General features: G+C 39.7%; 15 protein-coding genes and 3 long non-coding RNA genes across 40 annotated transcripts in view; 8 read left to right on the forward strand and 10 right to left on the reverse strand.

Annotated features, from left to right (window-relative positions):
* Positions 1–4157, forward strand: part of LOC135596280 (K(+) efflux antiporter 4-like) — an 11035-nt gene extending 6878 nt beyond the window's left edge. Inside the window, exons 13-20 of the mRNA XM_065088371.1 lie at positions 391–487; positions 599–652; positions 1269–1364; positions 2567–2755; positions 2835–2912; positions 3376–3420; positions 3689–3775; positions 3865–4157. Of these exons, the coding sequence (XP_064944443.1) occupies positions 391–487; positions 599–652; positions 1269–1364; positions 2567–2755; positions 2835–2912; positions 3376–3420; positions 3689–3775; positions 3865–3948 (730 nt within the window). The 3' untranslated portion in view covers positions 3949–4157. The remainder of the gene's footprint in view (positions 1–390; positions 488–598; positions 653–1268; positions 1365–2566; positions 2756–2834; positions 2913–3375; positions 3421–3688; positions 3776–3864) is intronic.
* Positions 4158–9996: 5839 nt separating this feature from the next.
* Positions 9997–18276, forward strand: LOC135596281 (ABC transporter C family member 8-like). 4 transcript variants are annotated; one of them, XM_065088376.1, is made up of 13 exons: positions 9997–10152; positions 10350–12301; positions 12386–12706; positions 12793–12879; positions 12955–13569; positions 13646–13810; positions 13880–14174; positions 14256–14473; positions 14544–14615; positions 17135–17371; positions 17456–17519; positions 17590–17829; positions 17937–18276. In XM_065088376.1, exons 1-13 carry the CDS (start codon positions 10128–10130, stop codon positions 18062–18064), a joined length of 4419 nt encoding a protein of 1472 aa, XP_064944448.1. In that variant the 5' UTR covers positions 9997–10127; the 3' UTR covers positions 18065–18276. The 4 variants fall into 4 exon arrangements, with proteins under 4 accessions (XP_064944448.1, XP_064944445.1, XP_064944444.1 ...); XM_065088373.1 differs by lacking the exons at positions 14544–14615; positions 17135–17371 and having other exon boundaries at positions 17937–18110; positions 18193–18276; XM_065088372.1 differs by lacking the exons at positions 14544–14615; positions 17135–17371.
* Positions 18277–19080: 804 nt separating this feature from the next.
* LOC103969424 (abscisic acid receptor PYL2-like) lies at positions 19081–19938 on the forward strand. Its single transcript, XM_009382941.3, has one exon. The coding sequence runs from the start codon at positions 19155–19157 to the stop codon at positions 19713–19715; it is 561 nt and encodes a 186-aa protein (XP_009381216.3). The 5' UTR covers positions 19081–19154; the 3' UTR covers positions 19716–19938.
* A 1027-nt stretch (positions 19939–20965) lies between these two features.
* LOC103969426 (mitochondrial carrier protein CoAc2) lies at positions 20966–24980 on the reverse strand. Of its 5 annotated transcripts, none has more exons than XM_065088378.1 (8): positions 24695–24980; positions 23769–23854; positions 23441–23660; positions 23069–23198; positions 21960–22144; positions 21753–21875; positions 21339–21520; positions 20966–21220 (listed from the first exon to the last, which is right to left on the reverse strand). In XM_065088378.1, the coding sequence occupies exons 1-7, from the start codon at positions 24860–24862 to the stop codon at positions 21377–21379; spliced, it is 1056 nt and encodes a 351-aa protein (XP_064944450.1). In that variant the 5' UTR covers positions 24863–24980; the 3' UTR covers positions 20966–21220; positions 21339–21376. The 5 variants fall into 5 exon arrangements, with proteins under 5 accessions (XP_064944450.1, XP_009381218.2, XP_064944449.1 ...); XM_009382943.3 differs by having other exon boundaries at positions 23453–23660; positions 24695–24979; XM_065088377.1 differs by having other exon boundaries at positions 20966–21520.
* A 587-nt stretch (positions 24981–25567) lies between these two features.
* On the reverse strand, positions 25568–28867 carry LOC103969427 (protein NDL1). The gene is made up of 11 exons (XM_009382944.3): positions 28737–28867; positions 28056–28155; positions 27323–27420; positions 27140–27228; positions 26965–27025; positions 26793–26879; positions 26637–26714; positions 26500–26556; positions 26354–26409; positions 26134–26269; positions 25568–26030 (listed from the first exon to the last, which is right to left on the reverse strand). Exons 1-11 carry the CDS (start codon positions 28794–28796, stop codon positions 25809–25811), a joined length of 1044 nt encoding a protein of 347 aa, XP_009381219.1. The 5' UTR covers positions 28797–28867; the 3' UTR covers positions 25568–25808.
* Positions 28868–31695: 2828 nt separating this feature from the next.
* Positions 31696–40348, forward strand: LOC103969428 (uncharacterized). 2 transcript variants are annotated; one of them, XM_018819579.2, is made up of 8 exons: positions 31696–32119; positions 33004–33122; positions 33254–33439; positions 33541–33636; positions 33715–33786; positions 34620–34736; positions 38336–39514; positions 39787–40348. In XM_018819579.2, exons 1-7 carry the CDS (start codon positions 31780–31782, stop codon positions 39503–39505), a joined length of 2100 nt encoding a protein of 699 aa, XP_018675124.2. In that variant the 5' UTR covers positions 31696–31779; the 3' UTR covers positions 39506–39514; positions 39787–40348. The 2 variants fall into 2 exon arrangements, with proteins under 2 accessions (XP_018675124.2, XP_009381221.2); XM_009382946.3 differs by having other exon boundaries at positions 39837–40348.
* Positions 40349–48138: 7790 nt separating this feature from the next.
* On the forward strand, positions 48139–49400 carry LOC135596283 (uncharacterized). The gene is made up of 4 exons (XR_010480907.1): positions 48139–48280; positions 48382–48957; positions 49022–49183; positions 49262–49400. It is a non-coding gene; the product is annotated as an uncharacterized LOC135596283 (long non-coding RNA).
* Positions 49401–50032: 632 nt separating this feature from the next.
* LOC103969429 (uncharacterized) lies at positions 50033–55814 on the reverse strand. 6 transcript variants are annotated; one of them, XM_065088381.1, is made up of 10 exons: positions 55339–55814; positions 55106–55189; positions 54577–54678; positions 53936–53981; positions 53104–53182; positions 52643–53012; positions 51951–52212; positions 51484–51726; positions 51291–51410; positions 50033–50570 (listed from the first exon to the last, which is right to left on the reverse strand). In XM_065088381.1, exons 2-10 carry the CDS (start codon positions 55175–55177, stop codon positions 50122–50124), a joined length of 1743 nt encoding a protein of 580 aa, XP_064944453.1. In that variant the 5' UTR covers positions 55178–55189; positions 55339–55814; the 3' UTR covers positions 50033–50121. The 6 variants fall into 6 exon arrangements, with proteins under 6 accessions (XP_064944453.1, XP_018674335.2, XP_064944454.1 ...); XM_018818790.2 differs by having other exon boundaries at positions 55291–55814; XM_065088382.1 differs by having other exon boundaries at positions 51966–52212; positions 55106–55186; positions 55277–55814.
* Positions 55815–58638: 2824 nt separating this feature from the next.
* LOC135595079 (IQ domain-containing protein IQM1-like) lies at positions 58639–61624 on the reverse strand. Its single transcript, XM_065085594.1, has 9 exons — positions 61167–61624; positions 60958–61072; positions 60774–60839; positions 60421–60509; positions 60230–60317; positions 60003–60140; positions 59659–59751; positions 59474–59575; positions 58639–59264 (listed from the first exon to the last, which is right to left on the reverse strand). The coding sequence occupies exons 1-9, from the start codon at positions 61595–61597 to the stop codon at positions 58809–58811; spliced, it is 1578 nt and encodes a 525-aa protein (XP_064941666.1). The 5' UTR covers positions 61598–61624; the 3' UTR covers positions 58639–58808.
* Positions 61625–66468: 4844 nt separating this feature from the next.
* Positions 66469–66771, forward strand: LOC103969430 (monothiol glutaredoxin-S2-like). The gene has a single exon (XM_009382951.3). The coding sequence runs from the start codon at positions 66469–66471 to the stop codon at positions 66769–66771; it is 303 nt and encodes a 100-aa protein (XP_009381226.2).
* A 1033-nt stretch (positions 66772–67804) lies between these two features.
* Positions 67805–73477, forward strand: LOC135596284 (uncharacterized). 2 transcript variants are annotated; one of them, XR_010480909.1, is made up of 5 exons: positions 67805–68056; positions 68642–69343; positions 70066–70109; positions 71694–71785; positions 72924–73477. It is a non-coding gene; the product is annotated as an uncharacterized LOC135596284 (long non-coding RNA). The 2 variants fall into 2 exon arrangements; XR_010480908.1 differs by lacking the exon at positions 72924–73477 and having other exon boundaries at positions 71694–72016.
* Positions 73478–77088: 3611 nt separating this feature from the next.
* On the reverse strand, positions 77089–79402 carry LOC103969431 (uncharacterized). 6 transcript variants are annotated; one of them, XR_010480911.1, is made up of 6 exons: positions 79182–79398; positions 78955–79106; positions 78788–78874; positions 78527–78640; positions 78266–78387; positions 77089–77391 (listed from the first exon to the last, which is right to left on the reverse strand). It is a non-coding gene; the product is annotated as an uncharacterized LOC103969431 (long non-coding RNA). The 6 variants fall into 6 exon arrangements; XR_010480910.1 differs by having other exon boundaries at positions 78266–78640; positions 79182–79402; XR_001975741.2 differs by having other exon boundaries at positions 77089–78387; positions 79182–79393.
* Positions 79403–79939: 537 nt separating this feature from the next.
* LOC103969959 (NDR1/HIN1-like protein 13) lies at positions 79940–81081 on the reverse strand. The gene has a single exon (XM_009383591.3). The coding sequence runs from the start codon at positions 80937–80939 to the stop codon at positions 80142–80144; it is 798 nt and encodes a 265-aa protein (XP_009381866.3). The 5' UTR covers positions 80940–81081; the 3' UTR covers positions 79940–80141.
* Positions 81082–86231: 5150 nt separating this feature from the next.
* LOC103969432 (L-ascorbate oxidase) lies at positions 86232–89065 on the forward strand. Its single transcript, XM_009382953.3, has 5 exons — positions 86232–86634; positions 86733–86825; positions 86922–87134; positions 87587–87775; positions 87896–89065. The coding sequence occupies exons 1-5, from the start codon at positions 86362–86364 to the stop codon at positions 88853–88855; spliced, it is 1728 nt and encodes a 575-aa protein (XP_009381228.2). The 5' UTR covers positions 86232–86361; the 3' UTR covers positions 88856–89065.
* Positions 89066–90496: 1431 nt separating this feature from the next.
* On the reverse strand, positions 90497–96681 carry LOC135596285 (transmembrane 9 superfamily member 7-like). Its single transcript, XM_065088383.1, has 7 exons — positions 96514–96681; positions 94732–94896; positions 94434–94543; positions 94124–94217; positions 93932–94044; positions 92085–92232; positions 90497–92013 (listed from the first exon to the last, which is right to left on the reverse strand). Exons 1-7 carry the CDS (start codon positions 96625–96627, stop codon positions 90856–90858), a joined length of 1902 nt encoding a protein of 633 aa, XP_064944455.1. The 5' UTR covers positions 96628–96681; the 3' UTR covers positions 90497–90855.
* Positions 96682–98568: 1887 nt separating this feature from the next.
* Positions 98569–107085, reverse strand: LOC103969434 (histone deacetylase 2). 2 transcript variants are annotated; one of them, XM_065088385.1, is made up of 14 exons: positions 106880–107029; positions 106659–106771; positions 106515–106570; positions 105506–105623; positions 105363–105425; positions 104333–104401; positions 104099–104265; positions 103929–103993; positions 103792–103838; positions 103183–103227; positions 103030–103080; positions 101127–101213; positions 98977–99064; positions 98569–98890 (listed from the first exon to the last, which is right to left on the reverse strand). In XM_065088385.1, the coding sequence occupies exons 1-14, from the start codon at positions 106989–106991 to the stop codon at positions 98790–98792; spliced, it is 1182 nt and encodes a 393-aa protein (XP_064944457.1). In that variant the 5' UTR covers positions 106992–107029; the 3' UTR covers positions 98569–98789. The 2 variants fall into 2 exon arrangements, with proteins under 2 accessions (XP_064944457.1, XP_064944458.1); XM_065088386.1 differs by lacking the exon at positions 105506–105623 and having other exon boundaries at positions 106880–107085.
* Positions 107086–109537: 2452 nt separating this feature from the next.
* Positions 109538–111584, reverse strand: LOC135596286 (uncharacterized). 2 transcript variants are annotated; one of them, XM_065088388.1, is made up of 2 exons: positions 111121–111583; positions 109538–109979 (listed from the first exon to the last, which is right to left on the reverse strand). In XM_065088388.1, exons 1-2 carry the CDS (start codon positions 111461–111463, stop codon positions 109936–109938), a joined length of 387 nt encoding a protein of 128 aa, XP_064944460.1. In that variant the 5' UTR covers positions 111464–111583; the 3' UTR covers positions 109538–109935. The 2 variants fall into 2 exon arrangements, with proteins under 2 accessions (XP_064944460.1, XP_064944459.1); XM_065088387.1 differs by lacking the exon at positions 109538–109979 and adding an exon at positions 110242–110314 and having other exon boundaries at positions 111121–111584.
* A 1670-nt stretch (positions 111585–113254) lies between these two features.
* LOC135580999 (nucleosome assembly protein 1;2-like) lies at positions 113255–117713 on the reverse strand. 2 transcript variants are annotated; one of them, XM_065088390.1, is made up of 12 exons: positions 117547–117713; positions 117388–117431; positions 117179–117274; positions 115397–115489; positions 115125–115215; positions 114976–115037; positions 114710–114894; positions 114441–114618; positions 114309–114352; positions 113836–114031; positions 113712–113729; positions 113255–113607 (listed from the first exon to the last, which is right to left on the reverse strand). In XM_065088390.1, exons 1-12 carry the CDS (start codon positions 117590–117592, stop codon positions 113557–113559), a joined length of 1104 nt encoding a protein of 367 aa, XP_064944462.1. In that variant the 5' UTR covers positions 117593–117713; the 3' UTR covers positions 113255–113556. The 2 variants fall into 2 exon arrangements, with proteins under 2 accessions (XP_064944462.1, XP_064944461.1); XM_065088389.1 differs by having other exon boundaries at positions 117541–117713.
* Positions 117714–123559: the final 5846 nt, after the last annotated feature.

A 123559-nucleotide genomic window follows, 5' to 3' on the forward strand; every position in this document is an offset into this window, starting at 1 on the left:
TGATTCTGTTTAATCTTCATCGGGGTCGGCACTTGACAGTAAGTGGTCATGTTCCATCAGAAATTTCATTGTACATGTTTTTGACAGTTTTAAGGGTGTAAAGACATTTGTGGATATTCTGCAAGCATTGGGTAGGGGGTAACAAAGTAATTCTTGGTTAACTTGTAAATAATCAATTTGAGCAAATGGGGCTTACTATGCATATGCAGGTTGTATTGTCTTCAGCAATCTGAGTTTTCAGTTGAATATCCAATTACTTTACTCTTATTATAAACTTATATGAAGATTGTGAAATTTCTTCATTACTCAACATTGTCCTTTTTGCATCTTATTCAAATGCTGAAACTGGAAATTTGAGTTAAATGCTGGTGTTCTTGAAATTGCCACCAGGTTGATCGTGCTATGTACATTTTTGGCAATTCTTTCTATACTGTCTCGTACTTGCGTCCCTTGGTTTCTTAGGCTGATGATCAGTCTTTCATCTCAGGTATCGTTCAAATAACAGATTTTATTTGTAAAAGATGTTCTCCTGTTATCCTGCCACCTAAGGCTTAATGTGTCTGCATTATGTTCACTGACTTGCCTGTTATTTGTGCAGACCAATGAACTCTATCAATTGGCATCTGTGGCATTCTGTTTACTAGTTGCTTGGGTTTGTTTCCAGTCACCTTCAGTTGTTTAGCTATTTTCTGTCTCCCCTTGTGGTAAATGATATTTTTGAACTGCCTTTTGTGGATAAATAGTTTTGATGATGAAATTGTTATTGTTTTGTTGTTATTGTTGGGAACAGAACATTAAACTCATAAAATAGTTTTGAAGAAAATCGATGGAACATTTGCCTTAACATTTTATCTTTCTTGAAAGATTTCACAAACCCCTCGGTGGTTTTTCTATTTGCCTGTGATACTTGTAAAACGTTGGCTAACAGCCATGACAACTGATAAATGTTTTAGCATGGAACCAATATTTAGGCATTCTAAAGTACTTCTCTGTTTTTAAGTCAGATGTATGATTGTTTCCTGAAGGTTTTTTTCTGCATTAAATGATCCACAACTTTCAATAGGTCAGCAAGTATTACGTTAGGATTTTCTGCTCCATTTCCCCAATTCAAGAACTAGGATATCTTTGTTTGTGATTCTTCAAGGATCAACATATCATTGACGCAACTTATAGTTTTAAGTTTGTAGCCCTAAATGTTTGTTTTTAGTGATGTCAAAATGCTGCTATGTCAATATGTTTAATATTGATTGCTTTGATGAACATCTCAGTGTAGTGACAAGTTGGGCCTCAGTCTTGAATTGGGTTCATTTGCTGCTGGAGTAATGATATCAACCACAGATCTTTCACAACATACCCTTGAGCAAGTAAGCACTTTTTCGATACTGCTGTTTCTCATATAACTGAAAGTCATGATACTGATTTGTTCCCTTCAGCACTTTTATAAAAAATATAGAAACAGCTATTTTGTTTCTGGAAAATGAGACAAACTTTATCTTGTTACTTTTGCCTGTGATGGATTAAGGTTTTGATTCTTCTTTCACCACCTGTCTGGCTTCAGAGAATGTGGCAGCTTCCGTACTTTTCTTTACATGAAACTCATGTCAAAGAGCCCTTATTTATTTCATTATGCAGGGCAAAAGTCAGTTCAGGAAGCCAGGAGGCATTAAATGCCTTCAATGTTGCCTTGGTGTTTAAATCATACGTATTAGAGCTGATCTGACCAACTGTATTTGGTAATGTAGGAAATTACTAATCCAACCTTTAGATATCCTGGTTAGATGAGGTGAATCGACTAAGATTAGTGGTGGGAGGAAAGGAATAGGGAGACTTTAGAAAACTTTATTAAGAACAATAAAAAGAGATTCACTCACTTATGGATTTACTTACTAATGATATTGTCCTAAAAGAGCTCCATGTGAGAGAAGATTCATGTAGCCTTGGGACAGTATGGCTTGTTGTTATACTTGAGCCACCTCATTTTTGGCAGATGATTCAGTTGATCCTTAGCGGATGATTTAACGGAACCTAACATTTCTTATTGAGTACTAATCCATACTAAATGTACCTGCCCCAGATAATTTATTTTCAGTCTGTACAATTATCAAAGCTAACTTCCATCTTCTACTTCATGGATAATATTTGAAGTCATTGCAACTGCAGATTCAAAATGACCAATTCCATTGAGGCAAAGGTGATTTCTGGTTCAAGGATTACACTATTTTTTTTTCGGATTGCCATCACTTAACCTCCAGTCAGATTTCTTTCTACAGAAAAAATGCTGTTGTAACAATATGTGCCAACAAACTAACTGGTGTAGTTCGGTGAAAGATTCAATAATTAATTTGAACTAAGATCTGGAGAAGTTTTTTTCTGATACTTTATGCTTCATCTAGCTAAATTGGCTTTTTACAGGAGTGGTGAAAATTTTCCTTTCTCAATGGAAGTCTAAATATGCTAATGTGCACTATACTCATATAGTTTGTTTACCATCCTTTTCTTGTAATAGTGCTTTATCATTTTGTAATTCAATATCTATTCCCTAACTCCAAGTTTGTTGTTTCTGCAGATTGAACCTATTCGTAACTTCTTTGCAGCTCTTTTCCTTGCTAGCATTGGGATGCTAATTCATGTCCATTTTCTTTGGAATCATGTGGATATTTTGCTAGCAGCTGTAATCCTGGTAATAATTGTTAAAACAATAGTGATCACGCTAGTCGTAAAAGGATTTGGCTACAGTAATAAGGCTTCACTTCTTGTAAGATTCTAACTCCCTTGTACTTGTATATTTAGTTCTTTGGCATATTATGTTTAGCTTTGTCTATCTTATTTTGTAGGTTGGCATGTCCCTAGCGCAGATAGGAGAATTTGCGTTTGTTCTTTTAAGTCGTGCTTCGAATCTTCATCTAGTTGAGGTTACTTATATAATTTCTTGTTTTATTTGGGCTGATGCATTACGATATTACCAAATTTTATTAGATAGTCTTGGACATCTATATTGAATTATTTATCCAAACATACAATTTTGATTTCTTGGATCAACTAAAAAAAAATGTAATCTTCAATACATCAATGCTGTCATTCTTGATATTTTCAATATATAAATCATTTAATAGATTTTGCTGAGGGGCTCAAAATTTAGTGCAGAAGTTGTTATTTAGGCAAAACATTAATTCAGTATGGCAGGTTGATAAACAGGTAGTCATATGCTGCTCCGGGGCAACAAGAGATGGTCCTGTTGTTCATGCATATATAGTTTTGTGTTGTTATATGATTATGCCTTCTCAGTATTCAGATATTAAAATTTAACCATTTAACTGGTAATTTAGTCTTTTGCAATTATGTGACTTATTTCACTAAGCGATGCAACCATGACAGGGCAAATTGTATCTCTTACTTCTGGGGACGACTGCACTTAGTTTGGTAAGTAGTTGTTCTTAAGGATTTCACGTATTTGGAATGTGTTAAAAGAGATAAGACCAAATGCCTGGTATCTGCTAATAAGATGCTAGATCTCAGCATACAGCTTGGCCCTATAAGACCCTTTTCGTCTGATTATTCAATTCACGGTTAATCTGCAATATGGATACACTTTGAAGAGTGCTTGCTACACATACCACATATAATTTTTTTTTTTTTTTTTTTTTGTTCCTCCCCCTTTTGGTTTCAAGTAAGTCGACATATTTTGCAGGTGACCACTCCATTGCTATTCAAGCTGATCCCTGCAGTCATACATCTTGGTGTTCTGCTGCGATGGTTCACCCCTGATAGCAACGAGGTAATTAGTCTTTTTTTTATGATGAACTGTCCATTTTGTAGGATGTTTGGATGTTTTGTATGATGATGATAAACTGGTTCCGTATGCAGTTAGGGTATAAAGGTGATAACATCCGGTCAGATAGTGCAAATAAGCGAGTAACTCTAATGATTCAGGGCGCTCATGATTCATGACGAGAAATTCACTGAGAGTCTACTGCATGGATGCAGCTACAGTAGTGATTCGGTTGACTAGCTCGGTAGATGATTTAGGAGGAACATGTATTGAAGTGATTGATACAGGGAGAGCATGATATTGCAAGGCGCATATAAGATTTCAAAAGCACAAATGAGATCTACCCTGATCTGCCATTTGGACAAGCATATATATATATATATATATATATATATATATTATATATTATATATATATATATATATATATTTTATATATAAAAAAAATGGCGGGAGAGAATGGGTTTCGGTAAGCTCTACCGGTTTTTGAAGTTAAGCACTTGTATGGGATGACATTTGTCCTGTGGTAGTGCAGATTTTTGTGTAAAGTACTTGGCTGAAATGTATCCTTAGTTCGTCGGTGTACTGGAATTGTAACCTTCGGGATTGCCATTACATTCATTCAATCAAATTGTAGAGAAAGTTGATTTGTGCAACACTCTTAAGGTTTTGTAGTTTGTGCTGTTTTCCCAAATCTTGTGAAAACAGTAGCAATTTCGGCATCTCCGATCCTACTACTCGATTGCGTTTGTGCTGTATAGCCACCGTGAGGAGAGAGAAAGACTGAGTGTGTGCTGGTTGGATTCGTGGCGCGCGTGAAGGATGACAGCTCCTTGCTGTCAGATCCAGTAGGCGGCCCCCACAAATGCACAATCCAAAAGTGACATTTATCCTCAGAACGATCCAAGAATACCAAAATAAAAAACTAAAAAATTGGAGTAGGAATGGTGTAGGAGATCTGACAGGTGTATCGAGTAGACCGGCTGCCTCAACCACAAACGGACAAGACGTGACTCCTCTCTGTATGTGTGTCGTCTATCCTGGGAAGAATCCAACACCGAAAGCAAAAGGAGTGGGATTGTGTCCACTTACTAGCACGGACGGGGAGAGACCTTCGACGATCAGAAGATGAACACAAATTCTTCGTGGGAGTCACTTTCATTAAACTCTTTTTTATACTCAGTTCTCATGTAAATTCGAATAAATTTATTTTCTCAACCTAAATTCAGTATTAAAAAAAAATACATAGGAGCATCCAAAATATCGTCTTCTATACCTCTTTTATTTTATTAAAATATTATTACTTAAAAATATATATTTATAAAATTACTAAGTATTATTATTATTATTATTATTATTATTATTATTATTATTCCTAATTAAATTCTTAACCTCGATCATAATCCTGGTGGGTCAAAAAAAAAAAAATTAAATTAAATTAAATTAGAACTTTCTTTTAAGTAATTAATTATTAATCAAAGTTATTAAAAGAATTGCCAACCCTATCAGTCAATCAAAGGTCTCGTTCACCTTTCTTTTGCGTTAGGTTTGGCGGTCCGCAACTTTTTATCATTCGGCTGTCAGCCCATCCATTGGATGGCGCTCTGCCCTCCAGCTGAACTCATCTTTGGCGAAGGTGAATCAGATGCCACGGTCAGCCTCCTCGGTTACCGACCCTAGAAAGCAGAAACGACGCTCGACACCTTATCTTGCAATCAAGAGTAAAAGACGACGAAACGATCAATAATTGATTCGCGCATTCCCCTCGAACAGGATTGCTCCTTCGTGCCATCTGACCAAATGACAGAATTGTCGAGATCTGTCGCAGGACTGATACAGATATGGCGAGCCCGACAACTCTTGGTCCTACGTCTGCCACTATGTCCATCCAAATAAACTTCAGCTTCGACAAAGACATCGTCCTGTAGTTTGAGATGCATGGAAAAGGTTATCATGTCACATACTTCCGCTGCTACATCCTTTTTGCGACAAAGCAATGGATTTGGCATGGAGTGTGGCAGAACATAATTATTTGAATCATGTCATGTCATTCCTGAGCTAACGTTTACGATCTTCCTTTGCTTTCATGACTGTATGGATCGAGTTTCAGCACATTACAAGTGTTCGGAAGAGAAATAACAGAATAATATCACATTAGTAAATAAATATTGACCGAGTGAAGTCACATATATTAAGTTTGATCATAATATATATATATATATATATATATATATATATATATATATATAATATGTCAAAGAATAATTAAATTTCTTTATTTAAATTATTTTTAAAAAATATTAGAGTTCGCGGTACCATACATACTATACTACTATATGCATCCTTATGAATAAGATAAGGTAATCAATATGTTTGTCCATAATCTAATAATTTATATTGATATTGATAAATTCGATCGAGATATATCGAGTTTGATCTATAATTTAGTAATTTAAATTTTTGGATTGAATTGATAAATAATGATATAATTATTTATGATGATAAAATATTCATATAATCGATCCCAAACAGTCGATACAATAGACGTTAAATTGTTATTATAATTTACTTATGCTAAAATCTTTTTCATCATCATCCAATTATTTTTTGGCACTTTTCCCGAGAGTGTCAGAAAATGGAGTTCGATGGCGGCAAATCAAGCATTTCATCGAGTTCTTCATTCGTATTTCGTGTCTGAGTTGCTCTATTCATACGAACGTGAACCAGAAAGATCAGAGCATGACTGGAAAACATGGTATGCATGTCACCTTATACGAAACAAGAACAAAATTTACCATCATCAAAATAGTTGTTTCAACATAAAATCCGATCATCAAAATTGATCTTTCTTGACTGCACACTGTTGACTATTTTCAGAAAGATCTCATCGTGTAGTGAGCAAGAAAGAAAATTAAAAACCATGATTGACCCTTATCTGTTGGATCTCTGCAACTTCATGCTACATGGTTTTGGATGCAGCCCAGTTTCTTTTGATTCGGTCAATAGTGATGGCATTTATTGCAGTGATATGTAAGCGCTTGAATCATCAAACTTGTTTGCTATCGCAGTGATCTGTGACAGGCCACGAGAGCTTGGATAAGTCAACCGGATAAAAGATAACAAAGAACAGTCAGGCCACCCTAGCTTTGTTCTAATGTGATTTCTATGCAGAAAGAATTTTGGTTGTGGCAGAAAACATGCAGCTGTGCTTTGGCCAGCAATGAGAGAGACATATGATATTTTTTTTTCTTGTAGTCAAATAATTTTACCTCAAGTTTTCAATTCATGGATTGGAAGGCAGAGTTTTCGTCATTTCTGAGCCATACGGCCAGATTTCCTTTAATCACATTTTGGATGACGAGACAAACAGATGCATTGAGAGCTGTCACCATTAAGCCTTTCATGTGGATGTGTTCCCTCCTCGTTCTCGTTACTCTCGAAGATGTTTCGGAAAGATCAAGACCATATATAAATATAATTTTTTTTTTTTTTCTCTTATAATAGTAAGTAGATATTATTAGTCAAATAAGAGTAAAAAAAAGGTTATATTAAACTTCTAAAAATGAAAGTAAAATTACGTACATGATCTTAAACTACTCTCGCACTTGAGCCCCATAAACCTAAACACTTAGACTTGGATAGATCTACATAAATAAAATAATTATTTTATTTTATTTATAGGTGTAGAATAATAATTTATAGGTGCAGAATAATAATTTAAACAAAAAGATCTCTTTATACTTTTTATATAAATAAATATTTAAAAAATAAGATTAAAAAGTAATCATCTAAAATCTTTCAAAAGATGTATTTTAAATTTTCATACTTAAAAATATTTTTTTGAAGATAAGTCCTGACTTACTTCGAAAATTTTCAAACGATCCTTCGGAGAAAGATTTTGTTTGGAAATAGATGTACATCCCATGGTCATTCGATATGAATGTTCTTGTTAATTTCACCGTATAGAAAGGTATTTTTTATGTCAAATTGTCAAAGCTTCCATTTAAGATTAGTTGCTCGTGTAATCGTTGATAGATATTATTTTTGGCCACATGACTAAATATTTTATTATAATCTTATTTATATTTTTGAGAAAATTTACGTATAATAATTCTTATCTTATAATGATCTATATTTTTATTTAAGTTATGTTTTTACCTTGTAGACTCATTTGCAAGTAATTAGATCTATATTTATAGGTTTTAGCATAAGATCTTAAGTTTTATTTCTTCATCCATCGCATCCTCTTATTCCTAAACACCTTTGGCTTTCTCAAAATAAATAGGCTTAAGATCATCAACTAGTTTAGAAAAGAAATAATGACATATGCTTACATTGTCTCTATCTTTGTAACATGCTAGTTTAATAATTATTATTATTTTTATTCTCAATATTAAAATTTTCTCTTCATGAACATTATTACTTTTATCACTTTGCTCTACCATTGGTAATGAAAAAATAATAGAAATAGATATATAAAAGGAAATATATAAGCTAAAATCCATAGGAGCTCTAGATGATAAACGAAACTCAACTATCAGTTTTGAGCATATATCACTTTTACTATTGTGATTGATATTTTGAAAAGAAACTTCATCGAGCATAATATCTCGAGATACTATATACCTATATGTTTGTGGATTCATACATTTTCAATATTTCTTCCTTTCATCATAGTCAATAAAAATATATTTCTTAGCCTTAGCATCAAGCGTGCTTTTTTAGCATGATATGTGAACATAGCATAAAGAACTAATTACTATGAAATATTTAACATTTGGTTTCTTATCAAGCATAAGCCCTAAAGGAGACTTCATAATGATTGGACTAAGAAGTTTTCAATTAATAACAAAAGTTACACATGTTATACATTCTACCTATACAGTTTTAGATAAATTCTTTACATGAAGCCAATATTTATAAGTCTCCGTAAGATATTGAATCTTTCGTTCTGTCACACTATTTTATTGTGGTGTATTTATATATGAGTTCAACTATAAAATATTTATCTCAATCTTCATAAGTAATATTAAAATAATCTTTTTTTATTTATAATATTTCCTCCTGTAATCTTAACATGATAATTTTTCTTGATATAACTTAGCTTGCCACACCTATAATACTTGATCTTCTTTTGATTTATATCATTGTTCCAAGAAGAGTCAATTTGCTATTAGCAATATCCTTCTTATCTTTATTTTTTATTTATAAAAAGGGCATATTCATCTCCCTCTAAAGTAAAAAAAATCTAAAGGTTTTTGGGAAGCAAAAAGATTTTTTAATTTTACTAAAAATAATTGTTGAACCCATCCTTAAATAAATACAAAATTTTACGAATAATATAAATTTTCATTTATGCATAAGAAATATACTTACTTGGATCTAAAGTAATATCTCTGAATATAAATCTTTAATCTTAAAAAAAAAATACTAAGAAATTGAGAGATCCTCTTAGATGTCATTTATCAAATCATTCTCTAAGTACTCAAGTCGAGCTGTGTTGAACGATGCATCAAGAGTGATTCAAATCTTTAAGGTCGATTTACAACCAATAATATGTTTCAAGATAATATAAAATATAAATTTATGTTGTTGCATTGCCACGAACCAGATCTCATAGAGATAAAACTTCAAACAAGTTTTTTAGATCTTATAGATATATTAAAAAAAGTTTAATATCAAGCCAACCAACTCGATTATTGTAATTCATACTAAAAAAATATTATCTTCTTTACTAAAGAGATCTTGAAATATAGATTATTACCCTTGTGGTCATGATACTATGTGAAGAAAGGGAGAGGTAAAAGACATGCAATTATAATCATTTCTCAAAATAAGAACAATAAGATGATACTAGCTTGAGATTAAATCAAATAAAAGAAGAAGAACCAAGGTGGAAGTAGAAAAGAAAAGTTATATTGGATCTACATATCATCTATTTATAGATATAAAATAATAATTTAAATCAAGAGTTCTTTATCTTTATAATTTTACCTAATCAACTTATTTAAAAGATAAGATAAAATATTTTATATATATATATATATACATTAATTTTTTAACAGAAGAATCTGTAATCCACTGCTGCCACTGGGACTCTGTGTTCTTTTTCATGTATTACTTGTGTAATCAGACAAGAGTTGCTTTGACTACTTCAGCATTAGGTGGCCTAAGCACAGTAAGTAGAGAAATGGAAGCACGATTTGAGTTCTCATCTCGGCACAACCAAACGATTCGAGTCATAATAGGCAGCTGCAAAACGTCAGAGAAGACCTTTGTACGTACCTGTGCCAGTGTGGTTGTGTCACCGCCTTGGTTGCAGCAAGCTGGAGGAATCCATCAGCAACAATCTCGAGAGCATGGCTTCTTCACAGAGCTTGCTAGGTACCCCTCTCGATCGCTTTACTTGTCTTGATGTAAAACTCTTTGGAATATATGACTACTTACTTGGATTCAGCACCAGCATGATTTGGTTCTCCAATCTTGTTTTCAGCATTTCCCTCAAGCAAAATCTTTCTTTTCTCGTCCTCTTTCTGTGCACATACAGTTTGATCCTGTGGGGAATTTGTGTCATCTTTCAGGTTGGTTCCCTTGGGACTGCGGGGAAGTGTTCGATCTTGGATCCGCATGCACACAAAGAAGCTTGATAGATTTCCTCAACATTCTTTTCCTTGTCATCTACTCCTTCAGCCTGCTTATAATAGCTTGTTTCAGAAGGCAGTCCAACAGCTGGAGTAGATGCCGGCGACGGGATTTCATCGTCATCTCTGTTTGCTGTGCTTTAACTGGCATTGCATACTTCAGCGCTGGCGTCAGGGCTTTATCTCTGGAAGAACATGAGCTCATGAACTGGACATGGTTCTCTTACTTCGCCAGAAGCCTGATCTGGATAGCTGTAGCTGTTTCCTTGATCATTCAGCCCACTGAATGGGTACAAAATCTAAGCCTAATCTGGTGGACTTCATCTTCACTTGTCTCCTCTGCACATACTTTGAACCTCCTGCTGAACGATGGTCGTCGTAGCCTTCCAATCCTCGATCTGTTGTCGTGGTCTGTGAACCTGCTGCTTCTTTACTGCGCCATCAGGCTCGCCGTTCAGAGGTATCTTCACAAAGGCAATCCAAAAGACGGCATATCTCGACCCTTACCGAGCGACAACAGACCGAACCATGCTGCGGTGAAGAAGGCTGGCCTACTCGGTCGCCTGACGTTTTCATGGTTGAACCCTTTGCTGCGTCTGGGTTTCTCCAAGCCATTGCACCTCGACGACATACCTCCGCTGGATTTGGAAGACGAGGCGTCGTATGCCTATAAGAGATTCTTCCAGATCTGGGATGTCGGGCGTGGGGCAAAAGGAAAGAGCAGGAATTTGGTGTCCTCGGCACTGGCAGAGTGTTACTTGATGGAGATCTTGATCACAAGTGTCTATGCGCTTCTGAAAACAGTAGCAGTTTCAGCATCTCCGATCCTACTTTACGTGTTTGTGCAGTACAATTACCGCGAGGAGAAAGATCTGTTCATGGGCCTCGCACTGGTTGGAATCCTGGTGCTGCTGAAGCTGGTGGAGTCCCTGTCCCAAAGGCATTGGTTCTTCGAGTCGAGGAGGCTGGGCATGAGGATGCGTTCGGCGCTAATGGCAGCCATCTTCGAGAAGATGTTGAAGCTTTCGAGCCATGGCAGGAGAAAGCATTCCACGGGTGAGATCGTCAACTACATCGCGGTTGACGCCTACAGACTCGGGGACTTCCCTTACTGGTTTCACATGGCATGGAGTCTACCGCTGCAGCTGCTGTTCTCGGTGGCGATACTCTTTTGGGCTGTCGGCATCGGTGCACTTCCGGGGCTCGTTCCTCTGATCATCCTCGGGATCGCCAACGTGCCCTTCGCGAAGATCTTACAGAGTTACCAATCCAAGTTCATGTCGGCGCAGGACGAAAGACTGAGGGCAACATCCGAAGCCTTGAACAGCATGAAGATCATCAAGCTGCAGTCATGGGAGGAACACTTCAGGAAGATGATCCAAGATCTCAGAGACGTGGAGTTCAAGTGGTTGTCGGAGATCCAGAACAAGAAGGCCTACGGCTCTGCTCTGTATTGGATGTCTCCCACCATCGTTTCATCGGTAGTGTTTGCAGGCACGGCAGCCATGGGAAGCGCTCCTTTGAATGCCAGCACGATCTTCACGGTGCTCGCAACATTGCGTGTCATGTCGGAGCCTGTCCGAATGCTTCCTGAGGTCCTTTCGATCATGATTCAAGTCAAGGTATCATTAGATAGAATCAACACCTTCCTGCACGAAGACGAAATCAAAGAAGATGATGTCAAGAGAAGCCATCTACAGAACTCCAATCTCAGTGTCCAGTTGAGGAATGGGGTTTTCTGTTGGGAAGCAGGTGAATCTATCCCCACGCTAAAGAATCTTAATCTGACCATAAACAAAGGAGAAAAGGTAGCTGTTTGTGGGCCTGTTGGTTCTGGGAAATCATCATTGTTGTATGCCATACTTGGAGAGATACCAAAACTCTCAGGATCTGTGAGTCAGGAACATCAATTCTCTTAGATAGAACGGTTACTTCCTCGACGTAATCTTGAGATTGTAATGCTCTGTTCTTTTCAGGTTGAGGTCTTCGGATCGATCGCATATGTTTCGCAGACATCCTGGACTCAGAGCGGGACACTTCGTGACAACATTCTCTACGGGAAACCAATGGACGAGGCACTCTACGAGAAGGCCATCAAATCATGTGCACTGGACAAGGACATCGACAACTTCGACCATGGCGACCTCACGGAGATTGGACAGAGAGGACTGAACATGAGCGGGGGGCAGAAGCAGAGGATCCAGCTCGCTAGAGCAGTCTACAACGATGCAGACATTTATCTCCTCGACGATCCTTTCAGTGCAGTTGATGCGCATACTGCTGCGATCCTTTTCCATGTAAGAACGGCTGCTGCGTTTCTGAATGTAATGCTTTCGTCTGCATGTGTTGCCTAAACTACTGGTGGGACGATGAAAACCTGCAGGATTGTGTGATGTCTGCTCTGGAGAAGAAGACCGTCGTTCTTGTGACTCACCAAGTTGAGTTTCTCCCGGAAACCGATCGGATTCTGGTAAGGTGTCTTCTTTTGGCGAGGCTCGTTCATGAGCAAGTCAGGTGGGGGCTTGACCAGCTTCTTGCTTGCCAGGTGATGGAACATGGAAAGGTCGCACAGGAAGGAACTTACGAGCAGCTACTGAAGTCGGGAACAGCTTTCGAGCAGTTGGTCAATGCTCATCAATCTTCCATGAACATCATAGATTCTTCAAGCCATGGAAACCAAAATCTTGCAGAAAGTGCAGGCGGTGGTCAAGAACATGACGCGCATCAGCCCACAAAGCAGGAGAGTGAGGTCGAAATATCCAGTCAGGGCCTCTCAGCCGCGCAGCTCACCGAAGATGAAGAGACGGCGATAGGTGATCTCGGATGGAAGCCATATCGAGACTATCTCCAAGTTTCCAAGGGTTACACTCTTCTTGTTTGGATGATCCTGCTTCAGTCTGTATTCGTGCTTCTCCAAAGCCTCTCGGGCTACTGGTTGGCCGTGGTCGCCCAGCTGCAGCATGTCAGTGGTGGAATCCTGGTCGGAGTTTATGCAGTGATCTCAATCCTTAGCTGCTTCTTTGCATATACGAGAAGCTTGGTTGCTGCTCGACAGGGTCTAAATGCCTCAAAGGCTTTCTTCTCCTCTCTCATGGACTCGGTCTTCAAAGCTCCTATGTCGTTCTTCGACTCGACACCCGTGGGAAGGATTCTAACAAGGGTGAGTGAAGTACTTCCCATCCTCAGCAGCATCGTGTCACACATTGTACTGACAAATCTGTATGTTACCACTGCAGGTATCCTCTGATCTGAGTATTTTGGACTTCGACATACCTTACTCCATCGTTTTTGTGCTGTCTGGGTCGTTAGAAATCTCAGGAATGATAATAATCATGGCATCTGTGACATGGCAAGTGCTGATCGTAGCAGTCCCAGTGATGATCAGAATGATCTTTGTTCAGGTAACTCTCCTACCGGCTCTGCTTTCACTCGCTGCCAGTTTGATCTCTCATGGCCATGTGGAATTGCAGAGGTACTATGTGGCATCAGCAAGGGAGCTTGTAAGGATCAATGGAACGACGAAGGCACCAGCCATGAACTACGCAGCAGAGTCATTGAATGGTGTTGTGACGATCCGTGCTTTTGGGACAATCGACAGGTTCATCCAGACTAATCTACGCCTAATCGACACCGACGCAGCGTTGTTCTACTACACGATCGGCACACTGGAATGGGTGCTTCTGCGGGTCGAAGCACTCCAGAATCTGACCATATTTACTTCATCTCTTTGCCTTGTTCTGCTACCACAAGGAACTATCTCTCCTGGTACATGAATGACCACATCCATCTTTTAGTCATTGGATACAGCTCAATTTTGATCACCGGATTCCTTTGGATACATTGCAGGATTCTCTGGTCTCTGTCTCTCCTACGCTTTAACTCTTTCTTCTTCCCAAGCCTTCTTGACAAGGTTTTACTCCACCCTAGAAAACTGTATCATCTCTGTGGAGCGGATAAAGCAGTTCATGCATATCCCATCAGAGCCTCCTGCAGTCATCCATGACAAGAGGCCGCATCCACCTACGTGGCCCAGCGAAGGAAGGATAGATTTGCAAGATCTAAAGGTGAGGAATTAGATCATGTGTCAGAACTTTTGCCATCTTGTGAGTCATCTGAGAGACTTTTGTCGAACAGGTGAGGTATCGTCCAAATGCTCCTCTGGTTCTCAAAGGGATCACCTGCACCTTTGCGTCAGGACACAAGATAGTGTTAGAGCTAGCCCCAGGATATTTACCAAAGGATAATTTTGGCAACACAACAAAGACAATAAAGCGGAAATAATAAAAGCGACAAGAACAAACAAAACACCAGAACACCAGATATACGTGGTTCGGTCAAATGACTTTGACCTACATCCACGGAAGAAAGAGGAGCAAACTACTATTATAAAAGAGGGACACTTACAAATGCCTTAGGAAATGTTCCTAGGCCATAAAACACCTTCAGCTTCCTAAACAAGAAGACTTCAAACCATAAGCAGGTTTTCTTATGATGTCTGCTGTACTTCTTGTGGTATCTGTGATACTTCTCGTGGTGTATCTAACATCAAAGCTCAGACCCTTATTTATAGTTCCAAAACGAGACAACAAGTCTGATTTTCCCGATGTGGGACTATGGGACTTGCCAAACTAACAAATCTCCACCTTGGCATGTCCCAACAAAACTTGCTCCACCTTCTTCACAAAAGCCCCAACGGGCAATCACCAACAATGAACACCAACCAAGTCCAAGCACTGCTTGAACTTGTAAACCAGAAGAGGCTTCGTAAACATATCAGCTGGATTGTCCTTCGTATGAATTTTCTGAACAAGGACTTTTCCTTCAGCAATCAACCACTTAGCGGAATTATCACAAGAAACTGCATCTGAATAGGAAGTAGGCTCACCAACTTCACTTGTTTCTTCTGCAACAGACAAAGCATATGCAACCAAATTTGCATACCTTTGTGGTGGTCGAATATTTCTCATATGACGCATATGCCATAATTTGGTGATGTCAGAATCAGACAATGATGATGACGAAACTGCAACTGAACCTGTGACAGTAGTTCCCTGCAGAATATACAAGCTACCAGACCTACAAGCTTTCATAACAATAAGAGCACTTCTAGAAACTTTCATAACTCCACCTTCAGCTGTGTATTTACACCCAAGGGCCTCTAGGGTGCCTAAAGAGATGAGATTCTTTTTCAAATCAGGAACATGTCTAACATTAGTGAGCGTCCTCACAATACCATCATGCATTTTAATTCGGATTGTTCCTCTACCAACAACATCACATGCGGCATTATTGCCCATCAAAACAATTCCACCATTACAAGATTCATATGTGGAAAACAAATCCCTATTGGGACACATGTGATAAGAACAACCTGAATCTAAAATCCATTCATTTTTAGACTTTGTCCTGTCATCAGTAGCAAAGAAAATATTTCCAAAATTCTCATCAGATGCTACACTAGCTTCAGCAGATTCAATAGTTTTCTCAACAAATTTTTCCTTTTGCTTTAATTTATTTTTCAATTTAAAGCAATCAGATTTAATGTGCCCCATTTTATGACAATATCTGCATTCCAAATTTCTATGTCTGGATTTAGATCTAGATTTAGATCTACTACTGTCAAATTCTCTTTTATCCATTCTCCCCCTAACAACCAGACCTTCAGCCTGATTCTCTCTACTTTCCCCAGTGATATTTCTGTCTATCTGCTCCTTAGATTTCAGTGCAGATTTAATTTCTTGATACAAAACTGTTTCTTTTCCATAAATCAAAGTATCACGGAAATGCTTAAAAGATTGGGGAAGAGAACACAAGAGCAACAAAGCCTTATCCTCATCATCAATTTTTGCATCTATATTCTCCAAATCCATAACCAAAGAATCAAACTTATCAAGATGCGAGAGTATAGATGTACCTTCAACCATCCGAAGCATATACAGACTCTGCTTCAAGTAGAGACGATTCTCCACTGTCCTCTTCATGTACAAGGCTTTAAGTTTGTCCCACATGCTCTTAGCCGTAGTCTCCGTAGCTACCTCCCGTAAAACCTCGTCAGAGAGGTTTAGAATGATGCTGGATCGGGCCTTCTTATCCATACCCGCAAGATCTTCCTTTGACGTACCATCTGGAATGTTCTCAGCACCCTGAAGTGCCAAATCAACTCCGTCTTGAACCAGAATGGCCTCCATCTTGAGTTGCCACATGCCGAAGTTGACATTTCTGTCGAATTTCTCGACAACAATCTTTGTTATTGTCATCGTTGCCAAAAGATCCCAGAACCAGGCTCTGATACCAGTTTGTTAGAGCTAGCCCCAGGATATTTACCAAAGGATAATTTTGGCAACACAACAAAGACAATAAAGCGGAAATAATAAAAGCGACAAGAACAAACAAAACACCAGAACACCAGATATACGTGGTTCGGTCAAATGACTTTGACCTACATCCACGGAAGAAAGAGGAGCAAACTACTATTATAAAAGAGGGACACTTACAAATGCCTTAGGAAATGTTCCTAGGCCATAAAACACCTTCAGCTTCCTAAACAAGAAGACTTCAAACCATAAGCAGGTTTTCTTATGATGTCTGCTGTACTTCTTGTGGTATCTGTGATACTTCTCGTGGTGTATCTAACATCAAAGCTCAGACCCTTATTTATAGTTCCAAAACGAGACAACAAGTCTGATTTTCCCGATGTGGGACTATGGGACTTGCCAAACTAACAGATAGGGGTTGTGGGAAGGACTGGGAGTGGGAAAACAACTCTCATAAGTGCACTGTTTCGTCTGGTGGATCCAACCAGTGGGAGGATTCTGATCGATGAGGTCGACATATGCTCCATCGGCCTCAAGGATCTCAGAATGAAGCTGAGCATAATACCTCAAGAGCCCACTCTGTTCAGAGGCAGCATCCGAAGCAACCTGGATCCTCTTGGCCTTCATACCGATCAGGAGATATGGGAGGTAGCCAAATCACCATATCTCCATAAGAATTATGATCGACAGTCAAATCTGTCATTTACGTTCTCCATGAACTGACAATTGCAGGCCTTAGAGAAATGTCAGCTGAAAGCGGCCATCAGCACTCTTCCTACTCTGCTGGATTCACCCGGTGAGACCGTCTGTTCACTAGAAATAACCTCGATCACATACGGCGACGGTCTAATTTGCTCCACTGACAGTGACCGACGATGGCCAAAACTGGAGCGCCGGGCAGCGCCAGCTCTTTTGTCTCGGTCGCGTCCTCCTCCGGAAGAACCGAGTCCTCGTGTTGGATGAAGCAACTGCGTCCATAGACTCGGCAACCGATGCCGTGTTACAGCGAGTCATCAAGGAGGAGTTCGCAAGCTGCACGGTGATAACAATTGCTCATAGAGTACCGACAGTCACAGACAGTGACACGGTCATGGTACTTTCTTACGGTATGTTATCTGAGACAGACAATTCTTAGACTCGCAAATTACTGAGTGTAACAGTGATCGGTGCAATGGTTAATCTTTTCTTGTTCACTTGAAATTGGAACCCGCAGGTAAGCTGGTGGAGTACGACAAGCCATCAAGACTAATCGAGAACCGCAGCTCGGCCTTCGCCAAGCTGGTGGCAGAGTATTGGTCGAACTGCAGACGAGACTCTGCTCATTCTCTCTCAAGCAACTAGGAGGAGTTACACATCAGAGAAGACCTTGACTTCCTCATTTCACAAGGTTTCCAATTACAGAAGATCGGTCAATGTAGAACTTAAATCTTTTAGATTGTGTGATGATAACCAGTCTCTACATATGGTAGGTACTCAAATGTCAGCCGAGGTCTTCATCGTCTCTTTCTCACAGATTTTGGGCATGAAATAAAACTATTTAGCATGTTGGCACTCGGTGTAGTCCAACTCCTGCAGAGTGTTCATCTCAGTAATCGAATACTAAAATGTGTGGTAGAGTCCTTCCAAGAATTCTTGACATTAATTATGTATATGATATTAATACTCAAACAAGTGTTTGGCTTTTCTAACCCCATCATCAACCCACCGCCTCTGTAGCTTTACATGAACTGATGCAAGGTGACAAGAATGAGTCGAAGAAACACAATCCAGGGGCTTCATCGCAGCCAAAGTACACGACTGGGGGAATGAAACCAGAGAGAGAGAGAGAGAGAGAGAGAGAGGGGGGGGTTAATTATTAGGCCACAAAACATGCAACTCTTGTGGCTGACTCACATGACCTGCGAATCTGCACGCCCACCTTTCCGCCGAAAGGGACAACACTCCCCATTTACACCCGCTTTGTCCTCTCCTTCATGTTCACCTGCCTTTCGCAGTCGCCTTCCTCTCAAGTCCTCGTGCATGCACCGAAGACGACACAGTGGGCATGCATAGATTTCCATGTCACAACAAGGTTTTCTCACTCGAACAGCATCCTTAGGTTTCTTTCCATATCGTCGGAGACCAACTATTGCCTCATACAAACCAGGGCGCATGCATGGGCCCGTTGATGACATGACAACCGAAGTGCTATGTGGTCCCTCTGCAACCATACACAAGCTGAGCCATATGCATACAGCTATGAGGGCATATCTGTCTTAGGAAAACATCACATACATAATAGAGTAAACTAATCCAAATGGTGCCCAGCTTGCGCCATTCCTCTCCTCCCCCTCTCTTCTTAATCTTCTTTATTTTGCTGTGAGAGAGAGAGAGAGAGAGAGAGAGAGAGAGAGAGAGAGAGAGAGAGAGAGAGAGAGAGAGAGAGGGAGCCATGGAGCCTCACCACCACGCTTCGTGTTCCCAGGGGTTGACCCAGGAGGAGATGGCAGCGCTGGAGCCGGTGATCCGAACGCACCACACCTTCCCGGGGGCGCCGGGGACGTGCACCTCGCTCATCACGCAGCGCATCGACGCGCCCCTGCAAGCCGTGTGGCCCGTTGTCCGGCGGTTCGACAAGCCGCAGCGGTACAAGCACTTCATCAAGAGCTGCAGCCTGGTCCACGGCGACGGCGGCGTCGGCAGCGTCAGGGAGGTCACCGTGGTGTCGGGCATCCCGGCGTCGACGAGCGTCGAGCGGCTGGAGATCCTGGACGACGACCGCCACATCCTCAGCTTCAGCGTCATGGGCGGCGAGCATCGGCTCAAGAACTACCGGTCCGTCACGTCGGTCACTGAGTTCCACACGGAGGGCAAGGCCTACACCGTCGTCTTGGAGTCGTACGTGGTGGACATCCCCGAGGGGAACACCGAGGAGGACACCAAGATGTTCACCGACATCGTCGTGAAGCTCAACTTGCAGAAGCTTGCGACGGTGGCGATGGCCTCCTCGTGAGATCACACACCTTCAAACTGTGGTTAGTTGGGCGATGATGAACATGAACGATTATCCTCCTTTGTTTAACTCCATTTCTAATGGCTGCTGTACTCAGAAGAGAGGAGAGCAAGTGGGGAGGGTTCTTTAATGACTGCTGCTGCTTTGTATATTCTAAGCCATGGTGGTGGATCGCTGTATTAGTTTAATGTCAACATATTAAGGAACGCTTCTGCCTTGTTTCTGTGTTCTCTCTCTCTCTCTCTCTCTCTCTCTCTCTCTGAGTTCTGAGCCATGAAGGCTGGCCAATAAATAGTCTAAGTGGTGCCACCACTTGCATAAAACTAGGGCAATACATCTCACGAAGAAGGAGAGGGCCACAAAAGGAGTCAACCCATTCAATGGACAGACAGCAAGGATTGTGCGTGTTTGTGTGTGTGCATCAGGTGGTGGGGCTAAAGCAGACCTTCTCCTGGTACCGGATTAGATTTTCCAATGGCCATGACCAGGAATGCCCCTTGAGAGGTAGGAAAGGAGAAAAAAGAGCAGTAAAATAGTAGTCCATCCAAAGGCATTGGTTTCAGGAGGCTGACCAAGTACAAAGGTGGAGGCTCGAGCATAGGAAACATGTGAAGGGACCTTGGGAGACATGTGACACTACCTCAGAACTCTCATCTCTCATGGAGAGAGAGAGAGAGAGAGAGAGAGAGAGAGAGAGAGAGAGAGAGAGAGAGAGAGAGAGTTTGTGTGTGAGCCACTCTTTCCAGGCTCTACTTCTATCAACTACTAACAAACTGGAAAGGGACCCCTCTGCTCTATCTATCAGGAGGTCGTGTCCTCTCCATCCCCTTTCTTTCTGCTTGCTCAGAAGTTGATGCTGTTCCCAGGGAACCTAGAAGCAATGACAATGTCAGTCCCACGAGGGGACAAGTCTTCTGCTGCTTGCAGACCAGGTGAGGGGAGAGGGGAAAGGGAAGAGATTTGAAACTTAAGGAACTGTCTTTATCTAATTAAATTCCCAGAGATCAGAGGGTTTGATAATGCAGAACTTGGAGGTCATGCACCATGTCTCAACTCACTGCACTCACAGACCATGCACCACAGGAAGAGACTCTTCCACAGGACACTGTTTCCTCGTAGGACTAGTTGAGAGAGCACAGCTCTCCTTGATCTCCTGATTAGTTTCATACAGCAAAATTGACCCAAGTAACAGAGGCGGTATGCAATGATATCAAAATATTAGAAAACCCTAATCTCATCACGATGCACAATTGAGTCATAAAATTGTCCAAGTAACAAAGGCAATTTGCAATGATGGATACAGATGTATGTTAATATGATACAATTTCAAGAGCAATCAAGTTCAATACATGGAACTGAAATGCCTCAACTGCTCAAATACAAGAAAATTGTCAGCTACATTTATTAATACCCTTTGGGTAATTGTATTTTTTCTTTTCTGATGTCCATGACCTTCAGCAGCAGGGGCTAAGAACTATTTACAGGCATCATACATCTGTGCCAATCTGTAAAAAAAATAAGAACTGAACAAATGGAGATGTACACTTTGTAAGGATATTAAACTGTACATAACAAAATCAGCTCCTTTGGAAGGAAGATGCATGCAAGAATTTAGAAGCAGGCCTTTGTGATTTTAAGTGTTGTATCGATTGCTTTCAGCATCAGCTTGTGTGAAGGGATGATGGATGGTTACTCTTATTCTCTGTCACTGCTGAAGCAGCAGCTGCTTCATCTCGAGATGGAACCTTAAGCCATGACTTCATGATATCATATACAGTAAATCCTATTGCCACTGATGGTACGACCTACAAAAACAAATATTTACCAGTTCTTGTTAAGAGACTTTTACAAGAAAGCAATCCGTATTAAGAAACACCAAATACACATCTGATTAAGAAGAGTAGATGTGACTAAGATGCTGCAATCACGTTGTTAAGTCAAATTGATGTTATTAAAGTAGAAGCGAAAGAGTTGATATAAATTCGATCAAATCATTCGCGACCTTCAATGAAATAAATGACGACGAAGAGAACAGACCTTCAAGTAGTTGATGCTCAGTCCAGAAAAGAGTTGTCTCCAACCCTGAGTTTGGGATATCATGACAAGGCTTTCAAAGGTTCCCTTCCCTGATTTATTGTTAGATGTTGAGAGGGCTTGTACCTGGATTGTAATCCTTTTGTAACAATAATTTCTTCCAGTTTTCTAATTTATAAAGTTTAATGAGTATATACACGAGCAAGATACCTGCATTTGTCGTCTAACAACATCAAGGGGATATGTTATTGTTTGCCCCAATAAAGCAGCCAAAGATCCACAAGCAAGCTTCATAATAACATCTTGTTTGTGCTCTTCAGGTATATGCCTCTTCAACTCCTCGTAAAAATAGAACTTGAGACCAGAGTAAGGGAAGATCCCATATAATGATGGACCTAATAGCAAAATTCATATTACTCTACCAACAAAGCAATAATAAGCGTAGAAGAATCAATCAATAAGTATATAAAAACTTAGAGCACAGTGATAACAATGGAAATAACACTTATGACCGACCGGTCATGTTTAACTATGACCTATTGAAGTGAATCTAACTCGAGTTTATCGATTAGAGTCACCTAGTTTGGCTTGCTTTCAAAGAGGAATCCCAATCCAACCAGCTTCTGAAGAACGATACAGGCTTGGTAAATCAAGAAATCATGTCTTGTTTCTTGGTCATGTCTGATTTACAAGTCATTCTATACAACATTTAAGCACCACTTATATGTCTAGAGGTGCAGGTTTATATTGAGACATTTGAGAAAATTTGTAGTTCAAATCAGTCCAAAGAGCTACATGGATTGTCACCTCTGTTCATTCTAAATGCACTAACATTATACCAACCAAATAATTTAAATAAGCGGTGAAGATCAGCTTTTCTATATCAATTCAAACAGATGGATGATAAGAGAAACAGCAGTAATCTCTTTAACTTATGAATGAAGATGTTGCTGCTTGAGTCGTGGCTGGTTTGATAGGCTGATTGATCCAATAGCTTGAATATAATGAACCTAGAACCACATGGCCTAGAAATGCTAAAGTCCAAGTTATTGGTGGTAGACTCATCTAGTCCTATATATAACCTAAGCTACTTTGTCCTTTATAAACCATCCAAATTTTTTCCACATAAATTCTGATTTAACCAAGTTCAAAAGAAACTATATACTTCCTTTATAAACATTTCATAACAAAATAAGGTTCCTGATAATTGACCATGATATACTGAAACACTTCTACAATATTTTTTTATACTTCAGTAAGATCAGAGAGCATAACATAACAAGTCCAAAGTAATAAAATAAAATTGCATCATCACAGACCTACACCACGATATAGGCCTCTCAAGCCATTCTGTCTGTGTATCTTCAAAATACAATCAAGAATCCCCCGATAAACCTGTTCAGAAGAGTGATAAGGACCTTTATTTTTGAGCCATGATGGTCCTACAACCTGCAAAGGTTCCAAAAATCCATTTCAGACATGTAAACATTTCATATAAAGAATCCAAAAGAACAGGCAGATAATGTCAAGCGCAAGACCAAAGATGAATCCAGATCTCAGACATAAAACAGGTGTATTTATCCTATAAGAAATGACAAGATCATATATCTATACATGTTCGGGAAGTTAATGGTATGGCTCTCAGGACATACAAGGAAAAAAAAGGAAAAGAAGTGAAGCCCTCAACTAACAGTTTTATACACCTGATAGGCCAGCTTTGTACGAACTAAATCAAGAGGGTAAGTGAAAATAACTGCAGTCCCTCCAGCTATCGACCCTGCAACAAGATCAAGAACAGGACCCTTTCCCACATCAGGAAAACCAAGAATGATCCATCTTCGATATTGTTCATATGCCATATAATGCAAAGCCGCATAGGGAACAATTCGGGCAACACTGGCTCCATTCCCCCTGAGAAACAAAGAAAACCCAAAAAATATCCCGAATTGGATAATTCTGCATCAAGTAGATAAGACTGACTAGCTTGAAGGTTGCTAAACTGTAAATTTATAGACAAACCTGTAGAATCCTAATAAACCTTCTGTCTGTAGAATCTTTTGAAAGGATCCCAACAATCCTACAGTGTGAAATTCTGCTCTTCTAGTCTGGGAGATAGCATGAAATTGCAAAGACATATATTTAAATGTTGATACATATAAAAACCCAAAACATTTTCTGTATTCTTAAATGAATGAGTGACCATCTTGAATGATTCCTTCTTACCCTTCCTCCACCCTAAAGCTCAAGTTTCTAATAGAACTATGAAAGTAAAACACCTCATGAAGCGTGAAGCATCCAAGAGAGTTGATCAAACTATCGATAGCCTTCTCTTCCACTGATTGGATAAACTCAAGAAGAAAGCAAAAAAGTTTACAAAGGATGCAACCAGGGCAAAAACAATTCCACTGAGGTCAACTTCTTTTCTCTATCTTAGTCAATTTAGTCAAGTTCCCCATTGATTCATTTCAATTACATACCACATGGAGACAATTGTGACGGTTGCATCTAGTCGAGACTAATTTTCCAGAGATCTCTAAGAGTTGTGACTCTTGTTCAGTGTCATTAGGATTATGTCAACTAAGGGGCAGCATATAATGGCAGATGATAAGTATCGAAATCTAATTAGGCCCAATTGTTGTGGAAGCACTTTCCCCGATCGTTAATTTCACCTAATTCAATCACAACATGGTTCAAACAGGATCACGAACACTATTTACTCGATACAATCGCTTGAATTCTTGATAACGCCCCTATCGGAACATCTTCTACGCGCAACACAAGCATCAAACGGAATAACCTTCGGCATATCCCGATCCTTCGATTTCCCCGTCCCAAATCCAACCAAGAAAGTCACCCCTAACAACCGTACCGATGACCCACTGTCGATGCGACGATTCGAACTCGAGGGCTGAGCCCATTCAAATGCCGAGGCAGGAGAATCGAACCTGGAACAGGATCTTCACGCGCTCGAGCGGCGCGACTGCCGTCTTGGCGACACCGCCGGCGACGCCCCCGGCGACGAACTCCTTCACGATGAGCGGGACCCGTCCTCCCCTCACGTCCTGCTCCACCGCCTTTGTCGCCGCCACCTCTCTTTGCCTCTCCTCCGCCATGGGAGGAAGAGAGGGGGGCCGTCCAATTTGGCGAATGCAGAAGCAGTTCGACGTCCGCCTATCGAGGGCGGAACGCGACCAAGGAAAGCCGTCGAACGGGGTCGGTGGGGAACACAAACAATACCTGCCTACGTAAGGACAGGTCGCGGGTGGGTCCCACACGGAACCTCCAATTACAAGTGGGATGGGTCGAAGGAGTTAACGAAACCATGCGATCGACCGCGTACCTTCCGTTGTAGTATACGGAACAAATTTTGACCGTCGGATCACTGTTGGACGGACATAGGTGAATACTACAAAGAGACGCCTTTTCGTCGTCGTCACAATCATCCTATGAAATTGTGAATATAAGACATCTAAACCTAACTCACTCGATAATGCTTAGACCACTGAAAGAAGATGGAGCGATGAAATATAAGAGCCCATTTTGTTTGCTCTTCCGTTTCTCTCTTTTCTGTTCACTGTATCTCATTCGATCCTCATCTATCCACGTTGGAGTGACCACATGTGGATTAGAATGCAATGTAAACCTAGAAACACTATATTTCCCAGAAGCAAACAACGATGCTATCTCGGGTTAGTGCGAAGCTTAAAGCATCAGCCTGTCTTATAATGACTGAAATCTTTAACCAACTTGCAAATCTTAATTCAAGTTCGAAGAACAGCAGAAGGCTAATGATTGAGGAGAGCGCATCGCCCTCATCGTTATTTCATCACCACAAAAAATTGAATTTATATAAGTTATTTGAGTACAAAAGAATGTAGCACAATCCAGCACTTAGTTTATCCCACTTCGTGATAATATCTACAGATCATTAACCTGCTGTTGCACTAAAATCTCCAAAGAAAGAAAAAATTTACATGTAAGGAGTATATCTCGAAGTTTTACACGCAAAATTGATTTTGGCATTGCAACATTCATCGGCGATAAAATTGAATGAACTTCTCAGACTTCAAGGGATATTCGAGTCTTGATGGGCTTTAGCTTCAGTCCCATGCTCTCTGGCGAGAGCAATTCTGGAGAGATGCACAATGGATTAAGAGGACTTGGTGGGCTGTAGCTCAGCTGGCTTGGTCGGTACAAACCGTACCCCATGAGGAAGTACTCCATTGGTATCAGCATGGCTTGGGGTTGCTCTTCTGTCACCACTGACCCACATGCCTGAACCTGAAGCATTTTTAAGGATGCGAAAACAAGAATGAGACAAGAAGAACAAATTTATAAAGAGTCGATGATCGTAGGAGGAATCGGGGACGATTCAAATGAGTACCTCAACCAATGCGCTGTATCTCCTATCCAGTTTTGTGGTCATGTGGAGGGCCTCTGAGTGAAACGGAGAGTCCTCACCCACAAAAATTAGAGTCCGACACCGGAGTTTCTTCAGTGCTCCCGTTAAATCATGTCTCCTGATTTAACCATGGGCTATTAAATATTTACTACTTTATTCATCATGGACAACAGTTTTTCGAGCAAAGAAAGTAAGGGCATACCCGTTCAACGACTGAAGAAAACGCCAAACATTTGCACTCTGCTTCTCATCCAACAACTGCAGATGGTAAAATAAATGTATCATGAGGAAGAATGGAAATACATATTAAAAGTTCTTCGAAATCAAGACAGCGGACGGATTACTAACACTTTTACAGGCTTGCACTATGTCCGACTCAGGAACCTGTGAACTTCCTCGAACTTCCTGATAAAGCAATAAAATGGATAAAGAACTAAATGCTGCAGAAAACAAAATAGCAGGGGAGTGAACCGATCCTAGCATACCTTACTGAAGTACCGCTGGAGTAAGTATTCCTTGACTAATCCACACATTCCATAAAAATATAGTAAATTTGACACTACCTGAGATTTCAGGTCTGGTATTAGCACCAACTCTTAATTGAAACAGAAACATCACAAGGTGAGATTGTTAGAAGATACCTTAGTATACAACCACTCGGACCACGAGGGAGCCTTACAAAGAGGTGAGACAAGTATGAGACCTAGGACACGCTCCCTATACTTACTCTGAAAGCAGACCATAGAGCAGTTCTAACTCAGTTAAAGTTTGAACAATCACATATGTGAAGGGCAGTAATGATAAAAGACTTACAGCAAAAAGGGTAAGAATATAAGCACCAGCTGTGACCCCAAAGCACATGGCAGACACTAACCTGGAAAGGTCAAATCAGACTAAATCAATTACTGCTAAAACAATGACCAATTGGATACCTAAAAAACAGTCATAATCATTACGGTTATGAAAATGACCACGGTGTGATAATTACCCAAAGAAATCAAGAACGTCGGCCACCTGATCAGCTAACTGATCTACAGAAAGCACTGGCTCATCTGAGGAAAATGGAGCAGCACCCAACTGCAGGACTCTTAAAGTAGCTGAATTTAGAGTAATATTCAGAATATGGATCATAGACAAGCTTAATATTTTGACATAAGCTGCAGTTACTGACCTCATGTCCTGGAGGACTAATATGGTATATGCAGAAATTATGAAGAAGCAAAGAAGCAGCTTCTGGGCAAAAAAATAATCCTTGAAAGCACGACAAATCTGAAGAGACAAAGGAGTAGGAAGTTAGGTCCAGTTTCAAATTCTAGAAGAGTAACTTTCGTTACTTTTCTCAGTTTAAATACAATTGCAGGAGAGCATATGTTGCATCTAAGGCACAACAAAGTTAAGCTCCACAACACCCAAGCATGCAGGATTAAGGAATCGATATACCAAATAAATTGAAAATTTTTAGTAGAAGAAAATCAAGAGAAGGTAAATGGGCATGAGGTCTTAAGAAAAGGGTGATATAGTGTTCAAAATAAGTAACACCGCCATTATCGGCCTCAAGCCCAGATGAAAAAAGTGAAAGATTACATTAGGTCACTAACAACTAGTACAATACTATATCAGATCTCATGAATATGGATCTTAACTGATTAGCGACAAAAGATCCATGTAACGATTGGCGACAAAACTATGTCAGATCTTAACCGATCAGCGACAAAAGATCCATGTGGCGAATCCCAAATAGTTGGGACTTGGCTTTGTTGTTGTCACTGTTATTATTGTTGTTATGTTCAAAATAAGTAAAGGACACAAGCATCTCTCAGCTTCAGTTGACTAAATAACTGAACACAATTGAAACTTATAAGGAAAGAAGAACAGCTAAAAAATAGTATTGTCATCCAACTTACGATTTAAAGCAACATCCGGATAAGTAATAAGTGCAGGCTTTTCCAGATCCCCATATACAGCAACTGAAATAGGGCCATGGCTTGTTAACAGATGATGTTCCTGAAGAAACCAACATAAGTGTCTTTGAGCAACAAATGATAAACTATAGAAAGAAGATTTAATAAATTAGAGATTCTCTCTCTCTCTCTCTCTCTCTCTCTCTCTCTCTCTCTCTCTCTCACTCACACACACACACGAAAAGCAAACACATTCAATAAATAAAAATACCAAATTTCTCATAAAGCAAAAGTAATGCAGAACTCAGCTGCGTTGAGAATATAGAAAGAGGAATATAGCAAACTAAGTAAACAACCAACGAACAACTAAGCACACAAAGGATAGAAAAACCGAAAACCAAAACACTAAATTGCTTGCAGCTGTAAGGATTTAGGAAACCACTTTCATCAAGCAAGCATTTCAGACTGAACTCAGTCTCCAGGCAGGCAACCGATACACGAAGCTCAGATTACCCCAAATAACACCCAGTGCGACAGAAAGAGAACCAAAATGCTTCCCACGATGATAAAACACAATGAAAAGAACGCATTTGCTTGCCGAGATTAACACCAAATTCAACATTTCCCCATTAATCAACCAAAAAGACTACAAGAAATTATCAAATGAATCGACGAATCCCGTACCTTCCCTCCAAAGGAGATCCTCTCAACATCCACCGGGATCGACCCGCTCGATTCTCCCATCCCTCCTCCCTCCCCTCTCCTTGTATATCGTTTCCTTTCCCGTTCTCCCTTTTGAACCTCTCTCTCTCTTCTCTCTCTCTCTCTCTCTCTCATGGCTTGGCTTATTAAATACACCACCGAGGCTCTCCTCCTCTCCTCTTAACCATGGTCAAACTTAACTGCGGTTTACGAGATGCATTTCGACCGACAGTTTAGATCAAATGACGATACTGACCTTCACAGGATACCCACCGTCCGATGAACGGCCAACGAAAGACCCGATCCGATCCCGTGAAGAGCGGAGATCTCCACCGTCTGGTGGGTTCGCGAAGGTCGGATAGCTTGATGCTTCGGACCAGCGACGGCCCGCTGTGTGACCAATGGTTGCTTACCGCGTGGAGTTAAAAAGGACACGAAGCGTGTCTGGCCAAGGACAGGGGAGCCGGCAGCCCACGTGATGGCGCGTTCGTTGCCGCGTGGGAGGGAGCGCCGCGGCATGGAGGCGAGCTTGGAAGGACACGTGGGGTGTAGTTAATGCGGAGATTTTATGGAGGCTGTTTCCTGCGGTGCATGGCATGGGCCTCGCCTCCCCTGTTGTTGGAGCAATTCTCTATTTCTTTTCATGTTTAATCATCTACCAAATATCATATTTATTGAATGCATTTTAATATTATTCATGATAAAAAAAAAGCTTGATTAATTCTATTTCTTGTTTTATGGGCTTTATGGGCTTCAGTTATACCTCAAAGGAAAGTTCAGTTGTTCTTAGTTTATGTCTTCAACAGCACATGGAACAGTATTTTCTTCGGGAATTCTGTAAATCAATATTAAAATAAGTTTTCGGGGATATTATGTTTCATGTGCCAACAGCATACTTGTCCGTTCTTCCTCTTACCTCAGAGCCATCACCACATCTAATCATTTATGGCAGACACTATTGCAACTTTTAGAATCCACAATATACATCAACTCGGGATAGCACTTTAGACTTCTGCAACAAAGCAAGTCAATGACCTTTGCGAACACTGGAACAGTGGCTGTATAATATTAATATTTACCCTCGTCAAGATACATGTTATCGGAACATATGGATGTACAATATAGATAGATTAGTAAAATGAAAAGGTTATCGAAAATAAATTTAAATTTTATTTTAAAATAAAAAATATTAGATTAAGATTTTTTAAGTTAAAAATAAAATTAATATAATTTTAATAAAAAAAATAATTTAAATTAATAAAAAAATAGTGATATATATCTTTTTTGAATTTTGAAAAGTAACTTTACGATCATTCTTCTATTAATATTAAATTATTAAAAAAATAATTTATATTATTTTTAAATAATTTAAATTTTAATATTTAAATGAATTAAGTAATCAATCGATGAATATATTTGATTTTCCTACTAAAAAAATGATAGGACTCAACGGGCAATAGATCGAAGATCCTTAATCCTATGTATATATTAATTTAATATATTTATCAAAAAATTAATTCAATGATATGATACATCGATACAACATGAATCATTTGTGTATCAATATGATAATGATCATAGTCTAATCATCGTAAATCACACATGCCCAAGATGACTCATAAGGTAAGGACAATTATAACATGCATCAGTAGATAATATAGAAAATATCAAAACTTATACTTTCATCACTAATCCTATCATAATATCGATTATTATACTATTACTCGAATAAATATCGTTAACTATCACCATACTATTATTGATTATAAAATTTTCTATAATACAATATGTGGATACGATAAGCTTTACTTTGTGTTCACATCGTGTAAGCTCTGTCATATTTATTCAAAAATATTTATTATCTTTTCTTTCTAAAAACTTATGACATGTGTAAAATTTTATTTCTCAATTTATATACCGCCCTCAAATTATATAAACGAGATAATCGACTCCTAATATAGTCATTATCGGGTATTATTGTCCACGTTGCTACCGATTGGCATCTAGAGCTGATTAGAGCTGTAAAACCAGATAGCAGAGGGCAATCTTAAATAATTTCCATGACCTCTGATAACATGCACATGAACAGGAGTCTCTCTTGTTCTAATTTCCAACTTTATATTCACTTGGATTTCTTGTTGACTTGTATACGGTGCATGGTTTGAGCAGCACAAAATTCATTAAGTTGTAGGAGGTGCCTCTCCATCCTCATCTTTCTTGCAAGAAAAAAGAAGAGATTGAGATTTTAACTCACTTAATTTTCTTAATGATATGAGAGTTATTCTTCTAAAAAAAATACTTTTCTTCCCACTTGGAAGCAGCTAATAATGGAAGTCACCATGGTTAACTTTGCCATTAAATATTACTAGTTGCTAAGTGAGTAAAGTGGCAGCCAGATGAGCAGGAAAATGTATATTTGATTATTTAAAATCATTTTCATTGAACAACATGACAAGGATAGCACATAGTTAAATCCCTGTCCACACATATATATATATATATATATATATATGAAGAGTATTAACTTTAAATTGAATTATAAAATAAAATAAAAATAAGTACCCCTATTGGATTCAAATTTTGGAATGCTTATATAGTCCAATCGAATTCCTTAATAATTTGAACCTGTTATTGGATCTCCAACCCGAAGCCTTTTTCTTGGCCCGTAGAACTGTTCAAGGAACGTCGATCCACCGTACAAAGATGTACCTTGGAAACATCAGAACCGTCCATTTGAGATCCGCGATATTTTAGATGATGACAAGGGAAGGCTGAAAAATTGTATTCCTGCTTAGGAACCATCTTGACCGTCCAATTGAGATCGACGGTGGAAAGCGCAGATGAAACCCATGCCGCACACTGAACCCGCGTGTACATCCGCCGCACACAGAATTAGTTTTATCGCCCCACCGTTGCACGCCGCACGATAAATAGCCCCTCTTTGGGCCTCCGCTTAGGGTTTCCGCGTCACCTCTCGCGTCACCTCCCTCTCGAGCTCCCTGCTTTGCCGACAGAGGCCGCTCCCATGGCGGACGACCTCCACTACTCTTCTCGACCCGACAACAAGCGAAAGTTCGACGATCCGTCCGCCGGCGCGGCCCCCTCGCCCCCCGCGAGGCGGGCAACGGGGTTCTCTGCCCCGATCGCATCTTCGTCTCCCGACGGCGGATCCGGTGGTGCCGCTCCCGGCCAACCGTCCTACAACAGCGTCCCGCCGCCAATGGACGGGATCCAGCTCGCGAAGCAGCGGGCCCAGGAGATCGCCGCCAGGCTCTTCAGCGATGCCGAGGCCAAGCGCCCTAGGGTTGAGAACGGAGTGGGAGCGGATGACTCGCGGGACAAGGGGTTTGGATTTGCTGCAAGTGGTAAGTGTCGCCTTTCCTGGATCCGTTCGGTCTCAGGGCGTGTTACTTTCTTCTTTTTGTAACAGCTTTGACGTTGGGGTTTCGATGAATAGGATTGGTACTTACGCTTTATGCTCGATTTTCTTGTTATTAGTATTTTTGAAGTTCTTGGTTCTTAGGATCTGGGAGGCTTTTGATCAGCGATTATGTTGGGTCTTTTGGTTTGTTGGTGAGACATTAAGCCAAGGGTCTGTTTGGATGAAAAGAAGAGAAGAGAATTGGCGGGGAGCCTGGGGGTTCGGGGAGAATCCACTTTTATCCAATAGTTCTTTTTGCCTCTTTCCAAAATTGAACAGTGTGTTTATCTTTTCATTTTTGCGAGTCAAATGTGGTTGGGAACCTTCAGAAGTGTCAGCTCCTGTGTTTTTGGTCGATGAACTTGACGAATCGTTTAGATCTACGCTGAAGCGTATTAACTGTTTGTTAAAACTGCAAGGTTTGATCCAGTAATCTCGAGCTCTTTAGCAGTTTGCTTCTACTTTCGTGGTTAATACTTGTGCTTCCTAAATATTAAGTTGATCTAGCTAGATATTTAGGTCCTAGGAATAATATTGATTGGGGAGGACCATCGTTATCATGAAAATGATTGCAGGAATCAATTTTTATACACGCATTGAATGGTGGTTCTAAAGTCTGTTATTGGATCCTTGATACCATTAGTTTAATTACTGCAACCGTATTTACAAACTGTTAAACATCTCACTCCCGTTCGAGCAGTGATAATTATCATTGTGTACTGCTCTATGTTTTGAGGTGTCATATTTCATCACAAATTTCCTTTTCTTCTCATAGTGTTTTTTTCCTACTCTTCAAGCTTTGGTTCTTGATTTTTCTATGTTTATCAGATCTTGCACAGAAGCCTTTGAGCCAACCAATACCTTCCCAAATTGGCATGATGTCCCAGTCAGTTCCCGCATATGGTTATCAGGGCTCAAGCAAAAAGATTGAAATTCCAAATGGAAGGGTATGCGCTTTTGTTGTTGTGACGTTTTCCTGTTATCTATATTCCTGACAGATTTTATTAACAGTGCTTGGGCTATATGACTTCTATGGAGATCTTGGATATGGTTCAGATTTTTTTGTTTGTTTTCTTAGGTTGGTGTAATCATTGGAAAAAGTGGAGAGACAATTAAATATCTTCAACTTCAATCAGGAGCAAAGATACAAGTTACTAGAGATATGGATGCAGATCCTAATGCACAGACAAGATCAGTGGAACTTATTGGTACTTCCGAACAGATTAGCAAGGCTGAGCAGTTAATTAATGATGTGCTTTCTGAGGTACTATATGATGTTCATTATAGGTAGAACAATTAGTATGGTCATTAGCTGATGTGTTTTCTTGTTGTCATTGGTATTATCTATAAAACTTATATTGCTAGGCTGATGCTGGAGCTTCTGGCATAATTGCTGCGCGCAAGTTTGGCAGTGTTCAACCTGGTGCAGAGCAATTTCAGATGAAAGTTCCGAACAACAAGGTAACTTGGAAGTGGAGACGACATTGCATTCAAGCTGTATCTTCAATTTGGTTCTGAAGGTTTAATCTTCCATGTCAGGTTGGTCTGGTGATTGGTAAAGGTGGTGAGACTATTAAAAATATGCAAGCTAGATCTGGTGCACGTGTTCAGGTTTGCAATTCTGTTGTTGTCTTGATTAATGTTTTGTTTTTTGGTTTTAGTATCATCCAGGTTCCAACCACAGCTTACTCTTGTGAATATGCAGTACTCGAGAACTTTCTTTTTCCTTTATTTTTTGTCAAATATTTTTACTAGTTTAATGAACCTTAGTTTTGAAGGCCAGTGATAATTAGCAAATTGGACATAGGGTTCTATAGGAATAACTTAGATATTAGTCATTAATTGGCTTTTTAAAGTGCTTAATTTGCCCATTGTTTTGTTTGGAAACTTGTAGGAATGTCTTCTGGATTTATTTAGTGTCTTTTTGTCACTTGTTTCTGATGCTCAACCATCAATTGTTGAAATTATGATAGTGCAGTCTTGTTTTTTGTACGAAAATTCGTTACATTTGCTCCTGAGCTTTGGTTAGCTCAACACCTTAAATTATGGCATGCTTGTCAAGATGTATATGTGATTGTGTAGCAATTCCGATGATTAGCGGTCTGATCTTTAATGTGTTTGTATTATTTGAGGCACAGAAGTTTGAGCTATATGCATATTTTCATTTGCCCCTTATCCTTGATTATTTCAGACCTGAAAAGCATCCTTATGAAGGAATGATTTTGGTTTCCTTATCACTTTTTCTAATAAATGAGTAATGATATTTGATGTTATTATGCATATGACATGTTTTGTGTTCTTTTTGAGCTATACAAGGGTGAGCTGGTGTCTTTGTCCCTTATTTCCTTCTTGCAATTAATTTAATATATTTGATGAATTTTATTGTAGACGATTCCTTTGCATCTACACAATGATTGTACTAAATCTGATGCATTTGGATGTAGGTGATACCACTGCATCCGCCTCCTGGTGATACATCAACTGAAAGAACAGTGTATATAGATGGCACAAAGGAGCAGATTGAAGCAGCAAAGCAGTTGGTTAATGAAGTTATTAGTGAGGTATGGATTAATCACAAGTTATATCTTCTCTAATAAAGAACTTTTTTAGCTAAATATAGGTTTTAGAAATGCTGTCCTATACTCTGCTACCTATCAGGTTACTCTTTGTACATTTGAATTGGTCTTTTGACTGGTTATTTTGTGACATTACTGTCTAAGTAATTTTGGCTTTGAACACAAACATTTTGGGTTGCAGTAGTTTGGTTTGGTATTGCATAATCACATGTCTTCACTAAATTTTGAGGCAGGTTCCAAGTTAATCATGACTTTTTACTAGAAACTGTTGGCAGTATAAATAATTTTCTCTTATTTATTATATAGTTCCAGTAGAAATATCTTTATCATGTTAATTATATAGTTCTTCCATTATTTTCATTGCAATACAAAGAATGATGCTTTTCTTCCAAAAGTAGTGTTATGTGTGCTTTGCGTCAGTTTTTACACAGTACATTGATATTTGTTCTTCTCTATTAATGCCTTGTTTCGCTCCTTTATGTGTTGCAATTCTAAGGTTAATATTTGTGTCTTGGATTTTTAGAGTATCCATTTTTTGCATGAAGTCCTCTATGGTTGTGCTTTCAACATTTTTCCCTAAAGAAGAACAACAAATGGTGGTTGAAGTGGAAAGTATTTAGTCTTTTTAGACATTTTTCTTAATTGAGGCTGGTGGCAATTTAGTTAGTAGTTATATTCCAAGAAAACATTCAGGCAAATTCGTTCCAGAGTGCAGCAATGTTTTTACCTCCAGAAGTTTTTGGTTGATACACAGTTGTTGCAGTTGGCTGTTCTGCAGCAGCATATTATATTGTGCAGAATGCAAGTGAAGACAATCTGGCCTTTTGTTACTAGATTCTCTTTAATATTGGATATCATGTGACTATGCATTAGTCTAAACATCTTTTATATTTGCATGGTTAGAGGACAATAATAAATTTCAATGCAGATAGCAAACACCTGAACTTAGTAAATACTTTCAGTACTGAAGTGTGTGTCAAAGCATACTCAATTATCTAATTTTTGCAAAGAGCTTTTATGTTGTTTGTATCCCGTCTATCTCTTTTTTGGCTTACTAATTCTAGTTCCAATTTAAACAAGTCTGGCTAATATATTATTTATTTTGTTCTTCAGACTTTGACTTCACTTATAATTTGTTATTGTGATGTCCATTATATAAATTTTAAGGATTTTTAATCTGTTGGTTGTTATGTAAATATTACCATTATAAAATTCTCCATTCATCCAAACCAGGTATTCTACATCGATCATGTGTGCCTAATGTTTCTTGGATTTGCAAGCTTTTACAGTTATGTCATGTAACTCTCATTTTACACAGTTTCTTATTTATGATACTATAAAATGCATGACAACATCATACGGTGATTGTGCCTTTTATCTCTAACTGGTCAAAATGATCAGTATGAATCCTTGAGAGTGTGCAATAGCTTGGAGAGCACAGGGCTATGCTCTATCTTGAGGTGATAACCAGTATTCATTACATATAGTCCAGTTTTGCACTTGTATGTTCTTTACTAATTTTACTAGGCAACATAAGTCTGACGAAACTGTTAGTCATCCTAATTTAATTGATACATACTCTTGATTGACTGATGTAGAAAATAAATATATATGCCTGAGATTTTGGATCTACAGAAGTCATAAAGGATGAGTGGTTCTTCCTTTTCTTCCTATCATATCTGTTAATTGCTGAACCTGTTTAGTTATATCGTAATGTTGAGAGTTCTTCCTCTCTGTGATATGGTTACCAGGAGACATGTGATTAGTGTGACACGTTCAGGTTAAACGTACTAGGCATTCCTAATCGGAGACCTAATTGGTTGTTGGATGAAAGGTTGAGTTCTGACAACTGTTTTAAGCATTGCTGTTGAGAAATATTGTAATTGTAGGATTAGCTTGTGTTGGTGCTCCAACATCGTGCTAGATGTAGGTCGACTTGCACTGGTATGGTATTGAGCCTTGATTCCTTATGATAGCTGATGTTTAGGTGGATCTTGCAAGCTTAATTGTTATCTGGATAGCTACTGGAGATGTTTTGATATTTGTATGATAATCTTGAGGTTTCTTGATATACTTGATTACGGTTTTCTGTACTGTCTTTCATGTTGCTAACAGCTAAGCTTTATATCTCAAATCTGGAAATCTTGGTTTATAGTAGTGTTGGCCATTGATATCCAGCTCGATCTGGTGATCATTTGAAAATGTGGGACTCATTTTTTTCTGTAATTAATTATTTCAATATGCACTTTTTGGTGCGAGCCTTGCACCACGTTAGAGTGCACTACGAGGTAATTCCCCAATAGAGCATTATTATTCCGAACTGCATTAGAGTATTCCCTATTATCTTCTGATATGCAAATATTTTTGCAAGCCAAATCAGCATCCTTTTCATGTTTGAAGTATTCTACCTTAACATTTTGCTAACCTGTTTTCCTATCAAAAATGTTCTCAAGAGTAGAAAAATTAGATACAATAAAGATAGTGGCATGCTTGGTGAAGTGATTTCACATATGCATGGTTAGATCTTTGAGGAGAGCATGGAGAAGGAAGAGGTATTCAGTTTGACAGTTCTGGCCTATCCAGTTCTATAGATTATACTGCCAAGATGCCAAGCTCAAAGCTTAAAGGCACGGTAACTGGACTTAAAAGTCTTTTTCTATAATGAATGTGATTTGCTAATCATTCTAAGTTATCAATGGAAATAAATAGGACATTTTCCAGCACATTAGCAACATTTGGTTATTTACAAGTGATGTTGCACATTGGAATAAATTTGATAAAGCTTTCATGACTTGGTTTTCGAACTTTTAGTAGCAAAATTTGGGGTGCCACACATTCTGGGGCTATATTTTGCTTTCATCTTATGAGTTTTGCTGATTTGACCTTTCCACTATAGATTATCTTTGTTTATTCTTCATATCTTATTAACATCTCTCAGCTGCAGGCAGTTCTCTTTTGCACTTCTCATTATCTTAACTGACCTTATTATTTAATGGTGATGCCACTTGGTAGTTAAGCCTTTTTCTTTATAATATTTGTCATCCTGGCAACCGTTATTGCTGTTTTCTGATATAGTTGAATGCTATCTGGAAATTAGTGCAGCAGTAACGGTTTCTTCCTGACGGGAATTTGGTAAGGTGCATGCCATGATTTGTATTAGACCATCGTGTTGGATCTTTATCTCCATAGCCCTTCTCAACTGACTTTGAACAAATCAATTGACTGACACTATTATGTCTCTTATATAGTTATTTGGCCTAAAATCTAAAATCTTTTGTTACCTGTGGTACTATAAGTTGCTTTTGTTTAGACTATTTGTCTAGATTTGTCAACTTCTCTGATAGTCCATTAGGTTCTCGTATGAGGAGTGGATAGGTGGGCATCCAATGTACCTTGAAATTGTTTCTTCCTTTGTGGTAAGTTGGTGGTGTTCTTTCCTTTTTAATGAATGCTTCTATTACCTTGGTTTGTAATTGCCTTCATGTATCATGCTTTAGCAAAACCTTTCTTGTGATTCATAAATGCTCTTTTTGGCTCTATTCATTCACAAGTTGCATAAATTTACAAGGTAAATTTACTTGCAGAATCGTGCCAGGAATCCAGCTATGGCTGGAGGGTATCCTCAGCAAGGCTACCATCAACCTCGTCCGCCCACAAGTTGGGGCCCGCCTGGTGCGCCTCCCATGCAGCAATCTGGTTATGGTTACATGCCACCTGGAGCTTATCCTGGGCCACCACCTCAGTATAATATGCCCCAGCCACCTTATGGTGGTTATCCTCCACCTGCCTCCACAGGTTTCTCTTCTGGGTGGGACCAAACATCCAATCAACCTACTCAGCAAGCTGCATCAGGAACTGGGTATGATTACTACAGTCAACAATCCCAGCAGCAACAACAGCCTGTTGGAGGATCTTCTGCACCTGCTGGTAGCGCAAATTACAACTATGGACAACCGCTTCCTAATTACACCAATCAAGTTTCATATAGTGATGCTGCTTACACTCAGACATCTGCTGGGCTACAAGGTTATGGGCAGGATGGATATTCCGGTGGTTATAATGCTTTGGCACCTCAACCTGGTTATTCTCAGCCGGCAACAAATCCCCAAACCGGGTATGATCAACAGGGATATGGCTCAACTCCTGGCTATGGAACAGTAGCCAACCCATCTCAAGATGGGTCTGCCTCTGCTTATGGTGCTCAGAGTGGGTCTACTCAAGCACCTCCAACGCAACAAGCTCCACCAAGTCAGCCTTCTGCTACCCAAGGGTACACAGGTCAACCACCAAGTAATACCACTGCGAGCTATCCTACCCAAGGATCTACACCATCAGCATATGGCATTCCCCCGACATCACAGCCAGGTTATGGGAGTCAGCCCCCTGCTCTGACTGGATATGGTCAGGCACCACCACCTAGTTATGGACAGCCTTCTCCGGTCCAGAAATCACCAGCTACTCAATATGGACAAGGTCAACAAAGTGTGTCCACTCAAGCTGGGCATATGCAGACTGCTACTGCACAACCAGGATATGGTCAACCACCTTCTCAATCTGGTTATGGGCAACAACAGTCCTATGGGGGTTATGGTCAACAACAGCAGCAACCATACAGTGAGTCTTATGTTGGCAGTGGCTATTCACAGCCTCCTGCATACTCTAATGACAATGGTGCACAAGGTGCCTATGATGGATCTGCTGCTACACCTGCTATATCAAGTGGTGCAACTGTAGCCAAGCCACCTGCAACATGATAGTGCCTGGTAAGTCCTCTGTAGGGCTGTCGCAGCCCTTTGTGGAACATTCTATAGTTTTATGCTTTGCTTGTTCATTACTGAAGACTTTTAGTTATCATGGCACTTTGGACTTTTGGTGTTTAATAAGTTTTTTGATGTCTTGTAATTTAGATTATCAGACTGCTGGTAAGTTTGTAGTCACACTTTCATGAATATGCTGAATGACGTGTTATCTGAGAACATAAATGCATCTGTGGGTTTTTAGCTGATATCATCTGGCCTGAGTCAGCTTCTTTTAGATGTTTGCAAATTGGATAGAAGGCGGTGTAACCCGTGTCTTTTATGTCAGACAATCTAGCACCTGCAGCACCGTTTCCCTACGCAGCTTTCTGTGGAAATTTTGGACCATCGCTTTCTTGGATTGATGAAGACAAACAGAAGCCTGCATCGATGTGGTTACTTTTCTAGCTATCTGAAAGATCTCTTGGAGTGGAAGGTTAAGCATCGCAGGGCAGTGACTTCTTCATGGAAGTGGGGTGTTATATCAATCAGTTGGCATTATCTTCTTGCGAGTTGTACATGCTGGAGGTGCCATGCGGACTCACCTGACATATCACGTCTCGAGCACCATTTAGGTGGCTGGGGAAGTGACGTGCTATTTTACTGGTGCTTCGAGAGGTTGATAGATCTGCTATTTGCTCGTGTAATAGATCTTGGATCTTTTACGCCCTTTGCTCGGAAGCAAAGTCTGATTGGTTGTTTTGCGGGTATTTGATCTTACAGCTGTGTATGCTTTTCTATGGCCTTCTTTTTGCCATTTTAGCTGTCAATATTAGAAAATTTTTTTGGGTCGGGTGATAAGTTCTTCAGATGTTCTATGACTTTGACTCCTTTCGTCCATGGTGTGGTTGGGCCATGAAGCCATTTGCTGGGCTTTTGCTCGCCGGTGTCTCCGATCGTCACCTTGATTAGTTGACAATATGTATCGTGCGGCTTAACTATCAAGCTGCTTGATCGGTGTGATGACAATAGGAGACTTTTACCGTAATATCCAACTATCAATCCTCACCGGAGGATATGACACATGGCGAAATGGTGAAGCTAATTTGCTTGTCACCAGAGGAATGGTGGGGCGACTTTCAAATACCCCGAATGTTGCCTTTGCGTACGAAGTATCAGGGGTGGTGGACTACCTCACCAGCCACGGTGTAAGGGCACTACCAGGAAGGAGGTACTCTACAGCAGACATACAAGGAAGAGACTGAGTCATCCGACCAACCCAAGTCTCAATACCAATGCAGCCTTCAGAAGCACAAAGCCGAAACTTATTAGATGGAAGGATATCTATCAGCTTTGACAATTACAAAGCTGCATCTACATCAAGTCGAATCAACTACAATACTGCTGATGACGAGACGTTCAGCGATGAGGAAGAAATCCGGAGCCACACAATAGCTGTCATAATACAAACAGCAAGCAGCGAAGACAATGAGGCGGAAGGCCTGCGGAAAAACCTGAATTTTTATTTTCAGGATAAAAATATGGAACTTGATAGACTCCACATGGAAAGGGCAGACTTACAAAAGGAGATCAATCTCCTAAAACAAAAAGAAAAGGAAAGCACCTATGTCTACATGAGGAGGAAAAACAGCAGATACTATCAGTTGAGACAAAAGAAGGCGCCAAACCAGAAAAAGCAAAGAATATGCTGTTCAACCTAAAGGTACAACTTGAAATACCCAATATTCCTATAATCAAAGTAAATGTCATTCTGGACACAGGAGCTACCACATGCTGCATAGATGAAGGCGCGATACCAAAGGAAGCACTGGAAAAGAATCCCTACCTGGTACATTTCAGCGGGATTACATCAAAGACAACAGCAAATAAGAAATTAAAAGGAGGAAGGATGGTGATAGGTGACAACTCCTTCAGAATCCCATACACTTATGCGTTCCCTATGAAATTAGGGGATGACATACAGATGATAATCGGGTGCAATTTCATCCGCGCCATGCAAGGAGGAGTCAGAATTGAAGGAAATATGGTAACCTTCTATAAGAACCTGACTACTATTAACACCCTCCCATATGTTCCAGTTACAGCTGCTATAGAAGAACTAGAACTAGAAGAAGAAGACTACATTCAAATTCAGGAGCTGGTTCTATACTCAGCTGAACCTCAAAAGGACGAAGACAAACTCAGAGCACAGTTTGGAAGCCTAATCGAAAAATTAAAGGCCCAAGGGTACATTGGTGAAAATCCTCTTCAACACTGGAAGAAAAATGGGTTGATGTGTGAACTGGAGATAAAAACCCAAACCTTACAATAGAGGACAAGCCATTAAAGCACCTCACACCTCAGGCCAAAGAATCCTTCTCTAGACATGTCAAAGCACTTCTGGACACCAGTGTGATCAGACCAAGTAAGAGCAGGCACAGGACAACAGCAATCATAGTCAACTCTGGCACAACAGTAGACCCAGTCACTGGCCAGGAAAGAAGGGGAAAGGAGAGAATGGTCTTTAACTACAGAAGACTAAATGACCTCACTGAAAAAGACCAGTATAGCTTGCCAGGGATAAACACCATACTAAGAAAGGTCAGCAACAGCAAGATATACTCCAAGTTTGACCTAAAATCTGGATTCCATCAGGTGGCAATGCACCCGGACTCTATAGAATGGACGGCTTTCTGGGTACCAGATGGACTATATGAATGGCTGGCAATGCCATTTGGGCTCAAAAATGCCCCTGCAATATTTCAGAGAAAGATGGATGCCTGCTTCAAAGGTACGGAACAATTTATAGCAGTCTATATAGACGACATCCTAGTATTCTCTGAAAATACAAAGGACCATGCTAAGCATCTTCATAAAATGCTAGAAATCTGTCAAAAAAATGGATTAGTATTGAGCCCGACAAAAATGAAGATTGCAGTCAAAGAAATAGAATTCCTAGGGGCAGTATTAGGAAACTCAAGGATTAAGCTGTAGCCCCACATAGTAAAAAAAATTACTGAGTTCAAAGAAGAAGACCTTACAACCAAAAGGGGTTTAAGGTCTTGGTTGGGGATTCTAAACTATGCAAGGAATTACATTCTAGATCTCGGTAAACTCCTAAGGCCTCTCTACTCGAAAACAAGCCCAACAGGAGAAAAGAGACTCAATGAACAGGATTGGAAGCTTATCAAGGAAGTCAAAAGCAAAGTCCAACAGCTTCCTGATCTAGAAGTACCACCCCCAGATTGCTATATAATCCTAGAAGTTGATGGATGCATGGAAGGATGGGGAGGAGTGTGTAAATGGAAAAATAAGAAAGGAGACCCAAGGAGCACAGAAAGAATCTGCGCCTATGCTAGCGGAAAATTCAGCCCCATCAAATCAGCTATTTAGGCAGAATTACACGCAGTCCTGAAAACCCTTGAAGCCCTAAAGATCTACTATCTGGACAAAAGAGAGATCCTGATAAGAACGGACTGTCAAGCCATAATCAGCTTTTTCAACAAATCAGCTCAAAATAAACCGTCAAGAGTCCGATGGATGACATTCATTGATTATATCACCGGAAGTGGGGGTTGAAGTCCAATTTGAACACATTGAAGGAACAAGTAACATCCTCGCCGACTCCTTATCCAGATTAATCAATATTCTTTTAAATGCAGGATGGAAGGAAGAACAAAAGGACCAACTATCACTATTGGCGGAAGCAACCCAAGAACTCAAGGCCAAGCCCAACCCAAAGGCGGAAGCCTTTCTGAATCAAATAGCCTGCAAAATAATAGCCTCCTATTCCAGTACACTGATGAGCTCACCTGCCTTCAAAAAGGAAAGAAAAGGTTACTTAATGATGAAGACTCCACAAAAACGCTCGGAATCTTACCGCAGAAGGCAGCAGAACAAGCAATCAATGCCTTACAACAATACAGAGACATCCACTCACTCAAAGTGGAAGAGTACCGGCGGCGAAGCTCAGGAAAAGACAATTGGTATAAAGACTGGCTACCAGCTGTCCTCCAGCAACAACAACAGCTGGAAAGAGCCCTGGCGCTTACAAAAGACACCGCCCAAAGGACGCCAAACTTCAGCATCTAGGGACACGGTGGACCCCTAACTATGCTGAAATCATGCAAAACACCACCACCTAATGCAATAAGTTAGATAATCACGGGTTGAGCCTCGGGGAGCCGCCCAACAAAATAAGCTGGCACGCAGTATAGAGCGTACCTTCACTACTCAGTAGCACTTTTGAGCTGTGCCTCGGGGAGCCGCTCAAAATTTAAATAATTGTACCAGAGGGAATATAAAAGAGAAAGCGAGAAGAACGCGATGGGGCCCAATGAGTACCCGGTTCTATCCGCCTCTTCTATATAAACCTCTTAGTAGTTCTCTTGCAGAACAGGCAGTCGAACACTGAAGTTCTACTTGAGCTCAAATTCCCCCCGATCTTTGTAAGAATCCTTTTATTTTCCTAAGTTCCTTATACATATCAGTTCTTAGAATGTATGTCTAAGTATTCCTTTTGTTCCTTTTAAAACCGATTATGTTTCTGTTTTGTGTTAATGTTTAAGTATTCCTTTTCTAAGTATTCCTTTTGTTCCTTTTAAAACCTGTTAATGGTATCAGAGCCAGAATACAGAGGCTAGACCTAATAAATCCACTGGACTTGAAGTCTTAAATAACCTTGAATGAAGTATCCGATCTAGAAGTAAGTCGATCAAAAGACGTAAGGTTTCAAAAGGGCAAGAAGTCCCGAAGGAACACCGATAAGGTGAGACGACTAAAATCTAGAAAGGATAAAGAAAACCAAGTTATGAAAGTCTAAAAGCACATGTCTGAAAAATGGGAAGAAGCCATACAGCAATGGTACACTAGTTCTCATACTTCAAAGCTTGACTACCTTGACCTTGCTGAAACCCATAGCCCCACCAGGAAAGAGCTAGCCCATAATCTTGCGATTATTTACGATAGAACCTGTCTATCTAGTAAAGTCAATTTAAAAAACTTCAAGATCATTATTGAGAAAAATCAGAATCTGGAAAGGGAAATCAAAGGACTCAAGCACTCCATAAAAACTCCCACTGCCTTACACTCTGAAAATAGACCCCTTACGAAACAAGGCTTTCGTGCAACAGCCTGAAACATATTATCCAATTCCTGAATGACTACATGAGGTTAGCCTCAAAAACGGGAAGGCTATTCACAAGCCCCGAGTTATCTGAAAAACTATGGTCCAAGATGCCCGGAGAATTAGGAAAAAGGATAAAGGACGCCTTTGAATCCAAATACAGGGGCAATACGATCGGGGTAATCCCTAGGATCTTATTTTCGTACAAATACCTGGAAGCAGAATGCAAGGACGCCGCATTCAAAAGGGCGCTCAAAGACCTGTCATTCTGTAGTGAAATACCCATCCCAGGATAATATAACAAGCCTGAAAGGAAATACGGTGTTAGAAGATCAACAACATATAAAGGCAAGCCCCACTCATCACATGCACGGATAGAAAAAAGAAAGCACTTGGTAAGAAACAAAAGGTGCAAGTGCTATTTGTGCGGTGAGGAAGGACATTTCGCCAGGGAATGTCCTAACGACTGTAAAAACATAAAGAGGGTTGCAATGTTTGAACAATTAGACCTTCCAGAGGATTACGAAATCATCTCTGTCCAAGAGGGAGAAAACCAAAGTGACGCAATCTACTCAATCTCTGAGGGAGAAGACGTAGAGGAATTACAACATGGTATACACTCCTTCACCCATAAAATATTTGCTCTTGTTGAAGATAGCAGGACCTGGTGGATTGGACCAGAGTCAGGATACAGAGCAAGAATACAAGTCTCACAAAAACAGGCCGAGTGCAGCCACATCTGGAGGATAAACGAGGAACTACCAGCAAGGCTAGAAAGGTGCAACTGCTGTAAAAGAATCTCACAACAAAGGCACAGGCGACATTGCCCGCTGTGTGAGCTCACCTCGTGTGGGATGTGCAGCATCTACTACTTCAATAAAAAGACCCCTGTAGCACTGGAGGAACCAGTCAAGTTTGAACCCAAGAATCTCCTCCAACAACAGCAGGATTATATTAACCACTGTGAGGCAGAGATAAAGAAATTGAAAGCCACACTGGAAGCTGAAAAAGAAAAGGCAAAGGAAATTAAGGAAGCCCATCGACAAACCATTACAATTGCCCAGGAGAACCTCCAGCTAAAACATGAAGTAGAAGAACTGAAAATGAAATACCAAGAGCTGGAACAAGAAAATATGGAACTTGATAGACTCCGCATGGAAAGGGCAGACTTACAAAAGGAGATCAATATTTTGGGTACCTTCTGCTCCGTCGGCGTTTGCCAGTAGTAGTTGGTATTCGTCAGGGTACGCCATCCTCCATTGGATCCAAGCTAGCTTCTCGGATTCACCGAGCAGATTTTCGATAAATTCCATCTTTGCTTGGGAATCTGTGAATCCTTGGAGTGAGACTAAATTCTTAGTTATTGACTCCCATCTCATAAAAACTTCATTAAACATCCCTAATTGTGTAGGGATAATGAACATGGCTCCCTGTTGTTGAAACGCTGAGGGTAGGTTCCATGCTTCAGAAAAATCCCTTTTTTTGAATTTGGCCTGCCTATTATATCCTTCAAAGGTAGGTGCGGAGACTTCTTGAGTTCTGGTCGTCAGTTGTATCTGATTGCCATTGCCACTGCAACCACGACTAATGAAGGGGGGATCGCCCCTTTTATTTTGCAGCGTTTCTGGTTTTGATTTCTCAACTGCTTTGGCAGTACATTCTACCGTGTTGATGCCACGATTGTCATTTGTCACATAGCAGGTTGAGCCTAATGGCATGGAAATCTATGTTTATGAGAAGGCCAGTGCTAATTAATTCACTTCTAAGTGCAAACTTAGGATTTTTGCCTTTTGCATATATCCATAATTATGCGTTTGGCAAAAGTCGTTTTAAATTATCATCCGTATTTAGTTATTTTTAGCATTTTAATTTTTATATTTTTAAAAAAATTATATTGGTATTTTTTAATTATAAAAGTGAATATAGGTTTATTTATCTTAATGATATTGATTTTATCAATGAAAATATAAAGATAAAAAAATAATTTTAATATTTTATTTGATAATGACGGATGACGTCGATGATGGTGAATGGTAGTATTATTAGAGCCATAGGTGGTTGTTGATAATGGGAGCGATGGTGAGATGTGAGAGTCATTTTGTATCTATATCGACGTTAATGTAGTTGTTAAGCGATGAAATAATCGCTTGGCATTTACATCAGCGCTAACGTAGATGCAAAGTGGATCTCCATCTCTTACTATCGTTCTTCTCATCCACAACAACAGTTACCCATGACTCTTAGTAGCATTGTTGTTTGCCACCATCGATACCGTTCTCTATAATCAATTAAAATGTTAAAATTATTATTATTTATATATTTATATTAATAAAACAGATGACGTTATGATAAATAGATCTATATATTTTATTTTAGTAATTATATGGATAATAATATAAATTTTTTAAAGTATAGAGATTAAGATATCGAAGATAACTAACTAGTCACCTTCACATAGCAGACGTTACCCGTACTCGAAAATTTTGTTCCTCCTTCGTGACATTAAACGATCGTATGGAACGAAACATGCAAATGGAAATTCCAGTTTATCGAACGAGCAAAGGGTTCTGACGGATTCAGAGAACAACATCGGCCACAAGCGTCTCTTAAAACGTACCCTTTTTTATTTTTCTAAGTATTTAATGTTTAGATCTACCGTGTACTGCGACTCTCTGCTGACTGTTCCCACGGTCACGTGAGAACGATCGTAAGCTTCTTGCTTCTCAGGTCATATTACAGCAACCGAGTTGGCCGGAGGAAGAAGACCGTGGGCTGATGCTCTATTTATCAACGTAGTAGAGCGAGCAGGTTATGCTATTTATAAATGGTACCGTGTGTGGAAAACCTGAAATGATCATCGGGTTGGGTTTAAGCATTTTGGATCAGATAGTGTTAGGTATGATACGATCGAATTGTGATATAGTAGTATCAAAGCAGACATAGTATATGACTGGATACGAGTTGTGATGCAACCTCCTCTTGTAAGTTTTTTTCCTTTCTCTTTCTTTCACGAGTATAATGGTCTCGAATTTGATCGTAATTTGCAATCACTATATTAATTTTCTCTTGTATATATGTATGTATGTATGTATGTATGTATGTATGTATATATTCATTCATAGACAAACCTAATGGTTCACAAAGAACATGTTAAGGAAACGATACACCCAACATTCGGATGGACTAACTAAATCACATATCATACAATTCATGTGTCCTCGTGTTCTTCGATTTCAACCAACTGCCACATATTTCATCCCTTCTTGTTCTTGAGGGAGCAGAACAGGCACATTCTTTCTTCCGAGAATGCCTGACATGAACAAGCTGATGATTGAGTTGAGTATGGATTATTTTCCCTGAAGAATAACACCATCACCTCAATGTAAGGTTTTGGTTTTTTTTTCCAACATATCACGTTCATTGTTTGTATGTATAGGCTTCCTTTCTTAGCTGTGTGACAGTGTCTTGGCCAGTTTGTTCCTCCTCCTCTTATCACTCTTGATTGATTGATTGAAGTACAGGCAATGCTGCTGCTCTTGTTAGCTGCTCTCCTCTTTTCCTCACAAATGGTGGATGGAACACCCAACTCTGTGCCTTTGGACAAGGAGGAATTGCTGGCGGAGAAGAAGCTGAAACTTCTTAACAGGCCTGCGGTGAAGAGCATTCAGGTTCTCTAAGCTTGCAGTTACTTGCATTTGAATTTACTGAGGGGAAGACTTGGGTTGCTCAAGAACCAAACAATCATCAACTCAGATCATATGTTTTGCAGAGCGAAGATGGTGACATAGTGGACTGTGTTGATCTCTACAAACAGCCAGCCTTCGATCACCCACTACTCAAAAACCATACCATTCAGGTCCAATATTTTACTCACCAGCATGCTAAGCATACACAAATATAAGTCTTTAGACAATTCCATGATCTTCTCCTTTCTAGGAATGTTTCAGTGACACTGTTACATAGAATCGATACAAGATTTCCTTCGATTGGAACTTCTCAGTATGTTCTTCGACGGGCATAGAATGCTGATAGTAGTTAATTGTCGCCTTCTTAGTCCTACCAAAAAGATAATATGCATCGATTGTTAATGCTGCAGATGAAACCCGATGATGAGATCTCCGGCGAAAGAGATGAGGGAGTTAAAGCACGCGTGCCGTCCCAAGCATGGCAAAGGAGTGGGAGCTGCCCTGATGGAACGATCCCAATCCTCAGGATCCAAAAGCATCACCTGCTCAACGCTGCTTCGATGGAAGACTACGGCAGGAAGCCATGGCATGGCATGACCAAGCACAAGATACGTACATCGAGTCTCTCGGTAGATGCCGGCATCGAAGGCCTGCACGCGGTCAGTCTTTGTACTCCCCTTCTAAGCAATTCCTGATAGCTCATCGTCTCTTCGGTGATTTCAGTATGGCGTGCTGATGGCCAGTGGTTTCAGCTACATCGGAGCCAAAGCAAGCATCAACATATGGAATCCCCGTGTCGGCGGGGACGACGAATTCACTACTGCTCAGATTTGGCTTCGGAATGGGCCGTACAACAGCTCAGACTCCATCGAAGCCGGATGGATCGTTAGTCTTTCTCTTCCCTGATCGTAACACAACATTATCTGATCTCCTGTATTGTTCACAGTTCTTTCTCTTTAACAGGTAGATCCCAGCCTTTATGGTGACAGGAGGACAAGGTTTTTCGTGTACTGGACGGTAAACCTCTTCGCTCGATCGATCTTTCTTTCTTTTACGTACTTCCCTCCCATAGATCTTCGCAGACGGACTCCGGGAGGACGACAGGCTGCTTCAACCTCCTGTGCGCAGGCTTCGTGCAGACGAACCCACATGTAGCCCTGGGAGCTGCTTTCGCGAGTACATCCCAAAGAGATGGACGGCAGTACGGAATTCAACTCAACATGTGGCTGGTAAGGGTCGAAAGCAGTTCCGGCGTTGCAACATGAGCTTGCTCTTCGTCGTCTGAGCCCGCAATCGCTTGCAGGACTCGGACAACGAGAAATGGTGGTTGATGTTCGGCGACGACGAGGTCGCGGTCGGCTACTGGCCGTCTTCATTGTTCGCCGGGCTGAGAGGGGCAGCGACGTTGGCGTTGTTCGGTGGCGACGTCTACAGCCCGAGGATACATGAGAAGCCGCACACAACCACCGCCATGGGCTCCGGCGACTTCGCTTCGTACCACTGGGGCACCGCGTGCTGGATCGGCAAGCCCCGAATCAAGGACTACTCCGGCGAGTACAAGTACCCGTATCCTTTTGGGACGCTGAGCACCCAAACCGACTGCTACAGCGCCGAGAACTACGCAGAGATCCTGTGGACGGAGCCGCTCTTCTACTTCGGCGGGCCCGGCAGGAATCATCCCTATTGCGAATAGAACGAACACTTGCTTTGTGCGGTTTATGCTTCGAGGAAGGATATGTTAAGACACATCAGATTTAGCCTCGTGAAACAACAAAGACTGGTGAACCAAAATGTCTATTACCGAAAGAAAAGAAAACAAAGCACTAATCTGAATCTGATGTTGTCTGGGAGTGAGGATCAAATCCCATCAACAGTTTCGATAGATGCTCTCCCATGTCTTGGACTTCATCTCTCCCAAAGCCCCAAGTACGGAGAAGCTCAGCGCCTGGAGCTCCCCTTGCGATCCCGTGTTTGCGAAGGTCCCCCAACCTTTTCTCCACGAAAGGCATAATAGCAGTGCTTGACCGGAGTCTTGCAGCCATCGGGATTGATTCGATTTCAAGCGATCCTCTCGACCGAGCTCCTTGTACCGAGTTGAACACCAACTCGCCATGTCGGCCTACATTCCTCCCAAAGATCGATGGAAATGGCAGTGGTATCGGAAGAGGGCAGAGGGCCACCGAGAGGCGGGAGAACATTGGCTTCGCCGGAGCAGTTTGATAAGCTACACGTACCGAGTCCTTGACTTGAGACACCGTTGCTCGATGATCACCTGTAGGTCTCAATCCACAAAGGATAGCAGACGTCAGTGGTCTTTATTTTTACTGAAGTGCAGATTAAACAAGAACACACTCGGAATCATCAATTTGCATTCTGATCTCAGTTTCAATTAAATGGTTTCAACACTCATAAATTACATGCAGCATCAAATAAAAAAAAAGAAAAGAAATCTAATAGCAATTACTAAAACCCTTCTTACATGATTGTTATCTTGGTGAAGACAGACCTTCCACACTGGTTTTTATGTCCAGGACATAGGTATGTTTGCCGTCATAATTTCCCGATTGTTTTGTAAATACATGAAACATGCTCCGACATTCAAGAGGCACATGTGGAATTCCAACTCCATTATAGATACTTATGAAAAATTTTCATGCCTTATTCATCATTTCTGAAGGATCCCCTACTCAATGGCTTAGTTTGACGTCATGAATGGGACAAATGGTTAAAATGTTTTTCATTCAAAACATGTTGTAATATGAAAATTAGTGTGTCTCCTAGACACGCGATAAAAGAGTTAAAAATATAGCACAACTTGAAGGAGGGGCGCAGGGAAGAAAAAAATCGTTCAGACAAAAATCATTGAGAAATTTGGCATAACTGCAGCATTAAATATCAGTATCAACATTTTGCATTCTTAATACTATGGATGAGTTGGTGAGCTGAAAAAAGCAAACTTGTGTGTTGTTCAGCAAAAGATAGGAAGAAGAACCTGAATAAAGGGCTCCATGAACAACCAAGGACTCCACAGCTAGCAAATCATCATCATCTTTTCTTATTTCAGGGGTCAAAGGATGCAAGTTTCTGAGGATACTACCTTGGTTATGCTCATCTGAAACAAGACCACCAGTTTCTCAGTGAAATTGTGAAGACAAATGATCCAGGATAATAAACAGCATTCTTACCGGTCAAAGATGGAGGTGGCATCGCTACATCCAGAACTGTCACCAAATTTTGCCTAGATTGACCAGCCAATGTGTGTACAATCTCACCCACATCCATAGCACCAGAAGTGCATGTTGAATTTGCGGCTGGCCCAGGAATTTCCATTCGGAATGGAATGCTTATGGAGTGTATTGAAGCAGCATAAACAGCACTGCTGTGGAAAAGCTTCTTATCGTCCACATGGAGCAAAGGGGACAACCCACCTTAATTTAAAATAAGAAAAACCTATCAGCCTAAGATATAATCACAACAAGAAGGAACTACAGGCAGTATCAATTAATGTAAGACAATAAAAAGTATACTTTTGGAACAACAAGCATTTGAATTCTATGTAGAATTAACTTCAGAGTTGCACTGCAGATTTTGACTAATATTAAGCTTAAATTGGTAAAAGCCAGATTTTAACATAAGCTTGCATACGACCAACCACAGACTTGCGTACTTCTAAGAGAAGGCAACCCAACTGGTATCATCAAGTTGCAAAAGGAAGACAGCCTTGAAAAGGAGACAGCATCGTGAAGAGACCGTCCAATAGATGATTTCTGGTTAGTGGCATATGTATAAGCACCAGGATCTCTTACAGCATAAAGCAGAACAGGTGTGTTTGTGTACTCATCTTCAATGTTCTCCAGAACTTCTGCAGCTACGCTGGAAAAACCTCCAGAATCATCAACAACAAATTGGATACCCTGAGAAGCAGTATATAGTTTGAGAACAGGACAATGTTTATAGATCAAACTAAACATAAATTGTCTAGATCTAACATGAATTTAAGGTTATAAGCATCAAGGTTTAATTGTAATCTTGATATGAATATTATGTTTGTATTTTTGCATGCTTATGGGTGTGCAATTGAGCACGTCAGTGCATGTACATAGGTGTACATCCATGCATGTGCAGACGTACATTTGTGCAGCCATTTTCCTGCATGCAAATACATACGTGCTTCAATGCATGGTAATCTTGCTGTCAGAACTCATAAATAAATGGAAAAAATAAGACTACAATTCTATAAAATGTTAGTTTTTAGGGAAAAAGGAAAGAGTTGCATAATCAAAATCTGGAATGAAACGGGAGAAGTCGATCGATTAAATAGTATTATATTGACAAGAAAATGACCTGAATATGGTCGCATTCTTCAATAAAGAACCGTAGTCTCTCATTCATCTCTTCTAACTGCAAGCTTCCTGAAAGAACATCCTTTCCAATGCCATAATCATCAAACTTTTGGATGTCCATCCACGAACTATGAAGTTCATACAAGCTTCGAGGGTGATACTGAACCTTGGAAAAGTCTGTCCAAAACTTAACATCAGTTTCTAGGCATTCAATCCGGCCCTTATCTTGAACTTGCCTCTGAGAACTGCTCATCACTTCACCAGAATCATCCTCTGAAACATCTAAAATCTCATGCTCTTCCGCAGATAAGCTTTGCAGAAATAAATTCTTTTTGTGAGGTTCTGCCATGCATCTGGATACATTGCCAGTCCTGCACATTGTTTAGATATAAGGCTTCACAAGGATCAAAGGCAACAGAACAAAGACAAAGGTAAATGAACTCATTTGTAAGTAGGCCTTGCCATGTCAGGATATCTGTAGGGTCAGATAATGAAATATCTTCATATAGAGAACCAGAAAGACCTAGGGAACCCAGAGACCCTGCAAATATATTAGCAAAATGAAAAGTTAAAAAGTAAATGACACAGATCTCTTGGCATTTGCTATATAAGCTCATAAGAAAAATAACGGATGTCACAAACTGACCCATGAGAGTGGCTATTTAAAGGATTTCTTTTAGAAAAAGGATCACAAATCAGATGATGAATTAATCTTCATGTGCAATAAGCTAACTGTCTTAAAGTAAATGATGCATTCATATATATATATATATGTTAATACATGGTTACATTCATAAAAATCTACAGACTATACATAGATATATATACACACACATATATAAACATGTCTGATCTAGATATGTGTATGTGCACACACGATAATGCGTCTCCTGAAAACATGTCAACTTATGATTAAAAGGCCTTGCTGCTCTTTATCTTGAAATCAAAATATAACAAGTCATCTTTTGTATGTGTAAGAATCATCTTTCAATCATAGATAAGGATCCCTTTTACTTACCCCAACAATCCAAAATTTTCCCAATTTGTTTCTTATGCCAAATGAGACTTTCATATCATTTAAATAATGCATCAAAGCAGATAACATTCAATAGTTTAATCACTGCCATCGTATCAAGTAAATGATAGATAAAAATGGCATACACCATTTTAGCCACCTATGTTTATCGGTTATTACTGTTATCGAGGATCATTGCTTCATAAACCCTTATAACTTACCAGTGTGCAAATAAATTTAGTTATATTAGCAGTAACAAGCAATGGAAAGAACGATCACCTTGAAAATTGATGGATATCAATCGAGGGCAGTATGTAGGAATACCCTGCAGAGTGCAAATAAGTAACATGTAAGCATAGCTTCCAGTTTTCGAATAAAGGATGGTTAATGGGCTGCCACTAAACATTTTCCACCTATAAGCGACTTCAGATCAAACGAACCCATGTATCATGATCTTAATGAATTAAAATGAAAGAACTGCCCCACCTTCACTTCAAGAATGGGAAAAAACACAGTTGTGGGATCTTCTCAAAGTATATATGTACTATGTCATGACATTGTTTGAAAAAGATGAAGAAGTGATATGTTAATTTCCTTGAATGAAGGCGAGGACTCCAAATGACATTGACAGGAAAAAGAAATATAAAAGTAAAAGTTTCTCCATATCTAACATGGATTGATGTGATCACAGACATGTATACATAGCATCCTAGTTAACCTATTATTCATGTTTGTTTCAAGGTTTGGGATGCCTAGAGCAACATTTTGTCATAGATGACTTGCAGTTATACCTTTTGATTATCTAGAGAACATGTGCGCTTCACCTTTGTGGAAATTGAACTAATCTATTGAATTTGACATCCTTATTCTAGACAAATGCAGTTATTCTACCGTGATAAATGTGTTACAGCCAAATCCACCTGTTGTGTTTCACCAGCACGATAAAGGACATCCATGTCTAAGGGTGAATTCTTGTAAATGGGATCTCCATCGGGTACCTCTGTCAGTCCAAGCAACTCATCCTGCAAACGTGAGAATGAAGTCAATAAACAATCTTAGCAATTAGCTTACATACATGAACAATCACATTCTGAAGGCTTTAGAGACATAAGAAGGCATAAGATATGCGATTTTATCGGTCCTAGCAGTGCACTTGCAAGCAACACTCTGTGTTTTGTTTCCGTTTTCTAATTCATCAAATGATTAAATATATAACATAATATAAATAATAATAATCAATACATAACAAAAGTAGAATTTTAAATTATTTACATAGCAACCACAGCAACCGAGTGACTAGTTGGATTTTGTAACCATCCTACTTCAATGGTCATACTACAAGACCACTTCAGGATGCAAGTAACTAATTCCCTTCAAGTAAACAGTACGAAATCATGCAAACAAGGCAAAAATCATCAAATAAACTAAATAAAAAACTTAATAAGTTACCTGAAAATTCCAAAAATGAGATCCAACGTAATTCGCAAAAGTACCAACTTGAATCGTTACAAGTTCCCTCATTTGCAGTAGCTTCTGTCGAGCAGAGCAAACAATCAGTCAGAACCTTCTTTCTTTCATGGTCAAAGGGGTAGATTTCTCTGAAAGATAATAAAATTGTACATTTGTGGTATAACTGATTCACATAAATGCAGTGTAGTCAAAGGCGAGGGGGAGAGTACGACGGTCAAGGGGAGAGAGAGAGAGACGGAAGAAGAGCCGGCTGGAGATCGCACGGAAGCCTCTCGCTCGAGGAAGACACGGCCGTCGTTCGCCGATGGAGAGGAAGACGCCGCGCAGTGATTAGGTTTTCCAGGGGCGGCACGGCCTCGTGCGCGCCGGGGAAGGGAAGAGACGTAGATCTAGTGGGGTGGGTGGGGAGAGACGTTAATATGGTTCGATCGAACTAGAATCGATGAACCAAATTGAATTAGGCTCGACCCAATCCCATTGCTGGCACAGGCGCACGCCTGAACCGCCCAGCTCCTGGGCTCAAGCAAATGCATCGATTATTAGGAACGTCATTTGACATAGCGCAGTCGGCGGCGGCGTAAATGGTGGCCTGTGCCGACGACGAGAAGGGCGTCGAGCGGTCGAGGCAAGCAGGTAGAGAGACTGCGGTCGGATAAAAAGGGGAAGACGAGGCGGAGGTAGCAGCCACGTGAAGGGCGTAGGGTTCGCGAAAAAGAGTCGTTATATATATATATATATATATAACAATTGCTAAATGTGATTAGCAGTTCATAGTTTGAATTAAAAATGTTATAATAGAATAAATGGCAAAAAGCATACATATATGTATGCGTCCTTAATAAATATTTTTTTTTTATATTTTCTCTCATATATTGAAGTAAATATATATCCCCTTTAAAGCACGAAAACTTATCACTATAGTTAATCTACAACCGCTGATCATTAGCGTGATGACATTGCGCATTTTAATATCCCCTTCGAAAGTACTAGGAAAACATGATGAATCAAATAATTAATGGAAATAATAAAAACTATTTTAGATATTTGAATTTTTATTTTTATTTACAATCAGTGAAAATCGTAATTCATGGAAGTCATGTCCAATAATGTCATTAGTGGGGGATTTAGAGGGATATATATGAAAAATTAAAACTTTTATGAAGTGACATATTTACCAATAGTAAAATTTGAAGGTATTATTTAACTTAAGCACAAGATGTGAGTCAATTAGAAACAAGCTGATTAAACACAAAGTGAAATAGAGGGAGGGATTAATAAAGGATCCGAAATCACTAACTAGTTTAATACCATAATAAACATCTTAATTGGGTGATCAACAACTCTCAAAAGCCCAACCAATTAGGAATTGATATAATCTATATTAAACTCTAACATGATAGTTCGGAATCTGAGTATTAGCCACTACCAAATTAAGCACGAAATGAAGAAAGAAAGAAAGAAAAAAAGTAAAAAGAAGTTCTTCGTGAAGGCATCCACAGGCCAACGATTCCCCCATTAAGAAAGGCTGCGGAACTATACTACACCAGCAATCAACCATGTCTTGCCATGTTATAATAAATCTGATATTATTTATATACATATACATATATGTATGTGTGTATATATATATATATATATATATATATATATATATATATATATATATATATATATATATATATATTTATATATCAGATATATATGGAAGCACGAAGCTTAGAAAATTCACCGGTTTGATCATCATGGCCACATGTCGCAGATTAATTCCTGGAGGTCGCGTTTCCCATATGGATCGCCACCGGCAACTGCTGCTCCGCTCTAGGTCACGTCGGCGTCTCGTCGGGATACGCGAACGAGTTGTTTCGAGACGTCTGCCGCGACCGCGGCGTCCTCGGGTGGTAGTGTTTCTGCCGGTTCCCCTTCTCGCCCGCCACCTCCTCTTCCTCGTCGTCGCTCGAGACCTTGCACTTCTCGCCCAGGATGATTGTTTTCTTCCATATCGAGTCCTCCGAATCACCTCCTCCGTTCCCGCTCCGTTCTCTCCTGCTGGTCCTTATCTTCTCCGGGAGCCCCTTGCCGAAGCTTAACGACATTTTCCGCTTCGAGGCGGACGCCGGCAGCACAGTACTGGGAGGGATTGGGCCATGCGTCGCGACGTCGGGTGTCATCTCGATCACCGTCACTTGCTCCTCCTGCGCCTCCTGATGCGGTTCTACTTCTCCTTGTTCTGTCGTCGCTTGGACTGTGGGTGTCGTGGTGGTTTCGGATGCGGGCTTTGCGACGGATTCGTTGTGTGGTGACGGTGGGGATGCAGATGGAGGGTCGCTCGGGGGCTTGCGCTCGGCGCAGAGCGAGACGATGACGACCATGGCGGCTGCGACCCACGCAACGACGAGGGAGATGAAAAGGGCCGAGTGGATCAAGGTGTGGGCTTCCGATGGAAATGGTATACTTCTTCCCATTCTGGTTATGAATGAACGACGCGGAAGAAGCTTCTTCTCTATTCCAAGCACACAGATGGTGACAGGATGTCAGATCATCGAGTGTTGGATCGAGTTAACAACGATCATCACGAGGGCAAAGAAAAGAGAAAAAACCAACATCTTTGTTCTCCTCTCGAACGAAACTGGTAGAATTTGGTGGATGATAGAGGAGAAAGAAGATGGGATCCTGGTGTTGGTCACTCCTTGTGGTCGTAGGAGAATTGGTTGGTTCATCAAACTGAAATATACTATATTAAGGTCATCTTAGAAAAGGAAAAGTCAAAAGAGAAAGCACAGCCACCCGTAGCAATCCATAAACATATAGTTGACTTTTCCTTGTATCCACATCGATATGGTTGCTTCTAATTGAGGAAAGGGGTCGAGTTTCATGTCGGAGCAACTGCTTCTGCTTTTGGTATCGGATTCGGCTTCTTGAACGAAGACTACATGACCGACGACAATGGTTGTGGTGCCGGATGTGTCCAGGCCGGAGAGGTTTGATCCGATCAGCCGGTGAAAGAGAAGAAACGAAGGCGCCCGGTAGCAGTAACATGAACCGGAGAGCTCACAGTTACTACGGACGTTGTTCTTGGTGCAGCCTGACAGAATCATACGGAAATGGAACTCAAATGATGTTCTGTGACCCGACACAAATGTGTCTTTTTGAGTGTAGCACTTGCATTCTCGATTGAATTTGGAATGGCATGGGCTTCCTCAATTTGGATGCCGGTGGAACAGAGCTGCAAGAAAGATCATGTTTCTTTTATACAGAGCATGCACAACTCCTATTCTCTGTATATATTACCTCATAATTTGTTATACAAAACAACTTGAGGTGAGTAGATTTACCATACTTTTTCATCAGGAATTAGAAATGTTCGAAGGGAAGATAAAGACGAAGTTTATTCTCTTCAAAAAGAATTCTACACAACATTAATTCTATCGCCTTATCAATGTGCAAAACAAAAGAATTGACTCTTTACAAAAATTAACCTCATTTTGAGAGGAACCAAGAAAGAGAGCAAAAAAAAAAAGAGAGAGAGGAGATATGAATCGGATCAGTTAACAAATATACAAGGAAACCAAAAAACGAAAAGGAGAAAGAATTAGTTGGCCAGCATTTCTCTCCTCCATTCCTCTTCAAGTTGCATGTCGATCGAAGCTTTGCATGCAGATGATGGTACTGGCAAGCTGATGGATCAGCGGCGTCTGTGTTTAGGAAGAGTAAGTGTGATCGTGGGAGCAGGAAGGCTGATTCCAGCAAGCGTGGGGGATAGCCTCATATCAGAGTTTGGACGGGGAGATACGATCGGCTCATCAGGGGGAGCCGTGGAGCTTGGTGACAGGTTAACTTGCTCGAGTGCCTTAAACTGAAGATCCGTGGGGTACTTGCGAACACACCTGATGCGATGCCCAGCCCCAGTTGTGCAGTTCTGATGGTGGTGATCGACCGATCCAGAAGTGGTCTCGACATTACTATCTTCGGGTATCGAAGAACATAGATGGCCCTCTTCTACCTCATTTTCACTCTGGTTTCCTACTTCATGTGATGTAGATTCCTCTGCTACCTCTGTGCCCTTATCCATATCTGTCATCGAGTTACTCCTGTCCATCTTGAGTGAAGAGTAGTCATCGTCGTCACCAGCAGGACATTTCTGAAGATTATTTGACAATACATCAGTCATCTTGTAGGATTCATTTTACCAGGAATCTAAAGAGAACCTTCTTAAAATCATCTCCCTTGGTCATGCATAACAGTGCATCTAAAAGAGGTTTTCTTTTCAAGAAATTCTATTGCATGTGAGGCTAGAAACACCACCTATCATTTGCTATGTAAATAGTTGATGAGGAAAGACAACATTACCTGGACATCAGTGAGGTCGACATTGTTGTCTTGAAGAAAACTGATGAATTCCTTGAAATTTTCTTCAGTCGGGAGGTAATGTCCACTATATGGCCAAACAACCTACAGGAAAGGAACCACAGGAAATAAGACAACAGAAAACATGTTGTCGCTAACTAAACGATCGAGGTTTTGCTAATAAGCACCTTCAGAATTCCCTCTTTCACGATCAGTCTTCCTGCAGCTATGGTAGCTCCACCAGCAAGAAAACTCGAGTGGTGAAATGACCCCTTCATTTTCTGCTCATACATGGAAGTGGAGAATTAGATGTCTGAAAAAGAATCAAACAGCAAGGGAAGATCTTAAAACTACCGAACAAACGAAGCATGATAACTAAAGAATATATCCTGGTAAGTAGTAGTAACATAGCTGCTGACAGGTACAGAAGAACTAATGTGAAACATGGCAACTTTTTGTAGTTAAGAATAGAAGTTTATGTGTTTCATAAATTATATTAAAAAAAATCCAAAACCAGGGATGTGAAATTTACCTGCCCCACGTACAATGTGCTGATTGTGCTGAGAACAAATATCCATTTCGACCCTTCGGTAGTGTCCACAAACGTTCCGCTTTGCTTGTATACGAATTTTCCAGACTCCAAATTGACCTCATAAGCCTGCCTTTCTTTCTGAACAAAAATGACATAGATATGAATTGATGAAGGTTCAGAGTTTCAAATTCGACGATCTAAGGTCATTTAATCAGCGAGCGACGTACCGGTCCGAGATAGTTAACACATTCCTGGTGAAGTTTGTTTCTAGGACACTTTGCAAGATTCACTTCTTTGCCATCACCAATGTCCAACCTGAATTTTCCACCCGAAAAGAAGATCAGGACCAAACTAAGCTGAAACTAATCTAATAAGAAGAGAAAAATGAAGATGGATGGATGTAAGCGAACATAGTTACCAGTAGAAAAACGGTTGCTTGCTCTCGCTTATGAACCATTCGTCATAATAAAGATGCAGATTGTGCCCGTATCGATGGCGCGGGTCGATCTGAAAGCGAAGACAATACCGGTTATTCATTGCACTATCATGGCTAGATAATTCATTTGCACCACAAAAGTTTGTCCCACTAGATGTCTTTCTAGGGATTTGACTATCACCGAGTCAGTACTGGATTTGATTCGCATTTATTTCACAAAAAAAAAATTATTAATTTTGTAAAAATTGTCTTGACCTTCCCCCCTTCACCCCCCCCCCCCCCCTATATGTTTAATAGAATCATTCACAGCAGGTAAGTAAAGAAAATTAACATACAGCTTCAAGCCAGTGTTGAAGTGCCAGCTTCTGTGCCTTGTTATTCTTGGACAAACCCTTACCAACCTACAAAAAGATAGAAAAAATGGATCACATAATTCCATTCAGGAAGAAGCTTGAGAGTGATACTATGGTGCATCTGCATATCAGAACTATAAAAACAAAACACTGGTGATCGGACTACCTTGGCTGCCCTCGTTAGTGCCCTTGCCCAGCGTGACGCTGCTGTCTCTGGCTTTGTACCACCGAAAAAAGATATTGAGCTGTGCTTGAGTGAGGCAAAATCGAATGCCTTCCACCTGAAACCAAAAGACAACACACAAAAGATGATCAGAGAAAACCTAATGAATTGGTACCACCAATACCAACAGAAGCCTTTTTATACAAACTAACCATAATTCCTCAACAACAACTGCACAATCTGCCAAATTTCTTCGTGTCCGATAACTTTTGTACACCTTTTGCAACTTGACAGCCGCTGCATCGAGGTCTTTTATAAGCCTTAGGGACTCCAAGAGACAATTTTCTGGGTTCAACTTGAGATCTGCATCATTGCCAATCTGATCTGCAGAATAAGGTTCCCTTTTAACATCTTCCCTATGCTGATTCTTGGGTGAAACATTAGTTTCCAGCTTGGTTTGGTCCTGGCACCAATTTTTGAAGCTTAATGATTCTTTCAAGGAAGAACTCGATTTAGTGCTGGTCTCTGACTCATTTTGTTTGCAGCTGTTTGATCCTGGGATCCGCTTGACATCCTTCTCCATCGAACTCAACGATCTAACATTCTCAACCTCCTCTGCCAAATCAAAAATCTTGCTTCTCATGAGTTCGATCCAGGTGAACCAGAGCAACGAAACAAATATGCCCATCAAGGTAACTTCAACTCTTCGATTTAGAAATTGCAAAAATTGTCTCCTGCCATACATAGCCAAAATGCACCGGTGTCAGCTGCAACGAAGTAATTGATTTCCATGGTCGAATGTTGATTGATTGAGGTGAATGCATTGATAGAAACATGACAACATACTTCTCGGATGCAGGTAAAACAAATTTCAAATCGTTCTCTAAATGCTGAAATGCACGGCGCGGAAAAGGGGGTGTGAGCAACAAAAGTATGGTCCTGATGAAAACAAGAGAAACGAAGGTCTCGTCCTAATTGAGATTAATTTAGTGCAATTGCGTTTCCTTCAATCGCAAAAAGAAAGCTTGTTCTATCTTGTTCATAGTGCTGTATCCTCCAGAAAAAGAGGCAATTGAAATTACAGCGGTAACTCGATCGACCTAACAATGTTTATCATTTGCAACGCACCGGAAATCAAATTACAGCAGAATCAAATCAATGCACCATAAACAACCCCGTAGCGCACGGGATTAGAAACACCAATGACACAACCGATAGTAACAAAATTGGGTAACAGGAAGACCTAAAAATCGAACTTTTAGCGTGAGAAAATGTTTCTTCCATGTTACCTCTGAATCCGGGAAGAGAATGCGAGCAACCCTGGAAACGAGGAGAAGAAGCGCTCGATCAAGAGGGGCGACAAGAAGCCAAAGCAACCGGAAGCGAACAACCACCCGGCGGCTGACCGATTCCTATTTGCTGTCGTGGATGGGCATGTCGATTTCGTCAGGCAGGACGAAACGAGTCGCCCAGAAAAATACGAAGGCAATGGACAAGACGGACTTCAAAGCCTCGAACGGTAAATTCTTGGAGGGAAAGCCAAATGGTGAATTCTTGCAGAAAATGCAGTGGACTGCAGGGGGAGGGGCGCCTGGGGTGGGTCCTCGGAGGTAGGTTTCTTGGTGGGAAATGTTGGGAGCAACCAGGATTTTGATGCAGAAAGGGAACGCGGAGGGAGGGAGACGAGGAAAGGGTCAAACTTCACAGTTAGAGAGGGCTCCTTGGGGTTTGGTTGTCAAAGCAATGTGATGTCATAATTTGAGGAAGTCAAACGTAGTTCGTGAAATCCCTGTGCTGTTGAGAAGAGACATATTTAGATTAACACGGACCCGCCGCGTCTCTCCCAGTTAATACCTAAATGACTCATTTGCCCCCAGGTACACCGTACCAACCGCTTCCGATGGACGTTGGTGGAGCCTAAAGATGCCAATTAACTCTGAATTGGTCCGATCACATCAGGTTTGACCAACTTTGACGAGGGAATAAGAGGGATTGTAATATTATCTTGAGGACCAATTTAGAGTACGGGAATTAGGGGATGAATACGGAGTTACATTCTGTAACATAAATCCAGCGTCAGCCATGCACTCGAATAGAATGCTGGAACGACTCTTCGCGTACGCCTCATTTGCAACGCAGACATCACTCGAGGTAGCATTAAACGTGCGGCTGGTGGTCTCCCCGTCTGAGGCACGAAACGGTCCGTTTCAACGATTGACCAAGACAGCTTGTCAAACCACGCGGCGAAGGGGCTCTCTCTGGAGTTGCTTGTCGACGAGGTTCTCCGGTCCTGTCGATGTCATAGTTTTCCACTATTTTGGTAGGGAGGAACAGCTCGGCCCCGTACAGACGACGGAGAATTAGAGGTTGACTGAAGCCAACGTCGGTGAAAGACCTTGCCCCAGTACGCCGTTGACTCTCGAAAAGTCAGAATTAGTTGCGCTAATACGTGATGTCGACAAGCATGGTGGCAGATTGGTTGACTCGGACCACGTTAAAGGAGGGGGAAAGAAATCTTCTGCTCGTCAGTCGATGAGGTTGAGGAGTTTTCCGCTCTTCGTTGGCCCCTTTATGATCGCATTCAATCACGTAGTCCCTTTAGGTTGCGGCCTGTCGACGAGTGCTCTCGATACGAAGTACAAATTAGAATCAAAGTTTTCATCCGTTGAACTCACCAAGTAACATGTGATGGATTGGATTTCGATTGCGTCGGTGGGCGAACTCGGAACAATGCGCCCAGCACAGCATCCGAGTCCGAGTTAACCGTCCTTGTCAAACCACGGAGCCCATCGCATCAATTTGTGACGATGATGCGGTGGCTATCGCCATTTGTTCCCATGCTGTGGGCCATGCGATGGAGACATCCGGAGAGTGGGAGTTTGGCAGGACACGTGTGAGGCTAGGACGGTCCAACCAAATCTTATGGTACGCCTCGTCGCTTTCGCCGGTCTGAGAATGTCCGGGGCGGTCTCATTGCAGGGAGAGCGCGCGAGCCCGTGCCGCACGATTCCGTCAAGGTGATCTGATCGACGGCGGTGATTGCAGACGGGACGACTCGCCGTCTACAAGGATATGGGCGAATTTGCCGCACGATTCCGGGAACTCCACCGGATTCCACGCGTCAGCACACCGTCACACCAGGATATGGACGGTGGGCCCCACGGTAGGATTTCCACTAGATGGACGTCTCGGCCTCGCCGAACGATTTAGTACTCGACCGGGATGGACGGTTGAGATGAGAAGAAGATGGGATGGACGGTTGAGAAAGAGAGCGCATGCTATTGGCCGGCCGTCCTCGCCGAAGCAGCGGGGAGACGGGTGTTGCGAACGTCCGTAGCAGGGCCCTCTTTGTAGGAGGAGGTGAAGGGCATGGTGGAGCAGCTCCATGCTCGTGTATCACTTTTACGTGCTTTTGTAAATGTGTTGGGCATGCAGCGCATGGTTAGAAAGTGTCGATGAAATCATTAGATGTTCTTCACAAGATCAAACATCGATGTCCTCTTCGTTTGCTTCACTATTCTTTTTGTTTCTCCTTCGGTTACTGAGAAAGCTGATCATTCTGGGATTTATTGTTTTGGTGTGTAGCTGTTGTGTTCTCTATGTTCGTAAACGCAATCTGCAGCAATGCTTTTGGCTGAGGATTCTCCTGGAAACCGCAATGATTAATTATGCCTCCAGAAACTAGTTCGGACTTTGCTGCAAGTGCCTGTTTCCACTGTTTTGTCAGTCAAGTGACTTCATCAGCTGTTTTCTTGTGTGCTTCCTTTCTCTCCGACTGCAGTACTTTTGTCATTTCAAGTCATATTATGAGTCACCCGTTTAAAAGATGTCGCTGCTTGTTGGCGGTCTGCAATTATATTAAATGCTGATTGTCGCTGAGCGCTTAAAGATTTGTATACAGTACTTGCAACGAAAATGGTAAAGATTGAGGTGAAATTAATTTGCAGATAACTTTAATGAATTGCCACGCGTACTTTAACCATGCTGTTTAGGTCAATCAAATCGAGGGCAGAGGTGGGACTACACTTCAATGTCATTTCTGCTACAAATATCAACATTATTTGAGGATTAAAAAGGTGGAGTGATTGACGTTTCTTGGCGTCAAATTGAGATTCCTTTGATATTTATAGAACCATACACCCAAATTATTGGCATTATGATTTCTTGATATCAAATTGTTGCATTTCTACTACTATAAATAGCATTATTAAGATTGTTGCTAATCTTAATAATCTTTCATGTGTATTTTATTTATTTCTATATCTTCTAAAAAAAATATATTTTTACTTCTTTATTGAATATCTAATCATTAGATCATTTTTACTTCGATATCACTCACTGAGATTAATAAATGAAGAAAATATAAAAAAGGATAATAAAAGATTAATATGGTTCAATAAATTCATGGAGAAAATAAAATTCAATATTAATTATAAGATTCTTAAATTATTTTTACTGAGTCAAATTTTTTTGTATACTAAGAATTTATATATATTTTTCTTTACCTTCTATAGAATCTTAAAGTATCCTTTTAGATTCCATAGTGAAAAACCCAATAATAGATAAAATATTTCTTACATCTTACTATTTAAAAATCATAGAGATATATAAAATATTTATAAAAAAATCGAATCTAAATTTAAAATTTTCATCTTTCACGAAAAATCCTTCTCTTTCTTTGTCATCAAAATATTTATCGATCTTAATAATACTAAGAGTAAGTAGAATAATTTATAAGAGGCTAGAATGTTTGGCAAAATTAAAATTTAGTGGATTATCGTCTTCAATCTTAATATATACACACATATGTAATTTTGCGTAAATAGAGCGACGCGTGTCCTTTTAATTGGACAATACGATTTTAGATTGCGTTTTCCAACGGGGAGGGATGGGTTGGGGTTCTGCAGCGGTGTTTGGGGAGTTCATGGCAGACACTACTTTATGAAGTCTTTACCCGCATCCACTAATGCAAGAATACATACGTCATCCGTTTGAACCACGGTAAGTAAGAAAGGAGCCAATCTCGTTTCGCCCCCGCCTTATCACCCCCCCGAAGTCATTGTTAATAGTGGAGATTTGACGAAGAAAGTAACAATTCGGCAGGAATCCATTCCTTCCTTTCGTCCTCCTTTGTGGGTTGCCCCGTTAGGCTCCGCACCCGTCCCCTCTACCTGCCTTGTGGTGAGAGCAACGCTACAATGGACCCATATCCACCTTCATGGCTGACGTTAAAAGACACGCGCACGTGTAGCTCGTTGCATGGCGCGTTTCGGGGCGGGGGACAGTGACGTCAGCGATGCCCCTCCCCTTGTACCAAAGAACATCTGTGGCGCGTGGTGGGGTCAGTGACGCCATCCGTTTCCCCCACCCCCTATCCCGTCACCCTCGTGTGATGTCACCTCCCATGTGACCCCGACGCCACCGTCGCTTCCGCCTCAGATAATTTTGCCTTCCTTTTCTCTGATGATATAAACGCAACTTCTCGTCCCTCTTCATCAAGTATCAGCGAGCTCGATGCACGGGGCGCTAACGATCGATGGGGACGAGGCGCCGGAGAGGAGGATGGAGCGGATGATAAGGGAGAGCCCGGTGGTGGTGTTCACCCGGCGGGGATGCTACACGTGCGACGTGATCCTGCGGCTGCTGGCGGTGGTGGGGACGCACGCGACGGTGATCGTGCTTGAGGACGGGGAGGCGGGGCCAGCGGCTCTGCCCGCGCTCTTCATCGGCGGCGCGGCCGTCGGCGGCTTCGAGGGGCTCGTGGCGCTCCACCTCGGCGGCCGCCTCGTGCCGCGCCTTCGAGAGGCCGGCGCCTGACTCGCCCCATAGGCCGCCGAGGTCAATATTGTAATATTATCTCCATTTGCCCCGCTCGATATGCCGACCGTCTATGAATGCATTTAACTTGTTACTCGCTTGCCTAACCGCCCTGTGGTTGATAGAAACCTCGTGCGACCAATCTCACGGAGGGTAGAACGGTGAGTAGACAATAAACCCGATGGGAAGGGAAGGGAAGGGGTGCAATTAAAGGGGTGAAGTGCAACTATTAATCACGCTATGTTCACAATTTTACCGAGTTTGTGATTTTTTTTCCTTTTTTTATATGAATTATTGAAAGAAGACTGTGGAAGGATGGGAGTCAGCATAAAGATGTATCTCATATTCGCATAATCAAATTTAAATTTGATATTTCCGAATTTTATTTATTCATCAAGCTTTGATATCATATTAAAAAATAAATAATTCTTCAAATATTTAGTAATATGGATTTATTATGTTCACACGAACGAATTTTTAGCATAATGTCAAGTTGCCGTGTCGGGCGAAGAAAGGACTGCGGGAGAGAACAAATGAAAGTTTACGTGAGATGACGTTGAAGCATCCTTGCATCAGTTCATGTTATTGGTTTCTTTTGTAAAAGGAACGGACAAAACAAAAGCAGTGGTGGAATCGGAGGATGAGATAGAGAGTGTGAGTGGTGCAGAGCGAAGTGGTCGTTGATATGACCAAAAAAAGAGCGAGGAGGTGTAATGTTTATTTTTTTATCAGTCATGGATTATTGTCCGACCGGCTCCGACCAAAGGCACAAACTTATGATGTGTATTTGCTGTATCTATTGAGTTCATAAACGTAATCGGAGGAAAAAATGATATTATATATATATATATATATATATATATATATATATATATATATATATATATATATATATATATACTTTAAGATCACATAAATTCAATTCTTGATTTGAATATGATCGCAAATATTAGAATAACGCGCTTACAAAACAGGTTTTTATTTTACATGTCATAGTAAATATGGGTTCGGACGTTACTATGTGTAGGTTTTTAGCGGAAGGCACATGTGACTTGTGTCTCTTGCCTTACAAATGGGTTAGCACCGCCTTCCCCAATTCAAAGACGAGGCAATTCCTCAGGTGGAGGGGCGGGAAAGATAAGCCGAGCGGAGGGCGGAGGAAGAAAGTGGCATCGCGACTGCTGACGATGGAGGACGAGGACTACCTACGGTGGTAGGTTCCGATCCGGCTGATCTGTAGTTGGTTCACCAACCACGACCTCCCTTCGCCCTTGTTCTCTTTCCGGTTTGCCTATCTCCTTCTCCACCCTACCCTCTCTGCCGATCGCTTGGATTCTTAGCGTTTCTTGTGATTCTAGTCTTCTACGTTTCGTTGTTTCTTCGCTTTAGGATTTCGTCAAGGATTCTTGCTTCTTGAGCCTGCTAATTTCAAGAAATGTTTGCGGTTTGTTTCTTTTGGGGACGCTAAATAGAGGGTTTTCGCTTCTGGGTTCATGGTTTGAGTCGAACATGACATCGTATGTTGTGGATGTCATGTTCTTTTCTTCTTTTTCTTTTATGTCTCTGGTACCGATGGAAGAAACGAATCATCGTGATATCGGGAAGTAGGAAGGTTTTGGGTCTTGGTTTTGCTCCGAGGGAATATAAATAGAGAGAGAGAGGTTGGAAGGCGATATAAATTGAGACATTCTATGTTTGTTCGAATTCTCGATGGTGAAGTAGAGGATAAGTCTTCTGTTTTCTCGTTTCTTTGTCTGGTTTAAAAGAATGCATCGGAAGGCTTAGTAATAGAAGTATTTTGGTTGAGTTGGGATGGGAATAACAGACGCTAACTGCTCAATGCTTGGTTGTGCTTCCCAATTCGTTTCAGGTGTGGAGTCGATCGTGTCTTGATGGACTTGCGTTACATCGAACAATCGCTAACACTCCCGGCCTCGGACCCAGATCTCTCAGACGCGTCAGACACTTGATCGACACCATTAAGAGTCGTGCTGGAAGGGTTTGTGAGGTCCTACGGACTCCCTCGGCGTCGCACGTGAGTCGGTGGTAATTAAATAAAGACTTCCAATTTGAAAGCGTCGGCTGCGATCTCTCATCAGGCACTCCAGGACCGACCATCACGTTCCATCGGGCAAACACAACCGTCCGATCGAAGGTGTAATCGTGCGCCCGGTCGTCCAATCCTTTAGCCACCCTCATAATGCTCCGCTTTCCAGTGTTCCCGCCCATATCACGGGAAACGAAACGGATCCCCTCCATCTGGTTATCGGCCGTCGCCCGTCTCTCTCTTCTCCCTCGCTTCCGCTTCCGCTTCCGCTTCGTACTAGTTTGCGGGGATCGCGGTGAAAGCCGATCCGTCGCTTCCCCCTCCTCCTCGGCACCGGATCGCTCCTCTTTTCGTTCTTGTTCGTCGCCGTCTTCTTCGGGCTCGCCTACTTTGCTGAGGCCGGGGACTCGGAGGCGGCCAACGCGACGGAGTCGCGCAAGGGATCGGCTAAGGAGGGCACCTTCGCCGACACGATCGACCGCGTGCTCCAGAAGGAGTTCCCAGAGAGCGAGCAGAGTGGCGGGGGTTCGTACGAATCTGAGCTCCTTTACTCTTTTTGTTCTTTGTTCCTATGGTCGGTTCCTTGATGCGTGCCTGCAAATGTGATACGGGAGGAAGCTGATTAGGGTTCTTGAAGGTTGGATCGATGCTTCTTTCGTTGGTGGTCGCGGATCTTGGCTCTTGATTTCGGTGCTTTCATGAACTCAGCACCGAAATCAAGAACCAAAATCCGCAACCACCAGTAGGAATCGCAGAGTTCATGAACGAAGTAGGTGTTTGGGATCCCTGCTGGTTTCTTTCCCTAGTAAAACAATTAAATCAGGAAACCCGTTGCTTTTTCACTTTCTTGGATGCTGAAATTGCACAAGGGACTTAGACCTGTGGAGACTCAGAGAATGGGAATCATACGGCCGTCTGTTAGGGCTGCTTTGCAACAAGTCCATAGATTGGTCCATTTGTGAGATCTGAAGTTCAAATTTATCCCGACTCCCTGGAAGGTTGTTCACATTTAAGCGTGTCTAGCCTGGTTATGCTATGTCGGTTGACGTATTATGTTTTGTACTTAAAAGATTATGCCACCTCCAACAGATCATTCACTTGTTTTCTGATCCTTCACGTTCCGACCACCAGATTTATCTGCAATGCTATTAGGCAGATGTACACCATATTTAGACTTTATTTTGACTACAACTGGATTTTTATACTTGTGTAAGAAAATCAATTTAACCATTTTATTTCTTCTCCAGAAACGGACCCTGGTGGCTTCAACAACAGTGTTGCCGAGAAACAGGTATAACTTGTGCAAACATCAGTAATTTGATGCTAGATGAGTTTGATATTTTGATTACATTTCTCGTCTTGCATATAACTTTTTTATTTCAGTTGCATGCAAGAAGCTGTTTCTTGCTGTCTTTGTTGGTTAGAATTTTTTCAAGATGATGGCTCAAATACGTCTTGCATAATCAACTTTTATTGATGTTAAGTCTTTGTAATTGTTGCCAGATGAATTTATCTGGATGAGTTGAGTTTTTCTTTTGATACAAACTATATAACGTAACAAGGATTGAAATATTGTATCATACCGAAATTTTGAAATTCGCTCGGTACAATACGATACTATATATTGAGCGATATATTTTATTATACCGCTCGGTATATATATATATATATATGTATATTCTGAGAACTTGAGGTGGATAATTACATAGCTTGAGTTATTTTTCCTGCTTTTCTTTATTGGGCAGTTCTTGAGACTGTAGCTAGAGTTACATCAAAGAAGGACAAAACCAAAGAAGAGAAGCATGTGACTCTGCTTTGTCAAATATTCTTTAGTTATATGGCTCTTGTCTTCTCCATCTCCTCTCGATCGCTTGTTGTGATTCTGGTGATTTCGCCAAGGATGCTTGGTTCTTGAATGTGCCGATTTCAAGAAATTTCCCGTGGTTTAAAGATTCGCTGGGGGAAACAGATCTTGGTGACGTTGGGGTGATTGTGTTTCTTCTGGGTTCGTGGTTTGAGTGAAATGTGACATCAACAAAGGTTTATGTTGTGGATGCCATGTTCTTTTCGTCTTCTTTTATCTTTCTGGAACTGGTGTAAGAAATGGATCATCGTGTTGGGAGTATGGTATTGTTTCTTGGTTCTTGGGTTTACGTACATATTTTCTATATTATTTCAACGAAACGTGGTGACACTGGATTGAGATTCTCGGTTGGCAAAGTAGGGAATACCTATTCTGCTTTTGCGTTCTTCTTTTGTCTTCTTTTCTCTTTGAAAAAGATCGTTGCCGTGGTTTTGCATTAGCTGTTTTTGGTTTTGGGTTGTGGCAAGGGAACAACACTCACAAAGGAACACTTAACTGCTTAATGCCAGGTTGTGCTTCCCAAGTCACTTTCATCTATAAATCATTTTTAGATTCTTTCTCATGCAAACTAAAGCACTATTCTTGATTTCCTAACATCTTTCTTCAACTAATATCATCACATGTTCATTGTTTTGTTTTTATTGCAAAATCTATCATAAGATATTGTGACATTCAGGGTGGTAGGATAGGCATTAAAGTTTTTATCTGGCTTGTTCCTTTAAAGATATTATACTTGCAGACACTTAAACAGTTTGATTGTGTAATTGAAGTCTCATGTGTTCAGCACCAACATGCATTTGAATTATATCCATGCACCAGGATAACACCGGTGCATGTTACATTTGATATATGCAAACTCTTACATTTTGACATTCATCTTCTTTTTTTTTGTGCTTAGAGAATTGGTGTATCTTCTAGTTGTATGTTCATCTTTGTTTGGTAGTAGTGTCTTCTATAGCAAAAGATAGTGGACATAATCTCATCAGCTTTATTTAATTCTCTACTGTACAGATCAATGGATGTAACTTAGTCAGACAGTCCTGGTCGTAGCAAATTGGGAGGTTGTGAAACCAAAGACTTGAGCTGCAAAGCACACATATACGGTAAGTGTCATGGTCATTGGTTATGTTGCTTTGCATGTTTAATTTAGCATCTGAGCTATTAGAAATATATATATTTATTTCCTCAAGTGTGAAACTTACACCTGATTCAATAGTTACAAATCACAATAGTGGATCTTTAATTTATGGGTTTACCAGGTAATTGAACTTTGTATAGTTTTTGTATTCAACGTTTCAACGATAGTAGACCTTATTGCATCCCTTTCCTGCTCAGGCCTTGTTTGTGTATGTAATGAGTTCAAAGTTTCTTTGCAAAAGAGCGTGCGTTTTACCATTTTTTTATAATGATCATGCTGATCGAGTATGACGCCATTTCCACGATGATGGATCTGCAAGATTGTTGCTGGTTTGAGTCTTGGCTTTCAAATACAATATAAACTGAATTGTGAACTAAACTTCTTTGATAACTTAAGTTACTGGGTCTAAAAAATTGTAGTTGGTTATGGTTGTAAAGCTTGGAAGGGTTAGAAATCTTGGTTTTTGAAGACATTATAAACTGAACTATCATGTTATATGATAGTTATAACAATTATCATGCTATCTATTGTTATAACTATCTTAAGTTGGTTTTGTTAATTGTTATACAACAAGTAATTCTCATTTTCAGCTTGATGAAATATCACAATCTCCCTATGAGAAAAAGAAAAAAGCAATTATGCATCATAGTGAGCTACAACACTTTCTTCACAATTACATTGTTAATTTATTGATTGGACTGTGGATTTAAATTCAATAACAACTTCAATAGCTAAGTAGAGTTTTCTTCTAGGAAGTGAAGATCCTCTGTCTATTAACTAAGAACTAAATTAAGGTAAAATAGTAATAATGCTAGAAATAAAGCATCAAGTAGCTAAACATCCATTGCTCATGATTCGCTTTTTACTCTGCTTTTGGCAGCCTAGGTGAGGGTTGCCTGTCTTTTGTCTTCCCCATCTTGAATTGGAGCATATGTTGGAATTGCTTCATGAGTTATCCAACATGTATGCAATCCACTAAACAAGTTCTCATGTGCAAAAAGTATGGAATATAAATTAAAGTAGTTAGCTTATATTAGTTAGTTATATTAGAACTGATGTACGTACATTTTATTTATTTTATGGTATAATCTTGTTTTTTTCAGTAAACATTTACACAGGTATAAATAGGAGAGCGAGGAAACAGAGGGGGAGGAAAAGCTGAGGGATCTACCAAGGCAAAATAGTATAAGGTTGAAGGGTGAGAAGCAAGTGAGAGAGAGAAGAGAAGGAAGACAGTGAGAGGCCGAGGTGGGAGAGGAAGGCGAAAGTAGAGCAAGGTTGAGCTGGTGGAGTCGAAGGGAAAGGCAAAGGAGGTTGATGGGGGAGAGAAAGGCCAAGGTTAAGGGAGACGAGGAAGGCAAAAGAAATGATGTGTGTGTTCTGGACACATGATAAGAGGGGGAGGGGAGAGGAAGGTTATATGTGTGTTTTGGACAAGGAGAATAAGGGGAGAGGAAGGTTAATAAAAATATACATATGTATATATATATATATCATTTATTGATATAATTTGTAATGTTTATGTTTCATATATATGATAAATGATATGTATGTTTTTGACTTTTAAAGTTGAAATATATGCTTTTCATAAATATTATTATTGGCTTTTTACAAAATGTTAATTGAGTATTTTTAGTATTCTTCATAAGAATCAATGATAAGTTATTATAAATAAAAAAATCTTAATTAAGTTTCCTAATATACTCGATCAACATGCCCTTTCACTATCATTTTTATTTTGAGTAAATTGGCTAAGTATAAATTTGATTCACAAAACAATGATCATGTAAATTTCATATTTATATTTTAAAAAATATTTCAAATGATATAATTGTCATGAAAATATTTAAATTATGATAAAAATATATAACGTACGGTATATATTTGTTCAATGGTTATATAATATGATGAGTAAAAGTTATATATTATGATGAGTGCATTTATGATGAGTAAAAGTTCATAAATTTACTATATATGTGTATATATATTTTATATTATTTTAACATAAAATTTTACCTTTTGATTTTACATATGTTAATTATAAGATTATGCTTGTTAAAAAAATCATAGGATGAGAGGTTTATCATTAACTATTTTCTATCGATGTTTTAAACATGAATAATCGATGGTTTTAAACATGAATAACTTTTATAGTTTTATTATGTGAGTGGATAGATCATTGTCTTCTTTTTATATTTGACTTTTCATGATTATAAAATGAGCACTTGCGAGCTTATATTAGTGTAGATATGAATGATGACATATAGATTGAAGTATTTTCTTTATTGATTAGGTCATAATTATATACAAATGTTAAAATTACTATGTACACGGGAGGAGAAAAGAACACAGAAGGGGTGAGAAAAGGCGGAGGAAGAGGGAGGCAGGGAGGAGAGAGAACTCCCACTATCCTCCACCTCTCTCCCTCTTCTCCGTCACCTTCCCCTGCTTCCCTCTCTCTTTCTTCCACCTTCACTATCAACTTTCTCTAATGATCTTTGTTCAATGAATTAAGTTTAAGACCCTTTTACCTTTATCAAATCGTTTCTCATGTTACCAACATGAGAAACGATAAAGGAAACTCGAAAGTACTGACATTACCATCGTCATTTCAGGTGGTACCACCGAAGAGTAGAGCTAGATGGTACGTACCATCGTCCAAACAAATATTTAGAAGATTGGTGACAAGATTTAGATTGGTTATACGAAGTGCGGTATAATATGTAACAACATAAAGCATTGTTTTTTCTACAATTATATGTTTTTTCTACAACAAATCTGATCCACCACCATGTTCAAGAATATTACTCATGTTAAAAAATTATACGTAAACAGTCTTTTGACTAAATGTGATGCATTTGTTGAAATAGTAATAGACTACTCTTAGAACAAGTCATAAAAAATGAGAAAACAGATAACTACCTATGCATTGACAAAAAATAATAGGCAACATGAATATCAAGCATGCTTTGCGAAAGGATCACCAGATACGTGATTCTATCCCTTACCTCGAGAAGTAATCTTAACAAATAAATTTTAGTATATTGGCATAAGGAAGTGCAATAAATCTCTTACGTGAACTACAACAAACTATTATCTCAATTACATCCAAAGTATTTTTTGCTATGAACAACATCCCAATCAAGTGAACAAATAACAAAATAGTATGGTCTGCAAGCAGAAATATCAATTTCCTTGGATATAGCCAAAAAAATTTATTGAAAAAGATATGTCATCAGCAAAAAAATGTGTTTGCAAATACATGCAACAATCAATTTACAACGAAAAAGGGAACTAGTCAAGAAAAACAATTGCAAAGGTTGAAAAATTGAAAAATCAAAGGAATGAAAGTGTCAGAGAGACTAAGGCCATGTGAAAGAAAAAGCACTCTATTTTTCATAGAAAAATAAGTTATTCTTAGATCTCTAAATTTCTAACTAGATATTATGATAGATTCACGTAAAGGAGACGAATAATATCACATCATGTGATAATGCAGTAAAGGAGGTGTCATTTTCATGAAGCATTAGGCTTAAAACGACAACAAGAACGATAGCTTTCTATATATATTTTTTTTTATCAGAAAAATGTTATTGTTATATCTCCCTCCATTTTGTTCTAGCCAAATGGGGCAAGATTTTTGATAGAAGATATTACCAGCCTGAAACATGTTGAGTAGATGAATATAAAATCTGAAACATCATTATTCACTATTATTAGAAAGTAAAACCTCTATTGTTGGGAATGCCCAGTTCAAGAATATCTACTAAGTATTGTCCTCAAAACTACCCTCTTAATTTTATGAGTCATTGCCCAGAGACAAACCTTGAACTTCAAGAATGGAATTAAGAAAATTTAATTAAGCATGCAGAGAAAAATAATAGAATATATATGAACATACAAGATGCCATATGGTTCAGAACCAGTCATTGGTTGGACTAATAAAAAGCGATCAGCATGTACCAGTCAGATTGATCATTAAAACCTTGTTCAATAATGGTCCTTGGCAAAGCAATAAATACCAATTGACACATGCCAGTTCCATGGGTCTTAAAAAGTTGACTGTAACTTTTCTTATTCAGAAAGTGGTACAAATAGTTTAAATCTGGAGGAAAAATCAGTAACCAGTGTGCTATCAAAGTCAAGACCCAGATGTATTTTTCGTTCCAGATCCATCTTTCATTTCTAACCATCTAAATTTTCCTATTAGCTCAGTGGAATATCTAGTAGAAAGTATAATTATGCGTAATTCTAATGAGTTTCCACTTAAAAAGGCTGGAAAAATATTGCAAGATACTAAGAATACCATCATAAAATCATATTTGGCAGAAGCTCAAAGATTAACCAATTACATTAATATAATATTTCCATAAGCAGCAAGATTATTTTTTATTTTTTAGTGAAAAACTGTAGGACATATAAGGCCTCTACTTGATATTACCTAGAAGCTATCTAGAAAAGTCTTAAGAGACTCAAAGATGTGTGAAGCCAACTTAAGAAGGAAAAGTTTCATTCATCTATTTGTTGCTAGTTTAGTCTCTTATAAAGAGTTTTGCGTTACGCATAAAACATCCAACCTGATATTGAGTGTTGGTTAATGAGGAAAGGAGGTGATTTTGCCAGTTACATCTTTCTAAGAATAATCCTTCTGGCTAAATTGCTCAAGAATTTCATGTTGTCTTCATTTTTTCATTCTTGTTTAATATCTTTCACTATAGATATTATCTTCAGATGAAAAAAAGATTTTTTACGTACTGTTGTCAACCTAATTAGGTTCAGACAAGATAACTAATTCTACTGATGTAAACTTAGGATAATAGAGATGACATTATATAACCTTGTACTAGAGTGAATTGTCTAATTGGAAGGCTACCTCAGTGATGACAGTGTCAAATGTATATGTTCCTGTGCAAAAGTCAAGCCACATGAAAATATTATTTTGTGATCAACCTTCAACATACATAAAGAATCTTATCTGAATACACTAATCCAAAACACTACAAAGTTTCAAATATTAATGTTGCACCGTGGACAAACAAGCACTAGGTTAAGCATACTTCTTATTTTCATAATCAATTTGATAAATTATTCTCTCAAACTCAGATATAGAAGAAAAATTTGTAACAAACATAGATAACTTAACAAACCATATTTACATATCATTATCAATTTGCAATATATCAAACAATTAGTCAATAATTAAAGGTCTACAGATCATCTCAATATGCTATATATCAAGCGATGTCAATTATCAAATGACTACTAAAATAAATCCAAATAACTGTGGCAAAATCATTATTCACTTGCTTGTATTTTATGCAACCCCATGTCAAAGTGTTCATCAAAGAAATAGAACTACAAAACATCAAAAAATAATCACAGAACTAAGCAAAAATGATTTACCTTATTATACAATAAAACTCCTGATGAGAAACAAATATATTATTTACTGATTTCTGTGCCAGCTTGCTATTTGTATCAAATTTTGTTCCAGATCACAGTTGGTCTGACTATCTGAGAATCTGGACATCTGAATGCATCCACACTAATAATACACAATGTAGAGAACTCCTAACACAACAATTCAGCCAAAGTCACCACTGGATAACATTTTCTATCAGCATATAGAAAGATTTAAGACATGAACTAGAAAGCAAGGCTCTTGATGAAGTTCCACGAATTAATTATGATTTCACCTGTTCACCCTATATAATTGTTTTCTAAGGGCTATGAAACTCAAAGTTCAACAATTTACCTTACGCTAGGCTTTGCTGAGTACTTTTATATACAACTATTGTTAAAGGGAACAATTTGCTGAAACTTATCTAGTTTTCTGCTTGCTCGATATCTCAGCTGTGGTTTTTGTTTATCTAACACGGCTAAGACAAAACTTTTGAAACATAACCTAAATACATCAGAATTTGATAATGCCAAACAAACATAGAAGTGGCAAACTTGGGTTGATGCCTCGATGTCAGGTTAAGTTTCGTAGGGCTGAAGTGAACCCAACAAAAACCACTGGTAGGTTATAATACCTTAACCTTAACCTAGACCCAGACCAGTGCATCAAAACATCCAAACTGGACCGATCTTGCTGACATACTGCTTTAGATTCAGAAATTATTGTGCACTTTTTAGTTGCAATGTATTAGACCTAAGCAACTTTGTATTGGGCTATTTTACTTCTTCTTGAAGTTTTAACTATTAATTGAGCTAGTCAATGCAAATATTTGATATTGGACCTTAGACAATAGTAGCAAAAAATTTAAATAAATACAAAATGTCTTTGTAAATACTAAGCTCAAAAAATTATAATTAAATTTGAGTATGGAATTGAACATTTATTAAAATTTAACAACAGTTTCTATATTTTTGGTCCTTCATATTAGGAAAATATGCAAAGGCTACAAGTTAACTCCATAAATTAATTGTCAATAAAACTTACATAATTCACAACTTTGATCTGTGGGTCAAAAGTAGGACTCCAATATGCAACATGTACACTCCCGTTGGGTCATCTTCTATGGATTGGACGAATTGATCCTTTATGTTTGTGGTTCAAGAATGCTAACAGTAACGAGTCAAACACATTACTTAAAGATTTCATCTCCAGAAGTTAATATTATAAAATTTAAAAGAAATATTCAAGAACTGAAAACTAATAAACGAATCTGTGTAAGACCCAAGAATTGCTATCGTGGCATACCTTATACCACTAGTCATCCACAAAGCAACGTCACATTGAGAGTAGCGAAACGAAGAGGGAAAACGAAACGGCAAACTCGTCCCTCCTCCCGAGAGTTATGGATTACGTTCATATCTGAAACCCCAAAAACAAAGAACAAACCCTCATCAAGATCACGATCATATGAACCCCGCAACCAAAGAACAAACCCTCGTCAAGATCACGATCGCATGAAAATCCTGACCAAGAAAGATAATGAGGGAACGAAAAGGGGGAGAGTACCCTTTCCCATACGTCAGGAAATAGGTGCCATAATTTACAGAGAACACATCTGCAACATCCAATTCTTATCCCCGTTCCCATAAATGCCTGTAAGATGAGAAGGAAAGGCAGTACAATCAAAACAACCTGATTCTTCCGTCGACGCAAGGTTTCTAAGATCAAATTACCGGATCTTGAAGCCCTGAATTCATTTCAACAGCAAAAGAACCCCTCTCCCTCGTGGACCGCCATATATCCTCGAGATCTTTCATCAAGAATGGGACGAGAAACGGATCCAACGCTCAGTTCTTGCATAAGGGTTTCTAAAGATCCGATTCATCTGATCACATGTGGACCAAATGCGAGAGAAAAAGAAGATTAAAGACAGAACCAAGAATAAGGGTTAGCGACGCACCTTGGTCGGCGGCGAAGAGAGGTGGGCAGACCGACCGCGCCACCGTGTGCGTGCGGCGGAGTAACTGGGTCCTCGCCTCCCCCTATGTTCCGTCGCCCCTCGCAGTGAAATCGTTTTCGCCGGGCGGAGAGAGAGAGAGAGAGAGAGAGAGACGGTGAAAGTGAAGCGTAAGAAATAAAGGGGAGCAGTTGGCCATGTGGGACCCGTCATTTACCCACGAATTAACCCGATTAGTTATTATTCAGGTATAAAATCCATTCCAAATATACTGATCTATTATACTCTCGTCTACAATGCAATTCAATATATATATATATATATATATATATATATATATATATATATTCAGCCTTATCATTCGATCTGAAAACTTTGAATAGTCTCCATATAAAAATCGCAGTTAATAATATATTCTGTTAGCAATTTTATTTGATTGAATCAGATGTAATTGGAGAGGTCGACGTGGGCATGCGGTCCCCCCCCCCGCCCCACCCACCCCCGAACGATCCCTGTCGCAAGCGTCTGTTAAATCGTTACAGCACGCAACCGACAGCTCTCCCACTCCCCTCACACCGTAACGTCATCTCCAGCTGTCAGACCGTGTGACCCGCCACAACTTCCCTCGCATCGTAGAAGCTTCACTTCTCTCCTCCCGAGAGCTCTTAATCCAACTACACACTCAGAGTTCTATCCCACAATCGTTATTATCAGACATGTCTTCCAACAATCTTCACAATCCACAATCAGAAGAAGCGCACTGAAAAATAAAATTGCACATACAATTACAAGAAAAATGACAACAACAATTCATCGATGTCGAACTATCGGATTTGGCCAGATTAATTCCCTTAATTTTACACGTCGTACCTTGGTCTAATCTTCTTCTTCTTCTTCTTCTTCTTCTTCTTCTTTCAGTCGTGTGCTATCGGAATGGTAATGCCGAGCGAGTAGTGATTTGGTCTAGGAGATGGTCCACTTCCAGATCTTGATGCGGAGCTTGACCTTGCAGGCGGCGTTCGGGGAGGACGCCACCGGCGCAGCTTTCCCCTTCGGCACGCCGATGTTTATCCCCTCGCACCGCATCTGTATCCCCATCTTCTTCGTCTTCAAACCCCCGATCTTTACACCCACCTTGGTGTCCACGGCGATTTCCAGCGGCAGGCTGGTCTTCTTCCTCAGATCCGACGCCGCCGTCGAGTCCAGCGTCTGGCTGCTGGGGGCTGATAGCTTGGCGGAGAGATGGGTGGTGTTCTTCGCTTCCTGGACGAAGGCGGGGAAGGACCCGTCGCCGACGTCGACATCGCCGGAGAAGACGGAGATGGAGGCCGCGTCGTAGAGGTAGACAATCTTGGCGTTGGGGTTGCGTGCGGTGACGTTGAGGTCGAGGCGGGAGGTGAGCTGGCCGGCGCCCGAGACGTTGAAGGCGGAGAGGCGGAGGCCGTCGACCTCGAAGGTGGGGCGGCGGGGTCGGTAGATGACGTAGAAGACGCCGGCGGCGATGGCGGCGAGTAAGACGAGGGCGACGATGATGAGGGTGAGCCAGAGGCAACAGGAGCAGCAGCAGCCCCGACGGCTACGACGGCGGGGCGGTGGCGGCTTCCGCGGCTGGGGACGGTAAGCCGGGAGCGTCGCGCTGTACGTCTGGCCCTTTGTCGGCGGGAAGGAGGGGGCCCCTCCTGCGCCGCCGCCGCCGCCGCCGTTGAGGGCCTGGGACGGTTGGGGGTTAGGCTTCGCAGAAGGGTATACTCGATCCGCCATTGCCGCCGTCGTCGTCTTCCTCGCTGCTCCTCTCCCCTACTTTCTCCCCCTCCACGGATTCCCGACTCAGGGTTCGGGTTCTTCTCAAGCAACAGCGAGTTCTATAGAAGAAGAACGTGCACAAGAAGAAGAAGAAGGAAAAGCCAGGGCTCGAGCACGAGCGCGGCCCACCCATTTTGGCGTCTCAAGAAATTTACCATCAAACTTCAATAATGCTCGTCCGATCACGATCAGGCGGTCGAAAATTGGCTACTCTATGCTTTATAAATCGTGCCCAATTTAGCGAACGAGAAAATGGTCGGTATAATTATGGTCGCCCGATTAAAACCAGACGGCCAGAAGTCAACTAAGCTGTGCCTCAAGATTCGCGCACAGCGTATATCAAAAATAGATTTCGTCGAGACATCCACGTTATCGTTAGGTGGCTTAGTGAGGAGTTGGGAGACTAGAAAATAAATGGCAAGTATGAGGAATGCTTTGACCACTCGTGCTTGGCAATTATTTAGACGATGACCGGATGTGAATCATAAAGAGAATTATGATGGTAATGGTATGGACGGTGATGATGAATGGATGATAGAGTGGGGGGAGTGACACATGTTGACAGGTGCACCTTACCTTCGCATCCACCAACCATTGGAGCCATCATGACGTAGTTGTCACCCTCACCTATTTGTCAAATAATATTTGCTCATGATTGGCCACGGAATCAACGTTGGGAGACAACTATGATGAGTTATTAAAGCTTAATGTCTCCTTCTCGAGGGTGACTGTTCCCATGTCTTCTAATTTACTTGAATCAAGTATTCCTTTCTTTCGGTGGTGATCGAGTCCGTGTGTGGGTAGGTCAAGTGCATCTAACTCATGTTTATTGTAATGACTCGAAGAAGAAATTTTGGTTGTTCGCGAAGTCATATTCTATAAAGAAAGAAACAAAGAAGAAGATAACGATGATTTAGCACGTAAAACAACCACATACTAAACGTTTTCTAATCGAGTGAGGTAGTCATTCTGTCTCAAAGTACTTAATGGTTATCAGCATCATAACCATTCAGCAATTCGTTGATTCGAGAGATCAAAGCTCGATGAGTTGAATCGCAACTCGATCCACAGGTTTTTTTGAAGCAACTCGGTCTTTATGCCGATGGCAACGATTTGACTCGGTCAAAGTGTCCACTGGTGAAATGAGCTATGATGAGGTGGTAGCCACCTATCCAGAGAGAGGCCAAGTAAAGCTGACTCCAAAACTGGATCACGTGTTTCCAGTTGTGGACTGAACAAATAGAAAGAGGCTTAATGGGAACAACTGCCGACACAACAAAAAATTATTTTTGCTTCTTCTTCTTCTTCTTCTTCTCTCTCTATCTCTCTCTCTTCAATCTAAAGTACTGTAAAGCTTTTCATAGAAGACAGCAAGGTCAGAGGTTGGAGAGACAGCTTGCCATGAATCATGCTTTTGGACTGTGTTTTCTCTTTGCATTTTTTTAAGAACTTGGAATTTTGTTTTCTTTTCTCTTTTTTAGTTCCTTTTTTCTGGAAAATTTACTCCATGGCAATTAGTTCATCTCCACATGCTTTTGAAGTAGAAACGACACCTGATATATTTAATTTTCTGTTTATGTTTTTTTTTTCTAAATTATTCTAGTGTGGTATATATATATATATATATATACATACCATGAAACTAGGAGATGCATGTATAAAAATAATAATAATATCCCAAAAGAGGATATATGTGCAAGAAAAATGACATTTTATGAAGGGGTTGGATTACATACTTAAATATGTACTTTTTAATGTGTAATCATGCATACAATACACCCCAAAAACTATTTCTAAAAGAAAAAGAATAAATATGACAGAAGGAAGAGAACCATGATCTTATCTATTACCATGTATTAGTGTTTGTGCAAGCAAATAAAATAAAATAAAAAGAACAAATAAAAGTGGGTGTCAATTTGATCCCACTTAGTCCTACAAACTTTAGGAATTTGATGCTTGCTTTTTTTTTCTTTCTTTGACCTTCTTTGTGAAGCATCAAAGTTTGCTTTGGATTGAAGGATAGTGGAAAGAGGGAAACAAAATTCTTGTTAACCTCAAAGGACATAAAGGCAACAAGGAATATGTATCACAAATAATAGTTGAAGTCATGCTCAGTAACATTCAATTTTACTAGTCAATATTAAAAAGGAAAATATAAATTATCCCAATAAAATAGAACTTTCAATGTAGTGCAATGCATCTAATGACAAAATAATATTTGCTCATGTCAGAGTGACAAATACTTACTGGGCTTCTATTTCTAAAGCCCAAATATAAAGATCAAATTATTCTGATGTGGATGTAGCATCATAACAGCAGCCACACCTAATAGATTATGGTCTTTGTGATGTGGTAGCAAATCTATACTGTAAGCAAAGCAAGGATGTGGAAACAACAAGAGGGATTAATCTTATTTCTGTTAGATAAGTGTCTTAATGACTAATATAAAATAAGTATTTTATGCCCCCAAATGTACTAAATACAGATAATATTATACAGAGTTGGGTGAAGGTAGAACTAAAAACAAGTCCATCATACCTCTGATCAATGGCATCCATCTCCGTGAAAGATCGAATCCGTGTGTGAATTCCCAGACAACGGCATCTGACTGGGGAAAAAGAAATCCATCTTGGAAACTGCAGGATTAGATAAGCTCTGAGAAATGGTAATATTGCTTGATAAAACTAATCGCTGCAGGTACAAATGAGCAGTATAAAACTGTAGCATTTGTTGTGTTCTCCTAATGAGGACAGGGAGGCAAAGAAGAGAATATGTGATGAGACTGCACCTGTCACACTTTTTATTTTCATTATATGCAGAGAACATACAAAAAACCTATTCCGCATGCACTTGATAGGAACAGCCAGTCAAAGTGATATCCAAATTGAAGTCCTCTTTCTGTAGAACAACAAGAGGAACGATAGATTAGTTTACAAGAAATCTTTGGTGGAAGCTAAGTTTTGTTGAACAAAGTTGAGCTAGCCATTGCTGAGCTTATATTCCTCATTTACTTGGAACAAGCTACATCCTTTGGTGTCATGTAAGAGCCGTATCCTGACAGACAATGAACAACTCCTATGGCAGTAATTTCTTAGCCATGTATGTTCACCGTCAACCTAAAAAAGAAGAAGAGATGCTGCCATTAGCTCCTCTAAAAAGAAGATATTTCAACACCTGACCAGAACAGCACTACAAGAACTGGACCAAGTTCCAGATCTGCCTACTCTTTTCGGCACAACTTGTCCTGACGTCACAGCGATATTTTGTAAATGGCAGCACTTATATGACTTTGTCTGCACCACCACAAAAGGACACTCGGACATCTCCGGTGATCATGGCTCATTACCAATGCCCTTTATCTCGGTGGTGAGGAGGACCACACACAGAAAGAGTAGATGGTTTTGCGATCCTTCACTTTACCGGTTGTCTCTTTTTCCTTCTGCAGTTGCAGCGGTGGGATGGGTGTTTTGTTGTGAAGCGTCGGCATCACTTTAGACCTCGGCTGCATCATCAAGAAGAAATAAAGAAATAATGGCAGGGCATTCGATGCTGCAAAGATAAGGCATGAGTCACATGATTCCCTAAATATGTTCTTGATGTGTCTGTATGGGCTCAGTGACAGAATCTATGAACACTGCCTGTATGATCCAGAAGACGTCCTCTGCGCATATCTTTTTATTGGTAAACAAGCAAAGTAGTGTGGATCGGTTGTCTTTTGCTATAAACCCAAAGAGAAGTTGGTGTGTGAATGTGACGATGGATCTAAAGAGATGTATACCCCACAAAAATCACAAGCCAACTAGAAAACTCTTCCTGAGGAGCTCCATGGACAGCTCTTTATGTCTGCTGTCACAGAAAGAAGAAGATTTAAAAGGCTGGTTCGAACTGGAGTAGACACATGCATGGGGATGACAATGGCAGTGTGAATTTGTGTGGGCTGGTCCTTTTGACTATGGTGTCTCTTTTCACTTTTCTATAGTGAAGATTCTATTTCAGCAGACTCTTTTCATCTTTTTCAAAGTGATGCGAGTGGCTGAAAGTGCTGACTAGTTGTCGAAGATCTGAATGTTAACACAGCTCATCATATTCCACTCCTCACAATAAATATCATATGATAGTATTAAGGATATTAATACTAAAAGAAATGAATAGTCAATCAACCTATATATCTTTATATGTCTTTTAAAATTGAATTTAGAAGATTGAGTAAGGAAATAACTCAACTTTTTGCATTATCATATGAGGTTTAGGCTTTTGTCTACATGTCATACAGCTTGAAATTGAGAAAAAGATAATATCTCCATAGGATTCTTTAGAAACCAAATATGGTACATACAAATAACAGTGAAAGTATAGTAGCTGTTTCTTCTTGTTCTTCTCTTCTTCTTTGGATGTTTCTTGTGGATATACATACGCGATCAGAACGTCCAAACCACCTCATAGGAAGAAGAGACTCTTTCTGAGGATGGAAAATGGAATTCACCTCAGAGGAAGAAGAGATGATCTACGCCATTCAGATGACAAGGAGCAGGTGCAGGTCATTCTCGGATTCCGGTCCAAGTGCGAGGCATGTCGGACGAGGACGATACGGACAGTGTGGCCACACATGGATTTCATGATTGTCATGGAGACGTTAGCGTACCAAAACTAAATACTCCAGTCGGTCATCGGGCATCGACGTTAAGGCGCCGGAGAGCCTGACATCGGTGGCAGCTGCACGTCCCATGTTGCTGTTTTCTTCTTCCTTCTTTCTTCCATTTTCTGCTCTCTATTGGCTGAGGCGTGAAGGGTTCCTCGTTTCACTCGATGATACTCTCCGCTTTGCATGCGTAAATTGCTCCCCTGCCTCCGCTCTGACAAGAACACACCAATTTCCTCCACATTACCGCCTCGTACTAAGGAACACACTTCTTCTATTCAATTAGAAGGAAACAAAAATCTAGTTTAATAGGTTTGGGTTTCAACATTGATATATAGAAACAAAAATAAAAATAAATAAAGTAATATATTTTTAAGTTGATATTAATAGAAAATCATAATAGAGTTGATATTAATAGAAAATCATAATAGAGAAAAATCTCTCTCTTCAAACTTGTATAAATATATATTATCTATCTTAATAAAAGAAAATTATTTCTTTCCTAATAAAGTTTTTAATTCTTCATATATCGCAGTTTTCCTTTTTTTTATTTCTTCCATTCCCCCTATAAAAAAAGGCAAGCATGCATACTCTCCTCCTACCAACTCCAAGGAAAAGAAAAGTTGCTTTGTTCACCAACTCGAAGGTTACTATTGATAGCTCTCGGGCGCAGCATTCCCATCGGCCTTCACCCCAGCTTTCCGACTCTCCCTCGGCTACTGCTCACCGGCTCCGCCATATATGGCAACGAGCTCGCTCTCGCTCTTGCTCATCTCCTCCTGCATCATCTCGGTCCTGCTGCAGGCTGCTTCGGCTTCCAAGACCAGACATTTCAAATGGGAGGTGGGGTATATCTACGCATCGCCGGACTGCAACGAGAAAATTCTGATAGGGATCAACGGCCAGTTCCCCGGCCCCACCATCCGCGCCAAGGCCGGCGATACGATCCATGTGGAGCTCAAGAACACGCTTCACACCGAGGGAGTCGTCATCCACTGGCACGGCATCAGACAGGTATTCAAAGGCTTCTGCGCGAGAACTAAAACCAGAAATCCGGTTGGTGCCGATGTGCATGCTTGGTTCTATCTGTCTTATCTTTGCGTGTTCGGCAGTTCGGAACGCCGTGGGCCGATGGAACCGCTTCCATCTCACAGTGCGCCATCGATCCCGAAGAAACTTTCGTTTACCGATTTAGAGTTGAAAAGGTAACTCGAAGCTCGAAGATCCATCTCGTTTTGCCTTCATCCATAGATCAAATCTTGAAGTATCTATCGAGAGTTAACTGTGACGATGATATGTAGGCCGGGACGTACTTCTATCACGGGCACTATGGGATGCAGAGGGCGGCGGGGCTGTATGGGTCTCTGATAGTGGATGCGGCCGATGGGGAGGCGGAGCCGTTCCGCTATGACGGCGAGTTCAATCTGCTGCTGAGCGATTGGTACCACCAGAGCATATATGATCAGACGGTGGGACTCTCTTCCAAACCCTTCCGATGGATCGGCGAACCGCAGGTAAATAATGCCTTCGCTACCGACAAAAGAAATCCTCCACCCGTGATTCAGGTCTTAGGAATAGAGACGACCAAAAGCAAGATCAAAAGATTGTGGGGCCCCACAAACAGCAAGCAGTGCGCTACCGTGATTCGCCTATTAACCAGAAAAGGTTGTGGGGCCCCACCTGTCCTGGTTTTGGTTGTCTCCTCCAACGTAGCGACTCACATCACCTCTTCTTCGACAGGAGGAACCTATAGCCCTATCGCACCCATCCATCCAAAAGCTCACAAACACCGCCAGCCTCTTCGGTACTCGATATTACCCTCTCGTCTACCGCAACACATCAAATTGAGAGCCTGTGACGCATAGGACAAAAGCTGTCGCATAAAATAGACGTTTTCTTATTATGTGAAAAGAAAATATTAACAGTGTACAGCTCCCTACTCATTTGGCTTGCTGTTTGGATGCAGACTCTGCTGATCAATGGGAGGGGGCAATACAACTGTTCTTTGGCCGCACATCTGATCGAGGGATCCAACACATGCGAGACGACAAGCAAAGATTGTGCGCCGGTCGTGCTCCGAGTGCTTCCAAACAAGACATACAGATTGAGGATCGCAAGCACCACCTCGCTGTCTTCTCTCAACCTGGCCATCGGAGTAAGTAAACCATCGTTTACGGTACACTGCTACGCTTCATGGTGTAGTAGTAGTGTTCAGTATACTTGGGGGTATTTGTCTGTGCTAAGATAGCCATAGCTGAAATTTTCTTGTATGCAGAATCACAAGATGGTGGTGGTGGAGGCAGATGGGAACCATGTGGAACCGTTCATGGTGGATGACATAGACATATACTCAGGCGAAAGCTATTCGGTGCTCCTCACCACCGACCAGAATCCATCATCGAACTACTGGCTTTCGATCGGCGTCAGGGGAAGGAAACCCAAAACCAGCCCTGCATTAGCCATCGTGAACTACAGCCCAAATTCCCCATCAAAGTTACCGGAATCCAGTCCTCCGATCGCTCCTGAATGGAACGACTATAACCACAGCAAATCGTTCTCCTACAGAATCCTGGCCCGCCGAGGCGCACCGAAGCCCCCACAGAGCGCCGACAGGCGGATCGTCCTGCTCAACACGCAAAACAAAATCGACGGGTACACAAAGTGGTCGATCAACAACATCTCTTTGGCTCTCCCTCCCACCCCTTATTTGGGGTCCATGAGATACCGTCTGAAGAATGCATTTGATGCTGGGACGCCACCCGAGAATTTTCCCTCGAGTTACGATGTGATGAGGCCTCCTACAAATCCAAACTCCACGCAAAGTAGCAATGCGTATGTGATCCGGTTTAACAGCACGGTGGATGTAATCCTCCAGAATGCAAATGCCCTCGCGGTTAACGTCAGCGAAATACATCCGTGGCATCTGCACGGGCATGACTTCTGGGTGGTAGGATATGGGGATGGAAGGTTCGATGAGAAGGATGTTGCCAGGTTCAACCTGAAGAATCCGCCACTCAGGAACACGGTGGTGATCTTTCCTTATGGTTGGACGGCGATAAGGTTCGTGGCAGACAATCCTGGAGTTTGGGCATTTCATTGCCACATAGAACCGCATTTGCATATGGGCATGGGTGTGATCTTTGCCGAAGGCGTTGAGCATGTAGGAAAGATACCAAAAGAAGCTCTGGTTTGTGGGATGACTGGGAAGATGCTGATGCACAACCACCTCCCGTGATGGATCTCCCCTTGACGATCATATGTTTTCCGTCGATCATTTGACTCGTGTTATGTCTTCTAAGAATGCGAATTTTGAGGAGCGATCGAACCAAGTGCCTTATTTTATCTGATACAACTGTTGTCGTTGCGTGTGGACACCGACTGAGGTGATGCAAAAGAAAGGTAAAGCTTCTCAAAATAATACATAGCAACGGGACTGTACCGTCGAGATGTTGATGTGCCAGAAATGACAAAGAGAGTAAAAATGAGATGCAGCAATGTGTGGATGGATGGAACAACGCAGTAGGCCAATCAAAGAACTGTACCTTACTCTTTCTTCATTATTATCCCCTTTTTTGGGCATCAACATGTCCATTATTATCATGCCATGATGTATTACGACAAGGCTTTTCTTCGAAATGATCAACGCTGTGATGGTCAATCAAAGCAGTATATAATTCCAAATAATGAAAAATCACAATCACTACTGGTGAATGACGGCTGAAATTAACAGATAAATTAGTGCAACTGAATCGAGCTATCATGATAGTCTAAAGAAGCTAAAATTTACTAAATGCTATTAAGACAATTAATGCAGAGTTTATATTTCGCCTAATAAATGTGGATATAGAAACATCATCTAAAGGAACTAGTATGGTAACTTTCAGATTAAAGTTCATGTGCCGCTTGATGCTGAGATGTTTATTTTGTTTGTAATAAACTATATTTAGCATCCTAATTTTTATACTTTAAAAATTTATATTGTTCTATATCTAGATTCATTTACTCTAACAAAAACTTTAATATTTCAAATAGTGGTGACGGATGATGGTGTCGTTAGAGGCCTGATGATTATTGGATGAGAAGAACAATGATGAGAGGTGAGGGTCACTTGTCGATATAGACACAATTATCGAACGACAAAAGAACCGCTCGACATTTAGAATCCAAATGATTTGCTCCTTATATTCACATTTTAATTCTCTTGGCGACAAAAGAAGCTAAACCATTACAGAAGAATATTATGAACTTATTCCAAATGCAAGAAGTCATTGCAGAGAGACACAAATGTATCTTAATCTTCTGCACCGTAGGCTCATCGCTTGTTTCAAGCTCTTCAGATATCCTACAACCGAAATCTCTCTGCTCCTGTCAAGAACCCTGGAAGATTTCAAGTCGTAGTAAGCATGTCCAAATAGCTTCATAGACTACCAAAGAACAATCCAAGAAAGCCAAAAGCCTATGTGAAAATCTAACATAGGTTAACACTACCATTAAACCACAACGGAATCGTTTAATACTATGATTAGGTGAGAAAACAGAGAAAGAAAGCAAACAAGATATTCACTAAGCAAAATGGGGCATGATACATACATCAACCTATTCGAGATGGGTAAACAGATTGACTACTCTTATCAGCTTTAGGATTACCAAGCACAATCACAAAATAAAATTGCTGATGTTAACATGACTAGGAACATTCTTACTCACAATGTTGACTAGGAACATTCCTGGTTCCACGAAAGTCTGGATAACACTAAAAAAAGATAAGAGATGCATTCCTTACCACAAAATGCAAGAATGTGTATGATGACAGATACACTACAAGAAAACCTGAGCTGATATCACAATAAAGTACATGACGACAAGGATAATCAAATAACAACAAACAAATCTGAATTGGTCCTCCTGACTATTTGCAAAAATATCCTTGATCATAGGATGATTGCCTCAACAGTGTTTAATCCATTAAATAAAGTTACAATCTGGAGGAAAATGACAATACAAGAAAAAAAAAAAAGAGTTCAAATACAACAGAAACTGGAACAGAAGACACGAGTCCTACCATGTAATATTTGCCTCGAGTATATATGACCTGAAAGTGTTGCAGGAAAGCTCTTCATGTTAAGCCCCATTTATCCTTCACTGTACCTCAGCACTTTCCAACTTCTGAATGCATACTGATTAAAGCTCTTGTTCACCACACCCCGACCAAAGTTATTATTTGCCACATCCTGATCAGTCTATTTTCACAGAAGAATATATCTTGCGGACAAACCAGAAACAAGCATAGAATCCGATTGTGCCAGTCAACACGAAAAATGCATAAGATACAATTAACATATAACCAAAGTAAAGAATTCCTGAAACCACTTTGGTTATCTCCAGCTTCGTGAAGAAATAAAATGTGGAATATGCAAAGAGGTAGAGAGCAGAAGAACCTGCAGTCAGATATGCTCTCCACCACCAGTGATAGTCTTCACTGCATAGCTGGAAGTAGCAAAGCACAATTGTAATTTCAGCGCAGGTTATGATGAGAATGATGAAGACTATGAAGAGGAAACCGAAGATGTAATAGAATTGGTTCAGCCATATTGACGTCAGGATGAAGAAGAGTTCAATAAAAACAGCACCAAATGGTAGTATCCCACCAATTAGTACAGAAAATGCAGGCTGCATATACCAAGCCTGCTCAGGTATCTGCCTGGGAATCTTGTTGGTCTTGACTGGATCCTCAAGAGCTGGCCTTTTGTAGCCAATATAGCTACCAACAAAAACCAGGGGCACAGATATGCCAAACCATAGTAACACCAAAGCGAACATGGTGCCAAATGGAATCGCACCAGATGATTTCTCCTCCCAGATAAGAGCATTCAGGACAAAGAAAATGGCAAACACAATACCAGGAAAGATAAAGGCAGTTTTCAAGGTGATCCTCTTCCATTCAGAGCCTTTGAACATTTTATAGAGACGGGCTGAAGAATATCCAGCAAATAGGCCCATGAAAACCCACAGGAGAACCATTGCGCTCATCAGACCCCCACGGTTGGAGGGGGAGAGAAAACCTAATAATGCAAATATCATCGTGACCAAGGTCATCCCAAAGAACTGAACACCAGTTCCTACGTAAACACAAAGAAGCCCGGAGTTGATTGGAGGTCTAAAGACATCACCATGGACTAACTTCCATCCTGTTTCTTCCTGTGCTTCCTCCTGAGTCTCAAGTTGATTATAATTAGCTATATCTCTGTAGAGGGTCCTCAACATAATCATGGCTACCATGCCAGACAGAAACAGAACTATCATCAAAGAGTTGATGATAGAAAACCAGTGAATTTGATCATCATTCATGAGAAGGTAAGTGTCCCATCGTGATGCCCATTTGATTTCGCTGGGCTGCAGTAAACAAATTCAGATGTAAGAAGCACATACCAAAATAATGTGAGTTCAAGAAAGAAAGTACACACCTGGAAGGTAACGTCATATGAGAAGACAACATATGCGTCAGCAGCTACTTCTTGGGGAGTATTGCTACCAGGGGTTATTTTAATGTCTGCACTGCACGTAGTAACTTTAGGGTTCTTCTCATCCCAGTCACTGTACTCATGTTTCACGCTGTTTGCAAAAGTGAGAGAAGTGTAAATAAGTTACAGTCTGAATACAGCATGCAAGCAACAATAATCAGCTAGAGAGAGCCAATTTGGTAGTTTCTTATTCAAAGGATAATGGATATTGAAAGCATCGCTATGGCCTAGGCTAAACATTCTTAAACATTTAAACTTTTGATATTCAAGCTTTCAAAATACTGTTCTCGAGTGCTTGAAATTAGTTAAAGAGATATAGATATGATAAAAGACTGTGACAAAGATTCAGTTAGACTAGAAAATGTACATATAACACATAAAGATGCTGGTAAGAGCAACAAGATAGAAAACCTATTTTGAAACAATAATTAGCCTAATATAAATATATTATTCTTTTATTACTACTGATAACAACATTGCTTTTCTTCTGTCATTACAATATCCTCATCATCCAAGACCACATGGAAAAAATTACAGAAGTAATAACTAACTAACAGTCGACAAAGGACCATCGTGTACAAAAATATACATTGATTGTTTTGTATGGCACTATAGTGAAGGATATCAATCATGAATATCCATTGTGCGATTCCATCCATATGTAATTAGCAATTTCAATATGTGAAATGCAACTTTTATGGTTGTCTAAAAACTTCATCCCCATTTGAGATCTAAATTTTTCTGTTAGATTTGATCAAGAAACAACACATGCACTAAGTAGGTGGTCAAAATCATCAACTTGGCATACTGCAAAGACAATGCTAATGGCATCTAACAGAGTAATCAATCCAATTTCTAAACACATAATTTTCATAAACTTGATTAATCAAGCTACTGCTTTTTTATTATGAGATTTTTCCACTGCACTTTGCTAATGGCATTGAAACAAAAAAAACCTCTGCCTGTCATACCTACTACAACTACTTGGATCAATATTAAAGTGCTATTGTCTAACATGAACTTGGAGAGGATAGGGGAAAAATAACTAATTTTAAAGAGGCTTATAGAATACAGCATGTGAAGGCAACAGATGTATATGAATGGACAAGCATTTGGATGATTCATTCAACTAGGTAACTTAAGAGGTAAAAACTTAAGAGATTCTTCCTCTTGACTCATCATAATAATGCAAGCAGGACTGCTATGCCACAGCCATTAGGCACCAGAAAATAAAGTACCCCAAACAACAGTTGTCATTTCAAATGGAACTTTCAAATATAAGGCTCATCAAAGATCGACCGTTATTACTGGGAATGACAAAGGATATGAGGAACTATGAAGCTGGATTAATTTGAGAGAGAAAGATACAACAAGAAGTACATGCAAGTGACTGAAAGACCATCACAATCAATCAGAAAACGAAGTTACTGCTGAAACTAAACATGACAGTCATGTAAACTCCAAATTCAGAAGCTTAGATATAAATCTTTCAGCTTCCCTCTTTACCATGCATTGTTGGAAATCAAAATAACATGTATTTGGATGGTTCCTGTTTCTTTCATCTCTAATTATATCACATAACAATTCAACACAGCTTCTGCATCAGTTATCACTTGCTGATACTTGACAGAAGACAAATAGTTCTGAGATACATAAAACTACTTTCCACAGTAGAATTAACTATACGATAAAGTTGTATCCTATGGCTAGCAACTACCTAAGTCAACATATGCTAGACATTCCTAAAAAAGAAAACTAAAGGGCTATGAAGCTGCATGAAATATTAGTACCTGCTTGGGATCACCTCAAAACCAACAATACGAGCATCCTCAGATTCCGGATCTTTGTGATACATTACTTTGAAACTGAGGTGGTTACTAATGTAATATTTATCATCTTTGCTCTGATGACAGAAACTGGAATGTTAACTATGTAATAAACAAGCTATGGACTTCTGCTGCTAAATGAAAGAAGTAACTTACTTTATACCCAACACGGAAACCATGTTCATAGCTTAAAGCTTGACTTCCATCTCTTCTTTGCCTGGGAACTGCAACTGGAAGATTATCCAGGATCCTATGAAGTAAACAACAAGTTTCAGGACAATATGCCATCAGAGAAGCAATCAAGCAAATCATGTATATTATAACCCATAATTAAAAACCTGTCAGTTGCAGTCAGCATAACAATTACTAGGCCAAAGGTGCTACATACAAGGTAGTTATAGGACTGAAAGAAATGCAAGACAGAGCAGCACCTTATGTGTAGAATAAACACAAACTGATAACTCACATGTTCACATGGTATTCATCATCAATCTTCTCCTTAAAGTTCTTGGCAGCCTCTGAGCTAAGCTTTGTTCGACAAACTACTTTGCAGCTTTCATCCCTTCTCATTTTAAACTGAGGATCAAATCAGGCACCAAATGAAAAAAAAAAAAGATATTAAACAGGTCAAGATTAAGTTTCTTTCTATTTAGTTTCTTGTCATCGTCAGGTATCAAGCTCTAAGAATACGTGAAAATCCAACTATGGCGAGTTATAAATCATTAGTTGTTCATCCAACTGCTGAATGGACAGTGAGTACTCACAGCATAAACAGAATTTTCAATGCGATCACCACGAAGGACCTCCCCCAAATTCTCAGCATTGTTCATTATCTTGGAAGGCTTACAGTAATCCAAGAAATAGTAATCATATGGAAGTTGGGTCTTTGTGGAAGAAAGTTTGTTCACTTTGACTTGAAGTTCATCATCCTGCCAAAAAAGGAGAATAACAAACGGTAACATTTTATCAAACCTGGTAGCCAATCAACCATAAGATTTTAGCACATTGTAAATATTAGACGATTCTACAAGTAACCAAGGCCAGAAGCATAAATGAATAGAAGAGACACAGAGAAAAGAGGCACAAGTTAATAGGATCTTGAACACAATAAAGTGAAAAGATATTTACCAAATAACAAATTTTCTGATACCTGCAAAAACTAATAGGCTATGACTCGATTGATAAAGCATCGTGTATTTAAAACCAACAGTTCAGCGTTAGCTTATGACATTAAAATATTTAAATAAACAATCTGGATTAATATACCACTGTACAATGGTACTATCTTTCCATCTTTTCTTCATCAAGAAGATAAGTTTTCAAGTACTTCATTTCCAACAATAATGTCTATAGCTCATACTGGGAAGGCCTTTCGTAAATTAAATTGGAGCAAACCAGCTACACCAAACTGGACTCTCAAAACAGAAAACAGATCTCAACAAACTGCGCCATTCAGCTGTTAAATGAAAGTACCGAGCCTCTTATTTGAGACACATTAATGCAAAGAACAACATCCATTTTGTTATCCCACGATACCAATCACCTCTGAGGGTACTTTTCCTATTTGGTTCTCAATAGCACAAATTGTTGTCCCACTAATCCTGAATAAAATGTGGATGTACGACTACTATATGATGCTCAAATTGACCTAACTTGATTCCAGATGCACCTTGACCTTATGTTACAATTATAAAGTAAAACCAACTCAAAAGAGACTCCAATGACAACGTTGAGCTCATTAAGGGGGAAAAAAAGCAACAAATGTATTGTAGAACTGTTAAAAACGCAACTTAAACCTAATACAGGCACAGATTGACTCAATCTGAACTCCTTTCTCTGAATCGGTTCAATCAGCCATCAAGATCTCAAGGCATTAGACAAAATACATTCTAACAAAACTTTTTGAAAGACATAGGACGCACCAAATCTAAGCTTTCTTCAACTTATCATCGTGAAGCTGAAACCTTTAGTTGTGGTTCGAAATGGAAATGGATAAACTTATACCCGTGCAATTTAATATCTCCATGTTTTAAAAACTTATTTTATTATTGCCAAATCATCAGATGACAAGCACTACATTTCAGAACTTTCAAGTTACATTCCAAACATGTAAATACTACAATAATATATGTCGAGACAATCGTGATTTCTGTACTAACAAGCATGAATTAATTGGCTGTTTGAAGCCACATTTGGAACGAGAGAAGGAACAACAAGGAGAGAAGAAGTTATTCCGATGGAGAAATGGTATTCGGATCTGATCTCTACAGCTCTTGGTTAGATGAAACCCCAATCGATATCCCACAGTAACCACAATCGAGATTTTAAATTGATAAATTTATTAAGACTAGATGGGCCATCAGTAACGACGTCAAGCGATAAAGTTCCACTCCCGAAATCCAATTTCAAGGGGATCCAAGGAGAGAAGCTCAGATCCGATTAAAACAAGAACAAAAACACGGTACAAACCCAGATCTAGCGAAGTGAACTAAACATCTTAAACCCTGTCAAGATCAGCAACTGGATCAAAGGTCAACAGAAATCACCTTGTGGAAATCGCGAGGAGCGACTCCCGGGAGGTAGAAGCCGCGGGCGAAGGGCAGAAGGAGGAGGCACGAAAGAAGGAGAACCGCGGCGAGCCCAACGTCCGCCTTCGCCATTGCGAGAGAGAGAGAGAGAGAGAGAGCGAGACAGGCCTCGAGATGTTATAGAGGCGACCGAAGCGAGGAAGGGAAATAAATACGCCCAAATATCGACGAGAAGAAAACCGTAATTTTATTTTTCTTCCTCGAATTAAATTAACTTGAATTCGAACGACGTGGATGCTTCGAAAGAAACCCAAAGTTTCACCCTTGCCTATAATAGAGGCCGGGTTTCGCACACTACGGGACCCACAGACACACGCCTTGTGGGTAACTAGAAACACTGGCGTCTTGGTCTCTTTTCTTACTCTGCGATCGCCGGTCTATTTGGGTTGGTCGCGTCGGTGAAGGCGGCGCTAATTGGTTGAGATCTTGAGGCAGAGTTTAAACTTAATTACGAAGATAAGCTTAGATATTAAACATTTTAAATTAGATTAGATGATATGTAAATTTTAGTAATATTAAAAGAAATAGTAATAAGTAAAACTTGTAGATATATTAAATGGATAACTCAACATGATAAAGATAAATTGAAGGACTAAAATGTTTATATGGTGACAAGTGTCCTTTTAAGATTCGACCGAGTGAGATGGCTGGGAAAATAAAGTCGTCTGCTTTGCCAGTGTTAATTATCGATTTTACTCCTTCAGCTGATGGATTAGAGAAGAGGCGTAGGTGGTAGAATACGACGGTGTGACGGAAGCGAATGGCAAGTTCATCATTTAATTCACTTCGTTTAAGCACCACGTGTTACCTAACAATGCTTCCGGTGCACCGTTGATTTCTGGAGCACCTTCCTTGTCCACCGTGTAAGACACGTACAGTCAAAATTAGCCTTCCACCTTACATCAGTCGCCTTTTGTATACGATTGATTGGTCAGGAAAGATATAAAAACCTGCTGATATTATTATTATTATTATTATTATTATTGAAAAAAAAGATTGAGATGATATAAAAGGTTCTTCTGCATTGAATATACAATTCAGAGTTTGGTACCATTGATGTGACCACTCCTACAAAAAAAAATGCAGTTCAAGCTCAAATGCAAGAAAGGAACTTATATCGAAGACTATTATATTTCCTTCGTCGACAACGAAATTCACATTTATTCATCTGAATTTAAATATAACATGTATATATTTAGATCCCTACAAAACCCAATATAACATGAATTTAAATATAACATTTATTCACATTTCTTTTCCATGCATAACTCTAAACACAGAATTTTCTACGTAAATAATTTTTAAATTCCAACTAGCAATTTATAAACATGACTAGTGATTATTAACTTAGTATTTTAAAAATCTAAAAAATATATATTAAGATTATAAAGCCAAATAGTCTATTTGCAAACTTTGCAAGGGTAGATGTGAGTGTCTGTTCTCCAGCCTCGGTATTATATGACCAGAAGTTAATATATTGAGAAAAAAATCTACGTTCTAAAAACCTGAACGAGCCAACTTTATCAAAGTGAATGATACACCACAATGGTTCAAAGTCAACACTAACAAGGATTAGCAATATATTCAAATATTACAATGCATCAACGTCACAGGCACATAGAACTGATAAGTTTTCTCTGCAGTCATTTACCATTGGAAAGACCCACATTAAAGTTCATAACAAGATGTCAGATCAAAAATATATACCGGATAATCATATTTTAGGACTAGCAAAAGTTAGGTATAAATGCGAAAAGACCAGATCATCAGATGAGAGACTGAATAAAGATACAAATCAAGTTAAGCAGCAGAAAAGAAAAGCAACAAGTGCAGTCGTACAGGAACACAGGAATCTGAAACAATAGAATTAAGTTGAAGCAAATGCAACTGTATATGAACACAAATCAGAAACAATCTTCATCATAGAGTACATTTAAGTTTTCCAACCAGTATCACGTGATCATCTCATACAGCACAAGGGCTCATGGTTTATTCGCTGAGAAGAAATAAGACTGGATCAAAAGACTTTTTTCAACAATAACATTCAAGATGAAGAATGGTCCTGGTAAATTCTACATTTTTAATCTGAACAAACGTCATATCATCAGAATCAAGCATACAGGATGTACATATATTAACATTAAAATATATATACAAAATACATGTTTTTAATCTACGTGTTTGATCATTGTAGCATAGCTTTCATCTTGTACGTTTTGGGTAAACATCAAGCTTTACTTTCTACCCAGAGGACTGTCCAATGCTATCAAGTTTTTCTTGGAAAGATTTATAATTGAATCTGCTATTACTCGAGCACTAGACTTCATATAGCCACCTGAAACAACATTGAGTTAATATAAGGATAAATTATCATATTTGTCATTGAACAGAACAAAGTACAAGAAACTGTATCCAAATCACCTGAAGTAAGCATCAGAAGTGGTATATTTCTTTCTCTAGCAAATCTGAAAACCTTCTCATCTCTAGTCATCACTCCATCAGGACTGATCTGCATAAGTGCATAACAATATCTGCTTCAGAAACATTTTCCATTGTCCATGACTACCTCCTTTCCGGGCTAATTATAGATTACCCCGTGTAGTTCGACCTCTTTAGTATCTTGGTTCCTAAACTTGAAAATTTTATGTTGGAATCCTATAGTTATGAAAGTAAAACATTTAAACTCATTACCCTAATGTCGGTTTTACCAACGGAAGATACAGCACGTGAAGGAATGACACAAAAATGATAGGCAAAAAGATAGTTTTAACATCTCAATTCTGTTTTCTTTTGTTATATCATAATTAAAACTTCTTAATCGATTGTTGTGGTGGTGGCGGACGATGGGGCCACTGCGCCACGGACAAGGCAGCTCGCTCTCGACATCAGTAGGGACTGAGCCCCGAGGTCCTTGAGATGTTTCCCACATTGGTCTACTCTAAGGTTAAGGGGCTGAAGGTGGGGAAAGGGTCGCTCAAGTGTGTGGTGTGCTTCAATGAGTTTGAGGACAATGAGAAGCTCCGCTTCCTCCCTCATTGCAGCCACGTCTTCCACTTGGATTGCATTGACGCTTGGCTCGCCTCCCACGTAACTTGCCCCGTCTACTGCACCAACCTCGCCGAGCAAGCTGCCGATAATAGCCTCGATTTGCTACCTGTAGCCACTCCTATTATAGACGTGGCGGGTCTTCAGCCCAAAACCGCTACCCTGCCACAAGATCATGTTGTCATTGTCGTGGACCCACAACGGTGGCGACGGAAGAGGTGGAAGGAGGCAGCTACAGAATTGACGCAGATTGGAAGCCAAAGGAGAGTGGCTCGATCGCGATCCGGGCAATGATTGACGAAGCTCCCATGGTCTCATTCAACCAGACATTCCAAGGTCCGACCAGTGGAGGATGTCGATCGGTACACCCTCTACTTGTCGCTCTCCCTCCTCTTCCTCCTCCGGCACCGCTATGCATCTGCGTCGACACCACCCGGACCTCGGAATGTCCAATTGAATGAGACCACGGGAGCTTTGCCAGACGCCGCTCAAATCGCGATCGAGTTGCCTGCCTTCGGCTTCCAATCCACGCCAATTCCGTAGTTGCCTCCTTCCATTCCTCGGTCGCCGCCACTATGGGCCCACGACGATGGCAACATGATCCTGTGGCAGGGCAACAGTTTCAAGCTGAAGGCCCGTTGCACGGGTGGCTACGGTTAGTAGGTTGAGGTTGTCATCAACGGCTTGCTCGGTGAGGTTGAAGCGATAGACGGGGCAAGTTACATGGGAGGCGAGCCAGACATCAATACAATCTAAGTGGAAGACGTGGCTGCAACAAGGGGAGAGGCAAAGCTCCTCATCGACCTCAAACTCGTTGAGACACATTGCACACTCAAGCGCCCCCTTTCCCACCTTTAGCCCCTTAACCTTAGAGTACACCTGCGTATGAAACGTCTCAAGGAACTCGAGGCTCAGCCCCTACTGTCACCGAGAGCGGGCTGCACCACCAGCAGCACGACGACACCACTGTCCGCCACCACCACAACAATTTTCTAAGTTTTAATCAAGGTATAACAAAAGAAAACATAATTGGGACGTTAAAATTATCTTTTTGTCCATCGTTTTTGTACAATTCCTGCACGTGCTATCACGTGTAGTATCTTTCATCGGTAAAACCGATGACGTTAAGGTAAATGACGTTAAATGTTTTACTTTCATAATTGTAGGGATTCCAACGTAAATTTTTTAAGTCCGGAAACCGGGATGCTAAAGAGGTTTAACTACAAGGGGTAATATGAAATTAGCCCCTTCTTTCCTCTTCCCTTCTTTTGTTGTATTTGCGATTTTTTGGTTCATCTTTCTATTTTCTAAAGCACAACACTCTCAAAAATTGCTTTTTAATCCTCCTCTATCCTCTTGAACTGTAAACTTCCCCCAAAATGACAACTCAGCAGCATCTCTAAAGCATATCCTTCACCAAACTTGGATCAAGATTTACATGTTCCGAATAAAAAGAGAACTAAAAAGGAATTCTGCAAGTTCCGTCTGTACCAGATCATCACACAAATAGACAGACCATATAGTACCTTCAATCTGCCCAAAGGATCTCCGTCTAGGATATCAGTGCCAGCATTATATACCACCAACTCAGGATTGAAGTTATTTCTTGCAACCTACATGAATATTATGTTTAAGAAACCTGAAATGAAACATGAGATTCCAGAATTTGTTTTGCTTAACTACTGTTGGAAGAAGAATGTCAACATACTTTAAAATAAGTAGCATTTTGATACTATGCAGCTACAGAAGTTTAAATTAATGATTCTGGCAGTCTGACATTGATAGCATTGATATGGTTACTTGAGAAAAACGCTGCATGAGTAGCATTTGTTACATGCCATATAACCATGAAGTAATGTACCATCAGTGCAATCTTAAATGTTTCTTAAAATTTAAGATCAATTCATTTAGCCCAACTTAAATTTGTGCCAATGACATTTTCAACCTACATTGTTACGATTGATGAATATAATTTAGTCCATCAACTTAAATTTGTGACAATGACATCCTCAACCTAAGTTGTTACAATCAAAGTCCTATCCTCAATTGAGATACAGAATATTTCATGGCATCTGACATGTAGGAACAATCAGATTGTGGTGCAAGTGACAAAAATGTCCAATGTGTGAAGCTAGTCAGCCATTATACAAACTAGCATAGACAATCAACTTGTGCCAGATGATTTGACAACTGATATATTTCAGTCACTTCACATCAAATATTTTGACCATATAAACATTCACCCCAAACTGACTATACTTAGTATCAAAATTTTGCTCAAATAGTTCCTGACAGCAACCGGCCATGAACATCAATTGCAACGATTTTAGAAAAAGTTGATGATACAATCAATGGTTAGCAACAAATTTGAAATTAACATTTAAATAGTTCATCCATCTTGGTTTATGAAACCAGTTTCGCCATATCTTGAATGAATAGATACATCTCCTTATACAGAAGCTTTGTGAAGATCTCACAAGCAAGTTCCTAATTCCCATCCAAAATTTTTCATGCCTTCTTTAAAGTTCAATATTTTAGGCTCTTTTATATGACCATATTGATCCCAGGATTGGTTTACCATTTATGAAACATTACAGTTGTAGCTGCAAGTAAGATACCATGCCATGCCCTAACAGCCATCTCAATAGATTTGTGCAAAAGAACAATACCAAAGGACTCCTGTACTCGGTCAACATAAATCAATAACTATGCATGCAGAAGAGGCATATACCACCATATCACTCAAGTTGACCAGCAAATTTTTGATCAATTAACACTTCATGCAATTAATCTACCTTTACTCTTTTGTCATTCCATTTACACAATGAGCTTGTGAACAAATTTATGTCCAAGGAAGCCAAAGGTCACATTTTGAATGGAAAGTTATTGTTCTAGAAGATGGATGGTCAAAAAATAAAAGCTAGCAAGAGAAAAAATAAATTGGAACTAGGAAAAATAATTTTACTTATGAAGAAAGTTTCTGACCTATCATAACTAACTAATAGGTAGGACAAATATGTACTTGCTTCGAGGTTTATAGGGATCAATTAATATATAGATATGAAAGATTTGAGCAATTAACAAAGAAACACCATGATATTGATGACAAATATACAAAAACACTTACAGAAAATAATAGAAAAACAAGTCCACCTGCACTTTGTTTTTTATGTTTACCAATCCACTATTGGGAAGAAGAGTCATCCACAAGGTCTCTTCTTACATGAATCCATAAAGAATGACCAATTAAAGGGAAGTACCCGATATAGCCAGACTAGATTCCAGATGGTAAGAACAGAGTGACATGCGTCATGAGATGCAGTTGTATACACATGTAATACATGCTTGCGATTCTTTTAGGAACAACAGCAGATAGTGAAGGACACATTTAATAAAAATGATGGGAAGAAAGACAGTTGTAGGTTTTACCTCAAGCGCTTCATCCAGCTTATCTAGATATTCCTTTGTTTTGGTCCCACTCTACATACAAACAAAAGGACAAATATATTCAGGAATACTGAGAAGCAAAATGACAGTTTGTAGTGACTATGGAAAGCATCCAAGAAAACCTTCATAACTTACTGCTAACTCAACTTTCTGATCAATGTATCTCTTAGCCTCAAAGTCCTGTCAATGAACCAGATGGCTATAAATGGAAGATGTGGGCAGAAGCCCTAACATGTTTCTAATAAAGACATTATAGGTAATAGACATAGTAGGTAACGGGCACTACATAATTGCCAAGAAAATTAGCCAATTAAAAATACCATGGTAATCATTAGGCTGTTCCATTACTTATTTTTCTGCTTTTCACGAGTGTGTGGTGGTGGTAGGCAGGGAGATGCCACCAGAATCCAGAATATGACATGCTGGTAAAATTAGAGGGCAAAAATAAGATTTAAATGAAAGAAACAAAAAGAATCCCTCGATAGATTTCATAGACTCCCAAGTCTTTATATCCATGGAAATCTTCAAATTGGAAAGTTGAACAAATGCAGACCTACAAATGTATCTTGCATGAGAACCAGACCACTGGCTGAAAACCACATGTAGGCCAACTGATCAACGTGTCAGATGTGTATTTGTCCTCAAATCCAAGGATAATAGTTGATCATGCAGTTAAAATACAATAAAGAAGAAATTGCAAAATGCTAAAAACTTGATATGTGTATTGTAAACAGTAAAACTCACAAAAGGATATATTCCAGCATTGTACATGTCCAGAATATAAACCCTTCCTGTAAGCAGAGAGAAAGTTAGCATTACTTATGGAAGGAAACAACAAAAATTGTCAGTGAAAAGCATGCACAATGGATGAGACAGCAAACTGTCATTAGAGAAGTCTATTTCATGGCCGTTCCCTTGGTGAGCATCAAGATCAATTATCATTACTCTGCATAGGTTCAAAAAAATTTAAAATATTCACCTTTTAGTTCTTTGCAGAAGTAGGTATTTGCAAGAGGGACTATATTAACAGTCTGAGAAACAAGTTCCCTACCTTGAAATATTCAAAAGAACAAAAGCAAACTGAATACAAAGTGAAATGTCAGCATACGCGCAAAATCCACCTCCATTTTCTGCTGAACAATGATGGAAACCACCACCAATATTGATGGCCCACCCTCGCTCTTTTGCAAGTTTAGCTGCCAGTATGGAACCTCCCACCTGAAAAATTGAAGATGAAAACCTCCCCCCTTTTGCATGTTGATGCAGTGAACAAGTGAACACTAACCTGCTTGCGAAATGGGTAAAGCACTTTATTCTGTACAAGGCAATTGGGAAGCAAAGAAACAGGAGGGACCTAGGATGACAAAATAATTAGAATATAGACATTGATCAAACCCCTAGCATGTGTTTATGAAAAATCCTCTTCTAAAAAGATATTGTCAGAGAAAGGAACAAAGATGTCTAATAGGATGCTCTCGAATATTTTGGGTGGTACTTGCTTAAGTATTTTTGAAGAAATATGAACAACATAGGTTGTTACATAATCACATAATATAGATTGCACAACAAGATCAATCGAAACAATATTCTCAAAAGAGATAAACAAAATAATGGTACAAGAACCATGCAACTAAAATAGTTAAAGATAAAAACACTTCATGCTTCAATATGTTCTAAACAAAAAATTTATGAAATAGCCACTGATAGATTCACATTAGTAACAATTTCAACTAACATACCGACTGGTATCCACTGGTCTGACCAAGGACTGATACTTGACCAGGTAGCTTGTTACCAATAATTATTCAGTTTCTTATATTTTCAATGATACTGGATGATACAGGTTGGTATGTCATCCAGGATACACCATAATGGTCCGATAATTCATTAAAGAAGTATCAACTGATATTTAAAACCTTGTGAGAAACTATTAAGATGTTACATCCACTCAAAATATCCATTTAATTACTTTTCAACATCCAATTTCTGCCCATATAAGGCTCATTACAAGAGTCGATAAAGATCCACAAAGTATGTACTTTATGCAAAGCCGAATGCACCATGCAGGTAATAAAGTGAATAAAAAATAATGATTTATAGAATGATTTGAAAAACATCCTAAATCATGAAACTACCTAGTCAAAGTTCTGGTTCTATGGCTCCCAATAAAAAATATTTGTGTTCACATTATCTTGTACAGAGTTTAAATTATTTATGCCTGAAATATATGTGTGTCTGTGTGTGTGTGCGTGTGTGCATGTGCACGTGTGTATATGCATATGTATATATATTTAAAGAGGATGAAGAAGCATTACCTCAATAATAGTGGCAACATTTAAGCTGCTTTTGAGACTGCTCAAGTATGATTCTGAATGCACCTGATTGCAAAACATGTTATGTCAGGTACTAAATGATGGCACAACTAAATTTATATCTCATGCACGGCAGCACTTCTTACCACCAGTAAGTCATCTTTTGAGGCTTCTAGTGGTTCTACTGTTTGTTTCTTGTCTAAGAAACCTTCCTTAATTAAGAATTGGCAAATACGGCCCCACTTGGATGAATCAAATGGATGCCTGCATGACATAAATTAAGTTGATGATGATTCAAAAATGCCATCTATAATTTTTTTTTCTTTTTTTCTTGGAGAATACGAACCTCTCCATGGAGGACAAGAGGGTTCATTTTGTTCCACTCACATGTTAAAGACCCACATGACAATCTTGTAGTAGAATAAGTTGTTCCCAGTCAAGAACTAAAGCATCATTTCCCCATTCTTTAAGTGAGATGCGACAACAGGCCTTCAAGATGTGCCATCAATGTAACTTTTAAGCAGAGTAGAATAACCTTTTCTATCTCCTTCAATTTTCAGACTTCTTTAGCACATTAATGATCATGGCCATGAATATGTATGGTGTTCATTGTTCTTTAACCCAGTGTGAATATTTAAATATAGATTTACAAAATTCTATAGATATCACTTTCTTCAACCTGCAATAACCAAAGTTTCCACATGCCTATAAATCCTCTCTTTTTTTGTATACAATCAATCTGATTATAATATCATAATGATAGGTAGAAATTCGTGGAATTTTGATGTTCCGTATAGAACTCCCAAAGTGATAGAAATTTTCCAGAGTGCTTTATCTTCCCATTCGAAACTATTGCAAAATTGAATTTCTACACAAAATACTCTTCGTTTGTCTATCTTATTTCCACCTTACACTCCTAGGTTGGGTATGGAGCTGAAAATTTCTATTATGCACCCGATAGACGTAACTTGGAACCTGACGGCTGAAGTTGATAGCCTCTTGAAACCTCAATTCCCATAAATTGGTGATACCCCTTACTCCCAAAAAAGATCAAACCCTAATTAACATGACACAGAAATGCGATCGCAGAAAAAGATGGAACAAACAAGAAAACATCAAATAACTAATAGAACAAGAAAATCAGGACTTGCTTACAGTTTCTCGATTCCAAAAAACGCGATGTCGTAGGATGACGAGTAGATCACAGGCACCTAAGATCCGTTCCAGTTCTCGTCACATAAATCGGAGATGAAAGATAGAAGAGTAGCGAAGAGAAGAGAGGGACCGAAGGACGGCGACCTTGGAGGGCAGAACGTCGAAGTAGAGATTGCTGGAGAGGATCCGATCCCTGCGGATGGCATCCGCGGGTCCCGTCGGGGCGGCTTCTGGGGAGAAGGAGAAGGCTGCCATGGCTGATGCGGGAGTAAACGACCGGACGAACCAAAGCGGTGAGAGAGAGATAGAAGGGGGGGGGGGGGGGGGTTTGGGGTGTGGGAGGAGGAGGTTTCTAGTGGTCTTACCGGAGAATATTTGTATACGATGGCTGGAAGTAGCAATGACGCGAAGTGACTCGAAGGCGAGACAGCGACGAGACGTGGCCAGTGCCGATACAGGCGCGCCGCTCGCTGCCATCGTACGCGTGCTTCAACGGGTAGAGGCATAACGATCTCTCGGCGGATGCTGCGTTCACTTGTCTGAGTTCGGACCACATTGCGGGTCGGATTCTTTTGATATCCGACCCACTTCAACGCGGTAAATTGATTTCGAATTCAAGTTGAATTTTTAGTACTCAAGAAGTTTGTTGGGTTTGGATTGAGTGAAATTTATGAATATTTTATCCATTATTTATCATATATTGATCAATCATATTCAAGCCAAAGTGGATGGAGTGAAGTTCTCATATATGGATATAATCATTTTAAATTCTATTTAATTTTTTTTATTTAGATTTGAAAGGTTTCAAGAGTAGCAGCAAATATTCAAGCCAAATTCAAATAACTAAATAATTAATTGGATTCGGATTTGAGCCAAACAGCTATATGTAATGCCATGATAAGAATACAATTTATATTATCCAGATGAAAATATTAAAATAAATATATAATTAAAAAGATAAAAAATTATTTATAAATAATTAAGTATCATTTTAATAAAATATAAAATAAGAAAAAAAATATTTAAAATAGTACGAACATCTATTTAAGAGAAAAATATAAAATGATTAATATTCATGATAAAAAACAATAAAAAAATATTTAAAATATTAATACAAATTATAAATAAAAATTTAAAATTTACATATCTTAATGATAATAAAAGATCCATATAATCAATACAAAATAATTAGAATTTATAGCTCTTTATTCTTGTTGTTGTTGTTAGATTTAACCAGACAACACCTACAAGTACTTATTTGAGTTATTGTAGAAGGGTCATCACAATCTACAAGCAAAATCTTCAAAATCACCAAAAACTAATTTGGCCAAATACAATTTTGAAGTATGATGTCTTAATTAACATGCAAATAGTTGCAGCTACGTATATAAAAAGTAAATGCAATAATAATAAAAGGGATAGGCAAGGAAAAAAAGAGGCCTTGGAAGAATCAATCTAAACAACTTTTGGTCTCAATTATCTCAAAAGTATGCACAATGGCATGGTTTAAGACAGCTGAATCAAATGTTCATAATCCTGCAAATCTCATATCAAGCTGCATATAATTTTGTAAGACATGCTGATAATTTCATTAACCCTCATTTGTCTCTAGATTCTCCATAACCAACTTTAATTTCATTTTCCTAGTGCTGGTTGACCTCTAAGAAGCTAAATAGGAGAAAATTCTCAAATGGATTACCATAAGAAACTAATAAAATCTCAGCATTCTTTTTGGTTTTAAGATTGCTTGTCACCTCTTTAGCATTTACTCTTTAAACTTAAAAATTTTAAAATTTATAATAGAATCCATGTAGTTATAGTTACGAAAGTAAATCATCTAACTCCATTTCCTGTAACATCATTGATCTTTTCATCGAAAGCACGAAAACGATAAGCAAAAAGATAATTTCAACATCCAGTTATGTTTCCAATTGTGGCGGACGACGACGTCGTTGAAGGGCCGTGGGTGGCTATTGTGGATGAGCGACGACAAAAAATGAGACAAAGGGAGAGGAGGAAGAGAACAACACAAATGTTGATACTCTTCATCTATGTTAACGCCGCTTAGTAATTCCATCGATGCCAACGCAGATACAAACTAACGAAAGAACCGCTCGACATCTGCATCAACACCGACACAGATGTAAAGTGTCGCTCAACATTTGCATTAACGCTTAGCATCTGCATCAGCATCGACACAGATGCAAAGCGACGCTGACACAATTGCCAAGCGATGCTAATGCAGATGTTGAAGCGGCCTTTTCGTTGCTCTACATCTACAAAGGCACCAACGCAGTTGTCAAGCGACGCCCAAAGTGTCGACATCTACATCGTCCTTTTCCTCCTCATCCACAACAGTCATCTGCAGCCCTTAGCGACGCCACCATCCGCCACCACCAAAAACGTAACTATAAGGTTGAAATTACCTTTTTACCTATTGTTTTCATGCTTTCGTCAATAAAATCAACAGTGTTAGAATAAATGAAACTAGATGCTTCACTTTTATAATTATATGGATTTCAATGTAAATTTTTAAAGCTTAGGAACGGAAATACTAAAGAGGTCTAACCGCAAGGGATAATCTGTAATTAATCCTCTTAGAAGAAGTCTAAATTTGGCATGTTCTATGGACTAACAACTTTGATGCCACAAAGTCATCTTGCAGCCTAAATATTGACATAGAAGCAGACTTTGATTCTAAAACTCAGATTCCCTAATTGATAAACATTTGTTCTAGAACTGAGATACTTCACATCAAAAAATAATGAGGATGGCTTATATTTATGAACCTAGTTGCTTAGTACAATTAGTTAACCTTAAGCATTTGCAGTCATGTCATTAGATCCATTCAAATGAGTTTTTCAAAAGAAAACACAACACTTGGAGTTATTTCGACTCTTACAATATAAATGCAGGTAGGTTTAGCCAGGAATGGTCAAACTTAAAATTTTCAGTAAAAAAATTTACAAAAGAAATCATATGCATTGTTCATTTAGGACAGCACTAGTAAAATAGATTCAAAATTACTGAAAAAGCATCCAACTTGGTTTTGAAGAATGTTATTGCAAATATTGTTATATGCAAAAGAAATTAATACACTTCTAATTCATTAAGGAAATGGAGGTCCTCACAGCTTGAAGCAGTAAGATATGCAACAACAAAACTAGCCCAAAGCAAGGACATAAATGTTTCTACAGCAGAACAGAAGACAAAGATATATTTGACCAGATATCATAAACGCCTGGGAGTTAGAGAGGCTACCAGCCATTATTAACAACTGATTTTTCAAGTTGGTTCTACAAGGATTTTTCAGAACATATCTCCCCAGCTTTTCTCCATGTGTAATCTGTCTCTCAGTTTTATCTCTTCGGATCTGTCTAACAAGGAAAACTTTGCCATCTCCTCAAAACCATAAACACAACTAAGCAATAGATATCGATTCTTTTCCTGCATCCACCCCTACACCTGTAACCCATACAGATGGACGAAAACTGTAAGTCAATGATTTGCATGATGCGCTGTTATTGTTAAGGTCTAGTTCCATGCTTCCTCAAAAGAAGTATTTTCATAAAACAGACCATGCTGTTAAAGCTAGCCCACCATCATATCCGTTATTTTGACAAGGAAAGATCTTTCAATGAACATTCTTATACTACTATTGCACTGACTTGGATTAGAAGACATCCAATTCAAGTACCCACCTGCCATATGATGCATCCATTGCAAGTTGAAATGAAGTGGAATTCTTTATCAAGACCAAAAGGGGGAAAAAAAAGAAACATCACACACAACTTCACTCCCTAAACAAAAAAGGGTATCATCAGACTCATGTTTTTCACAAGGCATCAGCATACTTTACAAGGTTGCTACTGCAATATAAGTTGATACATTAATACAACTTTTACCAGAAAAACAACAACATAGGTTATTTGGTACTTAGCGCAAGAATTCCATTGTATCTTCACCAAAGTATTAATGCCGTCTAAAACACACTTCACACTCCAAGATCAACAGGCTGTCACTCATATGAACTTGAAAATGACCTAAACGTGCCATTTTGTTTCTACATCAGAAGTGAAATCTCTCTTCAAATGATGGCCAGGTCATGTACACTCTATATGATGGTCGACTTCCAAGAATTAAGTGCCGAGGTGACCGCACAAACTTTGTCAATTCCAAAGTTAAGCATTGTTATATTAAATATCATTATTAAGTAAATGATATGCATGCTTCAAAGTTGAAGATATTGATGTTGACCAGAAATATCAAGGTCTCCATGAGGTTATCAACCAAGAATTCTTTACAGAATTGACTAAAATGGATTTTTTATGTGGATTAATTGGCAAGTGGACTATAGCATGTCATGGCTTGGATGGCCTATTTATCTAAACATGTTTCATATAACGAGAAATTTAGATATATGGGGACAACACTATCATCGTGATCAAGGGATCATCTTCAGTGTGATGGATCAAATATATGATAGAACATCTAATCCTACGATTCGTAACTCAGTAGTGGGAAACAAATCAAATTAAAAAGCGTCAACATATGTAAAACCCTTGGGAAAGAGAAAAAAGAAACGGGCGAGATGAGCATCGGGTACCTTGAGGATCCACCGCCGACGGAAGGACAGCAGAGTTGGAGGGCGGTTCCTCCTCGCCGTAGATGGCGCGGAGTCGGGAAAGGGGGATGAATGGTTGCTTTGGGGAGGAGGTCTGGTCGGCGGCGGCGGCGAGGGCGAAGAGGTCCTGGCGACAGGACCACATGGAGGAGTACAGGGAGGAGATGTCGGCGCGGAGGGAAGACTTTTCGGCCTCGAGGGCATCGATCTCCCGCTCTTGCACGGAGGATCGGACGGCCAAGGTCACAAAGGTGCCGAGCAGCAGGCCGGTCACCACGTTCTCTTTCTTCTTTGCCACCGACAGCAGCCACCGCAACGCTTCCATCCTGCAACGTCTCTGCTCTCTGGGTCGCTCGATGTGGCCGCCGCTGCCCCTCCGTCTCCTCCGGTTTCTTATGGTTTAGTTTCCGCAGCGGCAGCAGCAGGCCTTCGGGCTCTGTGCCCCTGCTGCTGTGGCCCAACAGCGGAAGGGTTATTTAGACCTCTTAACCGTCTAAAAAATTTTCTAATTAAAAAAATTTATATTAAAATAGCTATAATTATAAAAATAAAAATAAAAATAAAAATAAAAAATTTAATCTCGTTTATCATAGCGTTATCGATTTTATCATACTGCTAGTGACAGCATATATAGAAATAATAGATAAAAAAATAATTTTAATATCTCAGTTATATTTTTTTTATTCTTAATAGTGATAGTGGATAGTGGCATCGCTAGAGTCATAAGTGGCTGTTGTGGTTGTTATCGACGAGAATGATGATGAGTGGAATTCTGAAGGTGGAGTTGAGGGACTTCTATAGTTTCTTACGGGAATGAGGGGGAGGATGAGGAGGAAGATAAGAAAGAGCGACGACAAAAGATTAGGCAAAGGCAGAGAAGGCGAAAGAAACGCAAATGTCAATGCGCTTCATTTACATCGATGTCGCTTGGCATATATGTCAACACCGACACAAATGCAAAATGCATGAAAGAAAATGAAAGATGTGAGACCGAGGAAGGAGGGAAGAAAGGGGAGAAGGAGGAAGAGGAGAGAGAGCAACAAGAGGTGAGGCATGAGAGAGTTGAAGAAAAGGATGACACAAATATCGATGCTTTGCATCTTCATCTGCGTTGCCGTCAATGTAGATATCGAGCGACTCTTTTGTCACTCTACATCTACGTTAACACCGACGAAGATGTTGAGCGGGCTGACGCAAATGTAAAGTGTCAGCATTTGCATCATTTTTTTCCTCCTCTCCCTTTGCCTCACTTATGCTATCGCTCTTTCTCCTCTTCCTCCCTTAGCAAAAATCCCTAACACCACCTCGAAGACTCCACCCAACTCATTTCTAAAGATATCCCCATATTATTCTCACCGACCACTACATTGTTTTGGTTGATCATAATCATAATAGTCACTCATGACCCAACGACATCGTTGTCCACCACTACTACTAACAAAAAAGAAAATATAACTGAAACATTGAAATTATATATTTACCAATCGTTTTTATGTTATCATATGTTATCGCATCTTCGATCGACAAAACCATAAATATGATTAATTATTTTATTTTCATAATCATAGGTATTTCTTTTAAGTTTAGAGATTGGGATATTAAAAAAAGTCTAATTATGAACTTAAATCACAAATGTCAAATAATGTTGACCGATATGTCTAATCGATGTTTACTTTCTCTCCTATTACCGTATGATTAGAGGTGACGATTTTATATTGAACCCGTATAAGCAGGTCTCGGAGCTTTGGGCGGCTGCTGGTGAGGCCCGATAGCGGAACGCACCAAACTCAAAGCGTGGATATCAAATAATGTTGACCCATATATCCACTAACCAATGTTTACTTCCTCTCCGATTACATTATGACTAGAGGTGACAATGACCATATTACCACTGTATCATCAAATCCGACCCCATTCGATCTAATCTAACCAAATCTGATCACTTTTGACCGAGAAAGTTCGAATTTTAATTTTCAGAAACTGCATCATCAAAACATATCAGAACATAATGAAATTATTAATCCGACCAAAATCCGAGACATTGCCAAATCATCTAATTGCACAGACATGATCAATTACCTGCTTCAAGAAAATAGCAATATTACCACATCTGGGCTTAGACAAAACATAATTTTCCTCATCAAAAAATGCAAGCATACACACCCCCTGGTCCATAGACATCGAACTACAGAAACAATATGTCATGTTGGGACAATACCATACAATAAAGAACACAAAACTTCATTCCGCCACCCTGATTCTCAAAGACATCAGGGTATAAGAACTGACCATTCCGAGGACTCCACGCAGCTTCTCACTTTAAGAAAGATAAAAAAAATGGCAGGAAGTAAACCAGATCATTCATTCCAACAACTCCACCACTACACCGCAGAAAATGCTCCATCCATTGTAAACATGTTACTGTTGTTTGCACTCAGCTGGTCGTTGGGCTTGATCCCCTCCACTCTTCTGCATATCCACAGACCATAAATAAATTTGAGTATTAATCAAGCTAAAGCACCTTCTAATGAAGGTTAACATCAATATTAAAATGGGACAAGTCAATGCTGCACCTTCTGCCCTGTTGCCGACTGTTTGGAGGACAGAGAAAAGAAAGACACTTGTCAGTTTCAATTATTCCCAAAGTAAAAAACTTGTAGACAACAAACAATTTCTCGAGGAGATTGTGAGATATACCTTCTTCTTGGTCTTAGTTTGGTCTTCTTCATCCTCATCCTCGTCCTCATCATCCTCATCATCATCCTCTTCCTCTTCCTCTTCCTCTTCTTCATCATCCTCATCTTCATCCTCTATTTCAAGTTCATCACCTTCGACAGCCTCCCCCGTGAACCATGAAACTGCATGAGGGATTATCTTGTCTTTAATTGTGGACCTGCAAGTCAACAATCACCGTAAATCAATTTGGTACCAGCCATAACTGGACAACAGATTTGTAAAAAGGATAATCCAAAATTACTGATGCAGGCCAAGCATTATAAGAAGTCGTAAACAAATAAGGAACAAATGGATATTGCTCAAGTTATTCCTAAATAACCCTGAAACCATTGCTTTCTTGAATAATCAACAATGCTCGCTTAAGCTGTTTATCTATATTTATCACAAGGCAAAGGTCCAGTAGACAGACAAAGCGAACAAAAGAAAGGCCTTACCCAATATCATAATCCACTTCCATCTGACCCTGCAATTCCTCAGCCTGTCAAAAGAATGATAATGAAATTAGATGCGCTTTTACCCAATTGGCTTTTTTTCTCTGGCAAATTTTTCTGGTGATCATAACTTACAGTCTCTTCATCAATATCTGCATCATCATCAGGTACTTGTGGAGGCTTGAAAAAGTTAAAAAAGCTCTCACAGTCCTCCGTTTTTGTAATGGGCTTGGCATTTTTTGAACCCTTCTTGGGCTTCTTTTTTAGGATCTTCTGAGTCAAGCACTTCCCTGGATACCACTCAATCTCCGTCCTACATCGAAAGCCAACAATTTGTTAAAAATCACTTGTAACCAGTCTTGATATGATATGTGAATATCACCAACGTAGAAAAACAATTTTACCCAATTGCTTTCTCTAAGATTGGTTCATCCTCATCAATCATGTGGTATGTTTTTGTCAGAACAGCATTCTTGAAAAAAGGATTAGGATTGAAGAAAAACTCAAGTTTAAAACCCTTAGGATCCTCAATTCTGCACCACTTTATATCCTTTAGATACTTAAGAGCTTCTTCATCACGTTCTTGAATCTAGATGAACCAAAAAATAATGTACCTGTCAACATCATAAAGAAAACAAAGCAATAGGATAGTCATTTAAAAGTTGGATACCTCCTCAGTTAGCACTTCATTTGCTTTCATAGCAGCGAGCCAAAAGCCAGGCACGCCTTTTTCTGTGGCAAAGATGTATACAATAAGCATAAAAAAATACAAACGAACTAGAAAAAACAACATTCAACATCGTCAGTAAGATAAAAGACCTTCACTAGCTTTATCCTCAGAACCGGTTTCCTCTGGAGATTCATCTTTGATACCTTCAACTTCGACTACACCATTTACAATCTCATATCTCTGTTTAGTCCATATGGAGAAAGTGTCACAGGAATGGCCAAGACTAACAACATTTTGCAGTAGACTTCGTAAAAGAACCACAAGATTGAACAATGGTGGAAAAAGCATTTAAGCATTGGTCCTAGGAGCTTATATCTGGAATTAGCAAATCATACAAAATCAATAGATGCTGAAAGGATACCTTTGTATATAATGGCTCATAAAGCTTCTGGTATTTAGCTTCAAGTGCAGCCCTCTCCTCAAAAAATTTTGCCTCAAGCTCATCATGTTGGCTCTACAAAAAAAGAGTTATTACATCAGGCATATCTGTACACCATAATGCTCTTAGCATCAACTGGAAAAAGCCACAGCCAATCAAAATCTGGCAGGAATTTGATCAATCCTAATGGTCTCAACAAGTTTTGTTTGATACTAAGCCAACCCCAGCTGACTTCATTCACTAAAAAAAATATACAGCAATTTGATAAATGTTTAAAGCAATTTTAAGTCCTACAGCCAGGACCTGATCCTTATCCAGCAAAATGTTAATATCAGCTTGCACCAGAAAAACTTAAATACTGAAGTATATCACACAAATAATGCAGGAAATACAGGAACCAAGTTCTACAAAATGAAAATTAGATACAGGAAAAGTTACTTGAAAATGACATATAGGTGGACTAATATACTGATTAGATCAAGGTATAGATACACAAGGTCAACAAGTTGCTTTGCATCTAAACTGGCAAACACATTCAATACAATAAAACAACAGTAAGTATTGAGAGTCAAGCATATACCTCTTCAATTTTGATATTTTAAAGGAAGCAACACTATGTTATGGCAACTTTATATTCACAAAAAAAAATCATAATATTGACCAAATACCACTTAGTGACAAATAATCAGCAGAAGATAAAGTTTATAATCTGAACGAGTCATGTACGGAAATGGAAATCCTTGTATACATGGAACATGAGGAAAAGAGTCAACAATAGTGCAGTGCAACTAAGAAACATAGTTCACAACATTACCCAATTTAGATACAACAACTTGCACATTTAATTATTACCGAAGACTGATACACTTTTGGATAAGTTCTCAGCCTTAAAGACCGATCTGATGTTGACTGAAATGACTTTGACAATAAGATGGCTAGAATAATCAAACTTGACCAGAGTTGGCCAATCTTAGAATATACTAGCTGGTTTAACAGTCCATAAGAAGGGGAAACAAAAAAAAAAGGAGGGGATGAGCAAGAGAGTCAAGTTCAGTCATGCAACTAAGATGGAAGCCGAGATGGAAGACAGGAAACATGCAATTAAGATATGAAAAAGAATATGAGATGATATTACAGGTACATTCGCTATTTGCGGCAATTGTTGCCATTAGTTGTCTTGCACAATTTGTTGCAATATTTGTTGTCTATCATCATGTAGAACAGAAAGGAGAGAATGTAGGAAGAGAAATAAAAATAAAAATATATCACCTTCTGGAGGATAAAAGGATGCTTTCTCAAAGAATGATAATGTCAGAGAAGGCATAATCAATTCAAAAGTGGGATATCTATGAAAAAAAAGCGTATGTGGAGTATAAAAAATCAGGAAATAGGACAAGAAAATCCATCAAACAAGCCTCCATGCCCTCGAAAGGATAATAAATTTGCCTCTCGCTGAGCAATGCTGGGGTATCAATGGCCCTAATTATCAAAGACGAAACAGAACATATAAGCATGACCTATCATGTCCACTTTATTTAGCGCGTCAGGATTTTTTTCGGTGACATATATCTTGAAGAAGGAAATAGGCATTCGAATATGTAACGAAAATTAATACAGAGAAGAGGATGTAAAGAATTATAATTCCCGACAAGAACCAACCAAGTTTTAAAATAAGATGTACACAGAAGAACAACATAAAACGCAAGAAAGCATTCGATTCGTCAAGATAAAACGAAGAACAAGGGGTACAATAACAAGGCACACCTGGACCTCTCTCAACACCTCGACGCGCTTCCTGACCGCCGGGCTGAGCGTCTCCAAGACATCCGTATGCTTCCCTGCCAGACTCTGGAGCTTGTTCTGTGGCACAACAGATCACCCATGAAAACAAGTCAAGCAAAAAACAAAAGGGAGACCCCTCAAGGGAATTCTTCCACGAAGGCAAACACACAGAGGAAGGCCCATAATGGCACCTTCAAAGCATCGACAAGACCAGCTCGATCCTCCGCACTCAGAGCTGCACATAGATAACGCGCCGGCGCAAGACTCAATCAGAAACAGAAGAACACAAATAGAGCGAAAGACACCGAGCGGAAGTAAGATGGGTTTGGGGGCAAAGGGGGGACCGGAACCGAGATCGGCGAGGTTGAGGCTGTCCTGTTGCTTATCGCTGCTCATTGTCGCCCTCCGCTGCCGCCGCCTCCGCCTCTTCTTCTCCTCCTCCTCCTCCTTAATGGAAATGAGAAGCGAGCTGCGTGGAAAACCCTAGGGCGGGGGTTAAGTGGCGCACAGCGAATCGAGAGGAATGAGTCGATGCGGTGCGGTGGATATTTATAGGGTCGATTTTACACGGCCCTTCCAATCTAATCAATCGAGCGAATACTTTCTCCACAAGATCGTCGTTGCCCTATTTCCTACACGCTTTTTTATTGCCGTATCAGTAAGGACCTCGTGGATCCCACACCAATAAAAATCCGGTATATCTGCTAGGTAGATAGACTGAGCAACTATATATTTATGGGCTTAATTTTTAGAATTCCTTTATTAATCAATTAAAAAAATCGAGCCAATTCCACACGTACATTATCTACCCTCACCGTCTACGTACTATTGAGTATTTCATCCGGGCCCCACATAAGAGGTCCATATCCCAATCAGAAGAAGGTATCTCCTGGGTACGTGTGTCAGAATTTGCAGGAACTAAGCCGCGTGGTTTCATTGTTGTGTGGTCTGGCAAAGCGAGCAGTCTATTATTCCATATATTCCACTTTAAATGCTTTTATTGTCATTAAATACTTTGTATTGTGATATATTATCGCAATATATTATGTTGGAATACAACCAACATTAGCTAAAAGCTAATAAATATAAATAGTTTAATAATGTTGTCAGCATTTTTTCCGTTTAATGGCATATAATTCTTTGATGGGGTGTACAAAACCATACACATCTACAAGCAATTGAATCAATTCAATGAACTAAAAGTAAGTCAGGAATCATAACATTCATATGAACTCAGCATATGAGATTCCATACATTTTCTTCTTTGGCCATATCTTTTAGCATGCAATATTTCTCGTATGTGCCAAAACACAAACATTTTCTGTCTTAGAATTCCTTGTTATAAAAATTCAATCAAAATTAGAGCTCGAGACACACTTCTATTGAGGAGAAAGAAAGGTGGAGAAGAACATTAATCAGGAGTGATTGGCATCCAAATGGTTCATGTTTGTGTTTGGTTATCAATTCCAATGCATTCATTCATGCATCCACAACAAACAGTGCATCTGTTGAAATTTAAATCTAAACTCCACAATAAATGTTTTTTTTATTATATGCTAAGTGTGTTTATAGAATGGGGAAATTTCATATAAACCTTTAAAATATATAAATTATCATGAATACCATATAAAGCTGCAAACAATCACACAAATTTTTTTCCTTTTTCATATGTGATATTATTCCATATGGTACTCATAGAAGTTGCCAAATTCAAAAGATATTTGTAATAACTTCAAAGGAAACCTTAAAAGAGAGTTATAAGTTCTTAGATTTTTTAGTTTTTCTTAGATTTGTTGAAAATTTTGAACTTCTCGCTCGTATACAAAAAAAAAAAAAAAAAAGGAATTAAGAGCCACATATTTCAAATCCTTGAAGAGGGAATTAAGAGCCCTCTAAATCTTCATTTGTTTCTTCGTTATGATTGTTAGTTTGGCAAGTCCCATAGTTCCACGTCGGGAAAATCAGACTTGTCGTCTCGTCTCGGAACTATAAATAAGGGTCTAGGCTTTGAAGTCAGATACACCACAAGAGGTACCATAGGCAGCACAAGAGGCACCACAAGAAAACCTGCTTACGGTTTGGGTTTTTCTTGTTTAGTAAGATGAAGGTGTTTTATGGCCTAGGAATATCTTCCTAATGCATTTGTAAGTGTCCCTCTTTTGCAGTAGTAATTTGCTCCTCTTTCTTCCGTGGATGTAGGTCAAAGTCAATTGACCGAACCACGTATATCTGGTGTTCTAGTGTTTTGTTTGTTCTTGTTGCTTTTATTCTTTCCGCTTTATTGTCTTTGTTGTGTTGCCAAAATTATCCTTTGGTAAATATCCTGGGGCTAGCTCTAACAAACTGGTATCAGAGCCTGGTTCTGGGATCTTTTGGCAACAATGACAATATCAAAGATCATTGTCGAGAAATTCGACAGAAATGTCAACTTCGGCATGTGGCAACTTAAGACGGAGGCCATTCTGGTTCAAGACGGAGTTGATTTGGCACTACAGGAGGCTGAGAACATTCCAAACGGTACGTCAAAGGAAGATCTTGCGGGTATGGATAAGAAGGCCCGATCCAGCATCATTCTAAATCTCTCTGATGAGGTTTTACGGGAGGTAGCTACGGAGACTACGGCTAAGAGCATGTGGGACAAGCTTAAAGCTTTGTACATGAAGAGGACAGTGGAAAATCGTCTCTACTTGAAGCAGAGACTGTATATGCTTCGGATGATCGAAGGTACATCTATACTCTCGCATCTTGATAAGTTTGATTCTTTGGTTATGGATTTGGAGAATATAGATGCAAAAATTGATGATGAGGATAAGGCTTTGTTACTTTTGTGTTCTCTTCCCCAATCTTTTAAGCATTTCCGTGATACTTTGATTTATGGAAAAGAAACAGTTTTGTATCAAGAAATTAAATCTGCACTGAAATCAAAGGAGCAGATAGATAAGAATATCACTGGGGAAAGTAGAGAGAATCAGGCTGAGGGTCTGGTTGTTAGGGGGAGAATGGATAAAAGAGAATTTGACAGTAGTAGATCTAAATCTAGATCTAAATCCAGACATAGAAATTTGGAATGCAGATATTGTCATAAAATGGGGCACATTAAATCTGATTGCTTTAAGTTGAAAAATAAATTAAAGCAAAAGGAAAAATTTGTTGAGAAAACTATTGAATCCGCTGAAGCTAGTGTAGCATCTGATGAGAATGTTGGAAATATTTTCTCTGCTATTGATGATAGGACGAGGTCTAAAAATGAATGGATTTTAGATTCAGGTTGTTCTTATCACATGTGTCCCAATAGGGATTTGTTTTCCACATATGAATCTTGTAATGGTGGAATTATTTTGATGGGCAATAATGCCGCATATGATGTTATTGGTAGAGGAACAATTCGAATTAAAATGCATGATGGTATTGTGAGGACGCTCACTAATGTTAGACATGTTCCTGATTTGAAAAAGAATCTCATCTCTTTAGGCACCCTAGAGGCCCTTGGGTGTAAATACACAGCTGAAGGTGGAGTTATGAAAGTTTATAGAAGTGCCCTTATTGTTATGAAAGCTTGTATATTCTGCAGGGAACTACTGTTACAGGTTCAGTTGCAGTTTCGTCATCATCATTGTCTGATTCTGACATTACCAAATTATGGCATATGCGTTTGGGTCATATGAGCGAAAAAAGTTTGAGCATATTGAGCAAAAGGGGTCTAATTTGCGGACAGAGTACTGGGCCACTTGATTTTTGTAAACACTGCATTTTTGGAAAGCAGAAAAGAGTCAGCTTCACTTCTCCGGCAGTTTACAAAACGAAAGGTACTCTTGACTATATTCATTCAGACCTTTGGGGTCCAGCTCAAGTTCAGTCTAAGGGTGGTGCCAGGTATATGTTGACTTTCATTGATGATTATTCCAGGAAAGTTTGGGTTTATTTTCTGAAGCATAAAAATGATGTTTTTCTAACATTTAAATAATGGAAGGCTTTGATTGAGAAGCAAACATGTAAACAGATTAAGCGGCTTCGAACAGATAATGGCATGGAATTTTGTGAAGGTGATTTTGAAGAATTCTGCAAAAATGAATGAATCGTTCAGCATCGCACTGTTAGGATGACGCCTCAGCAAAATGGTGTGGCCGAACGTATGAACAGAACACTTTTAGAGAGAGCAAGGTGTATGATCTCAAATGCAGGGTTGACAAAGGACTTTTGGGCAGAGGCAATTAATTTGGCCTGTTACGTTGTCAACCGCGCTCCTTCTGCAGCACTTAACTTTAAAACTCCAGAGGAAGTTTGGTCAGGTACTCCTGCTGATTACTCTGATTTTAAAATTTTTGGGTGTCCAGCATACATGCATGTAAATGAAGAAAAATTAGAGCCTCGGGCTAAAAAGTGCATTTTCCTTGGGTATGCTTCTGGGGTGAAAGGATACAGATTATGGTGTTCTGATCCCAAATCCGCAAAATTTATAATCAGTAGAGATGTTACTTTTGATGAATTATCTATGCTATCTTCTAAAGAGGAATCTACTAGTTGTACAAATGATAGTGCGCAGAAGCAGGTGGAGCTTGAGATTGGTAGTTCAGATTCTTTTAAGTTGAACTCTTCTACTCAAAGAATGCTAGTAGATGGTCCCGAGTCTACTGATGCAGATGATCCAGAGGAAGAGCAATATTCCATAGCCAAGGATAGACAACGGAGAAATATTCGACCACCACAAAGATATGCAAATTTGGTTGCATATGCTTTGTCTGTTGCAGAAGAGACAAGTGAAGTTGGTGAGCCTACTTTTTACTCAGATGCAGTTTCTTGTGATAATTCCGCTAAGTGGTTGATTGCGATGAATGAAGAAATTGAGTCTCTCCATCGGAATAGAACTTGGGATCTTGTGAAGCCGCCTTCGGGTAAGAAAATTGTTGGATGCAAATGGGATACCATTGCTGAGGGAAAGGTCCTTGTTCAGAAAATTCATACGAAGAACAATCCAGCTGATATACTTACGAAGCCTCTTCCGGTTTACAAGTTCAAGCAGTGCTTGGACTTGGTTGGTGTTAATTGTTGATGATTGCGCGTTGGGGCTTTTATGAATAAAGTGGAGCAAGTTTTGTTGGGACATGCCAAGGTGGAGATTTGTTAGTTTGGCAAGTCCCATAGTCCCACATCGGGAAAATCAGACTTGTCGTCTCGTCTGGGAACTATAAATAAGGGCTTGGGCTTTGAAGTCAGATACACCACAAGAGGTACCATAGGCAGCACAAGAGGCACTACAAGAAAACCTGCTTACGGTTTGGGTTTTTCTTGTTTAGTAAGATGAAGGTGTTTTATGGCCTAGGAACATCTTCCTAAGGTATTTGTAAGTGTCCCTCTTTTGCAGTAGTAATTTGGCTCCTCTTTCTTCCGTGGATGTAGGTCAAAGTCAATTGACCGAACCACGTATATCTGGTGTTCTGGTGTTTTGTTTATTCTTGTTGCTTTTAATCTTTCCGCTTTATTGTCTTTGTTGTGTTGCCAAAATTATCCTTTGGTAAATATCTTGGGGCTAGCTCTAACAATGATAGTATGGACGAATCTTATATTCGTGATACTTAATTATTAATATTTTTGTAATAAAAAAGTAATACATAAATACTCATTAATGCTTCTTATGTTTTTTTATGAGAATACTACTATTTTCTAATTTTATCATCTGGATTTTATTAAGTTTATTTTGTACATTGAATTTTTCTTGTCATACTCATAATTAATGATTCATCAAGTTTGGCATCGCACGAATGGATAAGGGAAGTGCATGTCAATGGTTAATATTCTGATCCTTAAAATATGCTGGAAATAATATTAAATAAAACTTGTAATTGATCTCATGAATAAAACATCGTTTATTGCTTCAGTAATAATTAATCATCGATAACCAAATTAATTTACAATTATTCAGTAAGTTTTATTGAAATAACTGTAGAATTTTGCTTTTTTATATCTTTGATAATCTTTTGTGTCTAATAGAAATTTTTTGTGCTTCCAAAATTATTCATGAATCTTGATTCCTTGACATATGAAATCTTTGTCTTATCAATATCTACTAATTCATCATAATTATTCTTTATTTTTTGGTTTAGATTTAGCAGTTGTGACATTGGGCATATGTGCATCATCAAACCTCAAACCATCTTCTGGCTTTCCTCCACAGTGGCTGCATCACTTAATTGTGGTTGGCTTGTTCCCATAAATACTTGCATGCCAACAAGGCGCACAGTGCGAACAGATCTGTCTCACGAAGAAAAGCATCAGGGTTCGGTGGTGTGAAGAGAACAACGCACAGCAGAGATTGACCCTGCTGTCCACAATAAAATAACAAGAACCGTATGAAAGAATAGACAA

The sequence above is a fragment of the Musa acuminata genome, chromosome BXJ1-10 (assembly GCF_036884655.1).
Source record: "Musa acuminata AAA Group cultivar baxijiao chromosome BXJ1-10, Cavendish_Baxijiao_AAA, whole genome shotgun sequence".
Taxonomy (NCBI): domain Eukaryota; kingdom Viridiplantae; phylum Streptophyta; class Magnoliopsida; order Zingiberales; family Musaceae; genus Musa; species Musa acuminata.

What these genes read in the sequence shown, in the direction of transcription:
- LOC135596281 (XM_065088376.1), top strand. Translation starts at nt 10,128, where the DNA reads ATGGCTTCTTCACAGAGCTTGCTAG. An exon ending in CCGATCAGGAGATATGGGAG is followed by an intron (nt 17,372 to 17,455) that starts GTAGCCAAATCA and finishes TGACAATTGCAG; the next exon opens with GCCTTAGAGAAATGTCAGCT. An exon ending in TACTCTGCTGGATTCACCCG is followed by an intron (nt 17,520 to 17,589) that starts GTGAGACCGTCT and finishes CTCCACTGACAG; the next exon opens with TGACCGACGATGGCCAAAAC.
- LOC103969424 (XM_009382941.3), top strand. Translation starts at nt 19,155, where the DNA reads ATGGAGCCTCACCACCACGCTTCGTGTTCCCAGGGGTTGACCCAGGAG.
- LOC103969426 (XM_065088378.1), bottom strand. Translation starts at nt 24,862, where the DNA reads ATGGCGGAGGAGAGGCAAAGAGAGGTGGCGGCGACAAAGGCGGTGGAG. An exon ending in GCGTGAAGATCCTGTTCCAG is followed by an intron (nt 23,855 to 24,694) that starts GTTCGATTCTCC and finishes GCTATCTCCCAG; the next exon opens with ACTAGAAGAGCAGAATTTCA. An exon ending in TTGTTAGACGACAAATGCAG is followed by an intron (nt 21,876 to 21,959) that starts GTATCTTGCTCG and finishes ATTACAATCCAG; the next exon opens with GTACAAGCCCTCTCAACATC.
- LOC103969427 (XM_009382944.3), bottom strand. Translation starts at nt 28,796, where the DNA reads ATGGGAGAATCGAGCGGGTCGATCCCGGTGGATGTTGAGAGGATCTCC. An exon ending in TAGTGCAAGCCTGTAAAAGT is followed by an intron (nt 26,410 to 26,499) that starts GTTAGTAATCCG and finishes TACCATCTGCAG; the next exon opens with TTGTTGGATGAGAAGCAGAG. An exon ending in TTTCTTCAGTCGTTGAACGG is followed by an intron (nt 26,270 to 26,353) that starts GTATGCCCTTAC and finishes TGGTTAAATCAG; the next exon opens with GAGACATGATTTAACGGGAG.
- LOC103969428 (XM_018819579.2), top strand. Translation starts at nt 31,780, where the DNA reads ATGGCGGACGACCTCCACTACTCTTCTCGACCCGACAACAAGCGAAAG. An exon ending in TTAATGATGTGCTTTCTGAG is followed by an intron (nt 33,440 to 33,540) that starts GTACTATATGAT and finishes TTATATTGCTAG; the next exon opens with GCTGATGCTGGAGCTTCTGG. An exon ending in GATCTGGTGCACGTGTTCAG is followed by an intron (nt 33,787 to 34,619) that starts GTTTGCAATTCT and finishes ATTTGGATGTAG; the next exon opens with GTGATACCACTGCATCCGCC.
- LOC103969429 (XM_065088381.1), bottom strand. Translation starts at nt 55,177, where the DNA reads ATGAGGGAACTTGTAACGATTCAAGTTGGTACTTTTGCGAATTACGTT. An exon ending in TAGAAGTACGCAAGTCTGTG is followed by an intron (nt 51,727 to 51,950) that starts GTTGGTCGTATG and finishes TTTTAAATTAAG; the next exon opens with GTGGGTTGTCCCCTTTGCTC. An exon ending in GCCACCTCCATCTTTGACCG is followed by an intron (nt 51,411 to 51,483) that starts GTAAGAATGCTG and finishes GTCTTGTTTCAG; the next exon opens with ATGAGCATAACCAAGGTAGT.
- LOC135595079 (XM_065085594.1), bottom strand. Translation starts at nt 61,597, where the DNA reads ATGAGAAGCAAGATTTTTGATTTGGCAGAGGAGGTTGAGAATGTTAGA. An exon ending in GTGTTAACTATCTCGGACCG is followed by an intron (nt 60,141 to 60,229) that starts GTACGTCGCTCG and finishes ATTTTTGTTCAG; the next exon opens with AAAGAAAGGCAGGCTTATGA. An exon ending in TGAAAGAGGGAATTCTGAAG is followed by an intron (nt 59,576 to 59,658) that starts GTGCTTATTAGC and finishes CCTTTCCTGTAG; the next exon opens with GTTGTTTGGCCATATAGTGG.
- LOC103969430 (XM_009382951.3), top strand. Translation starts at nt 66,469, where the DNA reads ATGCACGGGGCGCTAACGATCGATGGGGACGAGGCGCCGGAGAGGAGG.
- LOC103969959 (XM_009383591.3), bottom strand. Translation starts at nt 80,939, where the DNA reads ATGGCGGATCGAGTATACCCTTCTGCGAAGCCTAACCCCCAACCGTCC.
- LOC103969432 (XM_009382953.3), top strand. Translation starts at nt 86,362, where the DNA reads ATGGCAACGAGCTCGCTCTCGCTCTTGCTCATCTCCTCCTGCATCATC. An exon ending in ACCGATTTAGAGTTGAAAAG is followed by an intron (nt 86,826 to 86,921) that starts GTAACTCGAAGC and finishes GATGATATGTAG; the next exon opens with GCCGGGACGTACTTCTATCA. An exon ending in CTCTCAACCTGGCCATCGGA is followed by an intron (nt 87,776 to 87,895) that starts GTAAGTAAACCA and finishes TCTTGTATGCAG; the next exon opens with AATCACAAGATGGTGGTGGT.
- LOC135596285 (XM_065088383.1), bottom strand. Translation starts at nt 96,627, where the DNA reads ATGGCGAAGGCGGACGTTGGGCTCGCCGCGGTTCTCCTTCTTTCGTGC. An exon ending in GATGAATACCATGTGAACAT is followed by an intron (nt 94,218 to 94,433) that starts GTGAGTTATCAG and finishes TTTACTTCATAG; the next exon opens with GATCCTGGATAATCTTCCAG. An exon ending in TTTGAGGTGATCCCAAGCAG is followed by an intron (nt 92,233 to 93,931) that starts GTACTAATATTT and finishes TTTTGCAAACAG; the next exon opens with CGTGAAACATGAGTACAGTG.
- LOC103969434 (XM_065088385.1), bottom strand. Translation starts at nt 106,991, where the DNA reads ATGGCAGCGAGCGGCGCGCCTGTATCGGCACTGGCCACGTCTCGTCGC. An exon ending in TCGACGTTCTGCCCTCCAAG is followed by an intron (nt 106,571 to 106,658) that starts GTCGCCGTCCTT and finishes AACGGATCTTAG; the next exon opens with GTGCCTGTGATCTACTCGTC. An exon ending in ATGCTGGAATATATCCTTTT is followed by an intron (nt 103,228 to 103,791) that starts GTGAGTTTTACT and finishes GTTCATTGACAG; the next exon opens with GACTTTGAGGCTAAGAGATA.
- LOC135596286 (XM_065088387.1), bottom strand. Translation starts at nt 111,463, where the DNA reads ATGGAAGCGTTGCGGTGGCTGCTGTCGGTGGCAAAGAAGAAAGAGAAC. An exon ending in GTCGGCGGTGGATCCTCAAG is followed by an intron (nt 110,315 to 111,120) that starts GTACCCGATGCT and finishes TTTTTTGTTTAG; the next exon opens with GGAGTGAAGTTGTGTGTGAT.
- LOC135580999 (XM_065088389.1), bottom strand. Translation starts at nt 117,592, where the DNA reads ATGAGCAGCGATAAGCAACAGGACAGCCTCAACCTCGCCGATCTCGGT. An exon ending in AGGTGTTGAGAGAGGTCCAG is followed by an intron (nt 115,490 to 117,178) that starts GTGTGCCTTGTT and finishes CTTTTTTTGTAG; the next exon opens with AGCCAACATGATGAGCTTGA. An exon ending in ATGAGCCATTATATACAAAG is followed by an intron (nt 115,216 to 115,396) that starts GTATCCTTTCAG and finishes TGGACTAAACAG; the next exon opens with AGATATGAGATTGTAAATGG.